Source organism: Hemicordylus capensis, chromosome 2 (genome assembly GCF_027244095.1).
Source record: "Hemicordylus capensis ecotype Gifberg chromosome 2, rHemCap1.1.pri, whole genome shotgun sequence".
Taxonomy (NCBI): domain Eukaryota; kingdom Metazoa; phylum Chordata; class Lepidosauria; order Squamata; family Cordylidae; genus Hemicordylus; species Hemicordylus capensis.
This window is the reverse complement of record NC_069658.1, coordinates 333,225,331-333,369,509: the sequence shown is the minus strand read 5'-3', so window position 1 is coordinate 333,369,509 and position 144,179 is coordinate 333,225,331. Positions and strand designations below refer to the sequence as shown.

Sequence of the window (144,179 nt, the reverse complement as noted above, 5' to 3'; positions counted from 1 at the left end):
CCTTACTTGGCAATTGGCTCACGGAGTTCAGTGGGGTTTTCCTCTGAGTAAAAGTGCACGGGATTGGGCTGTGAGTAAGACAGGGATTCGTTTTTCTTTTTCTTTTTTTTTAAAAATTGAACAGCACCTAACATTCTGTACGTTTAGTATTAAAGTGATAGCATAAAAGGGAAAAACACGCTGCTTGGTGTGCCTTCTTCTGTTGCTTCACGTGGATGTGAAGAAAAGCTGCACTTCATGAAGCTCTGCTGATTGCAACAGCTAAAATTTACAGGAACCCTCTTCAGAATCAGAACTTTTTATTGGAGCAAAGTTGTTCTGAAATAAGTCTCATAATACTGAGATTTCAAAATCTGTTTAGTCAAGCCTGTTATGGGAGGAGAGTTGTCCTCTTTGCTAATCAGGGTCTAGGGATGTTCATGGAACCAGTGGGGGGTGGCTTGAGGGTGGAGGGGGAATACCTTTAAGGACTGGGGAGGTGCTCTTATCCTCCCCCACTGGCGCTGCAATTTAAAAGGGTCAGGCGAGGTGGCAGTGTACCTCCCTGCTGTCCCGTCGCCTCCTCGGACCGGAAGTGACTAGATGTACTCGGTGGGCACATATGTCGGGCTGGGTGCTTCCAGTCACTTCCAGTCTGAGGAGGCAACAGGGTGGCAGGGAGGTACACTGTCCTTTTAAACTACAGCTCTGGCGGGGGAGATGCGTGTGTGTGGGGGGGGGGGAGAGCACCCTCCCGGGTACTTAATGGTATACCCCACCACCACCTTCGAACTGCTGGTCTTTCGAACCTGTTTGGAGGCCTGTAAAGGCCTCCGAACAGGTTCGCGCACATCCCTATTGAGGTCTGCCCTGTTTGCATTGAATGGGAGATGTATTCCCCTTAGGGGATGGGGCCACCCTGGGAAGAGCATTTGCATGCACAAGGTTCCAAGTTCCCTCCATGGCATCTCCAAGATAGGGCCCTGAGAGACCCCTGCCTGAAAACTTGGAGAAGCCGTTGCCAGTCTGTGTAGGTGATACTGAGCTAGGTGGACCAATGGTCTGACTTGGTATAAGGCAGTTACCTATGTTCCTAAGCTTGTATAACATAATTATATTTCAACATACCTTTCTTTAATTGATCATGCATTGTTTAAGTTACTAGGGTGGGTGCTCATTGCATATGTTCTGAAGCTAAAGGAGCCTGTCTTATCTTAAACTGGTAGTTTTGAGCTGAGCGCATCCTATTGAGCTGTAGCATCCTACTGGTATGTGGGAATTGATAAAAGATATGCTTTATTTCTCCTGGGATCGGCGTGCACACAAGTGCACACTCACAAGTTTTTTGATGTCTGCTCAGTTAATTTTAGATCCCGCTCAGGTTGAATTAAGAAAGTCCCCTCTGAATGCACATGGTGTGCACACACTCTCTTGATACTGCCACCCAGAACAAAACTCATTCTGCACACAGATGAAAAAAAACTAGGGAACACACTGCCTGGAACGCTCTTGTTTTCTATCTAGCCTGTATTGGCTTAAATCAAACCCTGTTGTCATTCATACCACCATGGGCAGAAACTAGTTGAAGAACTTTACTTGGTGTGACCTACTGTTACTACTATACTATGTATATTTATATACCACCCTTCAACCAAAGTTCTCAAAGTGGTTTACATAGAAAAAGATATATAATACATAAATAAGATGGTCCCCTGTCCCAAAGGGCTCACAAGCTAAAAAGAAACATAAGGTTGACACCAGCAACAGCCACTGGAGAGATGCTGTGCTGGGGCTGGATAGGGCCAGTTGCTCTCCCACTGCTAAATAAAGAGAATCACATCTTTAAAAAGATGCCTCTTTGCTCAGTTAGCAGGAGTTAGGGGTTAGTTAGCACTAACTTTGCCAAATGAAACATGTTTTCTCTCGTATAGGTCTTTCCATTCCCTTCTTTCTAAAATGGCTCCATACAGTATCTTCCAAATTTGTATGGACTATCATAAAAATGGACTATAATGTTTTTTTCAACCATATCTAACAGATTAGAATTCTGGACTCATCTTATCATCATTTCTTGATTCCATTTAGGTTTATTTTGAACATATGTTGCAAAGATGGCTGTTTCTCTCATTATAAAATGGGGTGGGCAGGAATTTTTGATAACCACCCTTTCAGAAGAGGATACAGTGTTGGATCTCAAGCAGTCTCTCAAAGGGCTTACTGGAGTGCTACCAGAGCGTCAAAAACTTCTTGGACTTAAAGTGAAAGGTAATCTTTCTGTTCCCTTTCTCTTTTGATTGCATTTTGCAGTTGCTGGAAGATAGCTGACTCTGTTAACTCGATAGGTGTTAAGATATCTATGTAAATCCATATTAAATTTAAACCGTGTGAGGGGAAACCCAACCATCTTACCTGTGTCAAAGGGTGGGCTGGCTTTAACCTTTCAGGGTCTGGTTTTACAGAATCTCATGGTTCAAGGATGCCTGTCAAAATTACTATGTAAGAATGAATACAGTGGCTCACATAACTGTCAAACATAACTAAGCTGTGTTAAACAACCATGCCTGCTTAAGAACACAAGTGCCTTGCTTGATCACATCAAGATCTACCTAGCATGTCCTCCTTTGCAAGCATTCTAACAACCAGCAGGCACTAGGTGGTTCTCCAAGTGCCTAGAAATGGACCAGTGGTCCAGATTTCTTCTACCCACTCTTCCCTGTAGTGCAGAGGGTGGCTCCAAAAAATGGGACCGACATCCAAAGAAAGCTGAAATAATTGTGTGAATCTATGAAAGGCAAATGTATCTGCCATATGGTGTGCTGCTTTTTATAAGAGGGGGTCATTTTTAATAAAACACATGAGTTGTCATGGGTGTCAGTCCAAATAAAATAGTTAAAAAATTCTACAGGTTTACTGCAAGCTCCTTACTCAGGGATGTCAAACTGTGACCTTCCAGCTGTAGTTGACCTAAACTCCCATCATCCCCAGTCACAAAAGGCAGTAGCCAGGGATGATGGGACTTGTAGGCAAACAGCTGGAGGGCTGCAGTTTGATACCCCCACAGCTCTTTGGGTGCTGGCGAAAGCTAGCAGCTATTCTGAATTAGAGCTGAAATAAGGAGGAATCTTTCCTTATCAGTACCAAAATGGAACTTGTCTGTCCACACCTTCCTCAAGAGAATGTTCACCCTTTTCTATGCTAGACTCCCAAATGTAGACATCTGGGAACAAACATACTAAGCTGAATCAGGGAGCAGGAGAAAGAATTCCCTATAATTACAATAGGTTATTATGGTTGCAAACCTATGCAGATTTACCTGGGGTAAGCACTACTGAACATAGTGGAACTTACTTCTGAGAAAATATGCCTAGTATTTCACTGTAAATCAATTTATAACTTCAGAATATTATACAGGTCAGGCTAAAGAGGAAAAAATACCTACAGAGAAGTTGCTCTTTTTACTGAAGAAAGTTGTCATCTTTTTATATTGCAGGCAAGCTAGCAGAGAATGATGTTAAGCTTGGAGCACTAAAATTGAAACCAAATACTAAAATTATGATGATGGGGACTCGTGAAGAAAGCTTGGTAAAATATTATTTTGTTAAATACTGATAGCCATTTTATATAATGATAAACTCTGATGGTTCTTGTAAGTTGCACAGAAATGACTTAAGGTTTTTGTTTTAACAAAAAAAACTTTCAGAGTGCAATTTTTCTACATGTGGTATACATTTTAAGGTGTGCTGTTTGAAATCAGTAGGCATTGTTAAAAGTGCCTCTCACTTCAGACTAATCTCCTATCTCTCCCCACCCTAATTCTTTTCAAAAACACACTTCAAAACATTGTAAATACAGTTCCCAGAATGCCTATTGCCCAGCAAATGCTCTTTTTCATACTACTCTACACATGAGCTTCTCTTTTCCCTAGTACAACCCCCCGCCCCAAACCTATCCATACAACTCTCCTCATGCTTCTGAAGCTCAACTTTCTATCCCAATGGTTCCCAACCTGTGGTCCTCTAGATGTTTCTGAACTACAACTCCCATCATCCTGAGCCACAATAAATTGTAGTGGAGGTGATGGGAGATGTAGTTCAGCAACATTTGGAAGACCACAGGTTGGGAACCTACCCCATTAATTATATACAATCCTGGATCCAATAAGTTATCTTCCTCTTCCATCAAAACCTTTTTCTCACCAATAGCCAAAATATATGGATTATCCAAAATGTCCTCCTGTCTTCTCCCTCACTTTATCTTTCTAGTTTCCATTCTTAAATGATTTTGCTCTTCTCATTTTTGTGTACTCTATCAATGTAATCACTTTGTTTAATTCATATTCTGCTTAAAATAACTGGAGGCTCTATATTATGCAGTGTGACGTCATTTAATCATGAATTTTGGTCCAAAATGTGAGAGAGCCTTGGCAAAAACATATGTAGTGTTTGAAAAAGAAGCATGTGTAACTTATTACCTTTTTCCTATACTACAGAATCCTGAGAAGAAAAATGTTGTGTGCTAATTTGTTTTACTTCTTGCAGGAAGACGTCCTTGGGCCACCTCCTGATAATGAAGACGTAGTAAATGATTTTGATATTGAAGAGGAAGTTGTTGAAGTAGAGAACAGGTGAGTTGTTGCTTCTTTGAGAAGTAATTAAACAGTTGATAAAAGTGCAATTTCCTCATGTTTATGTTATCTTTACTTAGGGAAGAGAATTTACTAAAAATCTCCCGCAGAGTTAAAGAGTACAAAGTGGAAATATTAAATCCTCCACGAGAAGGGAAGAAATTGTTGGTGTTGGATGTTGATTATACGCTGTTTGGTGAGTATATGTCTCCTTTTCAAAGTAGTAATCACTGAAAATTTTACTGTATACCCTGCATGATATTTGTCTAGTGTTGTTTTCCAGCTCTGTGACTTTGTAATTGTGTTTTGTTGCTACTGCTCTTGTGCTTGATCTTATCTTAGCCATAAGAAAATAAAACTATTAGTGTGAGAAAAATTTCAACACATCCTCGTGTCTTCCTGTGTGAAGTATTGAGGTGACATAAGAGAGAGACTTATTTAAAAGAGAGGAAAGCAAAACCACTCAAAATAGATTCTAAAATGTTGTTTTCTCTGGATCCTCAAATTTTGAAATACTAATTCAGACTGATCCCATAATTCTCTTCAGACCTTACTGTTCCTCCATTGAACATGGAGAGGGAAATGGAAATGCTCCAGCTAGCTACATCTTCCATTCCAACATGGCCAGGTCACACTGCCCAGGCATCCATGGATGTCTTCAAGAGGCAATGTTGACTGCATGAGAAGGTTCCTCCTTGTAGCTTGGTTGTATTGAAATGAATGGCCTTAGTCTTGTCTCCTGCTCTTGTTAAATCACTGTTGGGTGGGGAGTGTGTATATAAGCATCATGACTCCTACCAGAGCCAGAGGAGGAGTGGGGAGTTCACTGAGGTTGAATCCTTGCCTGTAAAGGATTCACAGCAGGCTGCCACCATCCACTTTATTTCGATGTGGGAAAACCCACTCTCCATATAGGGTTTGGTGGGGTTGGGGAGTGGCAAAACCCTCCCCAAAAGGGCTCAATAGTCCTAGGCTTTCAAAGGTGTGTGACTAAAGCTGACCCAAATGAAGAGTAGAATACCTCACCAACAAGGATTTATTATTAGATTAAAAGAAAGAAAAACAGTATGCAATAACAATTATCTCTTCATAAAGCAGATTGTAAGAGAAAGAGAGTTTCCATTAACTGGGCAATTCAGATTCCAAACAATGCACTAAAGCAAAATAAGCTCCCTCACATGTCTAACTGTACGAGTTCTAACTTGTTACTCACAGACTTTGGCCTTCCTGTTTCCCCAGCAGCTGCCTGCTGCTTCCTCAGGACACTCCTGGGACAGACGAACCAACAGGGCAATGCTTTTTCTTTGTCAGGTGGCTGTGTGGGTAGTTCCCACCCAGTCCTCTGGTTTGGTCCTTTGGTTTTGAATTTCCCAGGCTTTTTACCTTATTAGGAAAAGCCCACGTGCAGTTTCTCTAAGTGGGGCCTAGTCCTCCTCTTAAGCCTTACTATCACTGCAATGAGTGTTTGCCTATGAAAGGTTTGATTTTGTCCAGATCATTGCCCTGATGAATCTAACATGGTTCCTACACACGCAGTTATTCTTTCTGGCTCAATGGTTGAGGTTGCCTGTGTTAGAGCCCTTTCCAATAGGTTAAAATTCCACAAGCTGCCTGATCAGAAAGAGCATGGTGGTTATATTCAGTCCTTTCTGCTCCCCGTTTCTTGCCAAACAACTGATAGGTAGAATTTTAACCTTTTGGAAAGGGTTTGGTATGCACAGACTGCTCTGCATGTGTTCCTTGGATCAGAGTGCTGGCTTATGCCAGAGCACAAATAAAGGGGGTGATAGTGGTGTTCAGTGTTCCCTCTAAGGCATGCACCCGTGTGCACTTACAAGTTTTTCAATGTCCGCTCAGTTAAATTTAGATCCCACTCAGGCTGGATCAGGAATGCACCACTCTGAATGCATGTGTGCAAACACTGCCTTGATACTGCCACCCAGAACACAATTCATTCCACACACAGATGAAAAAAATTAGAACACTGGTGGTATTCAAGGAAAACTTAAGGTACTAAAATGAACCTGAACCTGCTGATGTTCTCAGATCATAGGTCATGTGCAGAGACTGGAATTGAGCTGATGAGACCATATCTTCATGAGTTCCTGACATCTGCATATGAAGACTACGATATTGTAATTTGGTGTAAGTTAATTGCTTGCAAACAGTATGTTTTTAGTATGATATTGTAATTTGGTGTAAGTAAATTGCTTGCAAACAGTATATTTTAAAAGTTGCTGTTCTCATCCACTACACAAGAATCTCTAATGAAAATCTTGAAGATTAGGTTTGCATATTTTGTTGTGTTGTGCGATGCCTGATGACAAACCTTTCAGTGGGCATGAAAAATATGTTTTAAGGAAGACTTTAATTCTTGTCAAACCCTGGGCACGTGAAATCAAATGCCTTGTAAAAAAAATGTCATCCATACTTTGATAAAACAGAACACTCTCTGATGCAATCCCCTTGATCCAGAAAAATGGGTTATGAATCTTGATTGGCAGTAGATAAGGCATGGGACCCAAAGAGCTCCTTTAGACCAACCCAAGGTATTAGGCATGTCCCGTAAACCTTCTAATTCCCCCCCCCTTTGAATGGTAGACCCTTTATGCCTTGTTGTGTTTGTATGCTGCTTTGAGTAAATGTTGTGCAGAAAAATTGATGTAACCAAATTGCAAACTGCTTATGAAACTGCCCTTGTTTTTGGAAGTGCTTTGTCATGCTGCATGGGGGGCTGCTTTTCAAGAAACAAGTTCAAACTTCCCTTCAGCATGTGGAACTAGTTGTACATGTTCTTTGGATATAGGCTCTAAGAAATAAAGCACTCTAATACTAGTTACTGTTTTGCATTCATGGGGAAGAAGAGTATAGACTGAACTAAAAATGAGTTCCACAAGCCCAGCAGGGTTATGAACTTGTCCCTAGCACAAGTTCAGATGGGAGAGGCTTTGCAGTATCCAAAATTGATTTGTGATTGTGGATGAGCTTACATATGGAGTATGATGACTTGGCAAAAAAATAAATCCCTGCTCTAATAATAATCACCAGTATTCATTCAATTTAACATTCTGTCTTTTTCTTTCAGCTGCTACCAATATGAAGTGGATTGAAGCTAAAATGAAAGTAAGCTGTGTGGGTTTGTGGGGATAGAGTTTGTAGTTAGATTTGGATTTTCTAGAAATTGGCATGTTCTTGAAATGGCCTGTTTCACAAATTAGGAACTATCTTTTGATTATAATACAGCTCTCTACAATCAGTGACAATTGAGCATAATAATATACAAAACACTGTAGTAAATGTTAAATTGATGTAGTTAAATATGTTGGAAACAACACTGCAATACTTGTATTTATTTATTTATTTAATTTATATTATATGTATATATATTTATTTACCATATTGATATACCACTATATATATATATATATATATACACACACACATATATATATATATATATATATATATATATATATATATATATATATATAAAATCACCAGGTGGTGTATATAAATCATTAAAAATAATATAAAAATAAAACAATAAAAATAATTCACAGAGTAAAACAATTAAACAGTTTAAAATTAGTTTTAATTAAAAGCCTGAGAAAACAAGTGTGTCTTAAGAGTCTTTTCAAAAATCAATTGGAAATGGAGAGGCTCTTGTTTTGATGGGGAGTGCATTCTCTAAAGCCCAAGAGCAGCCACAGAGCTGGCCTGGCCCTGAGTCACCATCAGAAGAGCCAGTGGCAACTGTGACGGGACCTCTCCAGAGAATCTTAATAGGTGGCAGGGTTCATGACAAAGAAAGCACTCTCTTAAGTACCCTGGACCTAAGCCATTCAGGGCTTTATAGGTCCAGAAATGGGCATAGCTGACGTATTGATCAAAGCTGATAAAAAGCACTTCTGGCCACTGCCTCAGCCTGAGAAACCGGAGAGAATTTTGGATCTAGGAGTACTCCAAAGCTATGTACCTGATTTTTCAAAGAGAGTGCAGATCTAAATCATATTTGTTCTTGCACCCTCACAATCAGGGGTGCCTTCCACACCTGCGGTCAAAAGCAAGGCCGTGACATGGCATTTGTTTGGCTCCCAAATTTTGGAGTTGACTCCCAGAGCCAAAGAAAATTTGTCAAGGCCTCTTCTAGTAGCTTGGGTCCTTTAACAGCTAGATCCAGAATGGACAGATCTTGCCAGTCTCCTTGGATCTCTCTTTCTCCTTCCTAGTTCTATGGACTAGTAAATGCAGAAGAGATGCAGATTTCTTCATCTTGATCTGATCTGGTACAAGGGCTATTATGTTGGCACATAGTCACATTACACAGCTCCCATGAATTATTTGTGCTTGGTTTTGTTTGGTTACTTGTTTTTGTTTCTTAATAGTATGATATCAGTATGGTAGGTAGCTATTTAAAACCTGCACTGTAGTATCTCCTGAGGTCTTAGAGTACAATACTATCTTTCAAAATAGCTTGAGGTGGGTGGGGAACCAATACAGAGCTGTTTAACTGACTTTCAGCCAGTTTGCCTTCAGTGTTCCTTTTCTGGGAGTAGCCACATCCTGTCCCAAAGTTAATCTGTTAAGCACTAACATTTTTAGTCTCTGGAATATCCTTTCTAGAGTAAACTATTTTAATTTCTGGTGCTTTCTGTGCTTGATTGCAATTTGCAACATTAACTGAATTAGAAAAAGTTTAAAATGGGCGTGCTTCTGTTGCCTTATTTCACATAGGGCTTAGTTGTGCCCTGTTTCACATAGGGCTTAGTTGAGACAGCTGTTAATGCCTTCTGTAGGTAACAATGCTACATTTTGTCAATCCTCTCTGCTCCCCACCTTGCTTTTTGTGCCATGTGAAGAACATTCCCATGAGGGGTGAGACAGCTCTAAACCACCATAAAACAACTGTTTGACCATATAATCTGCAAGCATAAATGTGGACTCATAGCAGCTTCTGCTCCATCATAAGAAGTCTCCTTGGAAAGAGAAGCAGACATTTATTTTTAGCATGTCTTGGTTCATCCTTTATTCTTGCTGGACATGTGAATTGTACAAGGCTTATAAATTATGGCAGTAAAACTGACTGTGTGGAACTTCATTGACTATTGTATTTGCACTGCAGGAGCTGGGAGTGAGCACCAACGCAAACTACAAGATAACCTTCATTCTGGACAGTGCTGCCATGATAACTGTGCACACTCCAAGGCGAGGATTAATTGATGTAAGATTTTTTTTAAGGTTGTTTTTTCCTCTGTATTAGAAGCAATTCAGCTTCTTACAATTTGTAGATTTAGAGAGTCAGAATAGTCCAGAAGTCCCATCTAGTTCATCCTCTTCTTTTAAGGCAAAATTATTCACACATCAGTGCCAAAAGATCAGGTGATAGACATTTTCCTGTTTCCAGATGACTCAGGGAAGCTCACTGTGTGGCATTTCCTTGTAGTGTGGCTTGGCATGCTTACTTGAGTCATCTAGAACTGTTGCTCCTTGGACAACTTATTGCAATGCACCTGTTCCCTGTTTGTGTCATGCTACCTTTTTGGTGGGAACTCAGCTTGTTTTTAGGAATAGCCTGTTTGCTATTTTCCTTTCATGAATGTATCCAAAATTAGCAAGAGCACCACATCTGTTTCATTTTGAGGCTTCTATCACTTTTGAATAAATGGCATTTCATTCTAGATAATATTCACTATATTTTCTTTCTAACATCCTTTTGTGAAATATCCTCCTGGAATATGCTTTTTATAGTAAATTAATTCAATAAATGCCTCCCTTTTGTATTGTAGGATAATTGTGGTCCAAGGCAAGCCACCTTCTACAGTGGAGGAAATAGGAGACATGTGTTTATGTCCCAAGTCCTGAGGGCGGCTTCTGAGCAAGTTGTTCTTTAGGTCTTGGGTCCTTCTTTGTTAAATGAGAATAATAGTGGCATACTTCCCAGGATTGTTCAGGATACAAATAAAGAGGATTATTAAAAACCTTGGTACAAAGAAAATAAAATATGCTTGATTTGAGTCCAGTGCTAAAATGCTGTTTTACTTAGGGTTTTCTCTCGATTTCACTTCTGCAGGTGAAACCTCTGGGTGTTATATGGGGCAAATTTTCAGAGTTTTACAGCAAGAAAAATACTATCATGTTTGATGATATTGGGCGGAATTTTCTGATGAATCCACAAAATGGACTAAAGGTAACATAGCATAGTTGGAGAAATGCCAACTAGCTAAAGAAGAAAACTCATGGTAGAGTGTGAAATTTAGGAAGTGACGCTACCACTCTAAAGAGCACCCACAAAGGAATACTGTTCATTTTTCACATGTATTTGAACACATCTTTTATAGTGTTTGTAATATTGGTAGGGTGTACCATCGTGCCAGTGTCTGTTTATCTCCATCTTAAAGCAGCCATGTGAAAATCATGAGTTCAGTCTAAACCTTTCAGCAGGTAAGCATTTCCCTTACTACTCTATGAAAGGAAATGTTTTATGAGGGGTATTTTCTAGTGCCCCTGTTGAACATCCATGAAGAATTGGGAGGCCATTATGCACAGAACTCTATTTATACATTTGAACCTCTGGATTGTAGCGCTTAACTGTATGTTGCTTTGAACATATAAAGTTACACCTTTGCATCCCAAGGTTTTAATGAGGGACAGCAAATATTTGTTTCTTGCTGTTCCTCTAGGGAGCTGAGAGTAGCATTCTTGGCTTCACGACAAGCCTGTGAAGTAGACTAGGCTGAGAGAATGTGACTTGCCTAAAGACATACAAAGATCTTCAAAGTGAAGATTAGTGCTTGAACCTGGTCTTTTATATAGAAGCCTAACACTTTAGACACTGCACCACATCAGTTATTTGAAGAAGCACTCAAGAAGTTATCTGGAATGGTCTTTGGAAGTGTGTGTGTGTGTGTGTGTGTGTGTGTGTGTGTGTGTGTGTGTGTGTGTATGTATTTACCTGTGCAGTTGGTGGTTTGGAGTTGTGCTGCTGCTTATAGAAGTTTTTGTGTTGATTTGAGAGGTTGAAATGGAAAGAGCTGGAGTTAGGATAGAGTTACGAGGCAATTTTTAGCTCTTGAGCAAAAGGAATATGATAAAACAACAAGATGCAAAATTTTTGAAGATGCATAATAATATCTAGTAGGGATGTGCATGAATTGGTGAATGGAAAGGTCTGGTGAGGAACCTTTAAGAGCGAGGAGAGCAGGTCTGTACCTACACCTTCGCCACTTGCTGCAGCAGGAAGCTGGGGTGTCATGCTCCCAGCACCCCTTGTGTGCTCCCCAACACCCCTGTCTGGCAGTGGCAGCACGTATATGGCTGCTGCGCATGCATGGAGGCCATGTGCATGCTGCCACCTGCCACACAACCACTGCACTAGGGTGCTGCTCTCCTTGCTCTTAAAGGTTCCCCACTGCACCTTTCAAATCATGAATTCATGCACATCCCTAATACCTAGCAATTTTACCATCCTGGAAAGTTGATAGCATTTTGTGTTTTCTCAGTAATTCTTACAGCAGTCCTCCTGTACTAGTCTGTAATAGTGTCCGCATAGTGCAAATAGGGGGTTTGAAGGCAGGAGCTTAAATAGCTTGCCTGAGACCACCTAGTGGGCACATGGCTAAGCTGAGATTCGTGTCTGGCTCACAGCTCAGTCTCTTAGCTGTGTTATGCTGTAAATAGTGACTTCTCTATTTATGCTGCTGTCATTAAGTTGGGGGTAGGAAATAGCTGCAATTAGCCATAAGAACATTTAAAGGGTAGCTACAGAATATTGGTGCATTTGCTGTAATGAAAGTGATGGTAGGGAGAGAAGCTTCTCTCAGTTCTGCTGGGACCCAGAGGAGATTTCTGTCAAAAGTATTATGGAGCAGTTCTCAAACTGGGAGCCTTCAGATGTTGCTGAACTACAGCTCCCATCATCCCCAGCCACAATAAATTGTAGCTGGGACTGAGTTCAGCAACATCTGGAGGTTCCCAGTTTGGGAACCACTGGAGTAGGGGATAAATTTGGTCTGAATGGAACTCAAGTACAGCTTGTACCAATTCAGAAATGGATATTGTCAAAGTTACATTGGTGTCCTTTTTTCACTCCCGATCATGTCACGGCTTTTGGAACGGGTTTGTCCTGGAAAAGACATCTGGCTCTTATGATGGCATTGCCCTGTGTAAAGTCTATCTGGTTCTGAGAAATGGTGACAGACGTGGGCAAATTGCTTTAAAGTGTTGCTCAACTGGATGGAGACTTGATGGAGTGCAATGCTGACAGAACAGTATCGTTGCCTCCCCCTGGGGAAACAGAGCTGGTGTGCTGCAGCTCAGACTTTATTGACAGAGAGACAAATTGGAGGTGACCGTTTATAAGAAATGTTGCTGTAGAAGGAATCGAGATCAGATGTTCTACCAGAGGCAACAGAATTTAATCAGCCATTCCACATGGGATTAACTTATTGTCTGCAAGCTTTTGATAAATGTGACAAGCAGTGCTTGGAGTGAGTTTTATAAGCCTCTCAGAAGGACACAGTCACCACAAGAGACTGACAAAGTCTATCTGGTTTTTCAGCTATTTTAAAATTATTAATTATTCATCACAATTAATGTCTAAGGAAAATAGCTTTTCCTTTTTGGGGCCGGAGCGGAGGAAATAGAAGGCACACACTGACTCTGATTTGGAATGAACTAAAACCTGCAATAATGTGCTCTGGTGGTAGAGCACATGCTTTGCATTTGGAAGGCTCCAATTGGTTCCTTTTCATCTCTAGTTAAAAGCATCCCTTGAGAGCTGCTGCCAATCAGAGTAGATAGGCCTGTATAAGAGAAGACCATATCAAGATGTCACAGTCTCCAAGGTACCAGGCTGGGGCCTTTTGCACCCTTGTTACCCAAGTTCCTTGTAACTAACTAATGATGTTGGGGATTGAATCTGGGACCCTCTACATGCAAATCATGTACCCTATAACTGACCCAAAGGCCTAACTTTCAAGTTTATTGTGTGCTCAACAACAATAGAAATATACTAACTTAGGCTTGCAGTCAGTTATTTCATTGGCCATATGTGGCAAAGAAAAATAGCCTCCAGTATTCCAGGTGAGTTCCTGTTTTCTTTTGGGAAGGCGGTGGCCTACAGCCCTCTGTGAGCTGCATTGTGGATGCTTTGTACAGGGTATTAATTTTCTCCCTTCCAGAATTTGGGGCTGTCATTTTAATACTGAAAAAAGAGAACAAAAGTTCTGTATATAGCTTCTAAGAGACATGATTGCATTTTGGAGACTGTACACTGGGGCTTACTCCCTTGCGTCCTCCCTGGAAGGGAGAGCAGCCATCGCTAGCTCTGTAGAAACAGCACTATGCTAATGATTGCGGCCCTGTGTCCTGGGAGCATGAAGAAGGGGTTGCTGTGAAGTGGTGTGGGGAAGGTGGGGGTAGCTGAGGTTAGGAAAGTGGGAGGGTGGGGGAAAGAAGGGTGGTCGTCAAAAGTTGAATGAGCCGTGGTTGACCATCTCTTGATCTTTGAGGCTACATTAATGCATCTGTCTGTAACTAGACAGTGGTGAAAGGCAGCTAGCAAAATAGACTGCTGGATCCATTCAGGTGACAATGTATGAGTTAAGAATGTTGGGATAATCTTCACATTTCCTTGTAAAAAAGACTGGCCTACATGCAGACTAGGAATGTGCCCACTGGGCTAGAAGGTGATGACTTCAGAGGACCATCTTGGGGAAACTGGGGAGCAGTGGCTATGCCATCACTAAGCAAAAAGATGCTCTTAGGGTGGTGGGTAGGAGGTGGTAGAGGAAGGCAGATGAGACTGTGTGGGGGACAGGAGGTATCTAGCTAACTGGTGGCCCAGCAATCCATTGCTTGATGCAACCACTTCTCCTTGCTTCATGAAGGACTACCCCTGTCCATCAGCTTGAACCTTGAGCCACTCATGAATGGTGTAGAACACTTACAGAAGGGAAAGGCAACCCTTTGCACAAAAATCTGTGAATGTTTGGGGCCCAGGGGAGATGTAGAGGCAAGTGCAGAACTCTGCAGAAAGGTAAGGTTGGAGACAACCTGGCAAGTAAGGTAGAGCCTAGCTGAAAGTGAACTATATGATTAAGCTAAGGAGCATAGCTAGGGGAGAGGGAGCCTGTGTTCACCTACTCCATGGTGGCCCCTTGGAGTGAGGGAGATGATGAAGAAAATAGGGAGAGTTGGAGCTGGGGGTTCCCCAGGAGCTGAGGTTCTTGGAACCCATCTGCTCAATTATAGCTACACCCCGATTAAGCTGTTAGTGCAAAGTTTACAATATTATATGTTAAATACTAAATTGTCAAGTTTGGTATGCTCTCTCCTGAAAAATGAATTTGCACCTGGATTCTGTCTCAACAGATAAAACCTTTCATGAAAGCACATTTAAACAGAGATAAAGATAAGGAGCTCCTAAAACTTACTCAGTACCTCAAGGAAATAGCAAAATTGGATGACTTCTTGGAGTTGAACCACAAACACTGGGAAAGGTAAGGATTAAGGTTGTGATATTGCGGCAATGTCAGTCTGCCCTGCCTCTTGGCCCAATCAAAATTCATATAAACTACATTAGCAGAGGTCAGGAGACTGTTGAGAGAATTGCTTCTCAGTTTGCAGCATTGGCCTCAAGGTAACACAGCACTTAAATATGTTTAAGTGCCACTTTAATGTATTAGTAAACTGGCAGTCTTCTTTTTCACATGCATATGTGCATGAGGAAAGGGGAAGTGTGTGTGTGTGTGTGTGTGTGTGTGTGTGGTGGTGGGGTAATCCACAAAAAAGTCCAGAGAATAGTATAATGGTGTGGAATCAACATAAACTTTTAACAACCAAACTGCCTCCAATCAGATCTTCCTCAGATACTTTTAAAATGAGTAGCCCCAGTGACCTTGGTGGAATCAAGTGAAATGTTTAGTGGTGTGCTGACACTTTTGCTGAATCAGGCTAAAAGGACCTGTGCTTCTCAAAATTCTGCTAACTGCATGCACTATACGTGGCTTGGCAGTCTTAACTTTGTGCTTGAGATTTAACTGCACTTGACTTTGATGCTTGGTATGCATACCGAGCATTCTAGCTTAGCAGGGAAGGAGCTACCATTCAGGTTTTTAAAGGAATTGGTTAATCCTTGGGATACTACTTACACTCACCCCATTTGTACAGATATTGAGAAGTGTGAGCACCTATTTTAGTATGAAGTCTGAAGTTTAGAAATGTTGAACGTAGATGCAATAATCCATAAAACAATTTTCAGATCAAAGTTTGAAAATTTTAATTTTCTGGAATCAATATTTTTAGTAATAGAATTCTGGGTTTTCAAAAGTTAACTTCTGGGAACTGCATAGGTTGCTTTTGAAAAACATTTTTGTAGGCAAGGGGCGGAAATAGTACATTGTAAATATGAAATGTGCATTTGAATTATGGTAATTTTAGGAACTTTGCCATACATTGTGAATAATATGATACAGAGCTAACAGCTGGTGAAACTTTGTGAAGATGGACCATCATATTGCATCATAGTTCTGTGATTGGTGAAAATCTGATACTGCCAGTCTCAAATGCTCAAAGAACAATGTGTGCAGCTTAGAAATTAGGCTATTTGGTTTAAGGACACTTTTTAAAATGTTTATTAGAATCTTTTATAAGGAGGCAGTTATTAGACCTCTTATAAAGAAGCCTGTGTTAGATTGCTCAGAGTTGAGCAATTATAGGCCAGTTTCCAATCTCCCATGGCTGGGCAAGGTAATTGAGAGGGTGGTGGCCTCTCAGCTCCAGGCGGTCTTGGAGGAAACTGATTATCTAGACCTATTTCAAACTGGCTTTCGGGCGGGCTATGGGGTGGAGACTGCCTTTGTCGGCCTGATGGATGATCTCCAATTGGGAATTGACAGAGGAAGTGTGACTCTGTTGGTCCTCTTGGATCTCTCGGCGGCTTTCGATACTATCGACCATAGTATCCTTCTGGAACGTCTGAGGGGGTTGGGGGTGGGAGGCACTGTTTTAGAGTGGTTCCGCTCCTACCTCTTGGGCAGGTTCCAGATGGTGTCGATTGGAGATTGTTGCTCTTCAAAATCTGAGCTTAAGTATGGTGTTCCTCAAGGCTCCATACTCTCTCCAATGCTTTTTAACATCTACATGAAACCTCTGGGAGAGATCATCAGGGGATTTGGAGCTGGGTGTTACTAGTATGCTGATGACACCCAGATCTACTTCTCCATGTCAACTTCTTCAGGAGTTGGCATATCCTTCCTAAATGTCTGCCTGGAAGCAGTAATGGGCTGGATGAGGGAGAATAAACTGAAGCTGAATCCAGATAAGATGGAGGTACTTATTGTGCAGGGTCGGAACTCTAGAGACGATTTTGATCTCCCTGTTCTAGATGGGGTCACACTTCCCCAAAAAGAACAGGTTCGCAGTCTGGGACTACTTCTGGATCAACGTGTCTCCTTGGTTTCTCAGGTTGAGGCAGTGGCCAGGGGTGCTTTCTATCAGCTCCGGCTGATACGCCAGCTGTGCCCATTTCTCGAGATCAATGACCTCAAAACAGTGGTACATTTGTTGGTAACCTCCAGACTGGACTTCTGTAATGCGCTCTACGTGGGGCTGCCTTTGTACGTAGTCCAGAAACTTCAGTTGGTTCAGAATGCGGCAGCCAGGTTGGTCTCTGGGTCATCTCGGAGAGACCACATTACTCCTTTGTTGATGGAGTTACACTGGCTGCCAATAGTTTTCCGGGCAAAATACAAAGTGCTAGTTATAACTTATAAAGCCCTAAATGGCTTAGGCCCTGGGTATTTAAGAGAGCATCGTCTTCGCTATGAGCCCCACCGGCCGTTGAGGTCACTTGAGGAGGTCCGTCTCCAGTTGCCACCAACTCGTTTGGTGGCTACACAGAGACCGGCCTTCTTGGCTGCTGCCCCGAGATTGTGGAATGCGCTCCCTGCTGAGATACAATCCTCCCCATCTCTGGCAATTTTCAGAAAACACTTGAAAACACATCTCTTCAACCAGGCTTTCTCAGCTTTTTAATACTTGTTTTTAAATTGTTATGATTATTTAATTGTTGTTTTATGATGTTTTTAATGGTTAATCATTGTTTTATGCTTTATAATTTTTGTTTTAATTATTAACTGATTTTAATGGTGTTTTAATGTAAACCGCCCTGAGCCTTTTGGAAGGGCGGTATAAAAGTTTTAATAATAATAATAATAATAATAATATTTCTGAGCATGTAGCTATTAGCTATACTGCTAATTATTGGATGTGCTGTTATTTAGAACATGTTAATTTTTTTGAATAAATCTGATTACATTATAAATATTTGGCTTTTCCCTCTAGGTACCTTTCAAAGAAGCAAGGACAGTAGCTTTAATTTGTAACACTGAAACCAAGCGGAACATAGAGACCTTTTGACCCTTCCTCTTGTGTAAGCTAGAATAAAATAGTGCTGGACACTGATTTAACCACCAGAATGACTGCTTATACTTGGTCTTCCCGTTGGTTTGCTTTGGGTCTGTCTTTCTGTCTATGTCTTTCTCTTCTGAAGATTACTGCTAACAACAAAAAGGAAAACCGGATGGTTTTTTTTTCTTGAGTTTATCTCTGGTGTTACTATTAAAAATGATGTCACCTTTATTGCTACTATAGTATTTACAAGATTTTAAAGACCCTATTGTTTTGAAATTAGGGGGGAAGTTTTAGACCACCCCCCACCCCCCCAAAAAACAAAAAACACCACAACAACTATGGAGCCAGTTTTGGCATTGTTGGTTCTAAAAACTATTTCCCCTTCCCGTTATGGTATTTAACTATGAACTATAAGCTGTCTAATTATGTATTAGTATGTCAAATGTTCCTTTGTGCAAGACAGTTTTCAGGGTGGAAAGTACCACTAGGGGGCAAAAATGCCTTCATGTGTAGCTCTTGATAATAAAAACTGTGTAATTGGATTGTATACGATTGGAGAGTAGGAAGAATTTTTTTTAAAAAATGACTTCTAATGCTTGGTTTGAAAAGCATTCCTTTTCTTACAGAAAAAATACTTCTAGCCTGAGGCAATGCGTTAACCTGAGGAGAGCCAAGGACTAATTCTTCAAAGCATGAACATTAGTTGTTCGGTTCTAGTTAAAGCTTGTCTGGATACAAACTCTCTTAATGGCAATATTTTAGCCACAGCTGTTCTAAGGTATCACTTAAAGTTGTGCTGCTTCAGCCTGCACTGTGGAAGTGTGATGTGATCACTGTCTCGCATTGCTGACAGTCCCTCATCCTACCATTTTTGCATTTGAAAGCAAACTGCCCCTTTCAAATAAAGATAGCATATATTGTTCTTAAGGAACTAGAGCAAGCTCATAATAAAAATAATAATAATAAATGCCTTTTCTTAAAACCTGTGTTCTGTTGTTCTCAAACTTCTCGTTACAGACAAGTGTTATGCGCTTTGAGGTTTATTTGAGGCACAAGGCTTTATTAATGATTGAGTCCATATTGTGCAAGACACACTCTAATGGAATTTGATTGGCGTGAAGCTGTTGCTGAAGTGAAGCCAGAAAATAAGACTACAGTTTTTATGCCAAGTGACATAGTTTAGGATTACAAACCATGAAGCATGCAGAGCTGCTGAGTAGTCCTAACTGACCAAAACTCTGATGTTCTTCTGCCTGTTAATATGCGGGTGGGGATTGCAACCCAAGATCGCATTCTGTACTCTTCTGAACACATGTGCTCCATCTTGGGTGGAGCTAGTTTCCTAGCTATAGCATTATAGTGGAGAGAGAATTTTCTCGTATTTGTTTAATTCACCAGTGACTTATAGTGACATAAGTTCCAGTAATTCTAAGCACCAGTTATCTACAGTGTGCTGGCTATAACTGGTTTTCAAAAAGGAGTGTTACAGTCTATGGTAGTTGTAGAATGAACTTAGAACATAGTTTCTCGGATCAGTGGCTAATTCACTCCGAGCGCCTTTAGGGCACCTTTTTGACTTTTTAGTTGATATTGGATCAGTTTCTGTATTGACTATAATGGCAGTCTGAATAAAAAGTGTGCAGTTTCCAGAAATGTCTGGAAACATGCAGTCTTAGTTGTGTAGCAAATGTCATTGCATTAATGAATTACAGTTTTAAGTTGTGTAGCAAATGTCATTCCATTACAGTGGGTTGGATGAACTGCCTTATCCTGAGACCATCCGTACCAGTATTATCAGCTTGAGCAGTCTACACTTTCCCAAGAGTTTCGGCAGAGACCTTCCTGCCTGATATCCTCTGAAGTGGAGAAGTCAGGGATTGAATCTGAGACATTCCGCATGCAAAGCATGTGCTCTACCAATGAGTCAAGGCCCTCCTCTGGAAAAATAAGAGTACAATTGATCCTGAAGTCCACTTTACATATTGCTAAGTGATTGTCATATGATTAATCCAAGTAATCACCATAGATTCACAGGCACATCATGAGTTGCTCAGAATGCCACTGAAATTAAAACTGAACTACAAATTGAGCTTTCCCACATCTTATCATACAACCTGTATAGTGACCTAAACACTCTTTATCTGATCCAGTATTCTCAAATAACGTTCTGCCTAAATTCAGGATGTTGTACATATGACACCCAAGATTTAGGCACTGCAGTACTCAAGAATAGAGTACTGGTCAAAGAATGTTTAGATCACTGAAATCTTAACAGATTTCAGCAGCTGTCTTGGGTGAATGTTTCTAGTACTGTATGCTCTAACCTACTGGGAAGCAGAGCACTGGAGGACAAAGCTTAAGTAACTATAGGTACACTGCACAGTGTTCCTATTGATGCCTTCTTTAAATATTAATCTTTTTTGTAAGCCATTGAAATGTTTTTGTCTAGCTGATGATGACATTCATACTAATAAAATGACATTCTTGCCTAGGTTTGGTGCTGCTATAATGGTAATGGTGACAGTTTTAGCTGTGGAAAGTAGCTGTCTGGTTTTGCAAAGGAGACTGTGTGGAGGGCTGAAGTGCTTGGCTGCCCCTCAGAAAATGATGGCAAATAGCAGTTTTGAGGCCGCAGACACCAATGAGCCACAAACTGTTAAAATGAATAGATTGTGGCATAGCTGAGTTGGTTGTCAGAAAATATGCCATAGTCAGCTTTTTGCTCCTTGTGGTTCAATTCCAAATGAAATCATATTTTCAGCCATCCAGATAAGAGTTAAATGTTTTTATTTATTTATTACATTTTTATACCATCCAAAACGCGAGTTCCCTGGGTGGTTTACAAGACAATAAAAACCAATAAAGAGATTAACACATTAAAATTTAAAATGTTAAAACTATTAAAACACAATTAAAACACAGTTAAAACAATCTCTAATTAAAAGCCTGGGTGAACAAATGTGTCTTGACTGCCTTTTTAAAAGTTGTAAGAGATGGGGAGGCTCTTATTTCACTAGGGAGCGCATTCCAAAGTCTCGGGCAGCAATGGAGAAGGCCCGTCCCTGAGTAGCTGCCAAACGAGCCGGTGGCAACTGCAGACGAACCTCTCCAGATGATCTCAATGGGTGGTGTGGTTCATAGCAAAGAAGATGTTATCTGAAATACTAGGGCCCAAGCTGCTTAGGGCTTTATAGGTTATAACCAAAACCTTGTACTTTGCCTGGAAACTTATCGGCAGTTAAGTTAAACAAAATGATTGGTGTCATTTGCAACAACATGGGATTTTGAGGAGTGGAATAAATTATAATTCTTTTGAAAGTTGGCACCAGTCAACTAGTGTGGAGCTTGCAAGCTTCCCCTTCCTCCCAGTGTGCAAATGGGAACTTATTCTGGAGAGTGGTTAAGGTAGAACAGGCAAACCCTTTTCTGCTTTTGGACTTGGCCTGGGAGCCTTGCATGAAAGTAGGAGTGCACAACTCAAATGCCCCAGTGGACTGCAAACAGTCATGTCTTGGAGACTGTTCACATGAGCGGCCCTACCCGGTAGGGCTGCATGTGTGAGGTGCCAGGGTTGTGGCTGATTCTCACGCTACCCCTCCAGGTAGCCCAGGGTTTTTACCTGAGCTTTTACCCAGATAGAAGGTGCTCTTCTCCCCAGGTCCCCAGATGTGTCTACTTGGGCTTCAGGTAGGAATGCCCCACCTTTCCTCTCAGCCCTACCCACCCGGCTAAAAAGGTTGTGTGAATTACCTTTTGATTTGTGGGGGCCAAAATTTTCAGTGCATTGATTATGACACTAAAATTAAGTATTAAAGTAGTAAGTTTCTTATGGGTCTTTCCCTCTCCCCAGGAGCCCACAGTTTTAACCACAGAGAGTGGCCAGAGCATAAGCTGTGTCCCTGCTCAGTCAGTGGGGCACCTACCTATGCCAGCCCCACACAAATGCCAAGTTCTTTGGGATTTCTGCTGTTGCTGGCTACCTGTGGGTCAGCAAAAATGTCCCTGCGGCCCGGCCTCGGCCCCTGAGCTTTATGTTGTACTAGTATTTTTAAGCCCGTTAAAATAACGGGCGCTAGTACCTTTTGTTTGTTTATTTGTTTCCTTTATTCCTTCTCCCTCTCTCTCGCCCTCCTTTCCTTCCTTTTTTTCTTTTTTTCTCTCTCTCTTTCATTTCTTCCTTTTCTCTCCCTCTTCCACTCTTTCCTTTCCTTACTTTCTTCTCTCTCCCTCTCTCTCCTTTCCTTCCTTTCTTCCACCTCTTCTCACTCCCGTCTTTCTGTTTTCTTTCTCTTTTCCTCTTTTCTTTCTTTAACGGGCTCGCTCTTTGGGGCTGGCTGCTCCTCCCTCCCTTTTGTTTTTTTCCCCCCTTCTCCCTCACTCCTTTCTCCTTTTTCTTTCTTCTTCCTTCCTTCCTTCATTACTTCTCTCTTTCTTTCTTTTCCTCCCTCCCTCGTTTCTTTTGTCCTTTTCCCTCCCTTCTCTCTCTTTTCTCTCCTTCCTTCTTTCCGTCTTTCTATTGTCCTGTCTCCCTCCCTCCCTCCCTCCCTTCTCTCTCTCTCTCTCTCTTTTTGCCTTCCTCCCTCAGTCCTCCCGATCCCCCTCTGCCTTCTCCATAGTCCATTCTGTGCCCGCTGTTTTTCTCCTCTCTGTGGTCGGCGCTAGAAGGAGGAGGAGCCCGCCCGGGAGTAGCTCTCTCTCGGGCCGCCCGCTTCATCGTCAGTCTGCCTGCTGCGCTTCCTTCTTTCAGGCGCGCTTTTAGCTCCTCCGGCTGTTGCCTGCTCCCGGGACCTCCATGGCCGGCCGTGGTGGGTTCCCTCTCTCCCCGCCGCCCACTTCCTCCTCCCACGCCGCCGCACATTGTCACCCCGCTGGTCCTTTTCCCCCTGCCCAGCTTCGCCTCCCGTTCCCTCCGTCTTTGGCGGGGCCAGCGGGCCAGGGCCAGTCCTCTCGCCACCGCCGCCTCCATTTGCCCCAGTCGCCCTGCAGCGGCCACCGCCACCAGCGGCCACCGCCGCCAGCGGGCTCAGTTCCCCCACCGCCAGCGGGCCCAGTCTTGCGGCCGCTCGGCTGTACCCGCCGCCTCTGTCCTCCCTGATCCCAGCTTCTCCCTCCCCGTAGCTCCTTCTTGGCCCGCTGCTCCCTCAACATGTCTGCCATGTCCCTGCGGCCGTATCTTTCTCGGATGTTCTGGGCATGCGCTCCGTGCATGCCCAGAACAGCCGAGAAAGACACGGGCAGGGACACGGGATCACGCTTTAGCTCTTTATTATAGAGGATAGGCTTCCTTCAAAAGAGCATCTCTGGGCCATCCTGCTGCTTGCAGTCTTTCTACCTAAGAGAGGCTTCCTTCAGGGCAATCTTTCACCCTTATGTGCTTTAGCAGAAGCTGAGCTAGCTTCATTCCTTCCAGCTGTTACTTCCTCCAAACTGTCAGTTTCTCCAGCCAGCATTCTATCATCTTTCCCCTCCCAGTCTTGGCACTATTTCTCAGAAGAGTGCTGCAGTTAATTATTCTTGGAAAACTGAACATATAGAGGTGGGGTGAGTGTGTGTGTGGGGGGGAGGGGTTAATCTATCTCACACACATTTTGAAGTTGTGGAACATAAACCATGGAAACTCTGCCACAGGATGAGAGTATTCAGACATCCAACACCATTGCTGTGCCCAGACAAATGACTATACTGACCTTAAAATGTCTTGCCTTACTCTGGAACATGTGTCTGACCTGCCTTAGCTCAACTTGGTTCTGTTGATGCCTCCATGTGGTGTACTTGCTTTCTGCTTATGAGAAAACCTGTGGTGCAGATTGATTTGAGGTTGGCTTTTGGCCAAGGAGTTGAACTGTATGGCCTTTAGTCTCTACTGTTAGAAACACAGTTATTCTGCCCTGTATGGCCTGCCTGATGCTGATTCCTGCTACTGACTATATTCTGGCTTTGGATTCCTCAGAATGAAATTTGAAACTAAAACTGAACTATAAATTGAGCTCGACCACATTATGTGATGCACTTGCCAATTTTTATTCTAGACTAGATAAGCAAGTAAGAAATAGTACCCAGAGGATTTTAAACAACTTTTTAACTTAATCTAGCTAAGGTGATTAAGAGGAATAAGAGGCTTCAGTTCTTAAATCCTAGTGGAAAATCCCACTTGGATTGTAAAATTATTCACAGTACAAGTTTTTTTATAGTTGCTGAGAAGCTGAATAAGTTTTAAAGGTATGCTTTCTAGTGCCATTCTATAGGTGCCACAGAAATTAGTGATAAACCATACAGGGTAATTAGGGTTCTGGTTTAGCCCAATTAAAAATAACTTTATTGTGGACCGCCGCATTCCATGGGTGGCTTCATGTAGTCATTCTAATTTCTCTGTCTGTGTTCTGTTACCTACATCAGAATATCAATAGTCAGCCACATGTTTCCGATGCAAGTAGCATTTCCAGAGTGCAGACACAGTAATGGAAGTATTTGTGCTCTTGAGCCAAACCACAAGACTACCAGTGCTTCACTGTGAGCCCATAGCAGTGGATTGGCACCCTTATACTGTGCTGCATGTCAGCCAGTCTTCACGAGCAGCGCTTGCCTTTCCCCCTCACAATAGTGAATGGGGCACTCATCTTTTAATGTAGATGGTCGTTAGGTTGTGTACTTGGAAGGAACACTGTTGGGATGGGGCCTAAATCTGCTTCTTGCAATTGGCAATCTCAGTTTCTGAAAGAAGAAGGCTTCCCACCTCCCCCCATACTAGTCTTGCTAATAGTAGCCTGTGTTTTTTTAAAAAAATCCCATAAAACTTTCTCATTTTTTCATTCTTTTTGCTATGTAAACCAGTTTGAGATCTTTTTGCTGAAAAGTGGGGTATAAATAACAAGTTGTTCCAGTAAGAACTAATCTGCCTACTTTCCTTTCGCTGTCCCTATAACTGGACTAAATTTGGTCCAAATCGGTTAGGCAGTTCACAAGTTAGCCCACTGTGCACCTCAGCTGTTCATGCACCCACCATCTTGAATTGGGATGGATGACATCACAAATGATACATTTGAAGTGTCCCTACAACTGTACCAAATTTAGTCCAACTTTGTTCCCTCTTGCACTTCAAACGTTCACGTGTCCGCCATCTAGAATTGGGTTGGAAGACATTACAAACGATGCCCTATGGCTGTTCCAAATTTAGTTCAAATCAGTCGCACAGTCCACAAGTTAGCCCACTTGCACCTAAAACGTTCACATGTCTGCCATCTTAGATTGGGGTAGATGACATAACAAACTTTGCCATTGGGGCATCCCTATGTGTCCCTACAGCTATAGAAAATTTGGTTCAAATTGGTTAGGTGATTCACAAGTTAGCCCACTTGCAACTCAAAAGTTTATACATCCGCCATCTTGAAATGGGGTCGATGACATCACCACAAACTACGCCGTTGAGGTGTCCCTACGATTGTACCCAGTTTGGTTCATATTGGTCTAGGCATTGCAAAATTGATAGTGGGGGACACACAAACAGACCTATGGAATGCTGGGTGATCTCATAAGCCTACTGAAAAGTAGGCTAAAAAATAATAATAAATGGCAACTACTGAGAATAAGATCTACTTCTCTCAGAATCAAGATGGAAATTATTCTTACTAGTATTTTAGCAGATCCTAATCAGTAGTAATGAAAGAAGCAACATTATGTATTTTGATATTTTAAATGCTTATTTTAGCAGCTGCTGACAAATCTGAATTGCTAATGTACCCAGCTATCGCTTCATGCAATTGGAAAATACCAGCCCAGTTCACCCTGCTCTATTAGTTCTGAACCATTACTCTGAAAAAAATAAGGGAGATGCCTAATTACTTACACAGACTATCTTGGAGGTGTCTAATTCCCAAATTTCTTTCATGGTTAAGAGATTCTAAATTGTGGCTGGCGTGTGTGTCCATGCAGAAGTGATTACAGGGATTTATGAAGGAAAGGTTACAACTGGCAGCTTCTCATTCCTATTTCTGCTCTCCTACAATTATATATTTGCTAATTGCCATGTGTGACACTCTTACTGGAAATATGATTCTGAAATGCTAAAAATACTGATTTGCATAATTTCTCTTGAGTACAGAGTTTAGGCTTTGGAGAAGAGGACCAGGTTTGCAGTTTGGGGGAGCTCATTGATCCAGCACTGTCACTAGAGACTCAAGTGGCCTCTGTGGCTCAGAGCGCCTTTTATCAGCTTCGGTTGATATGGCAACTACAACCTTACCTGGACAGAGACAGCTTGGCCAGTTACTCATGCTCTGGTAACCTCTTGCTTAGATTACTGCAGTGCATTGTATGTGGGGCTGCCTTTGAAAATGGTCCGGAAACGGCGGCTGGTCCAAAATAGGGCTGCAAGATTATTAACTGGGACTGGACGTTTTGAGCATATTACGCCAGTGCTTCGTCAGCTGAACTGGCTCCCAGTCCGTTTCTGGGCCCAATTCAAAGTGCTGGTTTTAACCTTGAAAGCCCTAAATGGCTTGGGATGGGGTTACCTGAGAGAGTGGCTTGCCCTATATCATATGTCCCAATCTGGTCCTTAAGATCTTCTTCAGAGGGCCTCCTCTGGCTGCCCCTGCCAAATGAGGTGAGGTGGGTGGCTACCAGTGAGAGGGCCTTTTTGGTGGTTGCACCCTGTTCATGGAATAACCTCTCAGTGAGGTTTTCCTAAACAAAAGGAAGATAAACTGACAAACTGAGCTGAATGCTTTATTTCTGGGAGTGCAAAAGCAGGAGAGAGCAGACTGAGGGGTCCAGCCTGCCCCACTTCATTGATTTAAGAACCCATATACAAGAGCCTAGTGGGCTTACATGAAGGATACTTATCCAACTGGGGGTGGGTGTCAAGGAGATGCTGGACTGAACTGGCCCAGTCCGGGTCCAGACTCGAACTGAACCAGCTGGTTCCATGCACACCCCTACTACTTGTGTGCCTCCCTACAGAATCTTCTGCCAGTCTCTTGCTAAACTCCTTTGTTATCTGTTTGCAAACTCCTGTTAGGAAAACTACTGGGAGCAAAGCTCCTCTCGTCTGAGCCTTGTATTCAACACCAGGAGTCAAACTGACTCCGCTCTGGAATGTGAGCCTTCCCACAATCTGGGGCCCTCACCTGGAATGAATCTCCCATTCAGTCTTCTCTCCTCAGATGACACAAAAACACTTGTCAGAGACACAAACACTTCCAGCTAGCCAGAAATCAAACCCCAGGAGATTTCCAACCCTACTAATGGGGAATGAGTAGTTCCCATTCCTAAGTATATTTACTTGTTTTTGTTTTTTTGTAAAACAAGTTCTAGTAAGAAATAATCTGCCTACTTCCCTTTCACTATAATCTTAACTTATAATCAACATCTTTACAAGTTAGCCCACTTAAGCCTCCAACATTCACATCTGCCATTTTGAATTCTGGTGGATGATATCTTCACAAACTATGCCAATGAGGTGTCCCTACAACTGTAACAAATTTTGTTCAAATTGGTCCAGGTATTGTGAAGTGGATAGGGACGCATACAACTTCCTTTCAACCAGGGTTCTCAAAAATTTGAACATAAAGTAGCTACATGCAATCAAACAAATACTTTGAGAAACAGTTATTAGAATTTTAAACCTTCCAGCAATTACTTAGACACTCAAAATTACTAAAAACCTGTCAGAATAAAAACATTACGAATACACTAAAAGAATGGTGTTAAGTCGGTCTCTCCTGGGAGGGCATTCTATAATTGCCGAGATCTGAAAATTCCACATTCTACACTCTGCAGGACGTAAGGTCTGGAACTGGTGTATTTTCAGAATACACCATTCTCAGCCACAGTAGCTGTCAATAAGGAAGTCTAAACAAGGAAATAAGAATCGGGTCCAGATTTAGTGTGCAATTGCAAGTGCTTCAACAAAACAAAAGGGCCTTTCTTCATATGGATATACGCCACTCTTTATTTAAACCAACAAATCAGTAAAACCTTGGAGAATATGTGGTTGTGTGGATTAGGATGGGACAGTGGGATGAAATGAAGATGGCAGAGCTGTCAGATGCCTCCATAGAGCACCTGTGGTAACTTCTCAGCACTTCCCATAATGCTTAAAATGGATCTTCCCTTGACTTGCCCTAAAGAGAAATTAGAAATCAAACATGATGCCTCAAAGAGACTGTCGTTATTATTATTATTATTATATGTCCTGCTGGCCCTCAGACTTCTGCAAGGACATGTTTATATACACCACCCACTCACTTTGAGGTTGTGAGGAAGCGCAGACCCAGAAGACCTGCCCTGAAATGCCTTATCATATTTTGTAGGCTTGCTTTAGAGCACCAGGCATAGCTGTAAAAACCCAGAAATGAATATGTGAATGGGCCTTCAGCCTTTTAGTAGGATATACCATTTTTTAAAAGGCAGTATATCCCTGCTTCAGTTATTCAGAGGTGATTTCTAATGGTGCAGCAGTGAAATGACTTGATTAGCAAGCCACAGGTTGCCTGTTTGAATCCCCACTGGTACCTATATTGGGCAGCAGTGATATAGGAAGATGCTGAAAGGCATCTCATACTGCATGGGAGATGGTAATGGTAAACCCCTTCTGTATTCTACAAAAGACAACCACAGGCCTCTCTGGTCACCAGGAGTCGATACCAACTCAATGGCACACTTTACCTTTTACTTCTATACTCACATGGCTGCTCTGCAAAAGAGACATTTGTTGGTGTATGTTCGGCCATTGGAACCACATATTGGAAAGAACTCCAAGGTGCATCTAGTAGGTTTGGCCATGTCAGAAAGCTTCTTGTAATCACTGCAGTCAATCTGCAAGAAGTAAGCAATCTTTTTAGCACATTGTTAAAAAGTTTCACAAAGTTCTAAGAATCATGACTGAATTGTCTCTTAGCCCCAGGAAAATTAAACAGAATCAAAAGCAAACCTTGTTTTCTGGTTAGAGAGAACTATCTTGGATAGCTTACATAAGAACATCCCTGCTGGATCAGGCCCATGGCCCATCTAGTCCAGCATCCTGTTTCATACAATGGCCCACAAGATGCCACTGGGAGCCTACAGGCAGGAGTTGAGGGTGTGCCCTCTCTCCTGCTGTTACTCCCCTGCAACTGGTATTCAGAGGCATCCTGCCTCTGAGGCTGGAGGTAGCCTATAGCCTTCTGACTAGTAGCCACTGATAGACCTCTCCTCCATAAGCTTAAGCCATTTTGTGAGGAGAGAAGCACACATTACACAAAAATGTAAGAGCATTGCCTTGTGCAATAAGATTCCATTGTACCCACATCAGTGAAGACACAAGGGCTTAGTGAGAGATAAAGGATCACAATTTTATTCAGTACAATACAATACAATCATGCAACATAAGAACTGGCTCATTGCCCACCTTATAATGTGAGTCCTAACTACTAAGGCACAAGTTCTTAACCCAAACACTTTTGGGCGATTACACCAGAGCAGCATGTTGACCTAAAGCTGCTTTTCTTAGCCAACCATAGGGATCAAGGCAGCAGCAGGGAGGATCACCACCTCCAAGCTGCACAGCCCTTTTAAAGTTGGTGATGTTCTTGCTGTCTAGAGAAAAGCTCAGCCAGCACACACTCCCTGAGCTGCAGAGATTCTAGGGAATGACTGATAGCTCCCCTCATTATATCAAAGGCATGCTTTGAGGTGCTCTTCACATAACGGTTAACCCCCCACCCCACTCTGTCTGCCATTGTGACCAGGAAGGAACCTGACTAAGAGGAGAGTGTGAAGTAGGCAAAAAAATAAATAAATAAATAAAAATAAAAACAACCACTGTTACTGGCCAATCAGGACAAGAACCATAAAATTAGTACCTGGTCTCCAAAAGAGTGACCAGCAATGCTCATATAATGTTAATAGTGGGTGGGAGGGATGCCATCTCTCTGAAACTGAATGAGGTTCCAGGAAGGAGTGTGCTGCAAATGGCACTAAGAATCTCCCCCCACCCCCAAGGCCACAGCCAATCAACAGTCCCCAAATGTTTCATGCTTCATTTGAAGTCATGCTGGAGCAAATAAGTTGCAGCCAAGTGAGCAGCGGCAGCATCTAGACAAGCATAATTCTGTTTCTAATATTTATTTATTTAATCAATCAAATTTGTACACCGCCCCAAACTTTCATCTCTGGGCAGTTAACAATATCATAAAACAAGTTAAAAACAAACAAAAACTTAAAACAATTTAAGAATAAACCAGAGATTAAAACCTAAAAAAAATGTAGGAAGCTGAGAAAGCTTGGGCAAAAAGATGGGTGTTTTTTTAAATTGCCAGAGATGGGGAGGATTGTATCTCAGCAGGGAGCGCATTCCACAATCTCAGGGCAGCGACCGAGAAGGCCCATCTCTGTGTAGCCACCAAATGAGTTGGCGGTAACTGGAGACGGACCTCCTCAGATGTCCTCAATTGGTGGTGGGGCTCGTAGTGAAGAAGATGCTCTCTCAAATACCCAGGACCTAACCTGTTTAGGGCTTTATAACTAGTACTTTTTATTTTGCCCAGAAATCTATTGGCAACCAGTGTAGCTCCATCAGTAAAGGAGTAATTTGGTCTCTCCGAGATGACCCAGAGACCAACCTGGCTGCCAGGGGCATAACTACCATTAGGCAAGGGGAGGCAGTCATCTTGGGGCCCCACTGCCTCGAGCCCCCCCCCAGAGGCACATCACATGACTCCCCACCTGCCTATGTTGCACCCCCTATGAATTATGTTGAGTCTCTTGGAGATCGGCAGGAACAGAGAGTAAAAAAAGCTAGATTGTGAAGTGTGTTTGTGTGTGTATATCAGCGAGGGGCCCATTTTAAAATCTTGTCTCTGGGCCCCCTCCAACCTTGCTATGCCCCTGCTGGCTGCCGCATTCTAAGCTAACTGAAATTTCCAGACAAAGGCAGCCCCATGTAGAGCGCATTACAGAAGTCAAGTCTGGAGGTTACCAACAGATGTACCACAGTTTTGAGGTCATTGATCTCAAGAAACGGGCGCAGCCGGCGTATCAGCCGGAGCTGATAGAAAGCACTCCTGGCCACCGCCTCAACCTGAGAAACCAGGGAGAGGTGTGAATCCAGAAGCACTCCCAGACTGTGAACCTGTTCTTTTTTTGAAAGTGTGACCCCATCTAGAACAGGGAGATCAAAATCGTCACTAAAGTTCTGACCCTTCACAATAAGTACCTCCATCTTATCTGGATTCAGCTTCAGTTTATTCTCCCTCATCCAGCCCATTACTGCTTCTAAGCAGGCATTTAAGGAGGATATGCCAACTCCTGAAGAAGTTGACATGGAGAAGTAGATCTGGGTGTCATCAGCATACTGATAACACCCAGCTTCAAATCCCCTGATGATCTCTCCCAGCGGTTTCATGTAGATGTTAAAAAGCATTGGAGAGAGTACGGAGCCTTGAGGGACACCAAACTTAAGCTCAGATTTTGAAAAGCAACAATCTCCAATCGACACCATCTGGAACCTGCCCAAGAGGTAGGAGCGGAACCACTCTAAAACAGTGCCTCCCACCCCCAACCCCCTCAGACGTTCCAGAAGGATACTATGGTCGATAGTATTGAGAGCCGCTGAGAGATCCAAAAGGACCAACAGAGTCACACTTCCTCTGTCAATTCCCAATTGGAGATCATCCATCAGGCCAACCAAGGCAGTCTCCACCCCATAGCCTGTCTGAAAACCAGTTTGAAATGGGTCTAGATAGATAGTGGCTGACGGACTAGCTCCAGTAGCATCCATGCTTTGAACAGCTGGCGGGGAGGCAGTGAGAGTCTGCACACTGTCCCAGTGTGTTCTGAATAATGAGCACAACTGCACAAGAGGGCTAGAAGGCTAGTATCTTGATGCTCTTCTGCACTCTGTAGAAGCCTTAAAGCAGGGATGTCTTTCCACTTCCACAGAGCACTTCTACTGCTCAGGAGAATGCTCTGAAATAAAAGGTATAGCTATAATTGAACAAGGGGAGTGGGGCAGAAGTCCCTGGGCCCCTGAGGGAAAGGGGGCCTGCCAGCTGAGCAACAGCTTGTTCTTCCCCTCTCTGATGAGTATGAGGCAGAAAGAGGGGCCCATCTTCACTCTTTTTTCCAAGGCCCACTCCAACTTTGCTACAGCTTTTCCTGAAATGTCAGTATTCTAGCACTCGTGCAATTGTGCCCATAACTCCTAAAGCAATGGAGCAGCATGCAGGCTCTCACTGCTTCCCTACAGCTGCTTCAAGAATGGATGCTTTGGTAGTTAGGATGTCAGCTAGTGGCAACTGACCAATCAGATGTCTTGGGGAGCTCATAAGCATGGGTTTGTATTCTGAGACACAGAGCAACTCTCCTGAAAATCTATGATGTCTGGATACAAATACAAGGATACTTTGTAAATGAAGGATAAGACTACTTGCTTCTTAAAGCAACATTGAAATGCAAGACTTCAAAATTCTGTCCATAATTTGCAAGAATGTTATGTATATAGTATAGTCAAACCATGTGCCTGCATATTGTATCCAAGCATGGGAATAACTTGTAGAAGTTATCACATGCAATATGAATTTGCATTAATAAAGTAACATTCATTGCGGACTCCCCATTTCTCATGGAACTTGAATCACAAAGCATTATTTTTTCTCAACACACAGAGATTACATTGACAGTTTTAACTGCATGCCAGATATCAACACAAACTGGCAGTTAAACCAATGGAAATGGACTGACCTGTGGTCCTCGAGAAAGACAAGCACCTGTAACAGAAAAAGAAACACATACCTATGACCAAAACTGGTTAAAAAAGAAAAAGAAAAAGAACCTTATTCAAGTTTTTGATGTTAATTAATTATTTTTCTTGTAAAAATTATAATCTTGTAAAATATCATAAGTGGCTGCTTATGATATAGGCAAAAGAGTTCTGATAAACCATAGGCGGATTTTGCTAGAAAATACAGAGCTTAAAGTGCTACAATATAGTCTCAGCTTTATATTACTGTGGTCTTAAGAGTGCCCTTCTGATCAAAATGCTGAGTATGATCTTTTAAATGGAGAAAGATCAGGGGAGCATCCAAGGGAAGGAACAACTAATAATGGATTACTTCAATTACCTTCAAACAGACTGAGTAAATTCATGTTTAAGTTAAGATGAAGAGACTAGATTTCTAGATACCCTAATGATTTTGCCAGAACCTGGTGCAAGATGTGTTGTCAGACTGATAGGAAAGAGTGATATAGTGCTATCAAACTGAACATATATGAAATGGAAAATTGCAGAAGTAGTCCAAAAAAGGCACATTTGACTTCAAAAGAGGAAACTTCTCAAAGATGAGAGGGCTGGTTTAAAAAAAAAAAGGAAGCTGAAAGGGGAAAGGGGCAAATCTCTCCAGAACATATTGAAGTTATGTAACACCACCAAAAAACAAAACAAAACCAAAAAAGCACTTCCGCTAGAATGTATACCACAAAGTAGGAGGTACCACCAAGTCCAAGATGCAACCATTGTAGCCAATGAGTAGAGCCTGCCTGTTCTGAGTAGAGTAGAGTCCACTCTAGAGCATGAATAAAATCTGTCTGTCCTGGATGGGGTCACACTTCCCCAGAAGGAACAGGTATGCAGTCTTGGGGTGCTTCTGGACACAAAACTCTCCCTGGTGTCCCAGGTTGAGGCAGTGGCCAGAGGTGCCTTTTATCAGCTTTGGCTGATATACCAGCTGTATCTATTTCTTGAGATAAATGGCCTCAGAACAGTAGTACATCTGCTGGTCACTTCGAGGCTTGACTACTGCAATGCGCTCTATGTGGGGCTGCCTTTGTATGTAGTCCAGAAACTGCAGTTAGTTCAGAATGCAGTGGCCAGATTGGTCTCTGGGTCATCTCGGAGAGACCATATAACTCCTATCTTAAAACATCTACACTGGCTGCCAGCAGGTTTCCGGGCAGAGTACAAGGTTTTGGTTATAACCTATGAAGCCCTAAACAGCTTGAACCACACCGCCCATTGAGATCATCTGGAGAGGTTCGTCTGCAGTTGCCACTGGCTCGTCTGGTGGCTACTCTCGGACGGGCCTTCTCCATTGCTGCCCCGAGGCTTTGGAACACACTTCCTGCAAAATAAGAGCCTCCCCATCTCTTACAACTTTTAAAAGGGCCATCAAGATGCATTTGTTCACCCAGGCTTTTAATTAGATACTGTTGTATCTAAATTGTGTTTTAACTTCTTAATTTTAATTGTTGAAATGTTTTAATCTTTTATTGGCTGTTTTTATTGTTTGTAAACCACCCAGAGAACTTGCATTTTGGGCGGAATAGAAATGTGTTAAATAAAATAAATAGATAATTAAAAAATAGAGTCAAAGAAACTATAAAAGGCAAGAAAGATTATTTCAGAAAATGGAAGATTTACCCAAATGAGAAAAACAAAAAGAAGCACATAATAATAATTTGGAGTGTTACAAAAATTCTGGTAAAGGAAATGCAAGCTGACCATAAGGATACAAAATGGCCATGATTCACTAACATGAATGTGCATCCCTACACTTAATTGCTGCAAAGTGGTGAAGGCCCCATATTTGTACATGCTGCAACTAACCAAAAGTCTGTTTTCATCATTAGTGCAGGAAAAGATGTTAAGACTCCAAGCTGGACTGTCCTGGTTCAAGTTTTACCTCAGTCATGAATCCACTTTGATGGCCAACATCTCTCATCCTCAGATGTGCAATATGGAGATAATACTGACCTAACTTATGGGGTTTTAAGGGTTACTGGCTGACATACAGTGCAGCACCCATGGAAGAGCAGGGCATGTACACTGGTTCTGAGAGTCTGAAAACTTAGGCACCATGGAGGCTCTCTAAGAACTGCATCTGTAGGATGCTTCTCCCATTGGGAATGATGGAGTGTTGATGGGATTTGCAGACACGCAGAACCAGTGCATGCATCCTGCTCTACCATGGGCTTCAGTAGCATTTACACTCACCTGAGGCAAAGAAGCAACACCAGAGTCCCAGAGCAAGGAGGACCAGCATAGCTGCAGCCTTCATAATGTCAGTGGTGTGATTCGGTGCTGATTCTTGTTGTCGTGTCCAGCTAGCAGGTGCTTTCTACAACAGCATCCATGCATTTATATATACCCAAGAAGTCCCATTCCCCTACTCTTGCAGTGATGAAATATTTCCCCCCTAATTTGCAGCAAACAATGGAACCCCAAAGGTCTTTAGGTGTTTCTGCCTCTGACCAATTTGTAGGAACAAGTGGGGCAATTATGGGCTGCTTTGTTCTGAGTCTTGTAAACATCTGAAACTTATAATTGAAATCAGTTGGCCATTTCCCATGCCGTGCAGCAGGGGGGGCTGGAAAAGAAAAGAAAAGAAAAGGTACTTTACAGCCATGCTGGTTGTTGCCTTTCAAACAGCATCTGACTGCAGGGACCATCACACATGCACTGATTAGGACTGAATGCCATACAGATGCAATCCTCTCTGCTGTGTGCGTCATCTGTTCCCCCTTGTGCCCCATCCATAAATGAAATGCAGTGATCTAATAAGCCACTTATCAGGCCTGCTTCATAGCAAGCAAAGCATTTCTATCCAAAAGATAGCTGGCACTGGTACTGAGCCCACTTATGGAGATGACAAAAGTGGCCACAGTCTAAGCTTGACATTGGAAGTTACACTTGATCCCACTTCCAGCTTTTCTATCAACATCCAGTTTTTCACACCACACATTACGAGGTGACTGATTGATACAATGTATTGGTCTGCACCATCTCGGCTTGCACGTCACCATTTTGCAATCGCCTGCCAGATACAATCAGTTTCCCTCAAGTGTTACTGAAGAGTTCCATGACATTGGGAGATAAGTAGCCAATTTGCTAGTAGTGCAGTGGGAACAAAGCTCTACTGCCCTGAGAGCTGGTGCACCTGCGGACCCCTTGTATGCATGTGGGGATTGCTTGTTTCCCCTCTTGTTGGTGAGAACACCATTCCTGGCTGACTTGTCACTACATTTGGGCATTGCAGCATGGCTGTAATAAAGGAGCTTGTCTGCACTGTGCAGAACTATAGCTTCAGTACACAGGCAGGGCTGCCACACGGGAAAGAGGACAGGTCTCCTGTACTTTTAAGAGATGCCCAGAAGAGGGAATTTCAATGGGTCTGGAATCAGCAGTGCGCACTTTGCAGTTGCCCAGTGATGCCAGCCTCTGACACTGGCCCTGCTGGGGGGCTTAGCAAGGTTAGAGTGGGCCCTGGGTCAAAAGGTGAAGATGGATCCGATCCTTACCCTTCCTGCCTTCCTTTTCAGAAAGGTGGGGAAGTGAGAGTATCACTCAGTGGCAGGCCCCCTCTCCTGAGGGGGCCCAGAGACATTTGTCTGCCGACTCCTTGTTCAGTCATAACTATGCTCCTGGGCTCTACTCAAGGAGAAGGGCTTCAGTAGGAAGTCTTTATATGTGGGAGCATTCAAACATGAGGGGAACATATTCTGGAGGAGTAGCCTCCTACGAAGTCTGTGTTACATGCCTTTTCTGAACATTTAGTTTTCAGTCTTGGTCATGCTAGGCAGAACTCTGCAGTCCTGGCCTCAGAGATCAGCCCACTGATGGGGACCATTGGCACCCATCGAGGCCCCAGGGCCCATATGAGAGTGTTGGGAGAAGGCAGTGGTACTGCAGGTGTTTCTCAGCACTGCATGTCTTTTGTGGCACCACAATCTCCTCCCAACTGCTTCCCCGTCCACAAATGGGAATGTTCACATTTGCAGATGGGGGTGGGTGGGAGAAGGCAGTGGTGGTGCCAGAGTGTCATGCTCTGCCTGCCCCTTCCTTATGCAAAAGGACTTCCTCCCAGGGTCCCCTGTGATAATGTAGGGGTCTATTGAGAAATATATGCGATACGGTTGAGAGATAAATGCAGTTTTTCTCCCTCTCTCACAACACTAGAACCAGGGGTCATCCCATGAAACTGAAGGTCAGGAAATTTAGGACCAACAAGAGGAAGTTCTTTTTCACACAGTGCATAATTAATCTATGGAATTCTTTGCCATGAGATGTGGTGATGGTCCCCAGCCAGGATGGCTTTAAAAGGGCTTAGACAAATTCATGGAGGACAGGTCTCTCAATGGCTACTAGTCTGAGGGCTATAGGCCACCTCCAGCCTCAGAGGCAAGATGCCTCTAAATACTAGTTGCAGGAGGGCAACAGCAAGAGAGAGGGCATGCCTTCAGCTCTTTCTTGTGGGTTTCCCAGAGGCATCTGGTGGGCCACTCTTTGGGCCTGATCCAATAGGGCTGTTCTTATGTTACCAGTGAGAATGGTATTCTGGGAGGAAGGCTCATTCATCAAAAAGGGGAAGAAGCAGCTGCCAAGAGAATTGATAGTGGCTCCCCCCTCCCCACTCCTCCTCCTCCTCCTCAACAAATGAGAGGAGAATGCAGCAGCTTCTCCTCCTCCCATCCCCCCAAGGTGAAGAAGAGAAAGAGCCCCCATTCACTAAGGGGGAGCAACTACTCTGCTGACCTGTTGCTGCCACCTACCCACCCACCTGCCACTGCCCTCCCTTTCTCATTCAGATAAGCTGGGGTGGAGGGGGATGCACGGGATTGTGGGGTGGGGCAGGGGGGGAGTGTGCTATGGAGTCCCACTGCATGGTTTTGCCCCAGGATTCCCAGTAACATGATGCTGCCCTGGAATCCAGTGTCAACATTTGATGTGCTTGAGAGTAGAAAATACTAAAACTAGTTCAAATATGCATCTTCTGCTTTTCTTGATGAATAGTTTGTTTATTCTATGGGACAATTTTAATAGAACCATTGCAGGCCAGTAAATGGCTACCCAAAGCTGTTTAAATCTCCTGGTGTTAAATCTGACAGCTTTTCTTATCACAAGCAAACTACTAGTCTCCACTGACTCATCCCCTTCCAGCAAATACTTTATTGTGGATTCCATCATTCTCAAAAGTTTCTCTTGTATTGATACTTCTGCTAAGGAGTTTAGTATTTCCTGCAGCTGAGAACCTGATTCATTTATTTTTTGAAAATATTTATATCATACCTCTCTAGTGACAGCCTGAAAGACCAGCACTTGCATGGCACACAGCCCTGGAAATACAGAGATTTTACATAAAAGTGGACCCAAAGCCTAAGCCTGCTAAGATGAGAGTAGCAGCTGTTCTTGAATGATATGTGATTCTTGCATCCTTGCTTTGAAAACAGGGCTTCTAATTGTCCATATTAGGGTTGACTTCTTGATCTTGAATGTGAGAATTTCACATGCAAGAAATTAATTGAACTTTAAATTTGTATTATTTCATTAGTCTCAAACCTTGGCAGTAATCAAATATGTGCTGAATGAAGTGTAAAGGTAAAGTGTGCCATCAAGTCAGTTTCGACTCCTGTTGCCCACAGAGCCCTGTGGTTGTCTTTGGTAGAATACAGGAGGCTGTCTCCCGCGCAGTATGAGATGATGCCTTTCAGCATCTTCTTATATCGCTGCTGCCCAATATAGGTGTTTCCCATAGTTTGGGAAACATACCAGCGGGGATTTGAACCGGCAACCTCTGCTGTGCTAGTAAAGTCATTTCCCCACAATGAAGGGAGGAATTCTTAATTTATAGTCACATTATTTGGGAGATAAATGTAATACCAAATAAATTCACCAGATGGCTCTATATGTAGGAGATTTCAGTTAGGATGAATTGCCAGAATGAATGGAGAACATGGGGTCTTTGGGGCAGGACTGGCTCCAGGTTTCTGGGAGCTATCAGCAAAGTGCCCTCCATGGGCCCCCTCATATCTAAATTGGCCCTGAGGGCATTGGTTTTTTTCACCCCCAACTCAAAGGCTATGGGCACAGAGGAGATCTCAGGGATCAGCAGTGAGCTCTCGGTAGCCACCCCATGAAGCTGACCCTTTTTAGCCAGCCCTGCTTCTTAGGGCCAGATTACAAGTTCTGTGCAGTCTCATGACTAGTTTTTATTTTTATTTTTTAGAAGGAGGAGGAGGAGCAGGATGCGGAGGAAGCGGTGGCATGGATGATTTCAGGGTGACTGGGGGACTTTGGGTGGGAAACAGGGCCGGATTAAGCTAGTGTGGGGCCTGTAGCATATGTTATGAAGGGGCCCCAAATTAAAAAAAAAAGCACATTAATATTGAAACATAAATTACTTACTTGCATAGTAAAGTAATTCATTTTTTTCCATTGCCTAGTGCCCCTCCCACCAACCATCCCATGCCTCCACTCAGCTGAGCCAGCCAGTCAACACACTTTGCAAAACACACACACACACACACACACACACACTTTTGTGACTCCTGACCATAGGTTCTCCTTTGGAGTTATTTTCACAAAGAGAAAGGGGGTGGGGAACAAAACTCAGAATGTTTAAATTAAAAGGTTCTCAGGAATTCTGTTCTTTGAGAAATCTGAACCTATTAGCAATTTTGGCACACAACAGTGGATGTTTGATTCCAATGTGTGCAGAACATATTGGATCCCAGCAGCCATCACATTAAAAGGGCCATTTGACAATATTAAGAATATATGTTTAACCTCTTGTGCAAGCCTGACAGGAAAGCAGATGTATATTTAAAATAGTTGATGCATTGCAAATGAATGTGATTATGATGAGGTGCATTAGCAACTTCCATGAAAACAGAAGTATCCAAAAGACTATCTTTTGGCAGGAGGCACAGCCTCTTTCAATCTAAATTACACTAACATGATTAATATTAAAAGGAGGAAATGCACAAATAATTCAGTGCAACCCTAAGCATGTTTACTCAGAAGTAAGTCCCACTGAACTCAATGAGCCTTACTCTCTAGTAAGTGTGCTTAGGTTTGCAGCCTCCGTTTATCTTTGGACAATTTCAACGGGCATCCCAATGTAAAGCTAATGAAGTTGGCAACGCAGCAGTAGTTATTTCAGTTCTAGAGGAGAGGAAAGGAGCTCACCTTAAACTTGGCAGCCAGTTCCTTGAAAAGCATTAAGCAATGATCACAAATTCCCTCCCAACAGCACTAGATACTAAAGGAGGATATAAGTGACCTTACCCAACAAGACCGTGATATAAGCTCCCCTCAACTGATCCACTAAACTTTGAGACTCCTCTTGCCGCGCATCTGAGTTACTTCCGGCTTTCTTTTTCCTCTTAAAGGTACACATTCTCATTGTTTATCTTTACCCTCTCCCAGTCAGTCAGAAAACGCTGGCAACATTCAACTAGCATCTTCTTTAACTTCCTTTCTTCCGCTCAGCATAAGTTAGTTGTTTTTTTAATCTAAACTGCTTTTATTTCTTTTACTCTCTCTGTGTGTATGTTTTAAAAAACTTTTACAGTTTAAACAAATAAAGACCAACTCCCTGGCGATTAAGTTATCTTTGAGACCCCTTTGCAAGCTATCTGTTCCTATTGTTGTTCTTACTGCTCCCTCCACTTAACGTAATAGATAACCCAATCAACACCATGGTGCCAGGAAGACCTTGCTTAAATGCCCTCAAGCAAGGCAAGAGAATGGGCAGCAGCATGCAATGAGGAGAGTCAGAGAGCACCAATTAGAGATCAAAAGAAGGGGCAGACGTTCAAGCCAGGCATGCGGGGCCTGAGAAAACGCGGGGCCCATAGCAAATGCTACATTTGCTACTATGTTAATCCGCCCCTGGTGGGAAATGGGGCAGAGATGGGTTTTTCAACTATTGCCTTGTAGTCATTTGTTGCTTAAGGGATCCTCAACGTTGGCCCCCCAGATGTTCTTGGACTTCAACTCCCATAATCCCCAGCCAAAGGCCACAGGGCCTGGGGATAATGGGAGTTGAAGTCCAAGAACATTTAGGGGCCCAACGTTGAGGATCCCTGGTAAAACACCTGCCCCCCTCCCTGCTGCTTTTTCAGCTTCCTAGGAAAAGTTAAGGAAACCGTGTTGTAGTCACAAGCAAAGAATGAGGTTGTCCAAGAAGTGTACCAGGACAAGTCAGGTTTAGGGTTGGAAACAAGCAGCCAGCGGGACATTTGAAAAGAGATGTCTCTTGTGATGCACCTCCTGGGATTTACTAGTCTTGTGGCCCAAATTTCCTACAGATCATGATGATAAAATTTCTTATTCCACTGCTAGGTTTTGTCTTATACCTAGCAGAAGTTGCAAGGATATGACATCTAATTGAATAGTTAAGTATTATTATCTATTGAAGTAAAGGTAAAGTTGTGCTGTTGAGTTGGTGTCAACTCCTGGTGACCACAGAGCCATGTGGTTTTTATATTTGTATACTTATTTTATGTATTCAATACATTTGTATATTATGTACTATGTATTATTTATATTATGTGGGTTTTTCTAAATTTCCTCCGGTTGGTGACTGAAATAAAATTTGTTGTTGTTTCTTCTACAGAAAGAATTAATATATCCCTACTGCATCTACACAATATAATTTTTTTTTAACTAGGACCCCCCCACCCCTGCCATCTACCATAGCAAAGCCTTCAGGGAGATGGAAGATTGCCATGGGGAAGAAGAGGCAGCTATCCTTGGGCCTGTATTGCCAGAAGACTTGTGAGGCCCAGACTTTGCAAGACTTGCAGCGAGAGGAAGGAACATGGCCTATAAGGGCCACTTGCCACCTTAGCCTAGTGTTAGTTATGGCAGGTAGGGCACACAACCCACTCACCTGCTTGCATGAGGAAGGGATCACACAGGGCCTTGGCTAGTTGTTTTTTATGCGGACTGTAAAGGAATTGTTTATGCTAGTCCTAATATGCCATTGGGATGGCAATATGTTTCTGGGCAAAATACAAAGTGCTGGTTATGACCTTTATAACCCTAAATGCTTAGGTCCTGGTTACCTTGGAGAGTGTTCTGTATGATCCCCATCGCACGTTGAGGTCATCTGGAGAGATCCGTCTCCAGTTACCACCAGCACGCCAAGTGGCAACTCAGAACCAGGCCTTCTCTGCAGCTGTTCCTGGCCTATGGAATGCACTCCCAGCAGATATCTGTCACTTGGGCTCATTGTTGCCCTTCAAGAGAGCCCTAAAGACTTACTTGTTTGGCCTGGCCATCCAAGGTTTGTAAATAGCTTTTAGGTATTTTTAATTGGTTTTAAATGGCTCTGAACAGTTTTAAATTTGTTTTTATATTGTTTTAACCTGTTTTTCCTCCAATCCTGTTTGTTGTAGTCTTTTACTTGTTGTGCACTGCCCAGAGCCTTTGGATGGGGTAGTATAGAAATGTTATAAATAATAACAGCAGCAGCAGCAGCAGCTTTACGGAAAGCCACCATCCAAAATTGAGTTATTACTCAATGAAGTTAGAATTTATAGCTGTGACATCGCAATGGAGTTTGGACTAGACAAATGTGCTATATTGGCAATAAATCAAGAGAAAATGACAACTAGTGAAAGAACTGAGATGTCAAACGGAAACAACAAAGAGTCTGTCACTTGAGGAAAGTTATAAGTATTTGGGCATTCTCCAAAGTGACAAGATCAAGCATGCTGAAGTGAAGACCAAAGTTAGCAAGGAATATATCAGGCAAGTAAGAATGACACTGAAATCCAAACTCAGTGGTGGTAACACTATCAAAGCAATCAACACATGGGCAATTCCTGTCATTTGATCGATATACAGCAGGTATTGTTGATTGGACACAAAAAGAATTTGATGTGCTGGAAACCAGGAAAACAATGACCATCAATCATGCTCTGCACCCAAGAAGTGATGTTGATAGGCTGTACCTGCCAAGAAATGGTGGTATGTTGCAAGTCAGACAGTCTGTTGAAGAAGAAAAATGAGCATTGGCGGAATACATCAATGAAAGCCAAGAAGAAATGCTACAGGAAGTGAGTATGATAGGACTGTTGAAAATAAAGGAATTGAAGGATGAATACAAAAAACAGCAGAAGATGAATCAACAAGAAAAATGGCACAACAAACCATTACACTGCCAGTTCTTTAATGACATAAAATCGAAAGTCAACAATAGTTAACATGACAGTGGTTAAAGAAGGGGACATTGAACAAAGAAACGGAAGGTCTCATGTATGCAGCCCAGGAACAATCACTATGAACAAATGTTAGAAAAGCAATAATTGATAAAGCCCAGAAAGACAGTAAGCGTTGATTATGTAAGGAAGCGGATGAGACAGTTGAGCAGCTTGTATGTTGTTGTAAGAAAATCACGCAGACTGATTATAAGGAAAGACACAACAAAGTTGCTGCATTGATCCACTGGGACTTTTGCAAGAATTACAAATTGCCAGCAAGCAAGAATTGGTGGAATAATCCGATTGAGAAGGTCACAGAAAATAAAGAGGCAAAAATCCTTTGGGATTTTCGAATACAAACTGATAGGCATTTAGCGCACAATACACCTGATCTGACAGTCATCGAGAAGAATTGGGTTCTGATAATTGATATTGCAATCCCAGGGGATAGACGAGTCAATGAAAAACAATTGGAGAAAATAGCTAAATGCAAGGACCTTCAGATTGAAATGGAGCGGCTCTGGAAAAAGAAAACGATAGTGATGCCAATGGTTGTTGGTGCCCTTGGTGCAGTACCAAAAAAACCTGAACACTATCTCGACACCTTGGGCATCAATAAAATTACAACGCATCAGCTACAGAAGGCCACACTACTTGGGACAGCACAAATACTATGATGATATCTTTATTTTTCTTTAGTTATCCTAGACTATTGGAAAGGGCCCAATAATTAAAGTCAATAACATTAAATCCAGTCAATAACATCTGGTAGACTGTGTGTAAATAGTATAATAATAATAATTTAATGATCTTTCTTTTGGGTAGGCTTGAATTGTGATGCAATTCATGGATTTGACTGTATGGCTATTAATTAACTTGTTTAGTTGTTTTTTGCAACAACTTTTAGCAGAAGGACCAGTGCAGATGTGGAAAAATACCAGCAGTATGATGAGTTTGTTGAGAATGGCCCAGAAGGACCATCTTGGTTGAGATAAATAATATCAGCACACTCACAAGGTTGAGCAGCCCATGAGTGAGACTGCTGTCTGTGGTAGTGAAGGTATGGTACAGCCAACAGGATTGCAGGAGACTGAAATGGGGTATCTCTCTCTCCTTGCAAGGAAATAGTAGGCTGGCTTGCCCCTTAAATGAATGGAGTTGCGCGAGAGTCCTGTGCTAGGCTTTCTGTCCATGTCAGTCTCACTGGACATCATAACACAAAGAGTTATATTCCACCCTTTACCTTGCCAAGTCATGTTTCTTCACTAAAGTTTTGGCCAGTTTTATTCCAAGTTACTAATATCTGCTTCTTTATTTCCTTCCCACTACAACCCTATTCAGACTTTATGTTCTATTATGCATTCAGATATCTGTAGACATGTATACATTTTTGTGTGAATGACTGTACCTGTGTTCATTTTAAAAGTAAACTTGGGTACAGGATCCCTTGTACGCATGGTATAGATAGGAAGAGTATTGCTGTACTTGCATTCAACATAACATGTGAATTATTATTATTATTATTATTACATTTATATCCTGCTCCTCCTCCAAGGAGCCAAGAGTGGTGTACTACATACTTAAGTTTCTCTTTCACAACAACCCTGTGAAGTAGGCTAGGCTGAGAGAGAAGTGACTGGCCCAGAGTCACCCAGCTAGTATCATGGCTGAATGGGGATTTGAACTCGGGTCTCCCCGGTCCTAGTCCAGCACTCTAACCACTACACCACGCTGGCTCTCACAGGTACAGAATGACTGTATCTGTGTACAGATCCAAATCCATGTTCATTGTACACAGATTGTATGAATACTGAAGATACTGCGTGAATAGGGCTCTTGTGTTATTTAATTCTGAACCCCACAGTGCATGCACTGCCCCTGCACACAAGAAGAATTACACATAATTCTGCAGTATATGAGAATGTTTCCCTCATTTTGAAACTGAAAATGAACTCCCCCCCCCAACAAAAAACTAAAATGAACCTTTACCATAATTGCACTTGGTAGTTTTAAACAAGTGTTCAAGTTTGGGTTGCATTGATTTATTCATTCAGCTATTCACCTTTATCACCCTAATGCATTCCAATATTAGGGGGAAAAATCTTCCTCAAATGCAACAATTGCCTTGCGGAGATTAGCACTTTCCCAATGTTTTTATTTCCCTCTCTTTACCAGAAGAATAAGGAGGACAAGGGAATGGAGGCAGAGTGGAAGGCTTCAAATAGGTGGCACCAAAATGTCTTTTCAAAGCCCTTGTAATTCCAGTAATGTCACAAGTACTGCCTGAAGTTGGAAATTAAAAACTATAAATAAAGCACCTGTCTAGAAGAGAAACACCATGAAAAGTCCTTAAAGAGACTGCCGAGTTTCAACTTATCTGCTGGGTTTTTTAAATCTACCTTGATGGAGTTAATAGCAACTGTGACCAGAACTGCAAATAACCTCGTGGTAAAAATTCTCCTTATCAGTGCATTAAATAGAGTGCTTGGTTCCAAATGGTGTGCACTAATTTCACAACTAACACAATGCAAACCTTAGTTTTCCCCTTGAGATTTCTGATTTCTTGTTTCATCTCTTAGCTCTGTTTGAGTTCAAATTGTGCACCAGATTGGATGCAATACTTCTCCAGTCCAGTGCCCCATATGGAAGGGAGCAAGAACATGCCTGTCCTCCCTACTCAGAAAGTACATCTTTCCCATCTCCATCACATCCCCACTTGGATGTGCAGGTTTGTTGGAGTCAGAGCACACATATCAGCTGGGTGAGAAGGGCAGGAACACTCTTGCTCCCTTCCACCTGATGGCTGGATATGGAGGAGTGTCATCCAGCCCAGCCCAATGTGTGTTTTTAAAGGTTAGGGCTAGGCTTGGCCCATAACTTGAACTCAAAGAGGTCTAGAAACTTGCATTTCCATAATTATGCTGTGTAGCAGACAATGCTGATCTGTTCATGCAAAATATAGTGCCATATATATTCCCAAGGGTCTCAATTTTCATTTTATAAATGGGAATCCCAAAGGATCATAGCTGGGGCTGAACTCATATTAATTTAATATGATTTACTAGCAGTGTGTGTCTGATTATTATTAATATATAACAATACACATTATCTCAGAATTTGCTGAGAAAGTCTTGTTGATCAGCTGATCTGGGTAGCAGGATTGTGTGGGATAATTTTGGGTCTGGGCTGCAGTGATAACTAGGTAATTTCTTGGCTCATTGGGCCACCAAACAGGTTTTATAATGAGGAATTGGAAACACACAGGGCTACATTGCAAAATCAAGGACTTTGGAATTCCCATTGATGCTGAAAATATGAAAATAAACTTTTGTGCTGGAGAAGACTCGTTTAGAAATGCTTGTTTTGAGTGTACTTTGAACTGGGGTGCAAATCCCCAATAAGCATTACGAGGAGTTCCCCCCTCATTTTACAGAACTCTCTCCACCCACCCTGATCAGCTATATCTTCAGTCCTCAAAACATGTTTTCAATCCAACAAAAGTGTCTTCCCCCCAATTTAAATGAGGAGTTGCAACTCAAGCATTCCTTCTGTCTAATCCAGAATCTAATCCCCCTCTTTTGAATCCAGAGTGTGTTTTGTGGATATATAGTGAAAATGACAATTTAGGGATGTGCACAAATCGAGATTCAAGCACAGATTCGAAGCCAAATTTGTTCATGGGGCCACTGAACCAATCTGACTGGTGGAGGGCAGTGTCAGGAGGGGGGGGTGGTTGACAAGTGGCACCTTTAAAAGTGAGGATAGTAGGTCCTTACCTGGTCCTCCGCCACGCCACACAGCTTCCTGCTGTGGTGTCATGCACCCTAGCAGTCAGCACATGCTGGTGGCTCTCCCTGCCAGCAGCCCATGCACACTGGTGGTGCTCTCCCCAGAAGCCTTGGCATGACAGTGGTTCAGCGGCAGCACACACATGGCCTCTGCGCATGCACAGTGGCTGTTTGCGTGGCCAGCATGGTACTATTTTACAAGTAGCTTCAAATAAATCCCAGACCTATGGAGAGCTGGATTTGGGCCTTCAAATCTGCTCCTTAAAATCAGACTCATTTTCCCCCATATACCCCTACTGCTTACTACTGGAAGTTTCTTTGTCCTTAACCATGATGTTGCTGCCATTGTCATTCCAGGAAAACATCCGTGAACTATGGAAGTAGGCAGTGTCATGACTGGAACAACAGGGCCATTTTAGTTATTCTAGATTCTCTGCCCCCTGACATAGTGCTACTCCAGCAGAATGCTATGCCAAGGGGCTATGTATTTGGGGAAACAAAAATGGTGCTGCTAGGGAAAACACTGAGAATGAAGATTCTTCATTTATGGGCCTCTGAGATGGGCTGGAATTCTGCTGGTGTACTGACCACCCCACTGCACTTAAGTCTCTCTATCTGAGCTGGAGGGTGTGGTCTCAGAGGGGGCTTTAGGTTCCCCCAAGCTTATCGTCTTGGGGGACTTCAATGTCCATGCTGAAGCCCCACTAGTAGGAGCAGCTCAGGATTTCATGGTCTCCATGACAACCATGGGCCTATCTGAACTGGTATTGGGCCGTATCCACATGGCAGGACATACTCTGGATCTGGTTTTTGCTGACCAGGGAATAAATTATCTGGAGGTGGGGGAATCTGAGATAACTCGCTTGTCATGGACAGATCATCATCTGGTGGGATTTAGTTTGACTGCTCTGTCTACCCTCTGCAGGGACGGTGGACCAATTAAAATGGTCTGCCCCTGGAGGCTTACGAATCTGCCCAGTTTCCAGACAGCCCTTGAGGAGTTTCCAGTGTCAGAGCTGGTGAATCTGTTGAGGCCCTGGTGAATTGCTGGAATGTGGAGATAGCCCAGGCTATTATTTATTTATTTATTTATTTATTTATTTATTTATTTATTTATTTATTTATTTATTATTAAAACTTTTATACTGCCCTTCCAAAGGCTCAGGGCGGTTTACATTAAAACACCTTAAAATCAGTTAATAATTAAAATAAAAATTATAAAACATAACAATGATTAAGAATTAAAAACATCATAAAACTACAATTAAACAATCAAAACAATTTAAAAACAATTTTTTTAAAAAGCTGAGAAAGCCTGGCTGAAGAGATGTGTTTTCAGGTGTTTTCTGAAAATTGCCAGAGATGGGGAAGATCGTATATCAGCAGGGAGCGCATTCCACAATCTCGGGGCAGAAGCCGAAAAGGCCCGTCTCTGTGTAGCCACCAAACGAGTTGGTGGCAACTGGAGACGGACCTCCTCAAGTGACCTCAACGGCCGGTGGGGCTCATAGCGAAGAAGACGCTCTCTTAGATACCCGGGGCCTAAGCCGTTTAGGGCTTTATAAGTAATAACTAGCACTTTGTATTTTGCCCGGAAACCTACTGGCAGCCAGTGTAACTCCATCAACAAAGGAGTAATGTAGTCTCTCCGAGATGACCCAGAGACCAACCTGGCTGCTGCATTCTGGACCAACTGAAGTTTCCGGACTACGTACAAAGGAAGCCCCACGTAGAGCGCATTACAGAAGTCCAGTCTGGAGGTTACCAACAGATGTACCACTGTTTTGAGGTCACTGATCTCAAGAAATGGGCACAGCTGGCGTATCAGCCGAAGCTGATAGAAGGCACTCCTGGCCACCGCCTTAGCCTGAGAAACCAAGGAGAGACATTGATCCAGAAGTACTCCCAGACTGCGAACCTCTTCCTTTTGGGGAAGTGTGACCCCATCTAGAACAGGCAGATCAAAATCGTCTCTAGAGTTCTGACCCCGCACAATAAGTACCTCCGTCTTATCTGGATTCAGCTTCAGTTTATTCTCCCTCATCCAGCCCATTACTGCTTCCAGGAAGGCATTTAGGGAGGATATGCCAACTCCTGAAGAAGTTGACATGGAGAAGTAGATCTGGGTGTCATCAGCATACTGGTAACACCCAGCTCCAAATCCCCTGATGATCTCTCCCAGCAGTTTCATGTAGATGTTAAAAAGCATTGGAGAGAGTATGGAGCCTTGAGGAACACCATACCTAAGCTCAGATTTTGAAGAGCAACAATCTCCAATCGACACCATCTGGAATCTGTCCGAGAAGTAGGAGCGGAACCACTGAAAAACAGTTCCTCCCACCTCCAACCCCCTCAGACGTTCCAGAAGGATACTATGGTCGATAGTATTGAAAGCTGCCGAGAGATCCAAGAGGACCAACAGAGTCACACTTCCTCTGTCCATTGCCAATTGGAGATCATCCATCAGGCCGACCAAGGCAGTCTCTACCCCATAGCCCACCCGAAAACCAGTTTGAAATGGGTCTAGATAATCAGTTTCCTCCAAGACCGCCTGGAGCTGAGAGGCCACCACCCTCTCAATTACCTTGCCCAGCCATGGGAGATTGGAAACTGGCCTATAATTGCTCAACTCTGAGGGATCTAACGCAGGCTTCTTTAGAAGAGGTCTAATAATTGCCTCCTTAAGACAAGGAGGCATCCTGCCCTCCCTCAGAGAAGCATTTATGATTTCTACCAGGCCGCCTACAACAGCCTCCCTGCTAGATAGAACAAGCCATGTTGGACAAGGGTCAAGAGGACAAGTGGTAGGCCTCACCGCTCCAAGCAGCTTGTCCACATCCTCAGGAGTCACAAACTGAAATTGATCCAGCCGAATCGTATAAGAGGAGTTGTCGGACACCTCCAGTTCAGACATCAGATTAATTGTGGAGTCTCCATCTAGGTCGGCCCGAATCCGAGAGATTTTGTCTGCGAAAAATTCATTAAACACACCACAGCGGGTAACTGATGCCTCCAAATTCTGGTTCAAGGGAGAGGGAGCAGATACTAGTCCCCTGACAACCCTGAACAACTCCGCTGGACATTAACTCGCAGAGGCAATACGGGCAGAAAAGAACCGCTTCTTTGCCGCACGTATCGCCTGAGCATAGCTCTTTAAATGTGCTCCATGTCGTAATCTGTCGGATTCGAGTCGAGTTTTTCTCCACTTGCGCTCCAGTTGCCTACCTTGCCGCTTCAGCCCCCGTAGATATACCAAGGGGCCAATTTTGAAGCAGGTCGGAGGGGACGCTTAGGAGCAATCATGTCTACTGCTCTGGTGAGCAAGTTGTTCCAGTTTTCAACCAGGGCATCAACAGGATCACCTGCAGAGCCAACATTAAATCCCTCCAAGGCTTCTTGGAATCCTACCGGATCCAGTAACCTCTTCGGGTGGACCATTCTAATAGGCCCCTCGCCCCTGCAGAGGTGGGAAGTGGTTGTAAGTCCAACCTTAACCAGATGGTGGTCTGTCCATGACAACGGGGAGATCGAAGGAGTCCCCACCCACGGAGCACCACCCTGATCAGAATAAAAGACCAAATCAAGCTTGTGACCTGCAATATGCGTCGATCCAGAGACCGCTTGGGATAGGCCCATAGTCGTCATGGCCGCTATGAACTCCTGAGCTGCCCCGGACAAATTGGTCCCAAACTGAACATTGAAGTCCCCCAGCACTAAAAGTCTGGGAGACTCCAATGCAAGTTCTGCGACCAAGTCCGTGAGCTCAGTAAGGGATTCCGTTGGGCAGTGGGGTGATCGGTACACCAACAGAAGTCCCAATCTCTCCCTGGTCCCCAAACTCAAGTACACACATTCGATATGGTCCGATACCCTAACAGGGACCCTGGTAATGGAGATGTTATCCTTATAGACCACAGCCACTCCACCTCCCCGCCCACGTCCCCTCACCTGCTCCTCTACAGAATATCCTGGCGGGAGAAGCTGGGACCAAACTGGACCACTAGCCTCCCCCAACCAAGTCTCAGTAATACACATCAGGTCGGCCCCTTCATCCATGATCAAATCATGGATGAGTTCTGATTTATTTTGGACCGACCTGGCATTGCAGAGAAGCAAGGTAAGGTTATGTGGGATGTTGGCAATGCTCCCCGAGATCAAAGAGCTGGCAGGAGAGCCGGAAAGGGGGACAGCTATTAGATTTCTGACCACCCTTCCCCCGGAACAGCCTGCTGACCTGCCAGCGTTTCTTCTTCTATTCCCCACCACCACAGGAATAGCTGCCCCACCTTCAACGAAGGCACTCCCTGGCTCCCCATCTCCAGACTAACCCCCACACATTACAACTTCAACCCAACCTCAGCACAACCTAAAACTGATTAAACAGAAGCCTCCCTCTATACAAATGGTTGGACAAAGTGTCCAGCCCTCGCCCTTGTTTCTCCCCCCAAGTGGCTCCCCCAAAGGGGCAACCCCCTTTGGTGTCGCCCCTTTGGTGGCGACCCCTTCGGTGGCGGGCCTGCCGCCACTGGCAGTCTTCCTATATAGGCTGAGCAGTAAGCTCCGCAGGTGGAACCAGGAAAAAACTGCCCACTCACCCTTACAAACCCAGTCCTGCAAAGCCTCTCCACAAGCAGTCCTGGGGGAAGCAGGTGGCAACCAGGGAGGGCAGAAGAGAAGAGGCAAACACCCCAGTCTCACACCCTGGGGGAGATGGAATCCTCTTCTCCTCTTCTCCAGCAGGCTTCTGGGGGCTTTGGCTACTGGCAGTCTTCCTATATAGGCTCTATATTGACACAGTCACTCCTAAATGCCCTCTCTGGCTTCTGCTCCTTGGTTTTCCTCATAGCTTAGGGTAATGAAACAACTCAGACGACAGCTAGAACAACACTGGAGGAAGAGTCATGATGAATCCAACTGAACACGGGCTAGAGCCCATTTTAGGGACTACTCTGTGGTGGTGTGGGCAGCGAAGAAACATTTTCTCTCTGCCTCCATTGCATCTTCTCAGTGCAGACCAATAGAGCTGTTTTGTGTAGCAAAGGGATTGCTCCACACTTCCTCCCCCCCAAGTAATGGGGGAGGAACCATCTATAGCCCATTGTGATCAGTTTGCATGTCACTTTGCAGATAAAGTCACTCGCATGAGTGCTGATTTGGACTCCAGAGTTTTGGAAGTTCCAGCAGACATGCCTCAGGTACCATCTGGTCCTATTGTGTTGGATTCTTTTCAGTTAGTACAGCTTGAGGATGTGGACAAGATACTGGACAGTGTGCAGGAGACATCGTGTGCTCTTGTCCTTCATGGCTAATAAAAGCTGCCAGGGAGAGTACAGGCAGATGGTTGGAGGTGATTATCAATGCTTCATTAAGGGAGGAGAAGATGCCATCATGCTTCAAGAAGGCAATGGTAAGACTATTATTTTAAAAAGCCCTCTCTTGATCCCTCCAACCTAGATAACTATAGATCTGTCTCTAACCTCCCTTTTTGGGCAAGGTGATGGAGCGTGTGGTAGTATCCCCACTGCAGATGGTTTTTGGATGATATGGATTATCTAGACCCTTTTCAATCTGGCTTCCATCCTGGATATGGGACTGTAACTGCCTTGGTCAATCTATGCTGGGAGCTAGACAGAGGGGAGTGCATCCCTGTTGGTTCTGCAGGACCTCTCAGTGGTGTTCAGTACCATCAACCCCAGTATCCTTTTGGACCGTGTCTCAAGTATAGGGATTGGAGGCACTGTTTTGGAATGGCTTCGGTCCTTTCTTGGGGGGAGGGTCCAGAAGGTGGTGCTGGGAGACTACTGCTTGGTTCCATGGCCATTGGCCTATGGGGTCCCGCAGGGTTCGGTTTTGTCCCCCATATTGTTTATCATCTACATGAAACTGTTAGGAGAGGTCATCTGGGGACTTGGACTGAGTTGTCAGCAATATTCAGATGTCACTCAGCTCTGTCTCTCCTTGTCACCTGATGCTAGGAAGGCAGTGGACGTCCTGAATCAGAGGCTGGAGGCCATGATGGGTTGGATGTGGGCTAACAAACTGAGATTGAATCCGGGCAAGACAGAGGTAGTGTTGGTCAGTAGGAGAGCCAATCAGGATGAGGAGATTCTACCAGTTCTGGATAGGGCTGCACTCCCCCGTAGGAGCAAGTGTGCATCTTGGGGGTACTGTTGGACCCAGCTCTGCTTTTGGAAGCTCAGGTGGATACTGTGGCCAGTGTTGCCTTTACATGGCCTTGGCTAGTGCACCAGCGGCATCCCTTTCTCAAGAAGACAGATCTGGCCACTGTTACCCATGCATTAGTAATGTCATGGCTCGATTACTGTAATGCACTCTATGTGGGGCTGCCCTGGAAGAATATTTGGAAACTGCAGCTAGTGCAAAATGCAGCAGATAGGATGTTATCTGGAGCTGCCCACTGGGACCATATTACCCCCTTTTTGAAAGAGCTACATTGGCTGCCAATCTGTTTCTCAGTCCAGTTCAAGGTGCTGGTTTTGACCTTTAAAGCCCTAAACAATTTGGGCCCTGGATACCAGAGGGACTGCCTGCTCCCAGGGGTTTCTGCCCCCTTGACAAAGTCATCAGAGGGGACCCTGCTCTGTGTGCTGACAATGGATGCTCACCTGCCATGTACGTGGGACAGGGCCTTCCCAGTCATTGCCCTGAGATTTTGGAATGCTCTCCCGGTGAGTTTCTGCTCCCCAGTCTCCATCACAGTTTTTAGAAAGCAAGTAAAACCTTGGCTTTTAACCCAGGCCTTTAAATGAGTGTTTTGTTTGCTGCTTTGTATCTTATGGTTATATTGTACATGTTTCTTAAATTTTTTAATTAGAGATGTATTTTTATATCTATATATTTATTTCTCCTAGGTGTACCGGTCGCTAATCCCATGTGTGGCAGCTCTCGCGAGAGTTTGTGAGCAGCTGCTGGACTAGCAATGGGGACAGGAGAAAATGGCCACCAGGATGAGGAGGCGGCGGCAGGTCACCCCAGCCCTGCTGCCGGGATGAGCATGGCAGTGGGCTCACCCGGCCGCTGGGAGGAGCAGGCGGGCAGGAGGAGGGGATGGGCTGGCTTGAAAGCTGGCCAAAAACCATGGTTGGGTGGGAGGAGAAGGGAGCCGGGCAGGCCTGCAGAGGTGCAGATGCTCTGTGCCCGGCCCAGCTAGTTTTATTTTAATTCTCATTGTGCAGTTTTTATGGTTTTATATTGTTGAATGTTTTGTAAACTGTCTTGAGATTATTTTAATGAATGGCGGTATAGAAATGTACAAACAAACAAACAAACTGCCACTGTTGCTATCCAGCACTGCCTGGAGACTTTTCAGGCAGCAGGCTTTACTGTGGGTTTACTGCAAGGCTTTACTGAGAGTTTGGCGAATAATGGATACGCCAATGCAAAAAGAGGATTTTTTAACCCCAGACATAAATTAGGCTAGGTTCCAATATGGGGGAAACCCCCCCCCAAATTATATGTGAAGTGCTTTCTGAAATATCGCATGGACTGTGGGGTAAATCTGGCCAATATGTGAACACACACCCTCCCTCCCAAAGTAAAGCTGCGGTAAAGTCACCATCTGAAAAAGCTCCTGGTAAGTCCACTGTGGGCCCCTGATTTGGAAGAACCCAGTGAACTTATCAGGCAGCGGTAGGCAGCACTGGCAGTGGTGGGCACTGCTAGTTAGAGCAGCAGCACCATTTTCTTTCCCCCAGATGTCCGAACTCCCTGCTGTAGCATAGTGCAGTCTTAGTGCATCAGGGAGCTGGGGCACCTGAGAAAAGAACAACGGTGCAGCTGCTTAAGCCATGACAGTGCTGAAAGTGAGCAGTGCCCATTGCCCAGCACGCCCCAGGCATCGCTCACCCATGGCTGTGACAAGAGGAATGCTGCTGTCTGCTACTGATACAAACTTACGCTGCTAAGTTCCTCAGGGCCAAAATACAAGGTACTTGCCACCAAGGTAGGTGAGGGGCCTCCAGCATTATGATGGGGTAATGGAAGGCTTTGCCCAGGTGCCCACTACCCACCCAAACTTGGAGCTGGCCCTGGGCATGGGGCCGCAAGCCCCCAGGCCCATGCTTCCAAATTGCCAAAGCAAACAATCCTCCCCCCCCCCCCGCCGCTGAGTCTGTACAACTCTAAGGAGATTTTTTTAAAGCTGCGCTTATCAATTTTTTCAGTAGACTAAATGCTTACACACTAAGGAATAGTTTCTGAAATGTCTGTCATAGATGAGCCTATCCCTTATTGCTTTACAGTATACAGCAACGTTTTATTGGGAGAGGACAGGAAAGTATGCAGAATGACCAGTCAGTGGAGCCATCTAATGTATCCTAAGGTATTGCATCTTTTCTTTTCTTTTGCTGCTTCTCTGAATATGAAGAGGAGTCAAAATAGTCTGCTGAGTTCTTTATTGAAGATGTATGCTAAAGACAATAGCATCACCAGGAGCCCAAAGCAGGGAAACACAACAGCAAGTAGAAGCCATGACTCTACACAGAGATCTCCAAGCATTAGCTGGGAACAGAGTAGAACAGAATGATGGAGTACTCAGTGGGGACTGCCAAATGTTCATCTGCACTTGCCCATGTGCTTGAGAGCAATTCTTCCATTACTTTTCCTGTAGAAATGGGAGTGGAAAATGTAAATTCAAATGATTTGTCTTTGAGCTATGGAAACAAGATTATACATGCCAGGAAATTATCACCCACCAATATACTTACCTAAAGCTGATATCTGATCTTTTCAGCAGTGCTTGAATTATGGGGGGAAAGGTAGGGGACCTTACTTAAATGCACAAGCCCTGCCCTGAGACTCCCCCTGATTTTAGCCCAATTATGACTCCTTCTAAACACAGTAGCTAAGGAGGCAAAACAAAAGGTAAGGAGACTGGCCTCACTCTGGCTTCCATGAAAGTTGGGCACTGCTTTTAAATGCTCAGTCTATATTTTTTATCTCCCTTTAATTTTATTTTAGTTTTTCCTTTTGCAGATTTTGAGGTACTAGGATCAATCAGCCTCATCTTTCTTTATCATTTTGTACCTGTAAGTACTCATGGGGGACAGCAGTGGCCAAAACTAACTGGTCTATTTAAGTCAAGAGTTCTGAAACTTGAGCCTCCAGATACAGGTATTGTTGGATTTCAACATGATGGGCAAATGCCATTAAATCAGGGTGATTTAATGTGATTGTTGATTTAATTGTTTAAGCAATATAATTGTTTAAGCAAGAGATTCCCATAAGAGATGCCAGTAAGGGCTGGCCCAACAAGTAACCCAAGCAGCTGTTGTGGACAGCAACAGTTTTAGGGACATGAAGCAGTGAACAATCTGAAAGGTGCCTTTTCATATGCATATTCTGCATCAAAATAATCCAGATTTTGTGTCAAGAAAGGTTGACACCATTGCTCTTTTATGCAGCAGGAACCTCTCTGCAATGCCATTAATATATCCTTAGATCACAAAGACATTCAATCAGTGGCTGATGATGCACAGCCTACTGTCTCCTTAATGGTTCTTCCTGGGGCTGCTGCAGACTCCAAAAGTAGCCCTGAAGCTGTTTTGAAGCAGGGATTGTGGAAGACACATTTTTGGAGGTTTCCCCATTTGTGACAATGGGGAAACCTGTGAAAAATGCTGCTTCCTTAATCACTACAAAACAGCATTGGGGCTGCCTTTGAAATCTGCAGCAGCCCAGAAAGACTATTATGAAGGTGGCAATTTGTGCATTATGTCAACCATTGAATACTAAAATGTGTATGCCCATTGCAGAGGCTAATTTCTTACCAACTGCAATAAGGAAACTATTCCTAGACAGTTTGGGTTAATTTGGGTCTATCCAGGCAGAGATTCACCCTAAATTATTTTTAAAAAGGTTTTGTAAATTGTGGACGATGCAAGTCATTTAATGGTACCAGAGAAAGACATGCTGTTCTGGCAGCTCCAGGTCTTAAAATTTCGAAGGATGAATACAACTGAAGGAAGCCTGTGCGGGTGCGCGGCTGGGGGAGTCAGTCATATGACTTGCCTCTGGGGGACCCCCCAAGACAGTGGGCCCCCAGACAACTGCCTTCCCTTACCCTATTATAGTTATACCCCTGATGCAGGCAGATCCTGTATATAAGTCCCTTCCTTTGGTAAGAAAATGCCACATTGTTGCCATTTTCACCTTTGTATATTGGAGAACATCTTGGATTTACTTACTCAGCTGCCTTGCAAAAAGAACACTGGTTTCCATATGTCTGGCCATCTGTAGCACAGTGAGGGTCAGACTCTCTGGTACAGGGAACTTGTCCCCGGTACTTGGTACAGTCAACCTGCTATAGGAATAAGCAGCATCTTTTGAAAAACTTGTTTTTTTAACAGCTCTAATAAAAAGTAGCTCATTCTACATTAATAACAGAAATAGCAGATAGTGGTGTGCACGGAGCTGTGGAGCTGCGGTTTGATGCCAGGGGGTCGGGGTGGCTCTTTAAGGGTGGGGGAGGTTGCACTTATCTCTCCTGCTGTTTCCCCCCCACTGGCACGCCATTTTTGTGCAAAATCCATGGGGTAGCAGCGTACCTCCCTGCTGCCCCTTCCCCCATTGTTGCCCGGAAATGCGGAAGTATTAACTGTGCATGTGCCTGCTGCCACGAGCACATGCTCACATCACACGTCACGCTTGCGCACGTGGCGGTGGGCACACACGCAGTCAATACTTGTGCATTTCCAGGCAACAATGGGGGAAGGAGTGGCAGGGAGGTATGCTGCTGCCCCGTGGATTTTGAACAAAAATGGAGTGCCGGCGGGAGAAAGGTGGCGGGAGGGGTAAGTGCACCCTCCCTCGCCCTTAAAGAGCCACCCCTCCAGTGTTGAACCAGCGGAACCACCGGTTCCTTGAACTAGTTTGGAGGCCCATAAAAGGCCTTCGGACTGTTTCCGTGCACATCCCTAATAGCACAGCATGTTCTTTAGCTTAAAGATATCCATCAGAAGATTTATTTTAGAAGCAAAACCATCTACTGGACTACTGGAAATGTTGTTACTATAGCATGTAAGAGAGCAGGGGAGACATGAAGTATATGTGGGGCAGCGGTGACTCTTACCTAAGAGCAGAATTGTTGGCACCCACCTGAAAACATTGGTCAGCCATGTTGTCCTCTGTCTCTGTCTCTTTTAGGTCTCTGCCTCATTGTGCCTATTCCCTGCCTGCAGCCTGTCTCCAGTGTTTAATTTTACGGGGGGCTATGGTACCAACATTGGACAAGAACACACAGAACAGCTTCTAATTTTGATATTAATAAGGCAGGAGTCAATTACAATTACTCCTCTGTTTTCAAAAGATGAGGAGCTTGAAACACCCTAGAAGACCATTAGGAAGGCATCATGCTGATTGACAGTTCTGACAGCCATTCAGAGTGGCTAGGTCGGGGAGGTCTTTTACTTTCTGTTACAAACCATGAAGAAGGCAATTGCCATTTTGGAACACAAGTGGAGTGATAATTAACACTCTGTGAAATGAGCTATTTGCATTATTCACTTTTAAGTAAGAGAAAATTCATTTATTATTTATTCATTTATTAAAGAGGCTGAAAAAATGAGTGGCACACCAGTGATGGTGGTGAGTGCTTCTGTGGGCCATTGCCTTGCCTTTCCCCCTGGCTGGTCACTGGTTAATGATAAAATGGCCTTTGGTCCCCCTAATTTTTCCATGTGGTGGAAGCAGCCTATTCTCTCCAATGACTGGCAGGCCATTTATCAGGCCAGTGCACATGCCCCAGCTTTTTTCCTCCCATGGAAACAGGCCTGCTCCCTCCCTCATCCAGCCACCCAGGTGAGTGCTCTGAAGTTCAGAGTGCTTACTGGGCCCATTGGCCAGGGGACGGAGCAAGCCGCTTCCTTGGGCATCAGGCATGCCCTGCCTGCTCCCTCCTCCATCTGGCAGCCCAAGCACGTGCTCCAAAGTTTGGAGTGCTTGCTGGGCCCACCGGCTGCTGGGGAAAAGAGCAGACCATGTCTTTGGGTGCTGGGCACACCCCACCTACTCCCTCACCCACCCTGGCAGTCCAGGTGAGTGCTCCGAAGTTCGGAGTGCTTGATGGAGCCTCTCAGCTGGAGGACAAAACAGGTTGCTGCACCTCTTGCTGTGCCATCACATGTCTGCAAGTACCGGCTGCCAGTTAGACTTCCATCTTGTGGCATGCACATACAGCAAAACATGGACACCCATCACATATGCCCAAGGCCCAAGGCATTAGTTGCCCTAAAACGCAGCACCACATAATCTGAAAAATATGCTACAGGATTCTTTGAGATATCTTTTAGATTGCATGTTGCTGAATTGCTGTCCACAAAATATTGCCATTCCACAAATAACTTTGCTTGATTCTGCAGTGGATTTCCTTTGCATACACATGAGATACATATAGAGGCTATTCCCACGATCAGACAAAATCGGACTAGTGGAGTCTAGCCTGATTTCACCTGATCATGGGAACCACCAGGCTCGGCTGCGAGCCCGGTGGTTCCTAAGTGGGTCACCCGCTTATGTAGCCCGGTGCTAAAACTGGGTTTGCAGAGCGAGCGCTCCACAAACCTGGTTTTTCTGATCGTGAGTTGCCGTGGCATGGCTCTGCACCGCAGCAACTCATGAGGAGACCCCTGGAGGGGAGGTGAAAAGCCGCCTCCAGGCTCGGCGTAGGGCATGCTGGAGCTTCTGGGGGCCAATTGGCCCCTGCTCCCCCCAGTACCCGCCAGCTTCGTAACGGAGCCAGCAGTCGTGTGGTTTGGCTGCCCAGAGCAGACTGTCTGATCCTATGCAGGGAGAGTGGACTAAGCCCTCTCCAGGCAGGTCTCTTTGATCGTGTGACCCACCTCATAATCTTCTATACAGAAATTATATCCATCTAGAAATATATGCTTTGTGAAATATGTTTTTAGAAAAAGCCTCTTTCAAAGGAAAAGTCTTTGGCTACATATCTCCTAAAGGTTGCTTTCTCTGTTACAAACCTGGTTCAAATGAAGTCTGGAAAAGACAGCTATATGTAAATGTTAGATTCTTGTTTGAGAGTGTTGGCTGGTGAGATTCATTGGCAACAGTGCTGAGACAATGGATAGCTGTGGCTGTGTAATGTGTGCTACTTACTCTCTGTGAGCCAATTGTATTTTGGATGCATGGTGTTCTGCCTCACAACTGACCTATGCAATCTGCACCAGCAAAAGGTGGACCGTGGGTTTCATAGCCTGAACTGTGTCAGGACTGGTGTTTCTGTCAAGTTGTCCACTATCAAGTTGTCCACTTGACATATTTCTGATCATTTACGAACTCCACTTTAGTAATAGGAGAGACCACAACTTCCTTTTAAAGTTACCTGGAAGTCATCCTCTGTGACATGGAAACCTTCCTCTCAGCCCCAGTTATGTGAAGGCTAGTTGTGCTTAGTCCATAGAAAGGAAGGCAATTCTGTACATACTCAAAATGTGCTCTCTGTTATTTACATGTTCCAGGGCTTGAGCCTTCAGACTGGAAACAGGTGTTCAATCTAAACTAGTGTGGTTTTGCTCCAAATTAATTTTGGGCACAATGTGTATTGTGCTGCTAGCGATCAGTCCTTATGTGTATAACTATGAGTACCTATGAATATGTGTATGAAAAAAGACCACTTGGAAGAAAGCAGGGAGTCAAAAGCCAAAACATTTCAGCTCTCATCCCATCTGCTCCTTAAAAATCTACTGCTAGAAAATTGAAAGCTGAAGTGAGGTTAGAAGTTACATAAGAACAGCCCTGCTGGATCAGGCACAAAGCCCATCTAGTCCAGCATCCTGTTGTTGGAAGTGAAGGACTTTGCGCGGTCTCTTGTCTCAATGACAGTGGAGGACAGACTAGTGAGTCAGAGGGCTAGAGGGTCAAGACACTGGTCATTCCTTCTCTACTGCTCTGACACTATCCCTTTGGAATGTAGATTGCTACACTCAGGGACACTTCCTTCCTTCCAGCCACTTCCTTCCTTTCTCCCTTCTCTTCCCTTCCTTCTACCTTGCAACGTGCAAGCTCCTCTCCCCTGCACCATGTGTGCAGAGATGTAGAATCCATCTGCATCCAGCTAGCTAGCTAGATTAGAGATCCTAACTCCTCACTTTCCTATCTAGAATGGAGTTCTCTAATAAATACAATTTATATTGATTTGAAACTATGAACTGGCTCCAAGTTACTTTACTCTCAGCATACATGCATGCCTAACTAAATTCTGCTGTGTTGTGCCTCTGTGCACTCTGCTATAATGAAAAGAGTTTCTCTTACCAGAGAGAAATCCCAACACTTGCAGAGGCGTATCTAGGGAAAATAGCACCTAGGGCAAGCACTGAAATTGTGCCCCCTGTCCAAACATCTGACACCCATCTTTCAGATAACTTTACCATAATATCAACTCATTAATCTTTTAATATTTCAAAAACTATTTAGCAGTGGATGTAGCCAGACCAAAAAATGCTGGAAAACTACACATTTCAGTATGCTGGGGCTCATGAAATACCCAAATACTATGTGGAGGTGTGCTTGGAAAACTAAACAGAAGTGCCTGTCTAATTCTCTACTATGCATTGTAGCATCACTATTACCTAAGTTTTAAACATAAATGGAGAATTTGACTTTTCCCAGATACTCTGAAAATAATTAAAGGATATGCAGAGTAAACTGTGTCACTGCTTGGAATATATTCTAGTATTTCAGAAAGACAGTTAAAATGAGAGAAAGAGAGCAAGAAACTCCCAGTAGCCTTAAAACTAAGGATTTCACACTGATTCAAAGACAAACTCACCATTAATAGCCATATTATTAAGACATCACATTTAACTCACTTATCACAAGAAGCAAAGTAAGAGCAAATGAATACAATCTTAGCTCATAAGATTCAGCTCAGTATTCACAAGCCCTGATTCTCTGTACATAGTGCCAAACTGAATATGTGTACAGTGACTTATATTATATTAAATTAATTAAAAAACAAAAACAAAACTGTAGCCCTTTGGGGGGCTTCCTAAATGCCGTGGGGGGGGGGTCCTGCAAAGGTTCCCCCTCCCCCTGCTGCCCTCTAGGGCCTTGCAGGGACCATTTGAGCATGTGCGGTGGCCATTTTTATATATATATATATATATATATAAAATGGCTGCTGAAAACAAAATGGCCACCATGCAGGCTCAAATGGCCTCTGCAAGGCCTGGCATAGCTTAGGGCCTCACAGAGGTAATTTGAGCTTGCACAGTGGCCATTTTGTTTTCAGTGGCCATTTAATTTTTTTTTAAATTTAAAAAAAGGCACCACCCTTCAAGTGGTGCCCGGGGCAGGTGCCTTGCCTGCCCCACCATAGAAACGCCCCTGAACACCAGTTTCACACAGTGGCCCACCAGATGCCACTGGAAGCTTATAGGCAGGAATTGAGGGCATGCCCTCTCTTCTGCGGTTACTCCCCTGCAACCGGTACTCAGAGGCATCCTGCTTCTGAGGCTGGAGGTTTTCCCCCCAGGTTCCTTGAGGTCAGCACTGTTCTTACAGTTGCAGGTACTCCTCCCCTCTTGTTTGCTTCTTTCCTACAGTTTCATTCACAGATCATATCCAAGGGTACAGGTGTGTTAGGGTTTGTCAGCAGTGCAGCTTAAATCTGTGCCTGCTAGGTGTGTTGTTAGCTATTGTGGTGAGCCTTTCTGTTTCCTTTATCCTGCTTCTTTTTGTGCTCTTTTTAAACTGCACACTTCATTGTTGCTGATTTATATAAATCTACCCCATTTGTCTTTGGAAAAATATGTTCTTCTTTTGAAGAGGTACAGTTTGGCATGAGATAAGACTGCATGCGACACTGCAGATCTTAAAGTCAAATGCAGATCATTGGAAATTCACCTCCATTTTCGGAAATTAACCTCAATTTTCCATACAATGCCGTCACAAGGGCATAAATTAACCTCAATTTTCCATACAGTGGCATCACAAGCATAGCATTAGATTATGGCATTGGGAGGAATGATGAAAAAGCACAGCAGGTTACGGGTTAAATTAGGAAGGGGACTGAAAATAAAAATGCTAATATTATAATACTCCTATACTATTGTGTGGCCACATTTGGAGTACTGCGTACAGTTCTGATCACCGTATCTCATAAAGGGAATTATAGAACTGTAGAAGGTGCAGAAGAGGGCAGCCAAGATTATCAGGACCTGGAGAACCTTCCTTATGAGGCTAAGCTACAGCATCTGGGACTTTTTAGTTTGGAAAAGAGGCAACTAAGGGGAGACATGATAGAGGTGTATAAAATTATTTATGGAGTAGAGAGAGTGGACAGAGAGAACCTTTCCCTCCTCTCTCACAACATTAGAACCAGGGGTCATCCCATGAAACTGAAGGCCAAGAAATTTAGGACCGATAAGAGGAAGTACTTTTTCACACAGTGCATAATTAATCTATGGAATTCTTTTCCATGGGATATGGTGATGGCCAATAGCTTGGATGGCTTTAAAAGGGGTTTAGACAAATTCATGGAGGACAGGTCTATCAGTGGCTACTAGTCTGGTGGCTATAGGCCACCTCGAGCCTCAGAGGCAAAATGCTTCAAAATACCAGTTGCAGGGGAGCAACAACAGGAGAGAAGGCGTGCGCTCACCTCTTGCCTGGGGGTTTCTCAGAGGCATCTGGTGGGCCACTGTGTGAAACAGGATGCTGGACCTGATAGGACATGGGCCTGATCCAGCAGGGCTGTTCTTATGTTCATATGAGTCTGAACACTTTCCCCTGTGGATGTGCATTCTGAATGTTTGTGTTGGCAAGGATTGTCAGTGTGGCATAATTGTCAGGATGACAGTACATTCTCTCCATGGACATTTCCCTTGCTTTTGATTCCTGCTCCTTTTGACCCACTGACACCAGCCTTGGATCAGATACAGATCACCAAAGATTCATGCAATTACCACTGCCATGTTTCCGGCATATGACATCATGATAGCCTTGCTGTGTTTTCTCAGCATGTTGGAGGCTATAAAGCAGGAGAACAGATTGAACTGCCCACTTTATTTACACAATCTACAGACTGGATTTTCACAGCAGGCTTCTAGAACCACCACCATCTGTTGCATTCTACACCATGTTCGGGAGACATGTTTGTGTGACAGGCAATGATGCGCTACATTATTTATTGCTAGAGGTACTCACTACATCTATAAATAAACATTAATGGTCTGCTGTGGTCTTCAGTGCTTGTAGTGGAAACCATGTATATGCACTCTAAATAATAAAGTCCAGGTTTTGCACCGAGAAAAACAAAACTCTGCACTTTGAATAAACTATGTCAAATCAGCAAATATATGTAAAGCTGCATATTTTGTTTTGCTATTAATAATAAAAATATTTGAGTATTTTTCCTATGGAGCTATAGAATTTGGGGCCTTTTAGTTTTTAACTACAAAGTTAACTTTGTAGGTTTTTTTACTACAAAGAAGGACATGATAGAACATTTAAAATCATGTATGGTGTGAAGAGGGTGGATAAGAACGCAGTAAGAGCCTTGCTGAATCAGGCTCAGGGCCTATCTAGTCCAGCATCCTGTTTCTCACATCGGACCTCTGAAAAGTATACAGTGTACTGTGCTTGATTGGCCAGCAAACTTGCCTGACCTGACCCCATAGAGAATCTATGGGGCATTGCCAAGAGAAAGGTGAGAGACATGAGACCAAACAATGCAGAAGAGCTGAAGGCTGCTAATGAAGCATCCTGGTCTTCCATAATACCTCATCAGTGCCACAGGCTGATAGCATCCATGCCACGCCGCATTGAGGCAGTAATTGCTGCAAAAGGGGCCCAAACCAAGTACTGAATACATATGCATGCTTATACTTTTCAGAGGTCCGATATTGTTCTATTCTACAATCCTTGTCTTCTTGGTTCCATGTAATATTCTAATTTTCTGGGATTGTGGATTTGGGGTTTTCATGAGCTGTACGCCATGATCATCACAATTATAACAAATTAAGGCTTGACTTATCTCGCTTTGCATGTAATGCGTCTGTCTCGTATATCAGTTTCACCTTTTAATTTGCATTACTGAAATTAATGGACTTTTGCACGATAAAGAAAAATCAGGAATGACTACTCACTTTCACTTTGTCTTTCACTGTTTTTGTAAAATTGTAGCTCTGTCATTGTTTTATAAATGTCATCAAATATGTATGAGTTACAGGCTCTTATTGCTTAGAGTCTAGTAATTCCTAGGCATCTAAATGAACAGATTAATTAACACTCACCCTGTCATGGATGCAATGAAGCTACTCGGTCATTACACTCACTGCAGTTTTTAGCATGCTTGTGCTGAGTATGCAGTCTTCCAGCCCACATTTAATAGAACTCAGGATAGATCCTGCCCACACAACAGTAGGGGTGTGCATGGCACCGGCTGGCCCAGTTCGGTTCAAGTCTGAACCGGACCCAAACAGGACCAGGCCAGTTTGGTCCAGCACCCCCTCAAACCCCCCTGTTTGGTTTGGTATGGGGGGTGGCCGGGGGGGGGGTCCACCAGGGTTCCTCCTCCCCTCCACCAGCCTCCTTGCTTCCAGCTTCCCCTCTCTGGCATGGTGGCCATTTTGGAGGCCGCCACACCTGCACGATCAGCCTCTGCATAGCCTGGGTTATGCCAGGCCATGCAGAGGCAGATTGCACAGGTGCGGCAGCCACCAAAATGGCCACTGTGCCGGAGGGGGAAGGCCAGAATGGGCCAAAGAGCCGACCCAACAGGCTGGCTTGGGAGGCAAGGAGCCCGGGGGTGGGAGGGGGAAATCCCATGGACCCCCACCACCACCCAGAGCAAGTCCCCCGGCGGGGGGGGGAGTTCTTAAAAAAACCAACCACAAACCCCCCAAACGGCCATGTGTGTGTATTTTGGTCCGGGGTCAGACCAATCAGGGGGTGGTTTGGTTCAACCCTGAACAGTTGAACTGAACCGGTTCAACGTCCAACATGTCTGCACATCACTACACAACAGTAATCTGCCCACACAACAGGGATGGGGAAAATTGCTACATGGCACTCAGAGTTCATATGGGGCTGTAGCTCAGTGGTAGCACACCTGTTTGCATGCAGAAGTTCTTTGGTTCAATCACTGGCAGCATCTCCAGGTAGCATTGGGGAAGATTTTCCTGCCTCAAACTTTAGAGAACTGCTGCCAGTCAGTGTAGACAATACTGAGGTAGATGGACCAATGGTCAGACTCAGTATACAGCAGCTTCCTATGTTCTTATATGGTTCTGTCATCTACTAGTGGGAGCCAATATGGTTGGATAGAGAGCTGGATTAGGCAAAGGGCTAGACTAGAACTTCAGAGACCAAGTTCAAATCCCCACTCAGGTTTCAAGTCCATTGGGTGACCTTGGGCTAGTTACTCCCTCTCAGCTTCCACAGAGTTGTTGTACGATAAAATGAGCGAGAGCCATGTGTGCCATGCTGAATTCCTGAGAGGAAGGGTGGGAAGGTAAAATAAAATAAACAAGTGCTGAAATAATGGATAATGAATGAAAATGCATTCCGAGCATTTTTCAGGTTCAAAATATTTGTTTGACTTGTATTAGGAATTGGTAACTGACAGCCCAGCATCCAAATCCAGTTGTCTGAAGACTTCCGTTACCCCTGCCCACTGAGCAAAGAGACACCTTTTAAAAGTGGTGATTCACTTACATTTTGCAGGGGGAGAGCAACTGTCCTATTCAACCCCAGGACATCAACTCTTTAGGGGCTGTTGATGGTGTCTACCTTATGTTTCATTTTAGATTGTGAGCCCTTTGGGGACACGGGACCATCTTATTTATGTATCATTTATTTTTCTATGAAAACCATTTTGAGAACTTTGGTTGAAGAGCAGATGATGATGATGATGATGAGTAGCAGCAGCAGCAGCAGCAGCAGCAGCAGCAGCAGCAGCCAACCCAGAGGGTGTGTGTGTGGCGGGGGTGGGGGGGACAGGGGCCATGACCACATGACTAGGGAGGGAGCACTCTCCTTTTAGGAGTGAACTGGGACTCTGTTCACACACTCACCTTCCTCAGATCAGCCTCCCAGCAACACTTGCTGCATATCAGAGACTTAGATGAACAAAATGCCAAAGAATTATAAAAACCAACAGCACTAACCTACCTGTTGGGCAGCAACATCTACAATGGAAAGACAAGCAGGAAGAGTTACTAAGATTTTGTATACCTAAGCAGCGAATTTGGTATGCTTGATTTCAAAGGGCTTAACTTGGACTCTCTAATAATAGAACAACAACATTGGTACAAAGTATTATGAAACATATAACTGAGTAATTAGGGCTCAATTAGGGTCACTTCATTAATAGAGTCTTATCTTTCGCAAATGCATGCAATGACAAAAAAGCAACAACACTAATTGAAACAAGACTGAATCTGTATTGCATGACTTAACAGGACTCCTAAAAACTGCCCCAGCAATTGTAACATTAAATTATAATGGAAAACACTAACTAGCTCAGCTCAAGAAGCTCCAACTAGCTTAGGTATTTGGCACTGACATAACATTTTGGGATTGTGCTACTGCATTGATCCTGCTTGTCTTTTTGCAATGGTCACAATCAGAATGGGGATTGACACAATTGGCGGGGTGGCTCACTCATGGGGTGAACGGAGGCAATTGCCTCAGGTGGTGCCACTGCTGGAGGCATGGTCCTTGCTTCCTCCTGTGGGACACACTGTACAAACAGCAGTGGCAGTGCGCCCCAGTCACTGAGGCTGGTAGTGAGAGGGATGAGGGCCGTACTTGGGCATGGGAGGTGGGGAAGGGCCAGTAACACAGTGGGGTGGCACCAGCATGGGCTCCTGCTCAGGAGTGAAGGGGCAGGGCGGCTTGTTGCCATTCACCTCCAGCGGCAAGCAGTGGTGAGCTGGCACTGACTGGGCACAATCTCTGAGCCCACACAAAGGATCATTTTACTACACATGTGCAATGGATGTGTGGTAAATTCTTCCATAACTACCTGTCAGAATGATACAGACAAGGTGCTCTGGCGTAAGGGAGTTCATCCTGTTATGACTGGTTTGGATGGACTCTCAGGGTGGTTTACGTGAAGCAAAATGTGTGAAGCATTCTGATCCAACACACCTGGGGCTCTTGCAAGACTCTCCAGCTGGAAGTGCCGCGAAACCCAGTCGTACCAGGACTAGCGGTTTCACATCACTAAAAATGGTATTGTAACCACTGCATTGATTCATCACTCTCTGGTATGATTCATGCTGGTGCATTCTACACTTAGTGCAGGCCTTAATGTCACTTTGTATTCCTATGTCTTGATTGCCTGGAGTTCTTAGAGCATTTGGGGTCATTCAGATGCTGAAATGAAGAGTACATATTTATTGGGCATCATGGATTGGGAGAGTACACGGATTGATCCCTAGATCAGTATGGGGAATGCACATATGACCCCACCAAACCCTGATCATCAGACATGCATTGTGACCGGCCTGCCAGGTGCTTGGCAACCTTCTGTGTTTTTAGTTCCAGACAGGCAGCAAAAAGCAGGAAGTTTATTGAGCCCTCAGGAGACAGTCATACAAAGCTGACACGGTTTGGCAGGTCACAAGAGGCAAAGACCTACATTTATGGGATTTTACACTCAAAGATGTATGGCTGCATTATATCTGTCAGATCTAATCACTATATTAAAAAGGATAGAATTATGGCAGAGATGGACATTAGAATCCTAGCCAGCTGTAGCTAGTAGTGGGAGCTTCTTCTAGCTCTATATTGGTGAAATGCACACAAATATTTGTTTTCCCATTAGACTACCAGGATATTATGGAGTTAAATTGTGATGAAAATGTTTCTAATTATTAATATGCACTTTTTAATGTGGTAAATATGCCATGAAACCCTTTGTGTGTGGGGGGTAAGCTTTCTTTTTATAGTAACTGCTTCAATATTGTTGTGACAAAATGTATTACTTTTGCCAGTGCTAGCCATTTTGCGTTATCCACAGAATCATGCAAGTTGCTGTCAATAGAAGGTTATCGACCCTCTAGGATTAGTCTGGAGTCTCCAGGAATCGGCACTGATTTCCAAGTGATTTCCAAGTGAAAGCAATCCTGGAGATTTGAATGGCTTGATATTGTGAAAAATATTGGGGGAAACCCCAGTCGCCCAGGAATCCCTTCAGTCAAAGTTGAGAACCCTATGTAGGCAAGGACCATCAATAATACCAGCATAAAGAGCAGCAGACATGTATTGAGGGCATTGGGTTAACAGCCTAGTCTTTGGGCTCAATCTCCAACTCCCAAAATCCCCAACCAAAGGTCACTGGGGCTGGGGATTATGGGAGTTGAAGTCCAATAACATCTGGGGACCCAGCATTGAGAATCCCTGTCCTATAGTATCTTTCTCTGCAGTATTCAAGGCCTTTTGGAGCCTTGGGTTGTTTGAGATAATTCAATAAATTTCACCTACCTGAAAAGAGGCAGAAGAATGCCAGGCTGAGAAGCACAAAGACACCCGCAGTTTTCATTCTGGTTTTAGAAATTTAGTCCAAACCAAGCAGCCACTTTCTCAGTGGTGAAGCTCAAGTGCAGCTCTTACACTTCCAGATCTCCATCTCTTTATACACTCTGCACAGCTGGCCCCACCTTTATGTTAGAAAATATCTCTCTATCTCCTTTAAAGAGTGATAATTGGCCCAAGTAACCAGTAGAAGTTTATGGGGCTATCCTAGCCTTTAGGAATGCTGTTTTATCCACATCAAATCCCAGCTACAACAATAATTATGTGAGGCACTCCTTGGAGCTTTTAATATATCTAGCAATTGCTACTTTCCATTTCCTACATAATCATAGCATTCTCACAACTTTAAACTTCCTAACGAGTCATCCAGTAGGACAAACAGTAATTGTTATAACAAACAGATCCTTACTGAGGCCCTGAAATGGAGATCTAGAGTTACAAGCTATTTCTTAATAGGCATCGTAAAAAAAGAAAAGAAAAGAAAAAGTGATTCATATTGAGAGTATATAATGGTTCCAAAATAGTTTTCTATTTTGGAAGCAGTGTCTAAAATTGTTCAATGGGAGTGGACAGTCTAAAAGGGCATTACTTCATTGCTGCTTGTGAGTCTCACAGGTTGCATGTGCTGCCACTCCTTTGGGAATTATTTAAACTATGGCCACATTTGCACATAATGGAAAACTGGAGATTGCTGTACCCACGGTTAATTTTTCAAACCGTGAATCACATTGCAGATATTAGTCCAAGTACAGCCAGGCAACCTCTGGTTTCAGGGTAGGAGAGCCACTCCTTCTTTCTTGTTCGCTGAGGCTATATCCCAGCAATCTCTGTAGCACTAGCATTGCCAGACTGTGGGTAAGGCATCAGCATGTCTGCACGGTAGCAGCCATTGGCCATGCTCTTCAAAAGGGCATGCCGAACACGATTGTCCCTTTTCAGAATGAATGGACCACCCATTCAGGGAAAGGGCATTTAAATTCATTTAAGTGGCATGCAAGCCCTTCTCTTGACAGCAATTGTACCACCACCCTTAGCAAAAGAGGAGAGCCCCACAGCAAAAGAGCTCCACATCAAAATAGTCTCACACAAGCACAATTGCTGGCAACAGGGGAATGCAGAGGGGCACTATTTTCTTTTACTCTGGGAAGGGATCACGAGGACTTCCTAGGAGGGAATATGTATATGAGGGAGGACAAAGGATCCTGGGGTATGGTCCACTGTGACCAAGGATGATATTGTGATGACAGACCCCAGGCAAGCAGGTCATTTGGGGAGTGAAACCACGGTTTCACATGTTTGGATTCCAATCTCTGTCCCATTTAACTGCGGCTTGGTGCTATGTGCAAATGAGTCCTATGTGTGTTGGTGCTACTTTTCAAAACTTTGCAGTAATGAAAGGACACCACAAATTTGCTCTTTGACTGGAAACCCCCGTGGACCAAAAATGAGCTCTTGAGTGAAACAAGAATTGTTGGTTCTGGTCCCAGATCACTTGTCCATTCTTTGGGTAGACTTAAACTAAGTTATCTTCACTTTCTGAAGTTCAACATTTGCTTTAACAACCTCATGTACATATTACTGGCAGTGAACAGTGCTTTTGTGGGGACAGGGGAGAATCAGAAATCCTTTCCCAACCTCATGAGCACTGCCCAATTTGTATCAGGTGTTTTAAAATGAATGGGCTGGATCAGTTGATACTCTGATTTGGTTACGTGAAGGAAGAGAATGGATGCATATCTCTCCCCGCCTGCTTGGTGTACTGACACCTGATCATATCACATGAGATGATTAGATGCCCCTCTTGCCTGATTCGTTGCCACCTAATGGCGCAGCGGGGAAATGCTTGACTAAAAGCAGAAGGTTGCCGGTTCGAATCCCTGCTGGTACTATATCGGGCAGCAGCAATATAGGAAGATGCTGAAAGGCATCATCTCACACTGCACAGGAGGAGGCAATGGCAAACCTCTCCTACCAGAAGAAAACCATAGGGCTCTGTGGGCACCAGGAGTCAAAATCGACTTGACGGCACACTTTACCTTTATTGCCTGATTCAAATATTACTTTAAAGTAGCATTCAAACTGTGTATAAAGGGGTCATTTTGGACAAAACCTCTCCCCACATCATTTGGTGATGACCCCACATCAACACTAGATGATGGTGTGTCAAGTAGAAGGGAGAAGCCCATGCTCCTCCCCCATATGACTGAAGGAGACCAGTTGAAGTATAGTCCAAAAGGGCTCAATGATGCTATTTCTTTTACTAGTTTCATTATAATTAATGCTTTTATTGCAATTTGCTGTGAGCTTTGGTAGCCCTTTGGGCTATTGAGTGGAATCTAATGTTTTGAATAAATAAAGCCACATAACCTGCTCCTCAGTAAAACATGGAGTTAGCTAGATCTTTGCCACAAGTCTATTTTGGTTCATTCAAAAAGCACAACCTCTCTCTAGTGCCATATTTTTTATTTCTCTGTCCCCTCCCCATTTTGATGGGTAGCTAGCCATTATTGTTACTGGCCCAAACAATAAAACCACAACACTCCAGATAACATCTGGGTCTGCCACACTCTACTTATGACCCACCAGATTCAACGAAATGTCAACTCTCAGAATCATAGAACTGAAGGGAGTCTTATAGATGATCTTGTCCAATCCTCTGCTTGATGCATGCTCCCAGAACTAAAGCAGCTCTGGCAGATGAGTCTCCAGCTTCTGCTTGAAGACCTCCCACCAATGGAGAGTCCACCAGTTAGGTAACTGTTGGATCCATTGCAGAACTGCTGTTACCATTAAGAAGTTTATCCTAATCTTCAAATAATGTGGAACTATTACTTCTCATGACTTTGAAACTATTGTTCTTCTAATGCAGCCTAAACATGTGTTAGCCTTTTTATCAGATGCATTATACTGCTGACTCGTGTTCAGCTTGTAACTGGGCTGGTTCAGATGAACACTATCCTGTACACATGATAACATAGGAGCTGCACCAAGAACATGCCTAGTCTGATGTCACCAGCAGACGTGCTGACATGCTCTTGGTGCATCCTTTAATCATGGGTGTGGGTGGTCACCTGATTTGCCTCTCTACACATGCTTCAAAACCTTGTTTGAATCATTGCTGATCACTGAGTACAGGTTTCTAACCAGTTGTGAATTCACCTAACAGCATTGTCATCCAGCCTACATATGACCAGTTTGCTAACTGGGGCTGGTGGGGACACTTTGGGATCAAAGATCATGGGGAACTTTGTCAAACGCTTTGCTGAAATCAAGATAAATTATGTTCAGAGCAAAATAAAGAGAAATTATTCCACAACCCACTAAACTAGAAACCTAATTTTAAAAAAGATCTAGCAGGATATATTCTTGCTTTTGGCAAATCCATGCTGGTTTCTACTAATCACTGCAGTGTTATAAAAATGTTTGCTGATTGACTGCTTTACAATCTGTTCTATGGTAATATCTTCCCCTGATATCCAAGTCATGCTGACCAGTCTTAGTTTGCAATATCCCTTTCCCCCTTTTTGACGATTGGGTACATTTAGTTCAACTCCAGTCTTGTGGCACCTCACCTGTTCTCCAGGATGTCTCAAAGATGGACTTTCTGAGAGTAAACCAGTAAGTTGTTTTAGTACCCTAGGATGCAGTTCATTGAACACTGAACTCATTTAAGGTAGATGGGTTTTCCTGACCAACTCTTTATCCATCTTGAGCTGCAATAACGAACCCTCACCATTCACACTGCTTTTGTCAGGTTGCACAGATTCCATTTTGGGAAAAGATGGAGGTAAAATAGGAGTTTAACAGTTCCACCTTTTCTTGTCACACATTAATGTTTCATTAATGTCTTTAAGGGCAGTGGGCCTACTATTTCCTTCCTCCTACTTCAAACATACCATACCATTGTAATTGTTCTTAGAGTCCCTTACTAGCCTTCGCGTGTCTGAAGCTTTAGCATTCCTGACACTGTTTCTACTAGTCTGGGCTACTTTCCCATATTCATTCTTGGTAACCTATTTCTCACACATGTCCTTTTTTATTTTCAGCTCATCTCTAAACTTTTTGTGCAGTCAAATGAGAAGGGTGCACATTCACTTTGGATTCATTTGGATCAATTTTTCTTCCTTGGATGTAAAGGGTTAAAAAGGAGTATGAATGGGTTTCCTTTTTGGAACTACTTTTATCACAACTCCTTTGGAATACTTCTGTGGCAATATTAGCAAATGAAATTGTGACTGCCAAGTGGCTTCTGCAGGGAGAATCTTCTGCTACCAATGGAAGGAGTTAAAAACAGCAACACAACAAAAACCCTGCTAACTGAGCAAAGAGGCACCGTTTAAAAATGGCAATTCTCTTTATTTAGCAGGGGGAGAGCAACTGGCCCTATCCAACTGCAGCATAGCATCTCTCCCATGGCTGTTGTTGGTGTCTTCCTTATGTTTCTTTTTTAGACTATGAGCCCTTTGGGGACAGGCAGCCATTTAATTAATTTCTGTATGTAAACCACTTTGGGAACTTTGGTTGAAAAGCGGTATATAAATACTTGTCATATTCATATTTGTTGTAAAAAGTAGGAGGTGGGGAAACTGACCAGAAAATAAAAGAAGCGATATTGCATGAACAGGATACAAACAAAAAGGTCTCAAACCAAAAAGGCCTATCACCAAAAGACTGACCACATGAATAGAAGTAAGTGAATACCGAAAATGAATGGAATGATGAAATGAATGTTCCCCTGTACACCCCTACTAGTAAGGTAGTTTATTGTTGTGACCACATATCAAAGCATAATAAAACTGAGGTTGAGGTTGACCTAACTATAGGTCAACCTCAATGGCTGAGGTTGTCCTAACGATAGGTTTGCTTAACTTTGGCTAAACACCAGGTTAAAAACTCAGGCTTGGCATGGGGGCAGTGCCAGGAATGGGCTCAATCCCAGCACTTCACACATGCAACCTAACCCAGGCAGGGATACCCAAGCCTGGGTCAGGCTGCACGTGTGAATACCCTTAATAGCTAATACATCATGCTTAAAGGGGGAAAATGACACAGTAAGATAGTAAAAAAACAAACAAACTAGCTAAACAATATGCATGAGAATAAAAAGAGATATAATCCTAAATACCTAACTGAAGTTACAGCTCTGATGGGTACAACTCAAATAAGAGAGCTAGTCCTGGGACTACAACTTAGCCAGATGTGTAGGAGATCCAGTTCTCTTCCTGATTTTAAAAGACAATAAAGCAAAAATGGCCGCTTTCTAACTAACATAAGGAAACAAATTCACCAGCAATAAATTAACACATTCTGTTTCAGAACCCACAAATTTATCATTAATCGGATAAATTTATCAATAATCTGACCCAGAGGCTATTCACACACATGTACAAAACTGGGCCAAGGGAGTCCAGCCTGGTTTTGCATGTATGTGTGAACTGCGGGGATCAGGCCGATCCTGGGGGCACTGCGGTGGCAAACCCACCTATGAAGCCTCCCTTTAAAATGAGGCAAGTGCTCCTTTAACCCCATTTTTTGGGTGGTGTGGCAGCCATGGGTGCAAGCACCCATGGCTGGCAGACTCGGGGAGGGGGGATCCCCATAATGCATCGTGCACTCGTGTGGTGCATTATTGGAGGTTCTCCTCTGGGCGGGCAATCCTCCCGCCCAGGGAAGACAGCATGATCGAAGCTCTTTAGGGCTTCTTCCTTGCAAACCCTGATGCCTTTTCTCACTGCTTGTGAGAAAAAGCTCCCAGTGTTTTATTGCTTATTGTTCCATAAAAGGAGCAGTGTAGGAAATAATGTTTAAGGTCCTGCACTTGCCCCTGGTCACAGGGGCAGAGGTGCTATTCTATGGGAACTTTGTGAAATCTACCCTCAAGATATGCCAAGGTCATAATTTGAAAATGTACACTGGTAAGTGCCTTCCTTAGTGTTGCACTGGTGTGGTTGAGTAGGTACTGCAAAGTAGATCTGGTTTTCTTGAAGTGAGGATACCATAGGGAGAACTTTGAATGTTGGACCTGACCAGTGTCTCAGCCGGCATCCTGCTCAAGGAGCCAATCACGGATTTTTCTCTCTCTACCTCAGTTCTTAAGTTCCTCTGGTGAAGGCAGAGAGTAAATTTTTATAATATGGGATCGCATATCTGCCCACTGATTGCCCTTTTGGTAGTGCCAATAGCATGATTTAATCAGACTGTCTTCTGGAAAGTTGTCAAGTTTCTTAAAATATTTTAGCAGCATTAGATGGACTCTAACAGAGGTTGAGGGCAGCTGTGCCTCTATTCTTAGATGTACAGCAGGGGTGCCTCAGGAAAGGCCCAGAATTTTCCTCAGGAAATTATTCTGGACTATTTCTAATTTCTCATTCATTTTCACATTCCAACCCAAATCCTTGCTCCATACAAAAGTTGACTTTGACTTTGCCTGAAATATTTTGAGTGCAGGAGCTATTAACTGACCCCAACTGGAGAAGAAGAATTTTAAAATGATCCCCACTGTACATTGTGCTGTTAAGAAGGCTGTATTAAGATGGACTGACCAAGATAAAGATTTCTGAGACACTCAAATATTTATAGGAGGGGCATTGCTCTGTTTGCTGATAATTGTCCACCTGTGTTTGATTCTACTGGTGCCAAAAACTACTACTTTTCTTTTATCGTAGTAATCGGCCAATCTGACCAGCATTCTGTTCCAGAATGTTTTCATCCATACCCCCCACCTTTTAAGGGGGAACCTGCCCCATCACTGCACCAAGGTGGGAAAATACTTACAGGCCTCCAAAAACCTTGTCCAAGCCATGCTTGACACCTGCATCTACTGCACCAGTCTCAGAAGGACTAAATGAAAAAGTCCACAGCTAGAAGAAGTGAAGAGGCCTATATACTAGCCTCTTTGCCTACATTGGGACAAAAATGTAGACTTTTTGTTGTTCGAAAGGCAGGAAAGTACATTTGAAGCTACTTTTCAGGCATTTTGAGAGAGTAATTATCTTACTATTGAACAAAAAGAAATTCAATGTTGTACAATTCAGGGTGGCACAACTGTGCATGTAGGGTTGCCAACATTTCATTGCCAGAATGAGGGCACAAGTTTGGGCAGGCTGGGGGCAGGCTGGCTGGGGCGGTGTCAGCAATCTGGCCAACTGGAGGGGAAGTCCAGGAAGATAGTTCACAATACAAACTGGGCTGCAGCAGCGAAACACGGCTCGGAAATAATTCTCTCTGTCTGGCTCAGGCTGAAAGCTGTCAACACAAGGGATGACAAACGTTGTCTTCCAGCAGTTAACTGAAAGCTGTAGACGTGCTTTATAGTCCAAGGTGATAACTCTCAGCTGGCAGGGATTCAAGGCTTATCAGCCCTCTGCAAGAGGCGTTTACTTCTCCTGATAGTTTCCAGCTGTGCCCTTCGTCTTGTGACACACCGCTGCTGTGGAGTCAGTGGGGGTTGCCTGCACAGCTCATCTTCCAGTTTGTCCGTCGCTTTCTCTGCTGCCTCAGACTGCTGTGCCTGCTCTGAAACATCAGCCAGACCTGCTTCAGCCGTCTCTTGGAAACTGACAGCCAGGTTCTGCCCCTCAGGCACCCCTGCATCGGCTGAAGGGCTGTCAGCTTCCCCTTCCTCCTCGCTATCTGAGATCGAGGGCGTGACAGGTGGGGAGTGGGGTGCAGGAGGTGTATGCAGTGGTAATCAAGAGCCTGAGTATCATCGACTATATGTAATTGAATTATGTGCTATTGAATAATTCCAGCATTGTTATTATTTAGAATATATTCAAGTTATACCACTTTTCAACCGAAAACTTCTCAAAATAAGAAGCTGCTCACCCACCACCAAAATGAGGGACAGATGCTGTCCCTATAGGGACCAACATTTCATCTCTGAAATGAGGAATGTCCCACATAATGAGGGACAGTTGGCAACCCTATCATGAGAGGTTCCCATCAAGAAAGAGATGGAAGGGAGGCAGGGCAGGATTTTCCATATCTCATCACATGTGTATTCAATAAGAAACAAACAAAAAATCAACGTGGTTTTGAAATCTGGCTGCTTTCAGTGTAAGTGGTGATGGGGAGTGTTCCCCATGTCCTTTTAAATATAATTATTACTGCTGTGTCAGGCCAAATGCCTTTTAAAACATTTGGTGAGATGCTGTGTTGGGATGCTTGGAAGAAACCGGGCCCAAGCCTATTAAAAAAGAAATCCCATCCAATCTGAGCCAATGAGGTTAGGTTGTAAAACTCACAATACATTTGTTGTGTGTCTTTATAAAATTCCCATGAGAATGATGGAATACAAAGGAGGAGAAATACAACAAAGGAATATATAATTGAGGAATACGGTATAGCAGCAGGATACTGTGCTCTGAGTAGACATAGTACTGCTGCTCTTCCAGGCTGTAGTGTCAACAGAAGGCAAAGCTGATCAAAATAATCAGATTTGAAGACAGAGGTCTTCATCTTGTACAACTTTTCCTTGCCCAATTGCCATGGGAACAAATTGGCTTTCTCTGCTCATGCCCATGGTAAGGAAGGCTATGCAGAAACAAGCTGTTCTTTACCAGACAGTATGCACATTAGGGCAGATACTTACACATTGCCAAAAAGAGAACATTCATAATCAGCAATGGAGTGTAAAAGAGGCCACATATTTACATAAATGTAATGGTGATTCTCTTTATTTGGTGATTTTCTTTATTTAGCAGGGGGAGAGTAACTGGCCATATCCACCCTCAGCATAGTACCTCCAGTGACTGTTGCTGGTGTCAATCTTATGTTTCTTTTTAGACTGTGAGCCCTTTGGGGACAGGGATCCATCTTGTTTATTTATTATTTCTCTGTGTAAACCGCCCTGAGCCATTTTTGGAAGGGCAGTATAGAAATCGAATAAATAAAAATAAAATAATAAAATAATAAAAATAAAATAATAAAATAATAATAAAATGTGCATGTGCTAATTTATAGATATGGATACAAATTTAGAAATACAGGTTTTATTTTATTTCAAATACATTGCTGTTATTTGCTCTGTCTCAGGCAGCAAGAGCTCTTGGGCTTGGACCTGGACACTCTTTAAAACAGAGGGCAGTCTGGAATCACACAGAAGACAACCTTTCAAATAAAGGACTGTCCTCTATAAAGTAGAACACATGGCCACCTTAATGTCCATCAATATTTTAAACAATCACTTAAGCCTCATATTAGCATCTGATTTTCTCTCTCTCTCTCTTCTCTCACACACACACACACACACACACGCCTATGTATTGTTACACACACGCCTTCCCCCAGTCACTAACAACTTTCTTCCCCATTTCTTGCTGGCCAGGAGAAAAGCCTTTACATCGGCTTGTCTCAGTATTGCAGCCTGGCTGGAGTTTTTGTTCCCTCCCTTTTGAGTACAGTTCCCTAACATCTGCCTGCACTCACTGTACCAGCTTGCCCTAGATGTCTTTGTGAGAGGAATGGCACTTGGGCTATTTAAGGAAGGGCTGTGACAGCAGGCACAGCCGGCGGCATGGCAGGCCTGTAGGTGGCTGGCCTTTGGGACTCGGCCTTTGGGGTGGGACTGAGGGCTAGACTGAAATCGTCCATGATTTGATTGTGGATGAGGGAGCTGACCTGGTATGTATAACTGAGTCCAGGTTGGGGGAGGCAAGTGGTCCAGTGTGGGCTCAGCTTCTTCCACCAGGTTACTCTGTTGTGGAGCAGGCTAGGAGAAGTGGCGGGGGATGGGGTGGAGTGGCTGTGGTCCATAAGAATACCATCTCCCTTACCAGGGCCCCTGTGAGACAATTGACTTATATTGAGTATGTATTTTTGAGGCTGGGTAATAGGGATAGATTGGAGATTCTGTTGGTGTGCCATCCACCCTGCTGCCCAACTGACTCCCTATCAGAGCTGACAGAGCTGGTGTTGGAGTTGGTGTTGGAGTCTCCTAGACTTTTGGTGCTGGGGGACTTCAATATCCACTTTGGGGCTGGCTTGTCTGGTGTGGCTCAGGAGTTCATAGTGGCCATGACAACGATGGGCCTATCCCAGTTAGTTTCTGAACCAACTCATGTTGCTGGCCACACACTCACATTGGTTTTTTGTTTGGATCAGGAGGGTGTTCCGTGGGTGGGGGATACTATGGTTTCCCCATTGTCATGGACGGACCACTACTTGGTTAAGGTTGGTTTCACAGCCACAATCCACCCCTGCAGGGGTAGTGGACCTATTTATTTATTTTATTGTTAAATTTATATACTGCCTTTCATTAAAAACAATCCCAAGGCAGTTTACAAAAGGATGGTCTGTCCAAAACGGCTGCTGGACCCAGTAGGATTCCAAAAAGCCTTGGAGGGTTTCAGAGTTGGTGCTGCCAGTGATTCTGTCGCTGCCCTGGTGGGAACCTGGAATAGGGAACTCACCAGGGCAGTAGACACGATTACTCCTAAGTGTCCTTTCCGACCTGCTTCTAAAATGTCCCCTTGGTATACTGAAGAGTTGCAGGGGCTGAAGTGGCTGGGTAGGTGATTGGAATTCAGGAGGAGAACTCAGCTTGAATCTGACAGAATGCAGCATAGGATCCATTTGAAGGCTTATGTGGTAGTGGTGTGTGCAGCAAAAAAGAGATTTTGGTCTGCGTGCATTGCATCCACAGGTTCGCTTTCAGCAGAACTATCCTGGTCTGTGAGGAGTTTGATTTCTTCTCTTTCTGCTTTAAACCAGTCCCCAGAAATATTCTGCAGTGGTGCTTTTAATGGGTTCTTTGAAGACAAAATTTCCTGTATTTGGGCTGACGTGGACTCTATTACTTTTGCAGGGTCTATGAAGGAGGTGTCCAGCAATCCCTTTTGCAATATTGGATTGGATCAGTTTCAATCTGTGATTCCTGAGGATGTGGACAAGCTGTTTGGGGTGGTGTGGCCCACCACTTGTTCTCTGGATCCTTGCCCGACTTGGCTGCTTCTATCTAGCAGGAAGATTGTTGGAGGTGGCCTTGCTAATACCATACATGCATCGCTGAGGGAGGGCAGGGTTCCTCCTTGTTTGAAGGAGGCAATGGTTAGACTGCTTCTTAAGAAGTCTTCCCTGGACCCCTTAGCAATACATATTTATAGGCCAGTCTCCAATCTCCATTGGTTGGGCAAAGTGATCGAGAGGGTGGTGGCCAACCAGCTCCAGGCAGTTTGGGAGGAAACTGATTATCTAAACCCATTTCAAACTGGCTTTAGAACTGGTGGCTACAGGGTTGAGACAGCCTTGTTCAGCCTGATGGATGGCGTTTACCGGGGAATTGACAGAGGGAGTGTGACTCTGCTGGTTCTTTTGGATCTCTTGGCGGCGTTCAATACCATCAATCATGGTATCCTTCTGAATCGCCTGGGGGAGTTGGGGATAGGGGGAACTGCCTTGCAGTGGTTCCACTCCTATCTCTTGGGTAGATTCCAGATGGTGGAGCTTGGTGACAGTTGCTCCTCAAAATGGGAGCTTTTATAGGGAGTCCTTCAAGGCTCTATTCTGTCACCATTTTTTTTTAAATATCTACATGAAACCGCTGGGTGAGGTCACCAGGAGATTTGGTGCTAGGTGTTATCAGTATGCTGATGACACCCAAATCTACTTCTCCTTTTCATCTTCATCATCAGGAAATGGCATTCATTCCCTAAATGCCTGCCTACAGGCAGTAATGGGCTGGATGAGGAATAACAAATTGAAACTGAATCCAAGCAAGACGGAGGTGCTCATTGTAGGGGCTGAGAATTTGAGGGATGAGTTAGAACTTCCTGTGCTGGATGGGGTTCCTGTGCTTCCTCCCTGGAAGGAGCAGGTACTGTAGCTTGGGAGTACTCCTGGACCCAGGCCTCACACTGGTTTCTCAGGTGGAGGCCATGGCCAGCAGTGCTTTCTATCAGCTTTGGCTGATTTGGCAGCTGCATCCATTCCTTGATGAGGATGACCTCAAAACAATGGTGTATCAGCTGGTAACCTCTAGGCTTGACAATGCATTGTACGTGGGGCTGCCTTTGTATGTAGTTCAGAAACTTCAATTAGTTCAGAATGCAGCAGCCAGATTGGTCTCTGAGACAACCTGGAGAGACCATATTATGCCTGTTTTGAAACAGTTGTACTGGCTGCCAATATGTTTCAGGGCAAAATACAAAGTGTTGGTTATTACCTTTAAAGCTCTGAATGGCTTAGGTCCGAGTTATCTTAGAGAGCGCCTTCTTCTGCAAGATCCCCACCGCACATTAAGGTCATCTGAGGAGGTTCATCTTCAGTTACCACCAGTTCATCTGGTGGTGACTCAGAGGCGGGCCTTCTCTGTAGCTGCTCCTGGGCTGTGGAATGCACTCCTGGCAGAATTCTGTAATCTGAGTTCATTGTTGGACCTCAGGAGAGCCCTTCGGATCAGTGTTCCCTGTAATAGGGATTCCCTGATGTTGCTGACTACAGTTCCCAGAATCCTTAGTCGCTTTAAGGACTGTACATTTTTAGCAAATAATTTGAGAGGATACGACCGGATTCTGGTTTTGGGGAAACTAATCAAAGAAGGGATTGATGTAGAGTTGATCACTCAGGGTGGAAAACTGCTATGCTGAAAAGGTTGGGTATAAAATTTATAGATTCCCTCTGCCCCCTGCCCACAGCTCTAGCAAAACTACCCAAAGCTATGCGTTTTCAGGGGTGCAAGGGCTATTTTCCACATTTCTTTAATAAAGAAAGAAAACTGGGGTTATGTTGAGAAGATCCCAGAACCAAAGGAGTATGGGGTGGACACTATGATGCCAGCTGAAAGAGTGGGATTCATGAAGTGGTATGAACAGAACAAATCACAGTCTGTTGACATGCAGAAGGAACTGGCTCAATACTGTCAGCAAGATGTAGATACCATGGAGCAGGACTGTACAAAATATAAACACAAGCTGGTTGAGATGACATGGAAGATAACTAATATGCCCTGGGGAGAAAACTGTCAAGGAGATGGTGAGTATTGATCCCTTCCAATATCCCACACTGGCCAGTGTGTGCTTAAAATTGTACCGCTACAAGTGAATGTCCTGAATCGGGGGCTGGAGGCCGTTATGGGTTGGATGTGGGCTAATGAACTGAGACTGAATCCAGACAAGATGGAGGTAATGTTGGTCAGTAGAAGACCCAATCAGGATGAGGTGATTCTACCTGTTCTAGATGGGGTTGCACTCCCCTTGAAGGAGCAAGCACACAGCTTGGGGGTATTACTGGACCCAGCTCTGCTTTTGGAAGCTCAGATGGACGTGGAGGCCAGGAGTGCCTTTATACGGCTTCGGCTATTGCGCCAGCTGTGTCCCTTTCTTGAGAAGGCAAATCTGACCACAGTTACCCATGCCTTAGACATGGCCGTATTACTTTAACGCGCTCTATGTGGGGCTGCCCTTGAAGAATATCCGGAAACTGCAGCTATTGCAAAATGTGTCAGCTAGGGTTCTATCTGGAGCTGCCTGGTGTCACACCTATTTTGAAAGAGCTGCAAAGTTTACCAGTGTGTCTCTGGGTCCAATTCAAGGTGCTGGTTTTGACCTTTAAAGCCCTTAATGGTTTGGGCCCAGGATATCTGAGGGACCTCCTGCTCCCAAGGGTTGCTGCCTGCTTGATGAGATCATCTGAGGGGGGCTCTGCTCTGGGTGCCGACAATGAGGGAAGCTCTGTTGTTGTGCACGTGAGACAGGGCCTTCTCTGTTGCTGCCCCCAGACTTTGGAATGCTCTCCCAGTGGTCATTCACTCCTTGGAGTCCATCACAGTTTTTAGAAAGCTTGTTCAATCTTGGCTTTTTATCCAGGCCTTTACATGATTTTTTAATTGCTGCTTCTGTGTGTTTTTACTCGTGTATAGTTTTTATGTTTGTATTTTATATATTTTAAAACAGATTTGTTTCATATTTTTAGTTTAATACATTTATCTGTCATTTTTATTGTATGTTTTTAACTTTTGTGAACTGCCTTGGGATTGTTTTTAATGAAAGGTGGTATATAAATTTAACAATCAATCAATCTGAATGATAATGAGATCGCACTCCCATCTCCAGATAATTATCATAAATGGTGTAAAAGATTCTCCGACCATGGCTGAAATATATGATGCACAAGGAAAATACTCATATTCAGCATGCTCTGAATGGTGGAGAATTTAAAGTTGAGATCCCCCAACCCCTGCTGAGTGCATCAGGGGGTGTCAAGGAATTTTATTTAGATGGTTATTCTGCTAAGAGAGGGAGAAGAAAATCCCCTTTGAATTTAACGGCTGCTTCTGGCATGTATGTCCCTGCTGTTATTCCTCACACAGTTGATATGAACAAGCTGGCAAACCCCTCTTTGGAACTGGGGTCTGCTCTGAGAACCCAAAAGCAAGACTGAGGCCTTTTTCTGGAATTGTGGAAACTAGAATGTGCACGTTGATTCTGTTGAACTATAGTAACTGAATGGAATTGTTTTTCTCTATAGGCAATTGTTGCTTTTTAGTCAAGGCCTGAAACTTGTTTTTGCACTGCGTTTGTCAAGTGATAAGCAAGAAGCTTAGTTTGAGATAGGCACTGAACACTGAGAATAATTATATTAAATGCTGAGAATCATATTTAGAAGGTCTTAGAAAACCACATTTTAGATATCATGTACCTGTATAGTTTAGGGGTGCATATTTTCACACAGTTAACTGCTGAATTTGCTTTGCATGCTATCTTTTAATAACATTCTCTGGACTAGAAGGCGCCAACTGAGTTTTGAGAACTGACCACAGCCCGGTCAAGCTGGCATAAACAGGAATGTTCCATCTAAAATCAGTAAACAATATCAAGCCCAAAACTTGGTGACAAGCTTCTTGATCACATATGACAAGAGAGTTTCAGGGAAGGGGCAAATTTGTTTACATTAAGGATGGAGACATAGGAGGAATTGATGTGATTGTCTTGGATTTGAGATATGACTACAAGCTTGGCAGAAGTTATAAAAAGGAGACCTACCCCTCCCACAGGAGAACAAAGAAGGGCATGCTTCACAAACAGAAAGGGAATGCATAGTCTTACTTCATGGAAGAAGCACCAGGTAACCCCTCTCTGGTAGCAAACCTGTGCCTCATAGACTAAAAAGCTACTCAGAAAGGGTTTCTACTCCAACACATACCAGCTACCCCGTTTTCAGTCCTGAGCCATGCCGCCAATGCTGGCCTTCAAGACCTCGCGTTCAGATCGGTAAATATGCCTGGATACAGCCTTCAGATTCCAGCAATTCTTTTCCAAACTAACTACCTGTTCTATATTTCTCTCTCTCCTCCCTATCCCATAGGTTAGTTTCTATACCTTGTCTGCCTCTCCAGTGAAGCTCTCCGCCTCAGCCATCTTATGCCGGCTGACAGGAAACGGCATCTGTTTCTTCTCTTCTCTTTCTGGCCCTTCCATTCTCCTCCATCCCAAACTGATGTAATGAGCATTCCTCTTCTCTTCTCTCACTCCCTCTTCTGAGACTGTAATTTCAGCATTAGCATCTTCTGCTCTCTGCCAAAACAGCCTTGGAATGTTTGGGAACAAATTGTAGATAACATCCTGCAGCTAAGAGACAGGCCTTTGTTTAGCTGCCCTTAATTAGAGGAAATTGATTTTAAAACTATTCAGCATTTAGTAGATTGCCTGCCTAAAAGTAAGAAAGAAATACCTTTTTTCTGAAGAATTGAAATTGCCTTGCATTATATTATGGATTTGATTTAACTGTCATAGAAATTATTGGACTAGTTAAGGGAAACATTGATTGAATTGTTTGCATGTAATCAGAGTGGAGTAGTAAGAATTGTTTTGAGTTGTAGCTAAGCAACTGCGAAAGATAAGACATCTCTTACACAGAAATGGAATTCCTTAGCCACTGGCTTCTAGTGAGGCCAAAGTGATTTTTGAAGCTCTGTATTTTGGCAAGGGGAAAGTAATCTGGGAGATACTGCTAGCTGTTATTGAGAGACTACACTACAATTCCTGGGGAAATGAAAGCAATAAGTATTTTGCTTACATGCTTAAGTGCTTGTACATGTAACCATTAAACCTTCAATAAAGATCATTAAAAATTACCAGCTCTGTGTGTGTGTGTGAACACCACCCTTTGTCATGGCTCAGACTTCGGAATCAGAAGACTCAGAGCAGGAAGACTCACCTGCTAGTGAGCCACAGCAGCAAGATTTGGCAAAGAAACCAGACTCAGGACCTGAGGATTCTCAACAGCTGCCAGACTTGAATTCTGATGTGGAAGAGCCTGGGATTCCATCTATAGTGAGATGAAATATCAAGAGGCAAGCTCAGAGAGACTCACACAGGTGCAGGAGATAACAGGGAAGAAAGCTAAACTGCTGACTCAGGGAAGCCTGATTGGTTCCTGGTTCTGTTGAGCCTTATATATTCAACAGTCATTTCTTGTATTCAACAGAGGGAAGTACAGAGGTTATTTCTCCAGTTTCCTGAGTACGTGAGCATATTTGACAGTCTCTCATGGCTGGGTTGCTGTTTGCCACTTCACTGGCAGCAAATACTGTGCTCTTGGAATTATATCTTTTCTGTGTTCCAGTTTGTCTTGTCTGTACTTCCCTCTGTACTTCCCTGTATTGTTCCTTTAATTCCTGGGAGGGGCAAGCCAGCCTGCTCATATCACAGTCAGCATCCTATGTTAGCAGAAACCTATTGCTTTCTCCATAATGCTACTGAGAGGAGGGCAGATATATTATTTAGATGGTTATTCTGTTGGGGTGGTGGTGGTAGAAAATCACCTTTGAATTGAATTTAATGGTTGCTTCTGACATGGATGTCCCCAGTGTTATTCCCCACACAGTCAGCATCCTATGTAAGCAGAAACCTATGGCTTTCTCCACAATGGCACTGACAGGAGAGCAGATATAATTTTAAAAAGTTGGGCTTTGAAGTCTGTTCCATATAGGAGCATGAGTGGACAGAAATGGTCAAGGATGAATATCAGGTGAAGCATTTTCTGAAACAGAAGCAGTTTCCAGAGATGCTCTGTTTGTGGGGTAGGACAGGATGTGTATGCATGTATTATGAGGCTAAGAGGGGCAAACAGATCCACTATGTGGATTTTACTTTGCTCTATCATTTTATTATGAGAAATCACCACTTTCATCAGGGGCACCCTGAAATAATTTATGATAACTTTGGGGTGCTCTCTGACTATTTTGGGATTGCCAAAGTGAAAGTTAACCCACCCAGCAGACTCTTTCTCCCACATCTTGCATGTCAAGTGAGTGGGAAGCTAATGTTTCCCCTGTGCGGGTTCTGTGCAGGCTCACAACAGCTAGAGCCCTGTGAGCACAATGATGAGGAAAGGGCCCTGGTAGGGACATGGTACACAGTGGAATTGGAGGTGGCCGTGGCTAAAGGGTATAGGGTTGTACAGATGTATGAGGTATGGCATTTTGAAAGGAGATCTGACCATCTCTTTTCAGAGTATATAAAAACATTTCTCCGCCAAAGCAGGAGGCATCTGGCTATGCCCAGTGGTGTGTTAGCAGTGAGGACAAAGCATCCTTGATTATTATGGAAAAGAAGGGGTGTGCTTATCACCAGATGAGATTGAAGTCAACCCTGCCAAGCGCTAGATTGCCAAACTTTTCTTAAATTCTTTGTGGGGTAAATTTGCTCAGAAGATGAACATGTCTGATACCTCCATTGTGAGAGACCCTAACCAGCTTTTTCAGTACTCTTTTGTGACAGCTATGAGGTCTCTATGTGTGAATTCATTGATGACTAAACTAGTTGTGTGTCCTGGAAACATGCCCAGGAGTGTCTAACACCCTCAAGAAACACTAATGACTTTCTAGCCTGTTTTACAACTTCATATGCCTGCCTGCATTTGTACTCCATCATGGACAAACTGCAGGACAGCTGCTTGTACCATAACACAGATTCTGTTATCTATGTGACTCATGAGTGCCAGTACGACCCCACTTTTGGACACTTTTTAGGTGAGCTGAGAAATGAGTTGCCCCTAGATCAGTACATAACACAGTTCGTGAACACAGGCCCTAAATTATGGCTACAAGTTGTCCGGGGGGGACAGCTTGTATAAAAGTTAAGGGGTTTACTTGAAATACTACGAACTATCACAAGATTAACTTTGAGCGCCTTAAAGATCTGCTTCCCCCCCCCCCCCTACGTTTCAGCACAGGGACCTACTCACGAAATTGTGGTGGAGCAGAATGGTATAGTCAGAAACAAGAAGAGATGGAGGATAGAAATAAAACTTTTGAGGAAAAAGCAGAGAGTGGTTTTTGATAAGTGTGTCATCATTGAGAGTTTTAAGGGTTTTAAGACTCTGCCTTTTGGGTTTTAAAATGGATACTTGCTGGCAACATCCGTTCTCTGCCATCCTGGCAGGATGTAGTAACTTTGGGAAAACTTTTTTTTCTAAAAAAAAAAAACTATGCTGGACAATGCTTGCACTGTGCTATCTGTGATGCCTGAAAAAATTGTGTGGTGTTACTCTTGCTGGCAACCTCTGTACAAAGAACTGCTCTGTCATTACATTTATAGAAAGTTTGCTTGAGAAATTTGATGATGATGTCTAGTCCCCCCCCCCCACCTATTTTCTTGTAGTGGATGATCTCATGAAACTTCATCTGACAGCCAACAAATTGAGAGGGCCTTCACTGAGTTTGTTCACCACAGGAATCTGAGCATTTTTTCCCCATCAAGCAGAATATTTTCTGCAAAGGAACATCTGCACATACCATAAGCCTTAATGTTAAGTATATGGTGCTCTTTAAAAACTCCAAGGATAATGTACAGATCATTACTTTGGCTCTCTAGATTTTCCCTGGAAATGTCAGGTATTTCACTGAGGCATACCACTATGCTACCCATGAGCCTTATGGTTATTTAGTTGTGGATTTAAACCCCTTGAACCTCTGAGGCCTATAGGGTCAGAACAGCCTTCCCCCACCTAACTGGCCAGTGGTATACACTATGAAAAAGGCACAGGGGGCTACAAAAGAGGCCCATATTGATGCTTTCACAGGTATTCCTGTTTGCAACCCTCTGAAAAGAGACATGTCCACCTGCGTGATGAGAAACCTTGCCCTCTTAAAACTTCTTATTAAGGCCTCACCACGTCAGACAAAGGCCATACTGTGTGCAGCTTCTGATGATTTGATTGCAGCCATATCAGAGATTGCTCTGAACACCTTAAAAGGGAATATTCCTCTGTCTCCATGGTGTGGTGTCCACGCCAAGTGCATCTGCTAAGAAAAAAGTGTGGCTTAATTAAAAAGCTGAGTAACAAGCACGTGTCTCTGAGAAAGAATAAAATTTTGGTCAAACAGTCTGGAGGGCTTTTTGCTCCACTGATAAGTATCACAATTCCTTTGATAACGAGTCTTTAACTAAACATTAATGAAATATGTGGAAAAGATATATTTGGTCCCCAAACACCAGCTACAGCAGTTAAAAGGCCCCTCTCCTAAGTAGGAAAACACCAGAAAAGCTACAATCTACACTTTAGGCACAGCCTGTAGTGGGGGTTAGCTCCACCTGCCATCAGACAGAATGTGTCCTTATTATGTGGTAATTTTATTTTCACATCTACACAGTTTAAAAGCAGTTTTTCTTGAAACATAACATCGGTGTGTAGATGGCCCAACAGGGGCGTAACGATAGGGGGGGCAGGGGGGCACGTGCCCCAGGCGCCACTTGGCAGGGGGTGCCAAAAAGTGCCAAAATTTTTTTTGTGACTTTTTTTTTTTTTGTCATTACGGAGATCTCCGGCAGGCGGGAGCTCCCGTTGGCTGCCGGAGAACACATGCCTACCATGCTGGTTGTCTCAGCTCCTCCCTCCCTGCTTGCTGCATGCACAAGGAGTGCAGCGGAGTAGCTTGCTTTAGTTGAGAGAGCAGTTGCTGCTGGGGACGTTCTCTGACTCTGCCTGCCTGCCGTTTGCCCACCACACTGCCCTCTGGCTGCATTTTATTCTTCTGTTCTGCATTAACAAAGTAAGTTTCATTGCTCAAATCTCTCTCTCCCCGTGTGTGTTGTGTGTGAGAGAATGCCCCTACTCCCTTGCATAACGTCCTCCTTTTAGCTCTTCTGTGCTTTGCATAGCAGGCTTCACCCCCCCACCCCTAAACCGAGGGTAGCTGCCCGCAAGTGGAGCCAATGGCGCTCTCCTGGCTTGCATTGTGTGAGTTTCTGGCTTGCATTGTGTTTCTGGCTTGCATTGTGTGAGTCCGGGTGGGATTGCAAAAGGAAACTCACGCAATGCAAGCCAGGAGAGCGACTTGTGGCTCCACTTGCATTGCGCGAGTTTCCTTTTGCAATCCCACCTCTGCAAAAGGAAACTCACGCAATGCAAGTGGAGCCACAAGTCGCTCTCCTGGCTTGCATGCTTGAGTTTCCTTTTGCAGAGGTGGGATTGCAAAAGGAAACTAGTAGTACTAGTACACAAGATCTTTGCAGCTCTGCTAATAATTACAACTTCTGGATCATCCCTTAGCATGGGGGTGGGTGGGGTGGCAAATTTAAATTGGAACTCATTAATATAATTTTTGAATAATGTTCAGTCTGTCTGGATTAATACTAGGTTTATTCTTTATAGCAGATTTTTATTAGCAACATACAGTCTACAACATTTTCAGCCTTGTTCATTTGGTGCATATTGTAGATGTTCTGTCTCCAAAACATAAGTACAGCATCTATATTTTTGAAGGGGGGGAAATCCCATTTAATACAGTGGGAACAAATTGGTCCAAAAAGTAGCAATGGGAAGTTTTTCTTTCTGCCCCTGTAGCTTTAATAAGATGGAGTGCACAAATATCACTTGATTAACAGCTGCGATATTAATTTCCCTTTTTGGTTGCTTGACTCACAGCGAGAATCATGTCAAGGCAGTGGAGAACCAATTAAATTGATTTTAATCTTTGTTAGGGAAGATAACATGCCTTTTTCTCTCCTTGTTTAAATAATTAAAGTTTCAGTAGGTATTATTTCTGGCTTTAAAGAAATTGGTATCTTAATGTAATGGAATCCTTCTAATTACATACTTAATAGTTTTTAAAAAATTAATCACGGTTTTTCATTCAATGTGTATTTTGTTTTACATATTAAACTTATATTTTCCTTTGAGAGAGTTTTAAAAATAAGAGGAAATTGGGAAGGCTTTTTTAAAACAAAGAAAAATCTCACCCCTACTTATTCATGATCTTTTTGATTTGCCTGTGTTTTTATTTCAAGCAAGTCAGATGTATGTTGGGGGGTATTTATTTATGTGTTTTTATTTCAAGCAAGTCAGATGTAATTGCAAATAACATGCAGAAGATCCCAGGTTCAATCCCTACCTCCAGGTAGGGCTGGGAGAAACTGCTGCCTGAAACCTTGGAGAGCTGCTGCCAGTCAGTGTAGGCAATAGTGAGCTAGGTGGACCAATATCTGACTCTGTAGACAGCTTCCTACGTAATCAAACCATAACTTGCCCTTACGTTCAATCCAATTGGATGCATTCACATTCACAGCTTACATCCAATAAACTGCTGAGTAAGCCCTCCAAACTAGGATCATACAGTGTGGTTTGCAATTCTGGTATATGAAGGGCCCAAACCTCAGTTTTGCTGTTCAGGTGCATAGGCAAACGGTGATTTAATTAAACCAGGAGGTTATTTATTAAGACTGTGTATGAGAGGGAAGCAGAAAGAGGAGGAGATCATGGCTCAAATAATGGTGGCTGAATGTGGCCATTGAGTTTCCCAGGAATACAACCAACGTAAAGTGTGCTACAAATAGACATTATTATAGAATTAATAAACATAGAATATATGTCTATTATAATTTAAGTCTCTATTATAATATAAGCATAAATCTTGAATAGACTAGAATATCTATGATGGAAAAGACTAGAATACCTGTCTTGTCTTTTCCATTTTGGGACACAAAACCTATTACTATGTTTAAAAGCATTTATTTTCTGGCCATGAGGACTGCAAACTTAGGCTGTTGGTATGCAAGACATTTCTTTAAAATATGTATTTCTAAAGAGCCTTGTAGCCTCATGTTTCCTTTTTCCTGTCCCAGTATACTTGCACGGATGCAGCCCACAACCCACATTTGACTATGGCTGTGACACATTTCCATATTTCCGGGGGCGGCCGGGGGAAGGAGTGCGGCGGAGGGGGGGTGGCAATTTCAGTGCTTGCCCCGGGCGCCGTTTTCCCTAGTTACGCCTCTGTGGCCCAATAGGTCCACCTTCCGGCTTTCAGATGTAAAGGTGGCTTTGTCAATAAAACCCTCATTTTTGCAATCCTTGCAAACCCTTGCAATCTGTAGGCGTTTCTCCATCACAGCTCATGGAATCCTGGAACACTGAAGCCATGAGGGCGTTAGACAAAATTGCTCCCAAGCGTCCTCTTACGGTTCGTGGATCCCGGCTCCCTGGTTCTCTGAGAAGCTTAGGGAGATGAAACAGACCAAAAGATGCTTGGAACGCCGTTGGAGGAAAACTGGTGCCGAAGATGACCCAATACAACTATTTGCTTATATTCGGGAATATTCTAGGACGATAAGAGTGGTGAAATCCCACTATTTCTCCGCTCTTATCACATCAGCTGACTCTCGTCCAGCGGCCTTATTTCGGATTACCCGCTCCCTTCTTAGGAGAGAGGAACCGGTAGATGTTCAATCTGGCCGCTGTGATCAATTTGCTCAATTCTTTGCTGATAAAGTCACCCACCTTCGGCTAGAGTTGGACTCTACTTCTGTAGGATCTGATCAGATATTCTGCCCTGTGATCTTATATGGGACAGCTTTGAGTTGGTCGAGGATATGGACACGATTCTCTCAGGTATGAGTCCGGCAACATGTTGCTTGGACCCTTGTCCCTCCTGGCTGGTTAGAACAGCTGGTGGGAATGTTAAATTTTGGCTACAGGAGTTGGTTAACTCCTCGTTAGGTTTCATACCACCAGCCCTTGAAGAGGCGATAGTTCACCCTCACTTGAAGAAACCCTCCCTGGACCCTGAGGTTCTTGACAACTATAGACCAATCTCCAACCTCCCTTTTGTAGCGAAGGTGTTAGAGAGGGTTGTATGTGCCCAGCTTGAGAGGGTCTTAGAGGAAACTGGCTATCTTAATTCTTATCAGTCGGGTTTCAGGCCTAGGCATAGCACAGAGACAGCATTGCTCGCTCTAGTAGATGACCTTCTTTGGGACCTTGATGAAGGTAGTGTCCCTCTCCTGGTCCTTCTAGATATCTCAGCGGCCTTTGATACTATCGATCATGCTATCCTCCTTAACTACCTGCGTGGGTTGGGTATCGGGGGCACTGTCTTACAGTGGTTCTGTTCTTACCTTAGCGGGCGTGTCCAGTCAGTATGCATTGAGGACAGATGCTCTGAGCCATGGCCACTCCTTTATGGAGTTCCCCAGGGTTCAATTCTTTCCCCTGTCCTCTTTAACATCCATATGGAGCCGCTGGGTCAGGTCATTTCCCAGTTTGAGGTGAGATTTCATCAATACACTGATGATACTCAGCTGTATATTGCCATCCCAGACCATTCTGGAGATGCTGTTTCTGTGCTTACTCGATTCCTGGAAGCTGTTAAGGTCTGGATGAATCAAAATAAGCTCAGACTGAATCCCACCAAGACTGAACTACTCTTACTCAGCCCTCATACCGGCCATCAGTTAGATGTGAACCTTGTTTTAGATGGGGTGGCGCTGCCCCCGAAAGAGCTTGTACATGACTTGGGGGTCCTTTTGGATTTGCACCTCCTGCTTGAACAGCACGTGGAGGCTGCAGCCAGAAGTGCCTTTGCCCAGCTCCATTTGATTCATCAATTACACCCTAACCTTGATCGGCAAGCATTAATGACAGTGACCCATGCCCTTGTTATCTCCCACCTAGATTATTGTAACTCCCTCTATCTAGGGTTACCTTTGAGGACGATCGGAAAGCTACAACGGGTCCAGAATGCAGTGGCTTGTTTACTTATGGGTGCCAGAAAATATGACAGGGTACACCTCTCCTGCAGTCATTGCACTGGTTGCCTATTCGCTACCGAGTTCAATTTAAGGTCCTGGTTTTGACATTCAAAGCCTTGCGGGGTTTGGCACCTGTTTACCTACAGATCCGCTTCTCCCATCCAGTTACATCCCATCCGGTCAGATCTGGTCAGATGGCCCTTTTGTCGGTCCCCGATTTCTGAGAGGTTCGGGGAGCTAGAACCCATGAAAGGGCTTTCTCAGTTGCCACCCCACTTCTCTGGAATTCTCTTCCCCTGCAGATTTGTTTAGCTCCTTCTTTGTCGATTTTTATATCTTTATTGGAGACTTTTCTCTTTTGCCAGGCTTTTACCCTGTAGTTTATCTACCCCCCCCCCCCGTTAGTTACCTTAGTTTTATTTAGAATGTAATTTTAATGCTGTCTTGTTTTGCATGTTTTTGTACACCGCCCAGAGTCTTCAGAGTGGGCAGTATATCAAATGTTTCAAATAAATAAATAAATAAATAAATAAATTTTTGCAATCTATTGCGGATGATTTGTGGAATCCAGTACTGTCTTTATAAAATAAGCCAGCTGAAAATTGTGCTGAAAAAGTGGTCTCACTGTAATTCATCATCACTTCAATGAATGCCCTGTAGGGGTAGGTGCTACTGCTCTGACTGACAAAGATGGTCTTCCAGGGACAAATCAACCTGGCTAAACAAGGCTGCAATTGGGTAGTTCACTAGCCCCACAGCAGCATCCTGTGCCAGGTTGGTTCCATCCTCTGACAATTTTACCACAAACATATAAAAGCATGTTATTCAAGGCCAAGTAAAAATCCCCACCCCAGCAATGAAGACACCCAAAGGTGCAGTGTCTGTTAGTGCGGTCAGCGGTGGCACCTCAACAAATATGCTTCTCTCAAGACTTGTTTGTATTGGTGCAATCTGGAAAACGTCTAGTATAGATTTCATGCACTCTTCTGAGCTGCAGTGTATAAAAACCATTATGACTTAGAAGATGTCACCAGGAGCATGTTTCCTCTTCTGCTTAGGATGCCTTTGACCCTTCTGAGGATTTTCCTGGCTCAACCCTTTTCTTTTAAGATGTTGGGGAGGTCCTGATAGCTGCACATGTGATGCTTTTTGTTTTCTTTTGATATACATCAGTCCTGACCCCCACCCCCTTGTGAGAAAGATGCAGGATCCATCGTGCTCAGAACAGCTTGGGAGGTGTGCGCCACCACATCTTTAACAATGCCCCATGCTGGTGTTTTAATGTGTGGCTTAATGATTTCCAACCCCTGACTCAAAAGAAGGACAGCTTTCTGGAAAAGGCTCTGGAATATACCACCAATTCTAGCCCCAATCATGACTGGGGCACCCATGTAGCCTGGAAGGGCAGTTCCAGCCTGGGCCCTCTAATAGTTCTTGTAAAGGGTGGGGTCATCATATTTTTTCAGAATTGGCATCCCCCTCCCCGCTTAAAGTTGTAGGCCTCTCCTGGGGTGAAAGTGTAGCTTCACAATCACTTTGCCAAAACAGAACGGCACGTTTTTGTCCTGGTCCAACTGGTCCAAGTGATTGTGTCAGTGTGGTGCTTGCTCACAGAGACATAGTGTGGCTTGTCATAAACAACGTTAACACACTCATTGTTCTTCCCTTCACAGTAATTCTTCACAAAAGGGGGACATGATGATCTTCCATTATCTGATAATCTACAGTGTCTGTATAAACAAATAGAGTGTTGAACCCACCGGTTATGTCTGCAGGGAAAGGGAAGTCTTTGCTGGGTATATCATGAATACACAGAGTTTTGAACCCAACAGCTATGCTTGAAGGGTAAGACATTTCTGGGTGTGTGTCAGGAAGGAGCCCTACAATGTAGGCTAATTCAGCCCCTGCAGAAAAGGTGAATGCATTGTTTATTTTATTTATTTATTTGTTTATTTATTTAACATATTTTTATACTGCCCAAAACTTACGTCTCTGGGTGATTTACAAAGATTAAAAAGTAAAATATTAATTAAAAACAAAAACAATAAAATTTAAAAGCAAGCAATTTAAAACACAATTTAAAATTTTAAAACAATATTCTAAAAACAACATTAAAACAATCAAAACTATATCAGTTAAAAGCCTAGGTGAACAGATGTGTCTTTAAAGACTTTAAAAAAGTTGTCAGAGATGGGGAGGCTCTTATTTCACTAGGGAGCACATTCCAAAGCCTCAGGGCAGCAACGGAGAAGGCCCATCCCTGAGTAGCCTCCAGACAAGCCGGTGGCAAATGCAGACGGACCTCTCCTGATGATCTCAATGGGCAGTGGGGTTCATAACGAAGAAGACGTTCTCTTAAATACCCAGGCCCCAAGCTGTTTAGGGCTTTATAGGTTATGATCAACACCTTCTATTTTGCCCGGAAACATATCGGAAGCCAGTGTAACTCCTTCAGTATGGGAGTAATATGGTCTCTCCGAGATGACCCAGAGACCAGCCTGGCTGCTGCATTCTGGACCAACTGTAGTTTCTGGACTACATCAAGGGCAGCCCCACATAGAGCATATTGCAGTAATCCAGCCTGGAGGTTACCAGACTGGACGGAACACCACCCTGATCAGAATGAAAGACCAAATCAAGTGCATGACCTACAATGTGCGTCAGTCCCGAGACTACCTGAGATAGATCCATAGTCGTCATGGCCGCTATGAACTCCTGAGCCGCCCCGGACAAATCAGTCCCAAAGTGAACATAGAAGTCCCCCAGCACCAAAAGCCTGGGTGACTCCAACACCATGTCCAATACCAAGTCTGTTAGCTCAGTTTGGGACTCTGTTGAGCAGCGGGGTGATTGGTACACTAACAGAAGTCCCAGTCTATCCTTGGTCCCCAAACTTAAGTACACACATTCGATATGGTCTGACACTCTAACAGGGATCCTGGTAAGGGAGATATTATTCTTGTAGACTACAGCTGCTCCACCTCCCCGCGCCTCACCCGCTCCTCAAAAGAGTAGCCTGGAGGAAGAAGCTGGGACCACACTGGCCCCCAGCCTCCCCCAACCAGGTCTCTGTAATACATACCAGGTCAGCACCTTCATCCAGAATCAAATCATGGATGGTTTCTGATTTGTTCTTGACCGACCTGGCATTACAGAGGAGCAAGGTGAGGTTCCATGTGTGGTTGGCACTGCTCCCCAAGGTTAAAGAGCTGGCAGGACAGCTGGAAAGGGAAAAAGCTAGTAAATTTCTGTGTTCCCTTCCCCTGTAACGGCCTGCTGACCTGCCAACGTTACTTCTTCTGTTCCCCACCACCACCGGAATGGCTGCCCCACAGTCAGTGGACACGCCCCCTATCTCCCCATCTCCAGGTAAGCCCAGAAACATTCTAAAAGATCCTCACCCAGGACGAGTTATTAGATGATGTCAAGGCTTTACTGAATAACTTATGTAAAATGCCAACAAAGACAAAGTCTGTAACTGCTCCTCGGCTGACTGAACCAAAGACTGATGTGCCTGATACAGCTCCTCTCCATATCTCTACCAAGCCAAGGAAGGAGTCTTTTCCTCATATTTGCTCTAACAGAGTTTTTCAACCTAATCAATTTTTGCTTACAATCTTTTTAAACCGCATGAACTCACTCTGTTGTGTTTATTATTAATTAATTAATTATTATTAAAACTTTTATACTGCCCTTCCAAAAGGCTCAGGGCTGTTTACATTAAAACACCATTAAAATCAGTTAAAAATTAAAACAAAAATTATAAAAGCATAAAATAATGATTAACAATTACAAACATTGTAAAACAGCAATTAAATAACCAGAAGAATTTAAAAACAAGTTTTAAAAAGCTGAGAAAGCCTGGTTGAAGAGATGTGTTTTCAGGTGTTTTCTGAAAATTGCCAGAGATGGGGAGAATCGTGTACCAGCAGGGAGTGCATTCCACAATCTCAGGGCAGCAGCCGAGAAGGCCTGTCTCTGTGTAGCCAACAAACGAGTTGGTGGCAACTGGAGATGGACCTCCTCAATTGACCTCAATGGGCAGTGGGGCTCATAGCAAAAAAGACGCTCTCTTAAATACTCAGGGCCTAAGCCGTTTAGGCTTAGCACTTTGTATTTTGCCCGGAAACCTATTGGCAGCCAGTGTAGCTCCATCAACAGAAGAGTAATGTGGTCTCTCCGAGACGACCCAGAGATCAACCTGGCTGCCGCATTCTGAACCAACTGAAGTTTCTGGACTACATACAAAGGCAGCCCCACGTGGAGTGCATTACAGAAGTCAAGTATGGAGGTTACCAACAAATGGTTACCATTTGTTACCAACCGCCCTGAGCCATTTTGGAAGGGCGGTACATAAATCAAATAAATAAATGAAATAAATAAGTCAAATAAATAAGTCAAATAAATAAATAATTAAATTAAATGTACCACTGTTTTGAGGTCATTGATCTCAAGAAATGGGCACAGCTGGCGTATCAGCCGAAGCTGATAAAAAGCACTCCTGGCCACCGCCTCAACCTGAGAAACCAAGGAGAGACGTTGATCCAGAAGTACTCCCAGACTGTGAACCTGTTCCTTTTGGGGAAGTGTGACCCCATCTAGAACAGGGAGATCAAAATCGTCTCTAGAGTTCTGACCCCTCACAATAAATACCTCCGTCTTATCTGGATTCCGCTTCAGTTTATTCTCCCTCATCCAGCCCATTACTGCTTCCAGGCAGGCATTTAGGGAGGATATGCCAGCTCTTGAAGAAGTTGACATGGAGAAGTAGATCTGGGCGTAATCAGCGTACTGATAACACCCAGCTCTAAATCCCCTGATGATCCCTCCCAGCGGTTTCATGTAGATGTTAAAAAGCATTGGAGAGAGTATGGAGCCCTGAGGGACACCATACTTAAACTCAGATTTTGAAGAGCAACAGTCTCCAAGGGACACCATCTGGAATCTGACAGAAAGGTAGGAGTGGAACTACTGCAAAGCAGTGCCTCCCACCCCCAACATTCTCAGACGTTCCAGAAGGATACTATGTTCGATAGTATCGAAAGCTGCCGAGAGATCCAAAAGGACCAAAAGAGTCACACTTCCTCTGTCAATTCCCCATCGGAGATCATCCATCAGGCCGACCAAGGCAGTCTCCACCCCATAGCCTGCCCGAAAACCAGTTGAAATGGGTCTAGATAATCAGTTTCCTCCAAGACTGCCTGGAGCTGAGAGGCCACCACCCTCTCAATTACCTTGCCCAGCCATTGGAGATTGGAAACCGGCCTATAACTTCTCGACTCTGAGGGATGTAATGCAGGCTTCTTTAGAAGAGGTCTAATAATTGCTTCCTTAAGACAAGGAGGCATCCTGCCCTCTCTCAGAGAAGCATTTATGATTTCTACCAGGTGGCCCACAACAGCCTCCCTGCTAGATTGAACAAGCCATGTTGGACAAGCATCAAGAGAACAAGTGGTAGGCCTCACCGCTCCAAGCAGCTTGTCCACATTATCAGGAGTTACAAACTGAAATTGATCCAGTCGAATCGTATAAGAGGAGTTGTCAGTCACCTCCTGTTCAGACATCAAATTAATTGTGGTGTCTCTATCTAAGTTGGCCTGAATCCGAGAGATTTTGTCTGCGAAAAATTCATTAAGCGGGTAACCAATGCTTCCAAATTCTGGTTCAAGGGAGAGGGAGCAGATACTAGTCCCCTCAGCCGGATGTGAACTTGCGAGGCAATGTGGGTAGAAAAGAACCACTTCTTTGCTGCACGTATCGTCTGAGCATAGCTCTTTAAATGTGCTCCATGTCGTAATCTGTCAGATTCGAGTTGAGTCTTTATCCACTTGTGCCCCAGTCACCTACCTTGCTGCTTCAGCACCCGTAAATCTTCCATATACCAAGGGGCCAATTCTGAAGCAGGTCAGAGGGGACGCTTAGGAGCAATCGTGTCTACTGCCCTGGTGAGCAAGTTGTTCCAGTTTTCAACCAGGGCATCAACAGGATCACCAGCAGAGCCAACATTGAATCCCTCTAAGGCTTCTTGGAATCCTACCAGATCCAATAACCTCTTTGGGCAGACCATTCTAATAGGCCCCTCACCCCTGCGGAGGTGGAAAGAGGTTGTATGTCCAACCTTAACCAGATGGTGGTCCATCCATGACAATGGGGAGATCATAGGAGTCCCCACCCACGGAACACCACCCTGATCAGAATAAAGGACCAAATCAAGCGTGTGACCTACAATATGCATCGATCCAGAGACCACTTGGGATAGGACCATAGTTTTCATGGCCGCTATGAACTCCTGAGCTGCCCCGGACAAATTGGTCCCAAAGTGAACATTGAAGTCCCCCAGCACCAAGAGTCTGTGAGACTCTAACGCGAGTTCAGCAACCAACTCCGTGAGCTCAGTAAGGGACTCTGTTGGGCAGCGGGGTGATTGGTACACCAACAGAAGTCCCAATCTATCCCTGTACTTGAGTCCCCAAACTCAAGTACACACATTCAATATGGTCCGATACCCTAACAGGGACCCTGGTAAGGGAGATATTATACTTATAGACTACAGCCACTCCACCTCCCCACCCACATCCTCTCACCCACTCCTCTACAGAATATCCTGGAGGAAGAAGCTGGGACCAGACTGGGCCACTAGCCTCCCCCAACTAAATCTCGGTAATACACACCAGGTCAGCCCCTTCATCCATGATCAAATCATGTATGAGTTCTGATTTATTTTGGACTGACCTGGCATTGCAGAGGAGCAAGGTAAGGTTATGCGGGATGTTGGCAGTCCTCCCCGAGGTCAAAGAGCTGGCAGGACAGCCGGAAGGGGAGTCAGCTATTAGGTTTCTCACTACCCTTCCCCTGGAACAGCCTGCTGACCTGCCACCGTTACTTCTTCTATTCCCCACCACCACCGGAATAGCTGCCCCACATTCAACGAAGGTGCTCCCTGCCTCCCCATCTCCAGACAAACCCCCACACATTACAACTTCAACCCAACTTCAGCACAACTTAAAACTGATTAAACAGAAGCCCCACTATTGAATGTCTCCCTCTATACAAATAGTTGGACAAAATGTCCAGCCCTCGCCCTCCAAGTGGCTCCCATTTGTTGCCCCTTTGGTGGCGACGCCGCTGGTGGTGGGCCCGCCACCACAGGCAGTCTTCCTATATAGGCTGAGCAGCAAGCTCAGCAGGTGGAACCAGGAAAAAACTGCCCAGTCACCCTTGCAGCCCCAGTCCTGCAAAGCCTCTCCACAAGCAGTCCTGGGGGGAGGCAGATGGCAACCAGGGGGGGCAGAAGAGAAGAGGCAGCCAGGCAGGCACCCCTGGGGTAGATGGTATCCTCTTCTCCTCCACTCCAGCAGGCTTCTCAGATATACTATCAAACTTTCTTTTGCTCAGATTCTTAGTTTTCATTTTAATTTGGTTGATTTACAGTCATATACTAAGCAGATGACAAGATCATACATACTTAACCTTTGTCTTTTTTTTTAGCAATCCTTAATTCCAGCTTCACTTATTAGTATGCGTGACTACCTAAATCAGGCCTAAAACCCACATTACCTCACAGTTCTTCCGTACTGCAGTGGATAGTCGCTCTCAGTTAACAAAAGCAAATATTGCAAATATATAAAACCCACAGTAGTAACAACTCATCCGTCTTTTTAACTTCAAATCTCTTTTCTCCAAAACCCACAGTCCACTTACATCCTTTCACATCATAAGGAACTTGAGCAAGTTTAAATGCAAGCAAAGATCTAAAAGCCCCATGTCAAAGAGGCATGCATACTTTTTCAATTGTATTTCTACATTTACAAAAGGTTCTTTATGGTTAGACTAATTCACTGGAAGACAAGCTGCCTGCAAACAAACAAACAAACAAACAAAAAACCCTCCTTGCGCTGCCTCCCCCTCCCATCCTTGGTGTTGGGCAGGTTATACTCATTCCATCCTTTGTGAGCCGGAAACTGCTGACAGCAGAGACAGTGGAGTGCAGGAATGAAGTTTTGAGATGGCTCTCCATAATCTGGTCTGTCTCGTGGTGGGAGCAGAGTTGGTGGGGGGGCCTTGCCCTACCCATGTAGCCTGGAAGGGCACTTCCAGCCTGGGCCCTGTAATAGTTCTTTTTAAAGGGTGGAGTCATCATATTTTTTCAGAATTAGCATTTTTCTTCCCCGCACCCCTTAAAGTTATAGGCCTTTCCTGGGGCGAAGGTTCAGCTTCACAATCACCTTGCTAAAACAGAATGGCATGATTTTGTCCTGGTCCGACTTTATCTGAACAGTGATTATGTCAATGTGTTGCTTGCTCACAGAGATGTAATGTGGCTTGTCATAAACAATGTTAACACACTCACTGTTCTGCCCCTTCACAGTAATACTTCTCAAAAGGAGGACATGATGATGTCCCACTATCTGATACTCTACAATGTCTGTATAAACAAATAGAGTGTTGAACCCACTGGTTATGTCTGCAGGGAAAGGGAAGCCTTTGCTGGGTGTATCATGAACAAACAGAGTTTTGACCCCACCAGCTATGCTTTAAGGGTAAGAAAATGCTTTTGGGTGATACAGCTGACTCTTTGGAGATGGAACACTCGAACACTGTCTCCTTGAGTGAGGGCCCCGGGACGGGTCTTCCAGAAGACGCGGAGCCACCAGCTTCCATTCCCCTGGAGAATTCTATCACTGTATCTACCAAATGACTGTCCCAGAGGAATCCAAATGTTTTGAAGATTGCCACATGGAATGTGGTGGGCCTCAAGGCTAAGTTGGCTGGTCCATCATTTACTGACTATGTTTCTAAAATAGACATTTTTATGTGCCAGGAGACATGGATGGTGGAAGATGTGACCCTGGAGGGGTTTTATGCATATGTGGCCAAGAAATCTTTGGGGTTGGGCAGGAGTGAGAGAAAGGGGCGACCATCTGGTGGTCTTGCAGTGTTTGTGTCGACGTCATTTAGGGCACAGGCTAGGGAAGTTGCATCTCTGGATTCTATTGCTATGGCCATTTATATACAACTGGGTAATTTATCCCTTATAGTGGTCAACATATGTATACTACCGAGACGCCAGAAAGCCTATGTCAACCGGATCTGGTCATGTCTTGAACCATATGTTACGGAACTCCAGATTAAATTTCCCTATCCCTCTCTTCTGATAGTGGGCGATTTTAATGCCCAAATGGGGTATGACGATAAAGCATTATTTAGCAAATTCCATCTTTATCCCCCTGTTCAGTCAGCCCCTGATGGCCACCTAGTATGCAGATTTAAGGACAGGGTGGCTTCCTTTGCTAGTCTGAAGTTAGCCCAGACCATTTACGATCTAAATTTGTATATATTAAATAGCACTAGTCCCCATGTCTACCCAGCAGAATTTACTTTTTGGTCAGGTTCTAGAACTTCAACTATCGACTATATGATATACTCCCAAGATCTGCTAGATCTGGTTGCGGGATTTAGTGTTGCTCCTAGACTTGATAGTGACCACCTTCCACTGGAGTTATGCTTGTTATTCCCAGATAAGATCCAGAGACATGAATATACAGCCTTTGATGCTGAGTCTCTGGAAATTATGCCCACCAGATTAAGATGGACCCTAACACAATAAGAGAGACTGTCGTTCCTCTTGAATTCTGAGTCTGCTATTACCTTAAGGAACCAAATATTGATGGGTGAGGAATCTAGGGAGAGTATAGATGCCTATCAAGGCCTAATTGAGCTACTCTGCCCTGCTTTGTGTGTCCAACAGGGAACTCATAAGAAGGTGGGTTTTCCCTCTTTGAGAGTCTGGTTCGATGATGAGTGTAGGAAGCTGAAAAGTGTTTTGGCTAATGAATACAATAGATACTATGAGTCATCTGATCCAACACTTGCTATTAATTTAATACACCTGAAGAGGGCATACAAAAAACTTATCAGAGTAAAAAAACTTGAGGCAGACAGAGCAGACTGGCAGCAGCTGATTTTTGCCACCCAACAAAAAAATCATTCCTATTTCCGGCATTAAATATCTAAGTTTATGGGAAGGGGAATATCTAGAATCAAATCTCAAATTCCAGCAGCTGTATGGGAAGATCGTTTTTCCAGACTGTACGGCTCGGATGAATGCCTCCCCCCTCCCCTTAATGTTGGTCAATCTGGAGGAATGTCCAGTTTGGCCGCTGGTCTCATGCTCTGCTATAGTATCCCTGGTAAATCAATCTAAAGCGGGTTAGGCCCCAGGGCCAGACTATATTTCGGTGGAGTGTATTAGGAACAACTTGGAGTGGTGGGCCCCGGTATTGGCCGCCCTCTTTTTGTACATCGATCGGACAGCTCAGATTCCCAAAGATTGGGGGTTGGCGATTATAGTTCCAATTTATAAGAAAGGCCAAAGGAATCGACTTGCAAAGATGGTCTAGAATGACCTTATCTTTAATGGGAAGAATTTCAGTTGTGAAAATGAATGTTTTACCTAAAATGCTGTTTCTTTTTCAGGCTATTCCTATAATTAATACTTTAACTTGTTTTAAGCAATGGCAAAAGGACATAACTAAATTTGTTTGGCAGGGTAAAAGACCAAGAATTAACTTTAAAAATTTAACAGATGCTAAAGAAAGAGGGGGTCTTACCCTGCCAGACTTAAGGTTGTATTTTGATGCTGTCTGTTTGACATGGTTAAAAGAATGGATAACATTAAGAAATCCTAGAATACTTGATTTGGAAGGATTTGATAGAAGGTTCAGATGGCATTCATATTTGTGGTATGACAAAAGTAAAATACATAAAGATTTTTTGAATCACTATGTAAGAAGGAGTCTAATGAGAGTGTGGGTAAAATAAAAAAAATGGCTGGAACCCAAAACTCCGTTATGGTTATCCCCGATTGAAGCTTTAGTACGTAAAGAGATAAATATGCAATCGCAATGGGGTACCTATAGGGATTTGTTGTGTTTTCAAGAAAAGGGCTGTAAGTTAAAAAATCTAATTGAAGTACAAAATCTGGTTGGTAATTGGTTTCAGTACCATCAGTTAAATGAAGTTTTTAAGAAGGATTTCAAACTTGGATTTGAGGATCAAATCTTGAGATTTGAGAAGGAGCTATGTGAAAATGATGAAAAACTAGTGTCTAAGATGTATAGGCTGTTGCTTTTGGAAGAGACGAGATGAAGTGGTTAAAACGACTATGATAAAATGGGCTCAAGATGTGGGTCATAATATAGATATGGCAGCTTGGGAAAAATTATTGCCCACAAAAGAAGATTGGCTGATAAAAATTTTGGAATATGTGGAGATGGCAAAACTTACAGTACTGATAAGAGATCAAAATTTGGAAGGTTTTAAAGAAGATTGGAAATCATTCTTACTGTACCTAAAGAATTATTTTCCTAATATTGATTTTTCAACAGGGTTTGAAATTTAGTAATATTAGCAGGTTGAGTAGACTAAAATCTAGTTTGGTAAGATATAGGTTATATGTTTTGAATTATTATAGCAAGGGTTAATTGTATAGTTAGTGAATCGTGCTGATTGGTGAGCTGGAAGTCAATTTTTGTTTAATTGAATGTAATGAGATGTTTAAGATAATGTTAAAATCAATAAAAATTTAATGCAAAAAAAGGAAGGAAGGAAGGAAGGAAGGAAGGAAGGAAGGCCAAAGGGACCAACCAGGGAACTTCCGCCCTATTAGCCTTCTAAGCTTTATAGGCAAATTATATGCCAGACATCTTCTTGACCAATTTATGGTGTGGCTTGATAACAACCAGATTCTTGCTGAGGAACAAAATGGCTTGAGGGCCGGAAGGCAGGGGCGTAACTACCATTAGGCAAGGGGAGGCAGTTGCCTGGGGCCCCCCATGCCTCGAGGGGCCCCCCAAAGGCAAGTCACATGTGAAGTGAGTGTGTCTGTATCAGCGAGGGGCCAATTTTAAAATTTTGTCTCTGGGCCCACTCCAGCCTCGTTACACCCCTGCCGGAAGGTCGACTATGGACTAGATTGTTGTGTTACAACATCTGGCAGAAAAATATTCGGGGAAGGCCCCAGATGCATTATATACAGCATTTGTTCACATTTGATTCGGTCCCAAGTTCACATTTAAAGTTCGCATTTGTTTCGGTCCCAAGAGGTAGGCTGTGGGAGAAATTTGCTACAACAACCGTAGATAAGAGATTGCTTCACTTGATGTTTAAACTTCATGATGATACTTCATTAAGGGTCCGTCTTAACAACAGAGGCCAGGTGACTAGGCCGATTATTACGAGGCGGGCGGGGGGGGTGGGTCGGCAAGTGTGCATTTTGGCCCCTATGCTTTTAAAATTTTATATTAATTCTCTAGTCACACACCTGAAGAAACTAGAGTTTCATCCACCTAAATTAGCTGGCAGACATGTTAATGTTTTACTTTATGGGGACGATGCCGCACTAGTTTCAAGAACTCAAATTGGCCTCAAAAGAGCGTTACAGGCGTTGGCAGATTATTGTACCACCCAGGAGTTATCCATAAATTATGACAAAACCAAAATTATGGTTTTCTCAAATAGACCTAGAAACTGTACTTGGCCCTTAAATGGCCATAAATTGGAGCAAGTGAGGCAATTTAAAAATTTAGGATGGGGTTTTCAAGCAAATAAGAGTTTCACTACCCATAGGGATTATGTAAGCCTCAGCGCCCAAAGAGTTGCCTCAGCGATCCATTCCTTGTATATCAGAAAATGTGCCCAATTAGTTCAGGTAGTTCTTGAACTTTTCAAGGCTAAAGTTTGGCCCTGCTTATAGTGGGTGCGCAGATGGGCACCTATACTAACTTTCGGAAGATGGAAACTGTTCAAACTAAATTCCTCAGGGGTATACTGAGGGTTGCCCAGTCTGTCCCCAATGCATGTCTCAAATTGGAAGTGGGCTGGCCTACAGTTGAGGCCAGAATTTGGAAGGCCATGTCCGGCTATTGGCTCAAGCTGGTTTTTTTGCCCTGATGGGCTTGCCCCACTAGTCTTAGAAGATTCTTTTAAGACCCGCTGGAAATGGGACATCGCTAATAAATTAAGCAGGCTGGGTTTCTCACTCCCGGTGATAAGACAGATGGGCCTTGAGAAGGCCTCAGACGCCATAATGGACATTGCCAAGCAGGAGGACGTTAGCAAAATAAGATCTGAGGTTTTTATGGGGCCCCAGATTGATAGACGGCTTCCAGCTAGATACCTGATAAAGCTATCTTTTGTTGAACATCATAGAGCAATGACTGCAGCCAGACTCAATGCCCTTCATTCTGCTGTCCTGGAAGGGCGATTCCAGAAAATTCCCTATCTCCAGAGATTGTGCCCGTGTCAAGCGGGAGAGGTTGAATCTACTGAACATGTTTTGCTGAGTTGCTGTTTTTATAAGGATCTAAGAGAAGAATTAATTTATCCTCTTTAAAGAGATCATAGATTGACCTGAGGCCAGGAGAGAATGAAGTTTTCACTCACAGATTTGGAAGACCTCATCTCTGCAAGAATTGCCAAGTTTCTTTGCATTGCAAGTAAACTTTGCAGAAGAAATGTTGAGAGGATAGATGTGGGCATAGCACATTAGGAGGGTGAACAGATTTTATTTATTTGAAACTTTCTTATGTATGATACTGTAGTTTTTATTGTATTGTTCCTATTGTAGTTTCTATTGATGCTACTGATGTGACGAGATGTATAGTTTTCTGTGTGGTTCTGTTGTAATGAGAGGCCGTTGGCTGTAATAACAATAAAGTTGAACTTTTGGGTGTGTGTGTCAGGAAGGAGCCCTAATATGTAGGCTAATTCTGCTCCTGCAGAAAAGATGAATGCATTGTTAGGACTCATAAACTGAATATTTCTAGTAACAGGGTCATAAAGCAAGGATGCGCCCTCTAGAGAGCTCTGGGTTCTTGTGATGTCATTCATATCATGCAGCAAATCTGCAATGCAGGAGTAAGAGCCCTTTCATAACTAGAAGGTCCATTTCTTTAACCCCTTGGTATATTGAAAGGGGGTATCTGCCGTGATGGTGTCCCAAGTGCATGGGTACTGTATCTCAGATAGGCCCCCATGCCCCGGGAAGATCCAGCAGTCTGGCTAACTGAATGGTGAAGGCTGAACTAGTGTTCTGTGGGAAAGCCTTCTTGCTGGCATTACTAGGGAGGGTAATGTAAAATATCAAAGGGGGTATCTGCTGTAATGGTGTTCCAAGCGCATGGGTACTGTATCTCAGAGAGCCCCCCTTCCCAGTCCTCGGGAAGATCCAGCAGTCTGGCTAATTGGATGGTGAAGGCTGAACTAGTGCTCTGTGGGAAAGCCTTTTTGCTGGCATTACTAGGGAGGGTAATGTAAAATATCACCCATTGCAGAGGTCTGAAGTAGGCACCCAACTATTGAACGTGTCAGGCCAACCTACCTACTTCACTAAATGTTGTTTTACTTTACCACACCCTTTTGGAGCTAGAATCTTTTTAATCCTGTACACTTTGTCCTCTCCCACTTTAACTTTCTGTAATTCTTCGAGATAGAAGCTGCTGAGAACTGGCTCTCCCATGTAGTCTTTTAGCAGATAGACCGGCCTTTCAGCTCTTCTGATGACTTGGTCCACTAGAAACAATTCTGTGGTGTAGTTCTGTTCATAATCTTTTTCAAAAACTCCTTTAATTTTAGAAATACTAATGCGATCTCCTTTTCTTAAAACAGGAGACTTGACTGTTTTATGGCTAGCACTGTGATAGACTCTTTTCCAAACAGTCAGGTCATTGCTGGTGGTGACATCTACCGGCCTGCACTGTATAGTTCTGTGAAAGCTGTGGTTTAGGAGCTGAGGCAGGACATCAATATACCTGAAGGTGTTGTGAGCAGTAAAATACCTCCACATACGGGTTTTTAATGTTTGGTTCAGTCTCTCCACAAGGGCTGCTTTTACATCATTGTTGGTGACAAAGTGGTGAATCCCTTGCTCCTTTAACAGTGCACCTACAGGCTTATTTAAAAGCTCCCTCCCTCTATCAGTCCAGAGCTTGCCAGGCTCTTGTCCTTCTCTGAAAATAGCTTTAAAAGCTGTGGTGTCTTCCCTCCCTGTTTTGTCTTTTAGAGGTACAACCCATGCATATTTGGATAGAATATCCATCACTGTCAAAATATACTTGTATCCTTTGTTGTATTTACAATACTGTTGCATGTCCACCAAATCTGTCTTCTATTGTGCATCTACCCCTGAAACAACAGTCTTGTTCCTTTTAAAACGAATCCTTGCAGGTCTATGTAGAGTGTAAGCATCCTGCTCTGAAAGCCAGACCTCAACTTGCCTTTCACTCAGCATTTTACTGTGCTGCCTGGCCTCTTGAAATAGAGGATTCACAACTCTGAAACTCCCCACTCTCCCAGGGATGTAATATATTTTCTTTAGGATTTCCTTGTGCTTTGCCATGGTTCTCCTTAACACAGGTATGAACACACATATTTAAAACAAATTTCTTTTATTGGGTACCCCTGGTGGCGCAGTGAGCCCCTGGTGGTGCAGTGGTAAAACTGCCACCCTGTAACCAGAAGGTTACAAGTTCGATCCTGACCAGGGGCTCAAGGTTGACTCAGCCTTCCATCCTTCCGAGGTCGGTAAAATGAGTACCCAGAATGTTGGGGGCAATATGCTACATCATTGTAAACCACTTAGAGAGCTCCAGCTATAGAGCGGTATATAAATGTAAGTGCTATTGCTATTGCTACCATCAGTACACGCATAGGAAATGCAGGACACATTGACATCCCCAAGGTGCATGTTCTCAAAGGCCCGCACCTACACAAAAGAGGGCAATATTATAATACTGCAGGGTAAACACAGGCAAACCAAGCAGGCAAATTAAATCACATCCAACTTACCAGCTTGTCGATTTCCTCAGCTTGGTCTAGCTCTTCAGGTTTTGTAAGCACAATGCCATCCATGGTTTCCTCCTCCCCACTTTCAGATGATGAAGTAAAGCACACCACTCTGCAGTAAGCGGATCTTGGACTGCCTGAAATCGGTTTCAGGTAATCACAAGATGACCAATTTTCACAAGACACACAGCATGGTTCCCTACAATGTGACCTCCAGGACCTGCTTGACAACCATGAATCGCAGCCACACTCCTCAAAGCTATTCACACAAGCAGAAAACAGGGTCACCTCCTGCATGCAGCTTGAAACCTATTTTTACCTCATAGCAAACAGACGAGTACATGGTGCAGACTTGGCAGGGAGGGTGAGCAACAGACGATTAACTTTTCAAGGTTCCCCAGCCACAGCTAGCATTGTTGGTCCTCTAGCCCCACCCCTGGCAACAACAGCTCCCTGAGTGGACAGGGCAAGCAAGTGACCCAAGGAGACCACTCAGAGGGCTCCAAGCTGCAGTCCCACTTTGCTGCTCCCTGACTGCTAGCCTCAGTTAACCCTTTCCTGGCAACTGCAGAATTGTCAAAGGCACTGAACTCTGTCCCCATGGCCAAAACTCCCTGCTCACAACAAGGCAGGAGAGAGAAGAGAGCAGCTGCAGCTGCAGCTGCCAGGAAAGGAAAAGCCAACAAAACCCCAACATACACCCCAACCAACAAAACCCCAACACACACCCCAGATCCAGGAGGGACACAGCAGATGCCCCCTGGAGCAGTTGCCAGATGCCAGTGAGAGCAGTTGCCAGATGCCCCCACAACTAGCCCAGGTACTAAGCTGGTGGCAAGGGCGATGAGATATGTCTCCTACCACCCCTGTCCAGTTGCCCCCCTGATCACAGTGGATGGGAAGACAAGCAGGCAATAGGGAGTGTGCACCTGCGCTCCTTGCCACATGTGCCACCACCCTCTTCACTCTTGCTGTGACAGCCCCCATCGCCCCATCCCACCGTACAACAGCATGGTTTGGAAAGCCAGAAAGGGGAACCTGCCCCGCCTCCTCACCCTCCCTGCAGCTGTGGCCTCCGTGGCACCCCCATTCCATTGTATACTGTGTGTAGAAGGTAAGAACCCCCCTTGCCCCCCACTGCCACCGTAGCCAAGTGGCGACTCTGCCTCCCCATCAATTTGCCACTGCCACCCCTTGACAGCCTCCCAAATAACAGGACAGTCAATCTGCAACCCATTTTGGGCCTCTGTGCGTGCACAGATGCCATTCGTGTTACCAGGCAAGTGTAAGTATGAGGGTGGGCATGCGAGGGAGGGTGTCCCCATCATCCACCTGCCCTGATGCTGCCACTTGCCACTCTTGCAGTGCCAGCAGTGTGGGAGAGTGAGTGGCAAAGTGTCGCCCACACCTGCCCACCCTCATTGGCACTGCTACCCTCTGCATCTTGATGATGGTGCAGAGGGTGGGCAGGTGGGTGCAGTGTCACACCTAGGCAAATTGGGCACCTGGACTGCCACTGCTGTGGTCTACCAGCCCTGCCTGGAAGTGAGCGCAACAGTGGGCCGAACCACTGGGAGCCTCTGGAGGTGGGATGCATGGTGGGGCCCATTGCGCTTCGGGAAGGGGCTTCCCTGCCTGCGGGAAGGTTGGCTGGCCGTCTCATCCACTCCCTGCCTGTTGGAGACCTTGTCGGACCCACTTGGAGAAGCCGCCGTCTGCTTGGGAAGGAAGAGAGCACTGGCAAGACTGCTGCTGCTCTCTGCCCTGCCTTTCCCTGGATTCTGAGCAGGGCAGGGGCTTGATTCCTGGGCTGCTCCTTCAGCGCCTTTGCTGAGCACATCTCTAGCCTGATTCCTTTTGAACTGGTTCCCAGCAGCAGCTACAGCAGCAGCACTCCCTCCCCACCTCACTGGCACCAGGAAGGGGAGAGCAGCAGCCCTATCACTTGTGCAGTTTCCACCTGGAAAGGGCAAGGGTGCTGTTGCTCTTGCCTTGGCGGTCGGGGTGGGTGGGTGGGTGGGTTGGGAAGCATCTCCTCTGAGGCAGCAGATGGAAAGAGGAACTGGCGGAGCCCAGAGCAGTGTACTACGTACTTAAGTTCCTCCTCACAACAACCCTGTGAAGTACGTTAGGCTGAGAGATAAGTGACTGGCCCAGAATCACCCAGAAAGTCTGATGGCTGAATGAGGATTTGAACTTGGGTCTCCCTAGCCCTAGTCCAGCACTCTAACCACTACACCACGCTGCAGGCAAGGACAGATGCAAGCAGGGTTGTTGTGAGGAGGAACCAGAGTATGTAGTACAATGATCTGGGCTACTTGGAGGAAGAGCGGGTTATCTATATTATTAATTCTCCAAGACAGGCCATGAGTGGGGATGTGGTAGAAAGGAGGCAATTGGCTGACAGAGGGGGAGAGTGTCCCGGAGCAGCAGGGAGTTTTGCGGGGTGGCTGGAAAGCAGTTTGACAGTTGGCTCAGGGGCGCCATGAAGCAGCAGGGAGCTCGGAGGCTGGGGGCGGCTCGGGAGCTGGACAGTTGGCTCTGGGGGCTTTTGGGCGGCAGGATTTTGGCTGAGCTGCGCTGTGAAGTGGCAGGGAGCAGGGAGCTCAGAGGCTGCCAGGCAAGCGGGCGACAGTCCCTGGCAGTGGCAGGGGGAAGCAAGGACTGTGAGACAGAGAGCATGAGTGAGAGAGTTGTGGTGGGGGAGAGAGAGCAAGAGAGTTGTGGGGGGTGGCAAGAGCGGGTGAGAGCATCGTGCGGGGTGGCGAGAGTGAGCGAGAGAGTTGTGGGGGCAGCGAGAGTGGGCGAGAGAGTTGTGGGGGTGGTGAGAGTGGGCGAGAGAGTTGCAGGGGCAGTGAGAGTGAGCGAGAGAGTTGTGGGGGCAACGAGAGTGGGCGAGAGAGTTGTGGGGGCAGACAGAGTGAGCGAGAGAGTTGTGGGGGTGGGATGCCACAGGCTCAGTGCAAGACCACACAGATGCTTTGTGCAGGGTCAGTGAGTAAAATGTAAAATGAATGAATAGTATGACATATGTGTCTGTGCAACTATTCCCCTCAGGGGATGGGGCTGCTATAGGAAGAAGGGTTTGAACTCCCTGCCTGGCATCTCCAGGTTGGGCTGAGTGGGAATCCTGCCTGAGAGCCTCGGGAAGCCACTGCCAGTCTGTGTAGACAATACTAAGCTGGATGGAGCAATGGTCTGACTCAGTGGAAGGCAGCTTCCTATGTTCATTATTTCCCTTGGGCTCATTTGCAAGGTGCCTGTCACTTTAAGAAAGTTGGAGCGAGTGCTGCTGAGTGCTGTGGCTAGGCAAGCTTTCCCCAAACGTTCTCCTTGCTTTGCAGGGCACTCTCTGGTATCCAGGCTCTGTGGTATCCCAGTGAAGAGGAGGGGAGGGAGCCTCAAGCAATGTCCCACAGTGTTCCATGGCTCCACACAAGCACTGGGAGGGGGCAGGCAAACTCCCCTGCTTGCTAAACCTGGTTTTAGAGGAGGGGCTGGGAACTGGGTGACCCTCTTTTGACAGAGCCCTGTTTGAGAGCTTGCCGAGGTTTCACGTGGTAGTGCTAACCCCTCCTTCAGACCTCATCTCCTGTTTTTGCTGGTCGTGAGAATAGCCTCCTCATCTTCAGAAAGGTTCCCCTCTGAATTGCCACGATCACATTCTAGTTTACCATCTTCATCCACTGGATCTGTTGCAAAGTTAGTTTCTGGAACCAGAATCTCATCGTCAATAAGGCCAACCGTGTGGTGGGTTTTCAGGCCAGTAGGAGGGCAGGACAGACTCAGTGGTGTGATTGGCCTAATCTTTAAAAGTGTCTGTGGCAATGATAGGTCCGTGGGATGCTGCAGAGTCCTAGCATCAGCCATCGTCTCTGTACAACAGTAAAATGGCCCCCTCTAAACACGCAATCCCTAGTCATGTTTGTAGAGGGGTCGCTTGACCCCGTGTCAGCCAATAAAGTTATACAATATGCTGCCTGACCATTATCATGCTTGTGCACTTGGCCCTTTCTGGAATCTGAAACCTGTTCCTATTGGTCCAGGATGGCTAGGCATGTTCATAGAGGGCTCACATGCCCACCTTTGAGACATGCTTAGACATATTCTGGGTATGACTGGAGGGTGGGGGCAAACTTCTAGGAGTGAGCGTGCATCCCTACCTCTGCCCATTTCCTGTGATGTAAGCCCCTCCTTTGACTACAACGTAAGGGCATTTTGACAGATCCCAAGAGGTCAGCTCCCCACGTGGGCACCATGACATCATTTCCCAGCCATCTGCTTCTGTTTGTAAACAGAAGCACATGAAGCTTGACAGCTGGTGGGTACCTATACTACTGATACAAATTTCTGGAAACAAGATGGAGAGGCTATTCTCATGACCAGGCAAAACTGGGCTAATGGATCCCAGCTTGGTTTTGCACGGTCGTGTGCAGCACTGGGAGCTCCACAGCTCCCAACTGCTAGCTCTCTAAAATGCCTCCCCTAACAAGGTTAGTGATCTGCTAACCCCATTTCTGTGATTGTGGGTTGCCACAGCATGGCTCAATGCTGCAGTGACTGATGAGCAGACCCTGACAGGGAGGCTACAACAAGGCTCCTGGCATCTGGAGGGGGGGGGGTTCCACAGAATTCACCCCACACACGGGAGGCATTCTGGGAGTTCTGGGGCCGGGCAGCCCTATCCCCGTCACCCCAATCAGCTCCATGACTGAGCTGATAATCATGTGGGTAGCCAATCCAGCTGCTCAGGGAGGGCTGAATGCTTGTGTGTGGGGAGAGCCAGTCAAGCCTGCTCTTCCTGCCAAACCCCTCCGGTTCTCCACCTGCTCCTGTGAAGAGCCTTGGAGACAACAAGCCATTACCAGCCAACAATCTATACAGAAAGGCAATGGGAAAGCTCCTGTATATAGCCACAGTAACAAGGCCAGATATTGCTTCAGCAATAGGTATACTGAGCAGAAATTTAAATGTACTAACCCACAATGACTGGATTACAGTAAAAAGACTGGGAAGATATCCGAAGGGCAATTGGACTATGCATTAGAGATAACAGCAAACAGCAATCCTAGGCTTGTGGGGTACATGGATGCAGACTAGAGCAAGGACCAAAAAGATCATAAGTCCACAAGTGGATACCGATTATTGTATGGAGATGGAGCCATAAGCTGGGCTAGCTGTAAGCAAGTGCAAGCATTTGTTGCGTTCTCATCCATAGATGTGGAATATGTTTCTGCAGCTGATGCATGCCAAGAAGTGGTGTGGATACCCCAATTATCATTGGATTTGGGGATTGAGGAACCAAAGCCCACAATTATGCTTGAGGATAACCAGAACTGCATTCAGATCTCCCAAATAGAGAAGATGAAGTGTTGAACTAAGCACATTCGCATAAAGTACCACTATGTTTGGGACTTCCCAGAAAAGGGAGTGATCCAATTGGAGTAGTGCCCAACAAAAAAGATGGTGGCAGATGGATTGACTAAACCACTGCTTAGAGACTGATTCCAGGTGCTTCAGGAGGAGATGGGAATCATGAGCCAGTGGAACAGGTGATGAAAAGGGTGTTGGAGATGGAGTTCCAGTGCATCGACCTTTTGCACCAACTATCCTAATGACCACTAGGGGCACTGGGAGCAGAGGTAGTTACTGAGGTTTCCCTTGCTTGTCCATGCTTTGCCTCTACTCTATGACCCTTGCCTTGACAGGTATTTCCTGTAGCGAATCAGTTCTACTTCCTTTCTCTTTGAAGAGCAGATGAGAGCATCTCTCTCTCTCTTCCCTCCCATTCACTATGTAGCTCATAGTTAGGATAGGTCTTTCCTATCTCAAATGTGCTTAACCTAATAAATCTTATTTACTTTATACTGCACGACAATCTCCATGCTTGTTCTTGACTAACTGCAACAATAAGGCTCTGCACTACTTTGTAACTGGAAAATCACAAAGGTTCCACTCCTGTTTCCAAACTGGAGGTCCCATTAACAGCAATGAACAAACATGAATGAGAGCATGTGTAGGAGAATACCTGAAGTGGAGCCAATCGCCATGGGTAAATGTGGTGAGGTCCATGTCGGGGCTTCCCCTGGGATATTATATTCATTCATTCATTCATAAATGCACTTATGTTCAAGTTGTTTTGCAACCCAGAAGGTCTGAGTGAGAATTGTGAAGCATGTGTTGTACTTTTATTTTATTTTATTTTTCTTTAGAAACGCCAAGCTGGTTGGACATGTCCAAAAACCTTACTCACACTATTTACACTGTATGTAATCAGTCAGTATGATTCTGTAATGATATGAAATGTTAAGGAGGCCCTGCACATGCTGATTTGCCCTCCAGCCCCACACCCCACTAGGGATGACCCTGCTTCTGAGCACCTGCAGAGAGTGGTTTTTATCTCAGAACAGTGAGAGACCACAAACAGCCCTACTTCCACATTGGGGAGCAGGGAGAATGACTTTTAGGACAGAGGGCGTAACTTCAGGATCTCCTTGAGCCCTGGGATGTCTCATCTATCTTAAAATTTTACCAAGAAGAGGCAGATTCCTCATTCTCCCACCCCCTCTTTTTCTCCTGAGGAATGGTGCTAATTCTTGCTCTTTTCTCACCTATCTTCCTTGCTTCAGTGGAAATTACTGGTCTCCTATAGGGAGCAGAATATGCTGGGAGCACAAATTAGTTTGGTTTGGTTTACATCCCTGAGCATGTGCAATCCTATATGCACTTACCAGGGTAGGATCTCAGACAGTTGAATGCAATGGAGTTTATTTTTAAGTAGACATGCTTTCCTTGCTAGTAAGTCCTTTAGGTTTCAATGAAATGTACTTCCAGCCAAATGTGGTTCGATTTGCTGCCTGAGGCTGCAATTCTCCACACATTTACTCTGGACTTTTTTTACACACAGCAGATTTTACTGCAAGTTTACTGGGAGGCTTTACTGCGAAATTGAAGTTGTCCCAAAGAACCAACACCAAATAGTGTTGCTGTTTTTTACTCTGGATATAAACCAGGCTACACTCTAATGAGCAGTGAAAAACCTGAATTGCATGTGAACTGCTCCCCAATAACTCGCAGGGACTTCAGGGTAAATCTGGCCAACATGTGAATGCAGCATCTCCATTCCAGAGGAGGTGTGTGTTAAAGGGCTTTAAAAGCCCCATGTGAAAAACCTCCTGGAATCAAACTTTACTGAATTTGTTCAGAATTCTGAGAAAACATACACAGGCTAACACTGCATGGTTGAAAGTATCCTTTGCTAATCTGTAGTGAGAGGCCCATTTTAATAATTAGTGTTTCTAGTGTGTTCTAGGCATTAAAAGTAGCACAAAAGTATTCAATGTCTATCACTATATATTGTGAAGTGTGCATGTGTGTATTCAGTGAAATGTATTTCCAGGCTGCATACTTATTTTGAAATATCAGACTTAAATCCTTGGGGCCTGGGGTGTGCGGAGGTCCTGCACTTTGAGGGGTGCCCCCTATTTTAAAATCTCGTCACTGGGTCCAATCCAACCTTGCTACACCCCTGGATTGTGACATATGAAATATGGGCTCTATTTAAGGTGCATCCGGCCAATTATGTGTTCAGCATGTAAGACGGAGAGTAGTGATGTGCAGAGAGGTACAGCCAGGAATGGGGCAGTCTTTGTAGTGCAGCCAGGTGGTTGCAGAACAAGTTAAAAGGGAGAGGGGAAACTAGGTGCAGAGAAACCTCGTTGCTTCCTGCTCTATACTCTGAAGTCACAAGGGGGCAGTAGCAATACAGCCAGGAGACATAACATCTACCAATGCCTTTCTTCATTGTGCCAGCTGTTGTGGTAGTGTTTTCAAGTCAGAATTCATGAGATATCAAAAGAAATGGGTGTGGAAAAGGATATTTTTTCACTGGGTTGTGGAGAATGCCACAGGACTATGGAATGTGCTCCTTATTGAGATACAATCCTCCCCATCTCTGACAATTTTTAAAAAATATTTAAAAACCCAACCTTTTACTCAGGTTTCTAAGCTTCTAAATAATGTATAGGTTTTTAATTCTGTGATTGATTATTAAATTGTTAGTTTTTAATTGTTCTAATGTGTTTTTATATGTGTTTTTGACTGTTTTATCAATGTGAACTGCCCAGAGACACGAGTGTGGGGAGATATAAAAGTGTAATAATAAATAAATAAATAATAAAATAAATAAATAAATGCCATCTGGATACCCCATGAAGTCATCCATTACAATGAATATTCAAGATGGAATAAACCTGTGTCTGGAAGGCCCTCAAATTTAAAATTCTGTAAGGCACACCAAAGGGCTGTGATGCAAAAGAATAATCTCTGAGACCAATGTTGTCATACACAGCCAAAACCAGGCAAGGGCTTCTGTGGATGGAAGGGAAATCTAGTTGGTCTGATTTTAAGCCCTAAAGGACCTGTAATCTCAGAGTGTCAAGCCTTCTTATCGCATAGTTTAAAACCCTACAGTTTACCTCCCTCTCTCACCCAGGCAGTTTTCTCCTGGCTAGGGTAACATGTAATGTCAGAGTGACACCTGGGAAGAAGCTGCATGTAAGTAAGTCAGCTCCCTGACCAAGTGCCTACTTTTGCTCTTAAGATGAACCCCTCCTCTCACCCACCAGTCTTCCCCTAAAATGTGATTAGGGCAAACCCGCATGTAATGAGATGTGTTGCTCAGTTGCAAAGCTGTGCTTTTCTTCTAAAAATATTCCAGTCAACAAAGATGATAAGAACCAAGCTACACAACCAGCAGAATACAGCATGGCTCTTGCTGGGCTTTAACACTTTAGGCTGTTGATGGGTGAATCACATAGTTAAGAATTTTCCCTTGGGAAAACTAGAAATCAAGCATGTCGAGAGAAGGGTTCAAGCCTAGACAACTCACTGGTTTGCTAGTTTTTCACATGTAGCCCACTGGCTGCAGAGTGTCAAAGTTCAACATGAGCTTTCCTCATTGTCTAGCTCTGCTATTCATGTGTTATTTACTAGTAATAAACTTCCAAATATTTTTCTCTTGCACAAATCCTACAAATGTATTTTACTGAGTGTCAAACAGAAGGAGAATGAATAAATTTTAAAATAGATAATAAGGCAATACATGAAGGAGAGATATTTGCCCCCAAATAACAATCCAAGGTAGATTATGATGCATAATTTACTTTATTGATAAAATGTGTTGAAATATTGCAAGATATTCATTAGCCACAAGGAAAAATTGATTTTTCTGTTGCGACAAAGTTTTCAATGTAACCGTCCTGAGCCATTTTTGGAAAGGCGGTATAGAAATCAAATTGAATTGAATTAATAATAATAATGTATGCTGAAGCATGAAGAGACATGGATATTCTTTAGCCGATGTTCCTTGGTCTTGTTGAAGTTCAGCTGATTTCTAACACTTTCCTTTGTGCCTCAGCACTAGTGATCCATGACGTCTCCTGATGAGAAAAAGACAAATCAAAAACTTAGGAGGAGAATCCAGACAATGCAAGCTTTAAAATCCCCTGGAAAGATATAAACATTCGGTGTACAGAGTAACTTAAAATACGAGCTCAGTAGCAATTGGCAGACATTGCTAAGTGTATGGCCATGACACCTGATTAAATGTCCTCTTTCTCCTAGTTTCATTGTTCATTTGTGGTAGATGTGATAATATATGGATTTAATGGATGACAGAGATGGGACTGAGTTTTGGTTATCTATGTATGAGCTGGTTTGGAGGGCAGGGATGTGATGCCCTGACATCACTAAAGGATGTGAGAGGGGCATTCATTCAAATCGCCTCTGTAGATGTGCTACAAAATCATGTTTAAACAGGGTTTTTTTGTATAGGGGCGATTTGGATGATCACCCTTCTCGTGTTTCGAGATGTACTTAGTGACAGCGTGGGCACATTCTTGCCATGTCCCCACCCTCAACACGTGAGCTGACATATGTTTGTCCGAACCAGCTCTGTGTTGGATATTTTGGAAATAAGTATGGTGGATGTGGAAGTAAGTAAATTAATTATGTATGTATACCACTTTTGTGTGTTTAGAAGAAAAAATGGAAAGAAATGAGAGATTCGTTGAAACTGGAAACCACTGCTATATTTCCTGCTGGCTATGTACTTGATAACATGTCCCCTCCAAAGTTCATTGGTGACTTGTGTCCCAAAGTTATTTGAAAGTAGATCTTCACAACCTAAACAGAACAGGAATCAAGTGTAGCATTTCTCTTAAATAGGCCACTTCTCAGGAGGACAGCTTGCAGAGATGTTCTTTTCAGTTGCTGAACAGAAGTATACTCACATGACTCTGTTCCAGAATATGCATGGGTTGAAATATGTTCTGCCATCAGAACCACAAAGGGGCCGGTACCGGAAGGGGCAGATATTACTGGCATAGATACTGCAATCAATCTGCAGAGAGAGCAATACCACATTTCCCTGTTTAACTTTTAGACTGATTATTTCAATTTTAATGATACAGAAATACAGCAACTTCTTTGTGGCTTTTTGGCTGAGCATTTGGAGGGACTGAGACTGAGAGTGTTATGGTGCTGGGATTCTGTTTTTCCGGGATCACTGCCTTATTTTAAACATTTTATTATTTTGTCCTTGTTTTTTTTGTTCTTATTCTTGCCGTTAGCTGCCCTGGGGGATGGAATACAGTGAGTAGATATTGCTGATGAAGTGGTGTGTATACCTGTTAGCATGTATCTGCCCACAATGTAATCTGCTTTTATGTGTCACCCTATCTTAATGAATTGTAAAACACGTCAGGTGCAGATGCATAATATCTATGTGGTAAAATGTTCCTCTGCAACTATCCAGATATAACACTTCTCCCAAAACGGGGATACCCTCAGGCATGAATTCTTCTGAATGCTTTTTTAAAAAATCTAATTAGTTAGAAATCCTTATCCATCTCCAAAGGAACTAAACAAATCTCTACTTGCTAGTTTGAAGTCATCCAATCAGATAACTAACTTTTATCCAAAATATTCATGTCTTCTGATTTAGCTGTATCATTTTTATTTTATTTGCTTATTTAAAACATTTATATCCTCCTTTCCAGTCCTAATGGAACCCACAAGGTGGCTAAGAGCACCATAAAACAAGGAACTAAAACAGAATAAAGTAACAGTGAAGTATTTATATGAAGCAATAAGAATAACATTGCAAAAAGAATATAACAGCAGAGCCATGACAGGAGCAGAACAAATACCAGGAGCATCCAGGACAATGACTAATCATTCTGTTTCTCTGAAGCAGCAGTGTTTAGATTGGCTCTCCGAATCCTAATAAGGAGGGAGTGGTGCAAAGGAATTCTACAGTCTCAGTACTACAACAGAGAAAGCAGTAGCTGGCCAGTCACTCAAGGAATATGCAAAAAGGAATCCATGCACAGCTGAACATGTGACATTGCCCTTCACACCAATTAGCTTAGGCTGTGGCTTTTGTGCCTGGAACTTCAAGGTTGCTACTGTTATAGAGACAAGGGCTGAATTCAGACCGCCGGTTCCTCCCATCCTGCACGCGCTTACCTGTCTGAATTCGGACATAAGCGTTGACATCTCTCTGCAGTCTGAAGACTGCAGAGACAAGGGGGAACCGGCTGCCAGGCTTCCTCTTTTGATTGATGGACAACTGCGGCAGCCAATCAGGACACAGAGAAGGAGGAGCTTCCTTCCTTCAACTCCGGTCCCAGGGGAGGCTGCCTTCATTACTGAATTCCGATATAATGGAGACAGCTGCAAACTGGAGGCCTAAGCAGCAACCTCACTTTAATCTGAGGGTTCAGATAGGAGTTTGGTTGGGTTGAATTAGGTTTGGTGAGTGGGAACCACTTGCTGCATTGCCTCTGGATCTCCATTATGTCTGAATCTGGTAAAGGATTTGATTCTCAGCAGTCTAAGGTAGAGCACTGTGGTGAAATCTGATCCTAGCAAGGAGAGGAGCCAAAGGCCTTATAAAAAGTGTGAGTATTAAACAAGCCCTGCTTGTGTCTTTGTTCTGTTTTTTGCTCTTTGTTCTAAAGAGCATTCCCAGCTCAAGCAAAGCTAAGACAATAAAGAAGCTGCTTCAGTTTCAATGTAGGGCCCAGAACTACCTTTCAATAATTTGCTGCTTTGCTGCCAGTACTCTCCTGATCCAGATCTAGGAGCCCGCACTGAATCCCTGCAGCTTCAGTTGTCTTCCTTCTTTCTCCTTAGCTCATTGGAGGCAGTGCACTCAGCAAACAGTGACCCACCAAACTAAGCACAGCAGCCCCTTTAGGGAGGTGCCCTGGGCAACCGCCCAGCTTGCTCACCCCAAGGCTAACCCTGATTGCAGTACACGGGAGGGCATATTTTTATCTGGTTTGGTTTTGGAGCAGTGTTTATTGGTTTTTAGTTAGGTTTTGTTTTTTAAAAATACATGTTTAATTACACTTTTAAATTTGTTTATTGATTTGTTGTTAACTGCCAGTGGTGGTGGGAATAAAGGGAGGGTGGTATACACATATACATACATACAAGCCCTGTTCAGACATTTTAATTAAAAATAAACAAAAAACCCACACCCACATTATACACAATTAGAGCATCCAAATCGAAAATTGCCCTGAAAACATTGATTTAGTCCCAGACATTTAACTTCTCATGATAGCAACAGGGAATGAATTATATCACAAGATGAAATCACTGGCACTTACCTGTGACTGCTCTGCTCCAAAGATCACATCTAGAATGAATGTAGACAACAAAAATAAAGCACACGAATCAATATTTGCAATTCGATTAGAGGTTGAATCGAATCACAGACCCATTTTATTGCTTCATGGAACACAGCTGGCTTGGCCAGCTGCTTCAATGAATCACCCAATTCAACCCGAATTTATTCAGATTATTCAAGCACCATTTTGAGTTCCATTTTGCTGGAAAGATGGGCCTCAAAATGGTGGGGAGAGCTGATCTACCAATTGGGATCAGTGGGTAGACCAGCTCTCTGAGGCAGGCTGACACGCCATGTCTGGAGCGGACGGTTGCTCCACCCACCAATCCCAATTGGTAAAGCAGCTATCCTGGTTTTCCAGGAGGAGCTGGTCTACCAAATGGGTCTAGCGGGTAGACCAATCCTCTCCTCCCAACTTAATGCGTCAGCATGCCTCTAAGAGGCATCTACCTCTCAGAGTATCTACCTACTCATCGCAATTGGTAGACCAGCTATCCCCATCAGGTACTGCAGGAGGTCCCCTCTTCACAGGAGAAACTGGATGCTGCCAATGGTTGGGCAAAACAGGATCCATCCTCCTGCCCTCCCCTGTGCATCTGGGGCACACACGTCAGATGTGTTGCCTCAGTAGGGCAGATGGCCACACTTGAACCAGCCCCGAGGAGAGTCCCTCCACACAGTTTCAACACTATGCCTTCTGGGAGTGAGTACAGCAGCCTTCGGCAATTCCAGGAAAGGGGAAGCAAGGGGGGAGGCTGTCAGAGCTAAGTGGGAAGCCAGAAGCAGCTGCTGGTCCCCAGCCAAAAGGGCCAAATTAACCTATTGCGTGGCCTGTAGCATATATTATAAAGGGGCCCTAAATTTTATAATATACAATTAAAAACATGCAGCAGTCGTAGTCTGAAGCCTGATATATTTTAATATATAATAGATATAATATTTTGTATTTCTATATCAGGCTCCAGACTACGACTCCAGCAGCACCCTGTGGGAATGGAGGGAATGGTGACAGTGGATGGTGGGGTAGACATGACACTTCTCGTGAGCATAAAGCCAGCCAGAAGCCAGCCAAACAATGAGACGAGCGGGTGAAAAGAGGAATCGGAGTGGCTTCGCATGTGTGCGAGAGAAACACCTGTGAAGCGGCTATTACGGGCTATCACAAGTGTGTGTCGCTTGGTAAATAAAGGAGGTTGCGTGTGCTGCAGGCATGAGCAAGGAATGCGCGCCACACGGGGCTGGCTGCCTGCAATGAGAAGCAAGTGGGTGGAGGGCAAGACAGCAAATTGGAATCGGGTGGTGGCGGCACTGCAGTGGACAACTTGTGACTCAGGAGAGAGAATGGGCAACAGGCAGTGAGGAGAGAAGTGGCACCAAGTAGATAGCAGAAGGGGCAGTTGGAAGCCGGGTGTGCGGGGCCCTCGAAAATGCGGAGACAGTAGCAAATGCTACTACTTTAATCCGGCGCTGCCAGCCGAGATGGAGGCAGCAGCATGGCAGACCTTCCTGCCTGGCAGGAGTGGGTGGTCCTAAGGAGCCTGGAGCAGGTGGGTCACCAAAGAAGGTGCAGCTGCTGCTGCCTCCATCTTGACTGGGGCTGCTTCCTCCACATAGCTCTACCAGAGGAATGGTTAGCACACTCCACAGGCAGTGCATGAGGTAGGACAGAGAGAGGAGTATGTGGAGCTTGGAAGGAGAGGGAACTATGGCTCCTCTGCCCCCTCTCCTCCCCCTTAGGATGAGTTGCTTCTTCCTGGCATCTTATTTGCCAACCTTCCTGTGATCAGGAGTAAGAGAGGCATTCCGAAGCAGGATGCCTGGGTTCGTACCCCAGCTTGGTGACCAGGGTTGCTCTTTGGGAGAGGAGCCAGAGAGCAGGACACGTTGGTCCTCTGTAACCCTATGTCCCCTGTACCACTGCACCTCTTGTGTCGCTGCTGAGAATTGCCTCTAAGACGGCTGAGGGAGCTGACAGCCACCCAGTGACAACCCCATGTCCCAAGCCCTCGCAACTGGGCAATGGGGTGGCCCTGCCCTTGTGGTGGGGTAGGTTGGGGCCTCCGAAGCCCTTCAGGACTGGACTCCAAAATTATGTAGGTGTGCCACTGTGTGGATCCTGAGGTGAAATGCCAAATATTGCCTTGTCCCAAAATCTGGTGGTCAGCTGCTTTTCAAAACGGACCTTTGCAAGCTTTGAAAGTGGGTAGGGGTGGCAGTGGGGAGGAGGGAAAGTAGAACTTTCTCCATTGGAGGCTTTGAAGTGCATTAAAGGACTCCTGTTGTGTATGTGTTGGAGTACTGCTTCTAAGGGCATTACCATTTGAAAGCTGTTTGCCATGTGCTAGCCCCTTTCTTGGAATTTGTTGAATATCAGTGCCTGGCACTCCCTGAGTGTTCTCTGTTGCAGAATCAGTGATGGCACAAAAAGAAAAAAATTGAGGGAGGCACAAAAGGGACAGGTGTCTCACATGTTAGATTTCTGAAACAGAAGTGACGGGAAGGTGGGTGCAACTACTTTTCTAAGGGGACAGTTGTCCTACCTTGTTACCCCCTCAGGAGCTGCCCTTGTGTGGAATCTCCCCATATGAGTCAGTTCCAGATGCGAAGCCATTTGTGTTGCTGGTAGTTCTTGTTTGGAACCCCGGCACATGGAAGCACATCATCTGAAGCAGCCTTTAGCTTATAGATTCTAATCTACAGTAACCATGGGTTATTGCTCTCCTTTCTGGGATGGAGTGTGTTAGGGGATATGAGACTCAAAGGGCACAACTCTCCAGAAAAGAACCTTTGGAATATGAAAGATGATCTCACCTGAGCACAAGAAGAAAACCAGCAGACTGAAGAGCAGAAGACCTGTTGGGTTCATGACTGTGTTGCGGGATTTGGTCTCCGCTTGCACTCTTCTCAAGAGATGTTTGTCAGGTTCAGCTTGCAGAAGTGAGTCTGACATATATATGTCCTTGCAGTTCTTTGCAACCAATCATAATACAACAAGTAACATAATTTATGCAAAGTAAAGATGGTAAAGTTTCTCCAGTCAGGGGCAGATAACATAACCAGTTAGCCAATTACATTAAAAGTCAGACATCAGGCTATATTACTATCTCCATTAAGAGTATGCACCAATCACCATTTGGCACCAGTTCTTAACACTTTAGCCTATATGTTGTCCCAACTCCTTCAATACCCTCCACAAGGTAGATGGATACATTATGTTACCATGGTAACTCTTACAGCAGTACTGAGATCCAAAAGTTACAGGCCTTGCCTAGATAGTTGACTAGGCCCAATCCAGACCTAACTAAAGTTTCTCTTCATCATTCCCCCCTTTGTGGCTTATTGTGACTACATTAAACCTCAACTTTACACTTGACTCTTCTGCAGGTATGCCTCTTGTTTGCGCAGCTTGGTACCAATTTCACGCAGTTCAGATTGAGACGGGCATATATGGCATCAGATCTGTTTAGAGTTTGCACATAACATTTCAATAACATGACCCCAAAGTATAAAAAGGGCAATGAAAATCAGGATAATAAAACAAATTGCTAAAATTTCCCTTTCCCTGGCTCCCAAATCTGGCAGCCAGGAGATCAACCAGGGCCAAAATATTCTTAGTATGATCTAGGGTTGCCTAGGCTACTTATTGGACCTTCTGCACATTGTCAGAGGCATCATCATCATCATCATCATCATCATTATTAATTCGATTTCTATACCGCCCTTCCAAAAATGGCTCAGGGTTGTTTACACAGAGAAATAATAAATAAATAAGATGGATCCCTGTCCCCAAAGGGCTCACATTCCAAAAAGAAACACAAGATAGACACCAGCAACAGTCACTGGAGGTACTGTGTTGGGGGTGGATAGGGCCAGTTACTCTCCACCTGCTAAATAGAGAGAAACACCACAGTAAAAGGTGCCTCTTTGCCCAGTTAGCAGGGGATGTATCCCGTGTTGCATGTTTTGACGTAGAGGGTAACCTGTTCATTATATCCTTGAATGTAGCAATCAAAAGGAATTACTTTAGGTTTGTAAGAGCCATTTATATTAGCCACATTTTTTTATAAAGGTGACTTTACAGTATCTCTTTCACACTGGTTAACCTATTACACTGGAAACAAAACTCTCCCTCCTTAGGTTGCACATATAGGTAAGAACGAGTTTCATCTTGCATATCTGCCCAGGTGCTATGTGGCCCAGTTCCCCAGGTAGCATAATCATGAGCAGATAGTTCAGTAGCATTTAAAGGAATAGGGATCATAAACAACCCTGCCCCCTTTTGGCATGGACAGGCCTATGATGGCATACCCAGCAATCAGTCTCATTTACAGCATAGGCTACCTGATAAGACAATTTAAGAATTAAGTTCTCTCTGTACATTGGAAAGACAAAACAGAAAATTGAACAGTCCTAATTTTATTAGAGTCATTTTCATCTTGATGGTGTTGAGAGATATTTGCAATTTGCTTGAGCAACGAAAAAGAAAAAGCATGATTAGTTTGAATAGTATCCAGGTAGCTAAGATAGATGGTGTATGTCATGTCTGGTACATCCCGTTTCTTGCCCTGAAGGCATTTGATTACTCTTGAGGAGCGTGGGTGAGAGAAATCACACTTGGAAGAATCAGGGACTTTTGGAGTTTAAAAGAGATGTCTCAGCTTGAATGCAATGAGCAAGTGTGGCATGTGTTGTTGCTTTAAGTATTGTATTTATTTATTTACGGTCTTTGACCAAATAATACAAAACATTTACAAGTACAAAAAAGAAGACAAAGCATACTTTCAATAAATTTGGAGCATTAAATAAAAACCAGTTGATCACTTAAAATGGAGTACATGTACATATTGTAGCTTCCCAGAAGCCTTAGAAATTCTATTCCTTTGAGGGCCATAATCTTAAGGCCACATAACAAAATTGGCCACTGCGACAGAAGCTGATGTATCCTTATCATCTAATAAGTACATTACCACAACGTCATCGGCTTTTCCATTCAGATCTTTTAATAATGGACCAATTAAATGATGCCTTATGTCCTGATATATAGGACATTTCAATAAAATGTGGGCCATAGTTTCGACCGCCTGATCACAAGGGCATTTCCTTTCTTCATAAGGTAATTTTGCGTATTTCCCATACAGTAAAGCCGATGGGAAAACATTAAACCTAGCCCTTGAAAAGGCCCATCTAAATTTGCTTAAGGTGATTGTGAATAAGTACGCTGCCAGAGTGAAATCCGCCTTAGCATAGATTAATTTATAGAAAAGCGGTAAGCTGGCCTTTTCAGATTGTAAATCTATGTCATAGTCATAGTCATGTTTATTTACGGTCATAGACCAAAATTTACATACATAATAATACACGTAATATAGTAATAATATATACATAATATAATCAGGAACATGGACTCATCCTAATCAGCAATTTCCCGTTAGCATAATCTGATTTACCATCTGTTGTCTAGCCTTCTTAGCTGCCTCACAGAACTTAGCAACTTTAAATGTTACTTCCTCTTTCTGATCTGAGAGCAGATAGTTGACGTGAAATGCATCTGTATGCCCTGGGAAATCAGTCAGTAAGGAGGAAATATAACAAGTTCGTAAGTCCCTATAAAAAAGACAGCGGAGTAAGATATGAAAGATAGACTCCTGTTCTCCAGAGCCACAAGGACATAGTCTCTGTTCTTTTGGGATCCCTCTAAATTTACCTTCTAATTCAGCTGAAGGTAGCACATTAAATCTGGCCAATGTAAACATCCTGCGATATTTAGTGACAGTAATCTTACCCAGGTAATTCGCAGGTTTAGTATTATACATTTGTAAACCTAGGAAAACTTCTTTAGAGATTAAAGATCGATCAGTCTGCATTTCCATATCATAGATCCGCTGCTTTAATATCAGTCTTGCGTGACAAAAACCCATTTCTAATAGACCATCCAGGCTAAAGCCATATAAACTTATTTGGCGAGATATTGACTGCTTCCAGCTAGAATTAAATTTATCAATAAAAATTAAGTGAGCAAGGCCTGTAGAAAAGAAAGACAATCTCAACCAGAAGCTGAGAATGGAAAACCACATCCGGGCTTCCATCTTAGGCATGCCAGTTTCCATCCTCAATATTACATTGGGAACACATCTAGGGATCTGTAGAATAGATCTTAGAAACTTTGTCTGAACTATCTCTGGTGGAGTGCAGTTAGTATACGGGCCCAACTGCGACCCATAAAGCAACTGAGAGCAGGCTTTAGCTGTAAATAACTTAAGGGCGGCTGGTACAAATTGAGCCCCATCTTGGTGGAAATATGATTGAATGGCCAATGCCGATTTATGTGCATTTTGGGTAACGTATTGCAGATGTGCTTGGCGTTTCGTAGAGGCCTGGAAAACAACCCCTAGATATTTAAAGATCTTAACCTGTTCTAGTTTATGTCCAGCCAAAGACCATTTCAAGGTCTTTGGGTGTTTAGCAAAGGCCATAATTTTGGTCTTGCTATAATTGATTTCCAGAGCGTATTCATGGCAAAAATTAGCCAGAGAGCAAAGCGATCTACGGAGGCTGACAGGAGTCCGAGATAAAATTACTGCATCATCTGCATAAAGCAAAATATTAACCTGTCTACTGGCCAATTTAGGTGGATGGAAAGATGGATTAGTAATAATATCCACAATGGGGTTAATATAATAATTGAAAGGAGCTGGGGCAAGTATACAGCCTTGCCTCACTCCTCGAAAGGTAGGAACTTCTTTAGTGAGGATTCCAGCTGAGCTACATCGAACCTTCAGACGTGAGTTCTTGTGGAGTTTATATATTAAAAGTAGCAGACGTCGATCAATAGAGGAGTTAAACAGTCTTTCCCATAATTTATCTCTGGATATGGAGTCGAATGCTGATTTAAAATCCACAAAGGCAGCAAAAAGAGTGGAACGGGGTAGATTAGAATATTTCTCCGCTAGATGTTGTAAGACTAAAGCATGCTCAATAGTAGAATGATTGGCCCTAAAGCCTGCCTGCTCATCAGCCAGCACCTGCTCTTTGTCCATCCAGTCCTGGAATTTGTTAAGTAGGTGAAATGCATACATTTTGCCAATAACATTAAGAAGGCTGATAGGGCGATAATTAGATGGCAAATGTCTTTGGCCTCTCTTATATATAGGAATTACAATTGCCAATCCCCATTCACTAGGGGATAGGTCGTCTGATCAATTGCTGTAAACAGAGAGGCTAATACCGGCAGCCACCAATCCATATTATTCTTGATGGCCTCTACCAGCAAATTATCTGAGCCAGGTGCCTTACCAGTTTTAAAATGATTCACTATTGAAGCAATCTCTGTACATGTTACTGGGGTCCACTCAGGTAATAAGTTAGGGTCCAGTTCCTGTTCTATTTGTAAAAATGTTGTACTTGCTCCCTCTCTAGCATATAGAGCACGGAAATATTCAGTCCATTCTCCAACAGGTATATAAAAAGATGGCGGGGAAGGTCTGAATTTAGAAGAGAATGATACCAAAGACCAAAACAAAGACACGTTTTTAGCCTGTGCGGCACAGATAAGACGCTGCCAATCTAGCCTTTTGGCCTCCCTTTTTTTTTTTTTGCAAGAAAATTTTTATAAAATCTTTTTTTAACAATCAGATCTTGAGAAGTGACCTGATTAGAGTTAGATCGATAAAGATTGTAAGAGTTAATAAGATCCGTTTTTGCTGCACAGCATTCGTAATCAAACCACGGCTGGGAAAATCCAGCACGGGGCTTAGTGTTTTTAGAATTGTTAGCAGTTAAAATTGGGTAAAAAGAGCATACTAGATTATAATAATTTTCTATTAAAATATGACTATCTGTAGCATCTGTCATCTTAGCACGGTATTGCATGCAAGCCTCAGTCTTTAAGTGGTTAGTAACACGTTCATTTAACTGAGAGGTCCATTTAAGTCGTCTGGGCTGGATTGCATTAAATAACCCTAAATCACCAGGAGGTTCCATAATATCTTGATCAATAGTTTTCAAATGGAGTGTAACAGGAAGATGGTCACTTTCTAAGTAGTCATCTATTTTAAATCTCACTACATAGGGAGTTAAAGCTCGAGATATTGCTATGTAGTCAATCAATGAGGGTCTGGTGCCTGACCAGTGGGGAAATTCTGCTGGGTAATCATCCTCAGTAGCACCATTAAGGATGAGAATGCCCAGCAGATCAAAAGTCAGCTTAAGTTTAAGTCCCTGGAAGTTGCAACCTAAATCCTTGGACAGACGTAGAAGTAGCGGGGCATTTATTACAGTTTCAGGTGGACACTGATTATATTTATCAAAGAGTTTCAAATCAGTAGGTCCTATCCTGGCATTGAAATCCCCAGCAATGATTACAAAAGACCCAGGAGAAGCATCTTGACATTGCTTAATATAAGTCTTCATTTTAGACCAAGTACTCTTAATCCTCTCTAACTGGTATAAAGGAGGAATATACACATTTATTATTAATAAGCCAACTGTCTTAAATTTAAGTACGACTGCCATAGCAAGTTGATCTAGAGGAGGGAGTCTTGAAATTTCTGCTTTGATGGATGTTTTAATATAGATAGCTAAACCTCCCTTTGGTCTACCTTTCTTAGCATTCTCCTTAACTGCCATCAAGGAAAAGGAAGTATAATTTTCCAAAGGCAGTTCTTGAGTTGCCCAAGTTTCCTGCAGCATTAAAATATGGAAACCATTAATATAAGAAAGAAAGTTTCCCAGACCCAACTTTGATCGTAGTCCAGCAGTATTCCAAGACAGTAAACTCAGGCCTTCGTTAGATGTTTCAAGTCAATTGGCCTGAGCTAACGTTAAAAGGGTGCTAGATTGAACCCCAGTTGCCATTTCAGGTGCATTAAGTCCTCCATTGACCAGAAGCGAAGGGGGTCCCATCTCATTATGGAGCAAGAGAAAATGAGATGGGCGAATCTGAACATTATTTTCTACCTCTTCAATCTCTTCTGCCAATGACTTGGTAGGAACTACATCACAATGAGCAATCAATGTCTCAAATAGAGGTTTTGAGTCTACTTTGAAAACCATTGGAGTTCCTTCCTCCAGCCCAGCAGCATCCTTTTGTTTGTGCGTTTCTAGCAAAGATGAATGTGCCGGCAAGTCAGCAGTTGAATCATCAATACAAGAGACCCATGGGAGTGAGGTGTTTGACAAGTGTAGGCTAATACAGTGAGGAGGCTTCTGGTCCATGTTCTTATCCAGCTGTAAATCTAACATGCATGTACTGCTGTATTGGGCCGGAGCAAGATCTTTCTTTGTTAGGTCTGCATCCATATTTCTCTCGTTCTCAGTGCTGAGGTTATCTGCTTTGTCAGCTGCTTGAGGTTTTATTTTGGAGGGAGCTGTCAAATCTACCCTTGAAGAGGGGAACTGTGTACAGTCGTTAGTATTCGTTGGACTTGGTTGGGTCCTTTTGTGTCTATCATACGTTGGCTCCCGGAGGAACCAGAGAAGGTTTTTTTGGGGATTGCTTCTAGCCCCCAATCTTCTTTAATTCCTTTATATGCTGCAACTATGTCCTGTATGTTATCTACATGTCTGAGGGAAGCCGAGTTCTGTATACTGTTGTTTTGTTTCAGCTTCCCCCGACTCTGAGATAGTGATCCTGGGCCTTCTGCCAAATCCCTTTTGGCCTGGAGCCCGGGTCTTATTGCATAGTATTCAGCATGTCCAAGGTCAGATTTTCCAGCAGCAGGTGTTAATTTAGCTTTAGGGCCTTGTATACCAGGGATTAAAGGCACAGGCTCCAAATCAGCAAAAACTCTAGTAGGAAAGATTCCATAGGTGTTTAGCTGTTTAGATCTTTGCATAAGTTTCGTTGGAACTCCAAATGCATTAAACTTAATCATTATCCTCTTATAAAAAGTACAACGAGGGAGCCAATACACAGACTTTACATCAGCAGCCGGGAGGGAAACATTAAGAAGTGCTCTCAAAGATGCCAGAACTCCCTGCCTGTCCTGCCATCGGAATTTTCTTGGGCTCCCCCAGTCAATGCAGAGCACAATATGTTTGGGCTGTAATACCCTGAGGTATTTCATTTCTAGGGGGAAATCAGCATTTTGTTGTTGTCCATTAGTTGCAGGCAGTTCCACCTTCCTCTCCAGCTTACTTTGTTCTCATCTAGCTCTATCACTCATTTTATAACCCTCTGAAATCTTTTCCACTGACTCTTCTAGTGTCCTTAGTTTGCATTCTATATTTTGTAAAGAGCCCAAAAGTGAAATAAGAGTCTCCATTGTGATAAAAGTATGATCTGCAAGTAACTTACAGAAACCTCTTTGTTCAGAGTCCACTGGGTATTCTGTCTCTCCAGCAGAATTCAGCTCCCCTCGGCGTGTTTCCAGTGAATCGTCCTTCTGTTGTTTTGGTGAAGTTCTCAAAGGATCAAAGTTGTTACTTGTTGGAAAAGCTTTTGTAATCATTTCCAAGTCCTTTGTTGCCAGAAAGTTATCAATTTTTTGTTGTTTACCTTTATGTTGTTTCTCCGCTTGCTCTGGAGAGGAGCGAGGTCGCTTCTTATTCTTATTTTTGTTTCCCATTTTGTTAATCAGGCACAGATAGCAGAAAATACAGCAGATAGCAGTGCGGGAGAAAAGAGAGAAATAATCACAAGAATTCAGTAATAGCACTGCAAAATAATTATACCCAGCTGTCCACTACAGAAAGGGTTTGCTGAGTAACCTAAAAATCCTTAATAAGAGCCGTTAAAAATATCAATAAAACCTTGGAGTTGGAGGATGATTCTAAAAGGCAGCTGTCTCCATCGCCATCTTGGATCTACTCCGTAAATCTATGTCAGTCAATCTCTGTCTCACCAGTCTATGGGCCATGCTTTCGCCGGCCTCCAGCAGTAGGACAGGAGATAGTCCACTTTGGCAAAGTTTATCTGTTATCTTCCTACTCCAGCATGCTTGCGGCTCAACCGATAAGAATTTAGGAATTAGTTCCGTCGGGTGAAGGTGGAGTTTAATCCAGTAAAAATATTCTTATTAGCCATGCACTAGATTCCAATTAGGTGTTCCAATTAGGCGTACCTAATTGCGTGCCCAATGTGGCGGTCCCCGGGAGGTGGGCCTACTCAAGTTGTTTTAAGTATAAAGAGGTCCGTAGAAATTGCTAGAGCGCGCAGCCACACCCAAGAGCTTTGTTCCTGGAAATTACATAAAGCTTTTGTTTGAAACTGATGATACTGGTGTCTGATTAAGAAAATACCTAGCCAAGAAAATGAACAACAGGGAAATTCCTGACTATAACAATTTGGGGATTTCTTTGCCGGGACCTGCTTGGATGCTCGTGAATGCACAGGGACTCCGCTATAACCACAGATTTTACAGAACCATACAGTGCAGGCCAGTAGATGTCAGCACCAGCAACGACCTGTCTGTTTCGTAAAGAGTCTATGGCAGCACCAGCCATAAAAATGTCAAGTTTCCTGTGTTAAGAAAAGGAGATTGCATCAGGATTTCAAAAATTAAAGGAGTTTTTGAGAAAGTTTATGAACACAACTACACCACAGAATAGTTTATAGTGGACTCAGTCATGAGAAGAGCTGAAAGGCCGGTCTATCTGCTAAAAAACTACATGGGAGAGCCAGTTCTCGGCAGCTTCTATCTTGGAGAATTACAGAAAATTAAAGTGGGAGAGGACAAAGTGTACAGGATTGAAAGATTCTAGCTACAAAAGGGTGTGGTAAAATACAACAACATTTATTAAAGTGGGTAGGTTGGCCTGACACGTTCAATAGTTGGGTACCTGCTTCACACCTCTGCATTGGGTGATAGAGGATTTTACATTACCCTCCCTAGTAATGCCAGCAAGTAGGCTTTCCCACAGAACACTAGTTCAGCCTTCACCATCCAATTAGCCAGACAGCTGGATCTACCTGAGGAGTGGGAAGTGGGGCTCTCTGAGATACAGTACCCATGCACTTAGCAATAGCAATAGCGATAGCAATAGCACTTACATTTATATACCGCTCTATAGCTGGAAGCTCTCTAAGCGGTTTACAATGATTTAGCATATTGCCCCCCAACATTCTGGGTACTCATTTTACCGACCTCAGAAGGATGGAAGGCTGAGTCAACCTTGAGCCCTTGGTCAGGATCAAACTATCAGCCTTCTGGTTACAGGGCGGCAGATTTACCACTGTGCCACCAGGGGCTCTTGGGACACCATCATGGCAGATACCCCCTTTTAGTATTCCAAAGGGTTAAAGAAATGGACCATATACTTTTGAAAGGGATATTACTCCTGCATTGGAGATTTGCTGCATGATATGAATGACATCACAAGAACCCAGAGTTGTCTAGAGGGAGTATCCCTACTTTATGACCCTGTTACTAGCAACGTTCATTTTATGAGTCCTAACAATGCATTCACTATTTCTGCAGGAGCTGAATTAGCCTATATATTGTTGGAAATTCTCTGTGGTGAGAGAATCCCTTTTTCATTATAGCAGAGTGCACAGAGGCACAACACAGCAGTAGTTTAGTTAGGCATGCGTGTGTGCTGAGAGTAAAGTAACTTGGAGCCAATTCATAGTTTCAAATCAATATAAAAGGCATTTATTAAGGAACTCCATTCTAGATAGGAAAGTGAGGAGTTAGGATCTCTATCTATCTAGCTGGATGCAGATGGATTCTGCATCCTCTCTGCACATATGGTGCAGGGAGAGAGGCTTGCCATGTTGCAAGGTAGGAGGCCAGGTAGGAAGAGAGAGAGAGAGGAAGTTTGAATCCCCTAAGAGTAGCAATCTACATTTCAGAGGGATAGCATCAGAGCAGTGGAGAAGGGATGACCAATGTCTTGACTCTCTAGCCCTCTGACTTACTAATCTGTCCTCCACTGTCTGAGGCAAAGAGACAGCGCAAATTCCTTTAACTTCCAACACCCCCTCTCGATGTCTTGTGACTCTGCTCACAAGATTCATTTTCTCTCTCAGCTTTTCAAAGCAGAGTCTTGGTAGCGGCTTAGTGAGTATGTCTGCAAGCATTTCATTTGTCGGGCAGTAGATCAGCTTGATTAGTCCGTCCTTCTGCAGACTTTTCACTACATGGTATTTCACATCAATATGTCTGGTACTCCTCTTTACATCTTCTTGTCTGGAGAGTTGAATGCAGCTTTGGTTGTCTTCATACACCGGTATGGGCTGTGGTACATCTGTACCTAGGTCCTTCAGTAGTTGACACAGCCATTGTATCTCGTGACTGCCCTGTGCAGCTGATACATATTCCGCTTCAGTGGTTGATGATGCTACTATGTCTTGCTTTCTGCTTGACCAACTTATCGCTCCATCTCCATAGAAAATTATGTGACCACTGGTGGGTTTCCTTTCTGTTAGATCTCCACCCCAGTCTGCATCTACATATGCTTCTAGTTTTGGTTGACTGTTAGCTGGCAGCTTAAGCCTAAAGTGTGCAGTACCCTTTAGGTACCTAACAAGCCTCTTAATTGCATTCCAGTCCTTGACTGTTGGTGATGCAGTCTTTCTACAAAGTAGAAAGACTTTCTACAAACTGCTGTACTAATATCTGGCCTAGTGAGGGTACTAATGTATAAAAGCTTACCCAATGCTTCACAATATCTATGGTTGTCAGATAGTGGCTCAGTTTGATCTTCTTGCTTTATGTAGTTCACTTCCATTGGAGTTGGTGTAGGATTTGCATTTTCCAGTCTGAGCAAGTTTATCAAGTCTTTAATTTTCTGTTCTTGGTTAATGAGGAAACTTCCATCTTTCTCTCTTTGTACTTGAATGCCCAAGTAGTGTGCAATGTTGCCAAGTTGCTTGACTTCCACATCTCTGTTCAGATGATGCATTATTTCCTTGCTGTCATCTGGATTTTCATAGGCAAGAATCAAATCATCAATATACGCCAAAATGTAAGTCCACTTGCCATCTATGCATCTCGTGTATAGACAGGGATCCGCGTTGCTTCTTTTGAAATTTGCTTGAAGCAGCATATCATTTAGTTTTATATTCCATGCTCTGGCAGCCTGTTTTAAACCGTAAATGCTCTTTTGTAGTCTGCATACATAGTCCTCTCTGTCTTTCTCTAAGAAACCTGTTGGTTGTTGCATGTAAATGTCCTCTTCCAGTTCACCATGCAAGAATGCAGTTTTCATGTCTAGGTGTTCAACATGCATTCCTTTGCTAGCAGCAATACTTAACAGATTCCTTACTGTGGTATGTTTAACCACTGGTGCAAAGGTTTCATCATAATCTCCATATTTCTGTGAATATCCTTTTGCTACTAATCTGGCTTTGTAGCGCTGAATCTCACCATCAGCATCATGTTTGAGTTTGAAAACCCATTTGCAGCCTATAACTTTCCTTCCTTGTGGTAACTTAGTAAGAGTCCAGGTTTTGTTTTTGTGTAGAGCCTCAAGATCTTCAGTTGCAGCTTGTTTCCACTTCTGGGCTTCTGGTTGTGGTAGCTGGGATATTTCCTCCCATGATGAGGGTTCTGGTTGTTCCGCTGTTCTTGCGAGGTAGGACAGTCTCAGAGCTGGAACACCTCTGTTTGAGCGCGTTGATCGCCTCACTTCACCCTCTGTGGTCTCTCCCATTACATCAGGTGCATCTGGTGGATCGCTGGGGGTCTCTGTGTCGAGTGTGGTTGGATCTGGATCTGCTGTCTCTTCCTCCTCAATTCCTCTGAGATCAGGAAGCATAATCCAGTCATCAGGGTGCTTGGTCTGGTTGCTTCCTTCGGTGTAGGCCCCCTCTGAAGGTGTAGCTCTTTCATTCTCATCAAAATACACTGCTCTGCTTATGGTTATCCTGTTGGTGTCAGGATCCAGAATTCTGTAGCCTTTGGATTGTGCTGAGTAGCCTACAAAAATCCCTTTTGTGGCCCTGCCCCCTAACTTAGTCCTTTTTTTCTTTGGGATGTATGAGTAAGCCGTGCTTCCAAAGACACGCAGGTGCGTCATAGACGGCTTATGATCATGCCAAAGTTCATATAGTGTTGTTCCTATAGGCTTTGTGTGCATTCTGTTTTGTATGTATGTAGCAGTCATGATGCCTTCTCCCCAGAATTTCTGTGGGAGGTGTGCGTCAGGAAGCATGCATCTTACCATGTCCAGTAGAGTTCTGTTCTTTCTTTCTGAGATTCCATTTTGGGACGGGCAGTAAGCTACCGTGGTTTGATGCACGATTCCATGTTCTCTCAGGAACTGCTGTGTGGCGTTGGACATATATTCTCCTCCATTGTCTGTGCGTAGGATCTTTGGCTTCCAGCCAAATTTGTTGCTTGCCATCACCACATATTCTCGTAATTTCTCCAGCATTTGTGATTTTTCCTTTAGTAAAATTACACACGTGTATCATGAGAAATCATCTGTTATAGTTAGAAAATGTTTTTGATTACCTATGGTTGCTGGTAGTGGTCCAGATATATCGCTGTGGATCAGTTCCAAGGGTCTTCCGGTCTTCCTTTCACTCTGCTTTGGGAATGGCTTGTTTACTGCTTTGAACTCGAGACAACAAACACAGTTAGTTACCATGTCACATGGTACAAAATCAATGCCATTAGCTAATCCCTTTTCCTTCATGTTCTGGATTGACTCATGACTCCTGTGTCCTAGCCGTCTATGCCACAGTTGCAAGCAGTTTTCATGCAGGCATGACTTAGCAAGGTTCACTTCATTAGGCTGGTATGCCTCAGGTCTTTCTGTGTCTGTAGATTCCACACAATAAAGACCTTTGAATTCAGAGCCTACAAGGCAAATTTCTCCATTCTGGGTAACAACACATTGTCCATTTTTAATACACAGTTCACAGCCTTGTTGCTCTAGCTTGGATATAGAAATCAAGGAGCTTGAGAAGTCAGGGATATACAAAACATCTTTAAGAAAAAATGGTTTAACAGATCCATCCAGCAATTTGCAATACAAAATTCCTCCGCCTTTCTTCTTGGCTTTAATTGTAGTATTATTGCCCAAATAAACAGTCTCTTCAGGAATATCAAACAGTTCAGTATAGAAAGCTAGATCATTTGAGATATGCACAGACGAACCAGAATCTAAATAAATGAACTTTTCATCGCTTTGCATTAAGTAAACATTATAATTCCTGTTTAAATATCTTCCTGTATGCTTGAAATTGGAATCATGATTCCCATTCTCTTTTGTCTGATTCTTGGGACAGTTCGCCACCTTGTGGCCAAATTCATTACATAGAAAACATCTAAAGGCATTAGTTGGCCTCATTTTAGCAGTCTCTCTGCTGGAGGTCATGTGACCTCTGTCTCTGGGCTGAGTTTCTTTGGCAACAAAGCCAGATCTCTTTGTATGTAAATGTGGGGCCCCATGCAGTTTCCTCTTGCAGCGTTCCCTCCCCACCTTGGGTTTCGGCTTGAATGATCAACTGTTGCTTTAAGAGCAAAGTTACTTGCCAGTTCACTCTCACAGCGTGAATTCAAAATTTTTCTCCTGCTTGCTCCTGAAGACAATGTTTCCACAGCTTTTTCAAAGCTTAGATTGGTGTGGGTTTCCAATTGGCCGATTAAACTGCTATAGCTGGGGGTCATGCTTAAGAACAGAGCTTCCAGCTTCTTACTCTGAAAATTGTTCCCCTGCTTCTTTAAATTGGAAAAAGAAATCTTCCAAAAATCCCACAAAGGTAGAAAAACAGTCCCCATCTTTATATTGGAGATCTTGCATTTTCTTTCTTAAATTAAAGGTGTATGCCCACCCTTTTTTCATATGCAAGGAATCTAGCTTGCTTAGCATTTCCTTTGAGGTTCCAAGATCACATATAGCATAAAGAAGATTTTTACTCACGGAAGCTGCAACCATCACTTGAGCTTGAGCATCTCTGCGCAACCATTTCTCTTTGAAAGTTTTCTCAGCAGTTGTGTTTCCATCTGTGGGGGGGTCCTCCTCAGTAACATTTTGGAGTCCTTCTGCTTTCAGTGCAATCCTCAATCGAGTCTTCCATTCCAAATAGTTGTCTGCATTCAGGATAGTCAGCCTGAGTTTTCCTTCTAGGTAAGTAGCCATCCTCACCGGCTCCAAAAGGCAGTTGCTGTGGATTAGCAATTCAAAGTGTCCACGCTAGATCTCACTGGATCTCCTGGAACAAACCTAACTCTCTAGTTGCAGCACACACAGCTCAAAATACTGGGCTCCCATAACCTGTTGGAAATTCTCTATGGTGAGAAAATCCCTTTTTCATTATATCAGAGTGCACAGAGGCACAATACAGTGGTAGTTTAGTTAGGCATGCGTTTGTGCTGAGAGTAAAGTAACTTGGAGCCCATTCATAGTTTCAAATCAATATAAAAGGCATTTATTAAGGAACTCCATTCTAGATAGGAAAGTGAGGAGTTAGGATCTCTAATCTATCTATCTAGCTGGATGCAGATGGATTCTGCATCCTCTCTGCACATATGGTGCAGGGAGAGAGGCTTGCCATGTTGCAAGGTAGGAGGCCAGGTAGTAAGAGAGAGAGAGGAAGGAAGTTTGAATCCCCTAAGAGTAGCAATCTACATTTCAGAGGGATAGCATCAGAGCAGTGGAGAAGGGATGACCAATGTCTTGACTCTCTAGCCCTCTGACTTACTAATCTGTCCTCCACTGTCTGAGGCAAAGAGAAAGCGCATAGTCCTTTAACTTCCAACATATATTAGGGCTCCTTTCTGACACACACCCAAAAGCGTTGTCTTACCCATGAAGCATAGCTGGTGGGGTCAAAACTTGTTCATGATGCACCCAACAAAGACTTCCCTTTCCCTGCAGACATAACCAGTGGGTTCAACACTCTATTTGTTTATACAGACATTGTAGAGTATCAGATAGTGGGAGATCATCATGTCCTCCTTTTGCAAAGTATTACCGTGAAGGGGCAGAATGGTGAGTGTGTTAACATTGTTTATGAGAAGCCACACATCATCTCTGTGAGCAACCACCACATTGACACAATCACTGTTCAGGTAAAGTTGGACCAGGACAAAAACATTCCATTCAATTTTGGCAACGTGATTGTGAAGCTACACTTTCGCCCCAGGAGAGGAATACAACTTTAAGGGCCAAAAGTGGGGGGGGGGATGCCAATTCTGGAAAATTATGGTGACCCCTTCCTTTACAAAAGTATTACATGGCCCAGGCGCACAGTGCCCTTCCAGGCTACATGGGTGCCCCAGTCATGACTGGGGTGGGAATTGGTGATGTATTCCGGAGCCTTTTCCAGAAAGCTGTCCTTCTTTTGAGATGGGGGTTGGAAATCATTAAGCCACACATTAAAACAGCAGCATTGAGTATTGCTACAGATGTGGTGGGGCATGCTTCCCAAGCTGTTCTGAATAATATGGATGATGCCCCTTCCTCACAAGGGGGGTCAGGACTGATGTATATCAAAACAAAATGAAAAGTACCATATGTGCAGCTATCAGGACCTCCCCATCCTCTTAAAACAAAAGGGGTTTATATTAATAAGTTTAAAACAAAGGTGTTGACAAAAAATAAGGACCAGAAATCAAATGATAGACTTTATGAGATAAATGAATTGAAAGTGGAGAAGAAAATCAAATATTTGGGCATCTGGCTGACAAATAAAAACTCTTTGTTGTTTTCAAATAATTATATTAAAATATGGAATACAGTAAGAATTGATTTGCAAAGATGGACTAGAATGTACTTATCCTTAATGGGAAGAATTTCAGTTGTGAAGATGAATGTTTTACCTAAAATGTTGTTTCTTTTTCCTATAATTAATACACTATTCCTATAATTAATACACTAACCTGTTTCAAGCAATGGCAAAAGGATATAACTAAATTTGTTTGGCAAGAGAAAAGACCAAAAATTAAAATTTAAAAATTAACAGATGCTAAAGAAAGAGGTGGTCTTACCCTGCCTGATTTAAGGCTGTATTTTGATGCTGCTTGTTTGATGTGGTTGAAGGAATGCGTAACATTAAGAAATCCCAGAATACTTTGTTTGGAAGGATTCAATAGAGGTTTGGCTGGCACTCGTATTTGTGGTATGATAAAAGCAAAATACATAAAGACTTTCTTAATCACTATGTAAGAAGGAGTCTGATGAGAGTATGGGCAAAATATAAAAAATAGTTGGAGTGTAAAACTCCACTCTGGGTATCCCCGATTGAGGCTATGGCATGTAAAGAGACAAATATGCAGTCTGAATGAGGATTAGTTATGTTTTCAAGAGAAGGGCTATAAATTAAATAAATTAAATGAAGTACAAAATTTGGTTAGTAATTGGTTTCAGTATCATCAGCTAAATGAAATTTATAAAAAGGATCTTAAGGTTGGGTTTGTGGATCAAATGTCGAGATTTGAGGAGGAGCTGTGTGAAAATGATGAAAGATTAGTCTTTAAGATGTATAAGTTGTTGCTTTTGGAGGAGACAAGAGATGAAGTGGTTAAAATGACTATGATAAAATGGGCTCAAGATGTGGGTCATAATATAGATATGGCTGCTTGGGAAAAATTATGGAAAACTGATTTAAAATTTACTGCATGTTGTACTTTAAAAGAAAATTATTATAAGATGATGTCTAAGTGGTATCTGACACCGAAAAAATTAGCATTAATGTATAAAAATGTTTCAAACAAGTGTTAGACAATGTGAAGGAACTTTCTTCCATATGTGGTGGTCATGTGGGAAGGCAAAGGCTTTTGGGGATATGATATACAATGAGTTGAAGAAAATCTTTAAAGTGACATTTCTTAAGAGGCCAGAATACTTCCTGCTGCGAATAACTGAAAGAGAGTTCTCTAGAAGAAATGCAACATATTTTATGTATGCAACCACGGCAGCCAGGATAGTATATGGTCAGAAATGGAAAGACACTAAAATGCCCTCAAAAGAAGACTGGTTGATAAAAATTTTGGAATATGTTGAGATGGCAAAGCTTACAGCACTTATAAGATACAAAAATTTGGAATGTTTCAAAGAAGATTGGGAACTATTTTTGCTTTACTTCAAGAATTGTTTTTCTGCTATGGACTTTTCAGTAGGGTTTGAAATATAGTAATAACAGCAGGTTGGGTTGGGTAAAACCGAGTAGTATTGTGGAGTATATATGTTTTGAATTATTATAGCAATGGTTTATATGTATAGTTATTGTGAACTGTGCAGATAGGCAAGCGGGAAGTCAATATTTACTTACGTGTAGAATTAGATAAATGGTTGTAATTTGAATGTAAAAGCTATTGTAAAATCTAATAAAATTTTAAAATGCGAAGAAATGCTCCCTGAATCCAGCTGTGGTTAGCACACACTGAGGCTTTGCTCACAGACAATGCAAAATACCGGGTGGATTGTGTGAGTCAGAAAGAGTTTAGTATTCCAACTGGAAGTCGTGCCAGCAATCAGGAAAATTTGTATTTAGGACAGTTGCCAAAAACTGTCATAATTGGTTTTTGTGAATAATGATGCATATACCAATAACCCCTTTAATTTCAAGCACTATGACATTAATTTTGCGTGTCTCTATATGGATAGTACCCCATTCCCCATGAAACCTTACTAGTCAGCCTTCACAGCTTGTAATTATGTCCATGAGTATGTGCGGCTGGTACATGCCACAGGCAAGCATGTAGAAGACAGACCACTTTGTAAAGAGGTTTCCAGCAAGAGTAACACCACACAATTTTTTCAGGCATCACAGCACGGTGCGAGCATTGTCCAGCATGTTTTTTAGAAAAAAAGTTTTCCCAAAGTTACTAGACCCTGCCAGGATGACAGAGGAGGGATGTTGCCAGCAAGTATCCATTTTAAAACCCACAAGGCAGAGTCTTAAAACCCTTAAAACCCTCAATGATGACACACTTATGAAAGACCACTCTCTGCTTTTTCCTCAAAAATTTTGTTTCTATCCCCCACCTCTTCTTGTTTCTGACTATACCATTCTGCTCCACCACAATTTCGTGAGTAGGCCCATGTGTGGAAATGTAGGAAAAAAACAGATGTTTAAGGCTCTCAAAGTTAATCTTGTGATAGTTCATAGTATTCCGAGTAAGCCCCTCGACTTTTATACAAGCTGTCTCCCCAGACAAATTGTAGCCATAAGATTTAGGGCCTGTGTTTACGAACTCTGTTATGTACTGATCTGGGGGCAACTCATTTGTCAGCTCACCTAAAAAGCGTCCAAAAGTGGGGTTGTACTGGCACTCACGAGTCACATAGATAAGAGAATCTGTGTCATGGTACAGGCAGCTGTCCTGCAGTTTGTTCATGTGGGGGCGGCAATATCACGGGTAGCGGGCAGAGGGAGGTATGGCGGTGGGAGTTGGGCAGGCCGTTACAGGGGAAATCGGTCCAGGCAATTGAGGCCTGTTCCTTTTTCCGGCCCTTCTCCCAACCTTCTGACCCTAGAAGCTCTGAGAACACTCCCTGGAGGATTAGGGTGCTGCTGCTGAATGCCAGGTCAGTTAACGCAAAAACATCTCTCATCCACGATCTGATTGTGGATGAGCATGCTGACCTGGTATGTGTGACGGAGACCTGGTTGGATGCGCTGGGCAGGGTCAGTCTCTCTCAGCTTTGTCCTCCAGGTTTCCAGATCGTGCAGCAGCCCCGCCTCGAGGATCGGGGAGGAGGCGTTGCAGTCATCTTTCGTGAGACTCAATCCGTTTCCAGGTGCCCGGTCAGGCAATCTCAGAATTTCGAGTATTTGTCCTTGAGGGTGGGCCTCCGAGATAGGCTGGGGATTCTGCTGGTGTACCGACCACCCCGCTGCACTTCAGTCTCCCTACCTGAGCTGGTGGGGGTGGTCTCGGAGGTGGCCTTGGGTTCCCCCAGGCCTATTGTTTTGGGGGATTTCAATGTCCACGCTGAGGCCCCCCTAGTGGGTGTGGCTCAGGATTTCATGGCCTCCATGGCAACCATGGGCCTGTCTCAATTGGTATCGGGCCCTACCCACGTGGCGGGACACACTCTGGATCTGGTTTTTGCTGACCGGGAAATAAATGATCTGGAGGTGGGGGAATTTGAGACCACTCCCTTGTCATGGACAGATCATCACCTGGTGGGGTTTACTTTGACTGCTCCGTCTGCCCTCTGCAGGGGTGGTGGGCCAATTAAGATGGTCCACCCCCGGAGGCTTATGGATCCGCTTGGATTTCAGATGGCCCTCGGGGAGTTTCCAGTGTCCAGAGCTGGTGACCCTGTAGAGGCCTTGGTTGATCTCTGGAATGGAGAGATGGCCCGGGCTGTTGACACGGTTGCCTCTAAGCGCCCTCTCCGGCTTGGTGGAGCCCGTTCTGCTCCTTGGTTTTCCTCGGAGCTTAGGGCGATGAAGCAACTCGGACGACGGCTGGAGCGAGGCTGGAGGAAGAGTCATCACGAATCCGATCGAACACGGGCTAGAACCCATTTTAGGGACTACGCCGTGG

General features: G+C 43.8%; 3 protein-coding genes across 6 annotated transcripts in view; 1 reads left to right on the top strand and 2 right to left on the bottom strand.

The window, feature by feature from the left end:
• UBLCP1 (ubiquitin like domain containing CTD phosphatase 1) overlaps positions 1-20,507 on the top strand; it is a 20,932-nt gene extending 425 nt beyond the window's left edge. For 2 of the 4 annotated variants that reach the window (XM_053299802.1, XM_053299803.1), the window contains exons 2-11: positions 2,065-2,244; positions 3,470-3,561; positions 4,518-4,603; positions 4,684-4,799; positions 6,650-6,748; positions 7,689-7,726; positions 9,726-9,824; positions 10,674-10,790; positions 14,975-15,102; positions 17,948-20,507. In XM_053299802.1, coding sequence (XP_053155777.1) covers positions 2,091-2,244; positions 3,470-3,561; positions 4,518-4,603; positions 4,684-4,799; positions 6,650-6,748; positions 7,689-7,726; positions 9,726-9,824; positions 10,674-10,790; positions 14,975-15,102; positions 17,948-17,975 — 957 coding nt within the window. In that variant the 5' untranslated portion in view covers positions 2,065-2,090 and the 3' untranslated portion in view covers positions 17,976-20,507. The remainder of the gene's footprint in view (positions 1-2,064; positions 2,245-3,469; positions 3,562-4,517; positions 4,604-4,683; positions 4,800-6,649; positions 6,749-7,688; positions 7,727-9,725; positions 9,825-10,673; positions 10,791-14,974; positions 15,103-17,947) is intronic. The other 2 variants (XR_008316974.1, XM_053299804.1) reach the window with 2 other exon arrangements.
• Positions 20,508-27,951: 7,444 nt separating this feature from the next.
• LOC128343998 (uncharacterized) lies at positions 27,952-109,404 on the bottom strand. The gene is made up of 8 exons (XM_053293436.1): positions 109,095-109,404; positions 108,927-109,011; positions 101,474-101,673; positions 84,597-84,791; positions 34,983-35,106; positions 32,735-32,760; positions 28,701-28,831; positions 27,952-28,137 (listed from the first exon to the last, which is right to left on the bottom strand). The coding sequence occupies exons 1-8, from the start codon at positions 109,386-109,388 to the stop codon at positions 28,092-28,094; spliced, it is 1,101 nt and encodes a 366-aa protein (XP_053149411.1). The 5' UTR covers positions 109,389-109,404; the 3' UTR covers positions 27,952-28,091.
• Positions 109,405-118,250: 8,846 nt separating this feature from the next.
• On the bottom strand, positions 118,251-126,007 carry LOC128344115 (serine protease inhibitor Kazal-type 6-like). The gene is made up of 4 exons (XM_053293638.1): positions 124,603-126,007; positions 121,772-121,800; positions 119,384-119,493; positions 118,251-118,531 (listed from the first exon to the last, which is right to left on the bottom strand). The coding sequence occupies exons 1-4, from the start codon at positions 124,739-124,741 to the stop codon at positions 118,486-118,488; spliced, it is 324 nt and encodes a 107-aa protein (XP_053149613.1). The 5' UTR covers positions 124,742-126,007; the 3' UTR covers positions 118,251-118,485.
• Between the last annotated feature and the right edge of the window lie 18,172 nt (positions 126,008-144,179).

What these genes read in the sequence shown, in the direction of transcription:
- LOC128343998 (XM_053293436.1), bottom strand. Translation starts at nt 109,388, where the DNA reads ATGCAGGAGGTGACCCTGTTTTCTGCTTGTGTGAATAGCTTTGAGGAG. An exon ending in CTGAGGAAATCGACAAGCTG is followed by an intron (nt 109,012 to 109,094) that starts GTAAGTTGGATG and finishes TCTTTTGTGTAG; the next exon opens with GTGCGGGCCTTTGAGAACAT. An exon ending in GTCTTTCTCGAGGACCACAG is followed by an intron (nt 28,832 to 32,734) that starts GTCAGTCCATTT and finishes TACTTCTTGCAG; the next exon opens with ATTGACTGCAGTGATTACAA.
- LOC128344115 (XM_053293638.1), bottom strand. Translation starts at nt 124,741, where the DNA reads ATGTCAGACTCACTTCTGCAAGCTGAACCTGACAAACATCTCTTGAGA. An exon ending in GGTTTTCTTCTTGTGCTCAG is followed by an intron (nt 121,801 to 124,602) that starts GTGAGATCATCT and finishes CATTCATTCTAG; the next exon opens with ATGTGATCTTTGGAGCAGAG. An exon ending in ATATTCTGGAACAGAGTCAT is followed by an intron (nt 118,532 to 119,383) that starts GTGAGTATACTT and finishes TTTTCTCATCAG; the next exon opens with GAGACGTCATGGATCACTAG.